At 41.7% G+C, this 144,179-nt stretch overlaps 2 protein-coding genes and 1 non-coding gene across 3 annotated transcripts; 1 reads left to right on the top strand and 2 right to left on the bottom strand.

The window, feature by feature from the left end:
* Positions 1-42,464: 42,464 nt before the first annotated feature.
* LOC124577428 lies at positions 42,465-140,510 on the bottom strand. Its single transcript, XM_047131222.1, has 4 exons — positions 140,342-140,510; positions 137,144-137,593; positions 106,727-106,883; positions 42,465-42,634 (listed from the first exon to the last, which is right to left on the bottom strand). The coding sequence occupies exons 1-4, from the start codon at positions 140,508-140,510 to the stop codon at positions 42,535-42,537; spliced, it is 876 nt and encodes a 291-aa protein (XP_046987178.1). The 3' UTR covers positions 42,465-42,534.
* LOC124624914 (fizzy-related protein homolog) lies at positions 121,417-123,762 on the top strand. The gene is made up of 2 exons (XM_047149138.1): positions 121,417-121,668; positions 121,807-123,762. The coding sequence occupies exon 2, from the start codon at positions 121,873-121,875 to the stop codon at positions 123,394-123,396; it is 1,524 nt and encodes a 507-aa protein (XP_047005094.1). The 5' UTR covers positions 121,417-121,668; positions 121,807-121,872; the 3' UTR covers positions 123,397-123,762.
* Positions 140,511-141,891: 1,381 nt separating the features above from the next.
* On the bottom strand, positions 141,892-141,965 carry Trnan-guu. The gene has a single exon. It is a non-coding gene; the product is annotated as a tRNA-Asn (tRNA).
* Between the last annotated feature and the right edge of the window lie 2,214 nt (positions 141,966-144,179).

The raw sequence follows: 144,179 nt of genomic DNA, 5'->3' as shown, positions 1-144,179 counted from the left end.
TGCTGGAAAGCGAAGACATTGAATATATGGAGCAGTCTGCGTACTCCCTGGATGCATGCCTGGGATGCTCTTGGGAGATGCGTTTCTGTACAAACACCCCCTCTCCGAAGCGTGCAAGATCCGAAAACCGTCTTGAGAGGGATAGGGACAATATCCCCCAAGGGCTTCTCGATAATTTGGTAGCCAACAAGAATAATACGTGCCAAATGTACAGGGTGATTCAAAAAGAATACCACAACTTTAAAAATGTGTATTTAATGAAATAAACATAATATAAACTTCTGTTGTACATCATTACAAAGAGTATTTAAAAAGGTTTTTTTCACTCAAAAACAAGTTCAGAGATGTTCAATATGGCCCCCTCCAGACACTCGAGCAATATCAACCCGATACTCCAACTCGTTCCACACTCTCTGTAGCATACCAGGCGTAACAGTTTGGATAGCTGCTGTTATTTCTCGTTTCAAATCATCGATGGTGGCTGGGAGAGGTGGCCGAAGCACCATATCCTTAACATACCCCCATAAGAAAAAATCGCAGGGGGTAAGATCAGGGCTTCTTGGAGGCCAGTGATGAAGTGCTCTGTCACGGGCTGCCTGGCGGCCGATCCATCGCCTCGGGTACTTGACGTTCAGGTTTCATAATTAACCTTTTTCGTAGGACTCTCCATACAGTTGATTGTGGAATTTGCAGCTCTCTGCTAGCTCTGCGAGTCGATTTTCCTGGGCTGCGAACAAATGCTTGCTGGATGCGTGCTACATTTTCGTCACTCGTTCTCGGCCGTCCAGATCTTTTCCCTTTGCACAAACACCCATTCTCTGTAAACTGTTTATACCAACGTTTAATACACCACCTATCAGGAGGTTTAACACCATACTTCGTTCGAAATGCACGCTGAACAACTGTCGTCTATTCACTTCTGCCGTACTCAATAACACAAAAAGCTTTCTGTTGAGCGGTCGCCATCTTAGCATCAACTGACGTTGACGCCTAGTCAACAGCGCCTCAAGCGAACAAATGTACAACTAAATGAAACTTTATAGCTCCCTTAATTCGCCGACAGATAGTGCTTAGCTCTGCCTTTTGTCGTTGCAGAGTTTTAAATTCCTAAAGTTGTGGTATTCTTTTTGAATCACCCTGTATATTAGTGCCTGAGGAGGGCATATTCCTTCCTGAGAGTTCGATATTGACCTTTATATTGGTAGTCTGATCAGTGTCAGAGATTAACGATATTTGTGTCTGTTATCCACCTTTCTCATGTGGTGAAATCTGTACCATTTTTCGTTATAAATACGATTATAACCACTCCACCTCTACTACACATGCGCAGTGTTTTAATGTCTTCCACCACTGCCTGTGATTATTCCTGTCCAACAAAGTCTCCGTTCCTTAGCAACTGTCAAGCAGTGTATAAGGGGCGAACAAAACTTTTCGTTTGAGGGCTTTCCTGCAACGTATATGCAACCCAGCGCGACCGGAACGCTGGTACACACTGATGAGTCAGAACATTATGACTACCTACCTATCATCTGTTATGTCCACCTTTAACACGGATGTAGAGCAGCAACGCATCGTGGCGTGAAAGCAACGAAGCCTTGGTAGGTCGCTGGAGGGAGTTGCCACGACATCTGCACACACAAGTCATCTAATTCCAGTAAATTTCGCAGAGGGGGCGATGAGCTCTGACGCCACATTGTATCACAACCCAGATGTATTCGGTTGGGTTCAGATCAGCCGAGTTGGGAGGGGGGGGGGGGGGCAGTACGTCGATAGGAACTCGCTACTGTGTTCCTCAAACTGCTACATCACACTGCTGGGCTTGTGACATGGCGCATTTTGTTTTTGAAAAATGCTACTGCCATCACGAACAATAATCGTCATGAGTGGGTGTACGTGGTCTGCAATCAGTGCATGAAACTCCTTGACCCTCGTTGTCTCTGTCCCGCAGTACAGGTGTCAAGGAGCTGTTGTCCTGGAAGACGACATGATGAGGAAGGTATCAGGATTCATAAGACCATTTAACGGTTTGCCACTGCGCTTAAGTCCAGTGCCGATGGTCACGTGTCCATTTCAATCATAGTAGCCGATATCGTGGTGTTACCTGTGGCGCATGGGTGGGTCGTCGGCTGCGGAGGTTTATCTTTAGGAGTGTTTGGTGCACTGCGTGTTCAGACATACGTGTACTCTACTCAGCATTAATGTCTGATGTCAGTTCCGCAGCAGTTCGCCGCCTGTTCTGTTTTAAGAGTCTGCCCAGCCTACGACGTGGCGCCAAACACCACGACGTCTGGACGTGGTTTCACCTTGGTTCCGCAACGTGTAGAAGACACTTGCCACAGCACTCCTCGAACACCCGACAAGTGTTGCAGTTTCCGAAACGCTCGTGCCGAGCTTCCGGGCCATCATCATCTGCCTCGGCCAAACTCAGATAGATCACACACTTTCCCCAATCTACACACGGACAGCACATTCACTGATACTACATAACTGGCCATTAAAATTGCTACACCAAGAAGAAATGCAGATGATAAACGGGTATTCATTGGACAAATATATTATACTAGAACTGACATGTGATTACATTTTCACGCAATTTGGGTGCATAGATCCTGAGAAATCAGTACCCAGAACAACCACCTCTGGCCATAATAACGGCCTTGATACGCCTGGGCATTGAGTCAAACAGAGCTTGGATGGCGTGTACAGGTACAGCTGCCCTTGCAGCTTCAACACGATACCACAGTTCATCAAGAGTAGTGACTGGAGTACTGAGACGAGCCAGTTGCTCGGCCGCCATTGACCAGACGTTTTCAATTGGTGAGAGATCTGGAGAATGTGCTGGCCAGGGCAGCAGTCGAACATTGTCTGTATCCAGAAAGGCCTGTACAGGACCTGCGACATGCGGTCGTGCTTTATCCTGCTCAAATGTAGGGTTTCGCAGGGACCGAATGAAGGGTAGAGCCACGGGTCGTAACACATCTGAAATGTAACGACCACTCTTCAGAGTGCCATCATTGCGAACAAGAGGTGACCGAGAGGTGTAACCAATGGTACTCCATACCATCACGCCGGGTGATACGCCAGTATGGTGATGACGAATACACGCTTCCAATGTGCGTTTACCGCGATGTCGCCAAACACGGATGCGACCATCATGATGCTGTAAACACAACCTGGATTCATCCGAAAAAATGACGTTTTGCCATTCGTGCACACAGGTTCGTCGTTGAGTACACCATCGCAGGCTCTCCTGTCTGTGATGCAGCGTCAAGGGTAACCGCAGCCATGGTCTCAGAGCTGATAGTCCATGCTGCTGCAAACGTCGTCGAACTGTTCGTGCACATGGTTGTTGTCTTGCAAACTTCCCCATCTGTTGACTCAGGGATCGAGACGTGGCTGCACGATCCGTTACAGCCATGCAGATAAGATGCCTGTCATCTCGACTGCTAGTGATACGAGGCAGTTGGGATCCAGCACGGAGTTCCTTATTACCCTCCTGAACCTACCGATTCCGTATTCCGCTAACAGTCATTGGATCTCGACCAACGCGAGGAGCAATGTCGCGACACGATAAATCGCAATCGGGATAGGCTACAATCCGACCTTTTTCAACGCCGGAAACGCGATGGTATGCATTTCCCCTCCTTACACGAGGCATCACAACAACATTTCACCAGGCAACACCGGTCAACTGCCGTTTGTGTATGAAAAATCAATTGGAAACTTTCCTCACGTCAGCACGTTGTAGGTGTCGCCACCGGCGCCAACCTTGTGTGAATTCTCTGAAAAGCTAATCATTTGCATATCACAGCATCTTCTTCCTGTCGGTTAAATTTCACGTCTGTAGCAAGTCATCCTCGTGGTGTAGCAATTTCAATGGCCAGTAGTGTACAAGGACCGTTGCTGTGTCTCCCTTGTAGTCAATCCTCGCCAGGCGACGCTGCTTTCGCCGAGACGGGTTTATATCGATAGTAGGTCTTAGAAGTGGGTTTAGTGCGTCTTCGAACGGAAACCTTTTGATCGGCCCTTATACCACGGCGTGAGAACTGCGGTCGTAAAATATCTGACAGGGACCGGTGCCTTGTGTCGCACCTTATCAATTAAAATCGATTAAAACTCGACCAGAAATTGCTGCAGGTGCATCCCAACGCTGCTAAGGAAACTTTATGCATGGTCATTTGCCGGCCGGAGTGGCCGAGCGGTTCTAGGCGCTACAGTCTGGAACCGCGCGGCCGCTATGGTCGCAGGTTCGAATCCTGCCTCGGGCATGGATGTGTGTGATGTCCTCAAGTTAGTTAGATTTAAGTAGTTCTAAGTTCTAGGGGACTGTTGACCTTAGAAGTTAAGTCCCATAGTGCTCAAAGCCATTTGAACCATTTGCATGGGCATTTGGAGCGAAGCGTAGAGTGCACCGACGGCATAATGACCATTTAACCTGCAGTGTGTGTAGGGTTCAGTTTAAGTCGAAGATGGTTGGGTGATATTTTTGAAGTGTTTCTCATATCATGTCTTGTGAACACTCATTCATGGCTACTGTGAACATGAACCAGGTTGTTTATTTCAACATTTTAGGTGACCAAGTGTTTCCCTTTCCTCTACATCCTCTACATATTCGTGATGAATAAGCTGTGGGCATTCCCGTCATCCAAGACAGGAAAAACCGAGATCACAGAGCTGCATCCATACGTTCCTGGTTTGGAGAACACTGAGGCACCCTGTTGCACAACGACTGGCCCGCTAAATCGCCCCACCTAAATGCAATAGAACATGTCTGCGTCTATTGAGAATGGAAGGTGAAAGAGGCACATCAAAATCCCCGCAGTTTGATGTCCCTGCGGGATCGATATGTGACTTACGGGGAGGTTTACTATCTTTGGCCCCAAAAAAGCGTGTTCTTTGAGAATTTTATTCTGGGGATATGTTATAGATATCAATGGCAAATTTAGTCAAAATGTTTATTGATATTTGCTCTATAAACTGGATTTTTTTTGATCGGAAATGTTGAAGAGCAAAGGCGGAAGTGCCGTAGGAACGAAACAAAATTTCGGTGTAGACCTCCACGCGCGGTATGTCACAGGTCAGCCGACTCGTCAAAACTCAAAACTGAGTTGACGTTAGCGAAGTACGTAAGATTCTTTAGACGTTGTACCTCGCATAAGTTATTTGGACCATATGAAACAAAATGGCGGCCATTTGAAAAAAATAGGGTTCTTTCATCGATTTTTCGACTTCTTCGGCCAAGTAAAAATATTTGCAGTTGATGGTTCGGAATAAAAGTAGTACATTCCTAGACAATTTAGTTAGCTTTGTCGGAGACAAAGAATCATGCCAATCGGTTCAGTAGATTTAAAGTTACCATACCGCGTGATAAAAAAAAAGTCATTTCGAGAAAAACACGTTTGAAGTGTTGACTACATATAAATGCAATATTATGCAACTTACGTACAATCTGTTATTCCGAGACCATAAACTAGTCCTTCCTCTTCCTCACAGAGGGCGTTCTGCTCGATCTGGGCCATCCTACGCATCTCCAGAGCCGCTCGTACGGCCGGTGACAAGCGGTTTTCGGCCGCTTGAATCCGGTGGTCGTCCGAATGCTTGGCGAACTGCGTCGAATAGAGTCCATCGTTGTCATGGTCTTCATAATTTCTGAATACCCTTCGCTGAAGCTGCTCACTGCCAGGAATGTCGCAATCTCCACAGTCTTCACACCAGAATGCAAATGCTTGGGGACTAACTTCCAAACACACGCGTTCAAACTTTCATTTGAATTTTGTGTGTTTCCTCCCAAGCACAGGTACAATAACTCGTCCTCCGAAAGAAAAAAACTGGTGGGTGAGAAAGGCCGATTTCAGGCAGGTGCATTTTTTTCTTCAACCGCGAATAACAAACATTGCTGTTCCGTATTCGGAAAAACCGTTTCATGGGTGGATTCTAAACACTTTCATGGATTCAAAAATGCAATTAAAAAAAATCGATTTTGACTGCTTGGCGAACTGCGTCGAATAGAGTCCCAGGGTGACGTCCATCGTTGTCATGGTCTTCATAATTTCTGAATACCCTTCGCTGAAGCTGCTCACTGCCAGGAATGTCGCAATCTCCACAGTTTTCACACCAGAATGCAAATGCTTGGGGACTAACTTCCAAACACACGCGTTCAAACTTTCATTTGAATTTTGTGTGTTTCCTGCCCGCATCTCGTGGTCGTGCGGTAGCGTTCTCGCTTCCCACGCCCGGGTTCCCGGGTTCGGTTCCTGGCGGGGTCAGGGATTTTCTCTGCCTCGTGATGGCTGGGTGTTGTGTGATGTCCTTAGGTTAGTTAGGTTTAAGTAGTTCTAAGTTCTAGGGGACTGATGACCATAGATGTTTAGTCCCATAGTGCTCAGAGCCATTTGAACCATTTGTGTGTTTCCTCCCAAGCACAGGTACAATAACTCGTCCTCCGAAAGAAAAAAACTGGTGGGTGAAAAAGGCCGATTTCAGGCAGGTGCATTTTTTTCTTCAACCGCGAATAACAAACATTGCTGTTCCGTATTCGGAAAAACCGTTTCATGCGTGGATTCTAAACACTTTTATGGATTCAAAAATGCAATTTTAAAAAAATCGATTTTTTTTTAACCAAAAGATGGTAAACCTCCCCTTAAGTCTGACGGATAGGGTAAGTAGCATTCTGTGGCTGCTGACGATTCTGTGGTGTACGGGGAGTTGAGTGACTGTGGGAGGGTGCAAGATGACTGAGACAAAGTTTATAGTTGGTATGATGAGTAGCAGCTTGCTCTAAATATAGAAAACTACAATCTAATGCAGATCAGTGGATAAAATAATCCCATAATGTTTCTGTACAACAGTAGTAGTGTGGTGCTTAACACAGTCGCTGTGGTCATCTTGGCGTGACGTTGCAGAGCGATATGTGATGGAACGAGCCCATCATGTTGGTTGTAGGGAAGGGGAATGGTCGACTTTGGTTCATTGGGAGAATTTTAGGAAAGTGTGCTTCATCTGTAAAGAAGTCCGCACATAGATCGTCAGTGCGACCCATTCTTGAATACTACTGGAGTTTCGGGACTCACACCAGGTCGGATTTAACAAAAACAGCGAAGCAGTTCAGACGCGGTTCGAAGAACACGCAAGTATTACGGAGATACTTAGTGTAGCCGGCCGTTGTGGCCAAACGGTTCTAGGCCCTTCAGTCTGGAACAGCGCAACCGCTACGGTCGCAGGTTCGAATCCTGTCTCGGGCATGGACCTGTGTGATGTCCTTAGGTTAGTTAGGTTTAATTAGTTCTAAGTTCTGGGGGACTGATGACCTCAGATGTTCAGTTCCATAGTGCTCAGAGACATCTGAACCATTTGAACTTAGTGGGAATCCCTGTTTGGAAGACGACGCTCTTTTCGCGGAACACCAATGAGAAAATTTATAAAACCAGATTTGTAAACCATCGCCGCCAGTTTTGTAAAGATCTCTTCTCTACCGCTGTGGAGGCCGAGTTGCCACTGTTGTTACGGCAGGCCGAGTTTGTGAGTTCATGAAACGACTTCTGGTGTAGTACACCGCTAAGACATTTTCTCGCTGCCGCTATTACACAGCTATGCCCCAGGGTCAAGTAACAGGATAGGAGAGCGACGGTTCTACAACACTCCAATAAATTAATAACAGTCACACTAATGAGTTAAAAGGTTTACTTATGTGTGTGACTTGTCGAATAATGAAGTCTGCAACATTGCTTGTAATATAACACAATAAAAAGGCCCTCAATGGCTAAGTGCGACTAATTGTAGGTAAACGTCACAGTACATAGAAAATGAAATTTACAACAAGTGTCTGTTGACTTCTAAGAGTTCACTAAATGACGTTCCCTGTCTGCCCTGGACGATAATCTATAACCAAGTGGGCGAGAGCTGCTCTTCTATCTTCTGAGTAGGCGTCTGTCCGTTATCCGGTCATTGGCGGATTGTACTCGGCCAGTAATTGGCTGAGGCAGAGTCGATATCTTCATCCTCAGCGTCGCCTACGGCGCTGTTGGAACTGGCGCAAGTGGAGGGTCTCTGTGGCGCTGCCACCATCTCACATCTCTCCGCCTGTGATGCTTTTTACCTGGCTTTGTCTTTTCCGGACGACACAGCAACCAGCATTTGAAACTGGCTGAAGATTCCACTACCACCACGAAGATAAGATAAGAGAAATTAGGGCTTATGTGGAGGCATATAGACAATCGTTTTTCTCTAGCTCTAAGATTGGAACAGGAAAGAAAGTGACTAGTAGTGTTACAAGGTACTCTCCACCACGCACCATACGGTGGCTTGCGGAGTAAGTATGTAGATGTAGATGCAGATGTAGACGTAGTTGGATATGGCGTACCTGGAAAACCACCTGTGCTCTCTTTCTCGTCCAACTGATACTGTCATCGAGGCTGGGGACAGTGTCACACGATATTAGCTTGACGTATCTTGGAAGTGATTAATTTATTGTCCGATATGCATCATGGCACCGTATCTTTCTCGAAAATTTAAGGACCTCGAACGGCAAATTTCTCACGATGCATTGTGGTTCACCAGTTTAGTTTACATTTTGCCTCTCCAGAGTCGTGATAAACGTCTCGTACTGCTTCATTTCCTTTAACGTCAGCGTATTTTTCCTCTCAACTGACTTTTCCGCTTACAACTAACGTAAATTCAACCGCTGTAATGTTAATGAGTACTGTTCCTAGAAAGGAAAAACGGTAATTCCTATAATACTATCAAACAAAAAAGACAGACTAAGATAAAGGCGCAGAGACATAACCATTAATAACATAGTCTGATAGTTTTACTTCCTCTTTCCCTGCCGTCAGCTTACATTTACGACTAGTAGAGTATTCGCGTATGCTGGTCTTGTTTTACACTTTTATGTTTATAATAGCTCTTAAGAAATGTTGCCCAAGAGTTCTTTTCATTAGTTACAAAGTAATTCAAGGATTTACTATTTCTGTATATTGTTTTTTCATCTTTCAACTCCACAGAACTTCTCTTCCGTATCTTGCAGGACCTGAATTCCTGGAAGAAAGGCTAATGCGTGTAATAGTCGTTTTGTTTCTTATTAGGGGAGACAATGATACTGTGGAACGCTTTCAGATTTTTTCCTCCAGACAGCCCTGTAATACATTTTGTTGTATTTTCTTACTCCATCTTGAAATGACAGCGTTCGTTTCATGTGTGCAGCGGTCTTTTTCTAAAATTACGAAAATTACTTCAAAAAAGTAGTGAAGGTTTTCCAGAAGTGAAGAACTGTTCTAAAGTACAACATGATCATGTACCTAGGAACAAGTTATTGATTGGCGACTCCATGGAGTGTCCTGTGCACCACGACCAGATAATGGGTATACTTGGAAGGAGAGACAGCATTGGTCGTATCTTTTTGTTTCATTAACCGCAAAATCGATTTTCGGTCACTTAGTGACCATCTTCAGTGCTGTAATGTACAATTTAAATTGGTAGGCACTGGTGTCAACAAGCTTAGAGCGATCACATGTGTTTCAGAATTTTTGGAAATTCAACCCCTAAGGGGGTGAAATAGGGGATGAATATTTTTACGGAGATATTTCATTATAAAAGCGTTATCGAAGCTAAATCTATGACAAACTGTATTTGGCCTTTCGGTTAGAAATAAATATAACACGTTTCAGTGTTTTTGGGAATTCAATCTCTAAAGTGGTGAAATGGAGCCTGCCTGAGTGATTGACTCATCAACACCAAGTCCGGATTACTACGTATAGAAACGTAAAATTTGGAGGCGATATTGATCTTATACTGTGAGGACCGTTCAGTAACGAATTGTCGCACCTGGTAGCTGAATGGTCAGCGCGACAGACTGTCAAGGGCCCGGGTTCGATTCCCGGCAGGGTCGGAGATTTTCTCCGCTCAGGGACTGGGTGTTGTGTTGTCCTAATCATCATCATTTCATCCCCATCGACGCGCAAGTCACCGAAGTGGTGTCAAATTGAAAGACTTGCACCAGGCGAGCGGTCTACCCGACGGGAGGCCCTCGCCAAACGCCATTATTATTATAGTAAGGAATTATTCGAAATTGTACCGTTAACGAGATGAAGTAGGGGATGGAAGGTTTTTTGAAAACGTGTCGCTATTAAGGCCGTTTTTAAGCTAGAACTACAAAAACTAATACGTGAATTCTCTGTCAAAAATTAAAGTAATTGCTTCAGCATTTTTGGAAATTCAACCACTAAGGGGTACAATAGTGGGTTACAGTTTCTCTAGAAAATAAATCGTTGCTTAAGTCCTAATAAAGCATTTTTAAAGCTACATCTATGAAAATTGGTTTTTTATTTCTCGGTCGGAATAAAAAATTACGCGTTTCCATGTTTTTGGAAATTCAACCCCTACGCGATTGAAATAGGAGATGAAATTTTTTATAAAAAAAATTATTTACATTGAAACATTTTTAACTCTAAATCTACGAAAATTTATATTGGGCTTCTAAATAAATATGTATTATGGGATGAAAGTTTCTATGGAAATATGACCACAAGAGCTCAAAATCCAGGATTAACAAAGACCTCCGACTTTAGCTGCCAGAATTGCTTTCTGGTCAGAAGTAAATTCTGAAAATAATATTCTTCTACGGCCTTAATTATTGTGTAATGTTTAGAAGATGTTGCAATTTGTGAACAACATAAAAAATCGATTAAAGAAAAACAAAAAAATCTGTGCAGACCATACAGTCAACGCGAACAAAGCAGCTGCCACTAAACTAGTTGACAACATCCTCCAAGTAGGTTTAATAGAGCATACAACACTTAAATATGAAGAAATCCTATTGTTTACAAACGCTGCACAAAACACGACCTCATGTCTCACAACAACACAAATAGTAGCAAATATCGGAAACCGCTTATGGCGGTTTCTATTTCGCATCCCTTTATGTGAGTCTAAAATGAGTCAACAGACTGAAATACCAAACAGTCAACATCATGTGGTCCTAGGTACTCTCCCCTATGTGTTTTTCTTTATATAGAGATATGCCACATTTGTCGCAATTCACTCTGACATATTGGTCGGCTTCTTTCCGTACTTGTTCTGTAGACACTGCCTCTCACAACAAGTTCTAAACAACGAAATAATCTTTAGAAAGTACCAAACATGTACTACGTTAGAGTAACAGTGATGCAGATCACTGATATTAACATAAACTTCCCTCACTACTGCGTCGCCTGTGACAGTCTGAGGCGCCTTTTGGTTCAAATGGTTCAAATGGCTCTGAGCACTATGGGACTTAACATCTGTGGTCATCAGTCCCCTAGAACTTAGAACTACTTAAACCTAACTAACCTAAGGACATCACACACATCCATGCCCGAGGCAGGATTGGAACTTGCGACTGTAGCAGTCGCGCGGTTCCGGACTGAGGGGCCTTTTGGGGTTGGGGTTGGGTTGTTTTGGGGAAGGAGACCAGACAGCGAGGTCATTGGTCTCATCGGATTAGGGAAGGACGGGGAAGGAAGTCGGCCGTGCCCTTTGAAAGGAACCATCCCGGCATTTGCCTGGGGCGATTTAGGGAAATCACGGAAAATCTAAATCAGGATGGCCGGACGCGGGATTGAACCGTCGACCTCCCGAATGCGAGTCCAGTGTTTAACCACTGCGCCACCTCGCTCGGAGGCGCCTTTTGGAGCATAGTCTCTACTATAGTACTATATCAGAAGCATTATCCCTTCTCTTCAGCACGATCAAAGGGGGATTCCCAGTGCAACCTCATGCACGCTTGGATATGTTCAAAGTCCATGGTGAGCTTTGAACATCACAATAGGGAAACGGAGGAGTGATGATGCAAGGAAACAAGGAATATTAAGGTTTAACACACCGTCGACAGTAAGATCACTAAAGTCGAAACACAAGGTCGGAGACGTATGGAGGAAGAGTTTCATCGTGCCCTTTTCAGAGGAATCAACTCAGAAATTGTCCAAAACGATTTAGGTTAACCATAGAAACCCTAAATCTGAACATATGGCAGGGATTTGAAACGCCGTCCTCCAATGCGAGTCCAGATTCCTAACCACAGCGCCACCTCGCTCGGAAGGCTATTGTATAAGTCATCATCCTATATTTTTGGCGATCTGGGCCTATGGCTGATATTATTAGCGTCTCTTCTCTCAAGAAGGACGTAAATTGACAAAAAAATTTCTTGGCTAATTTCTATATTCTAAAAAGGTGACACATATTCACATCTTGTATGGTTTCTCTAAGTACTCGTTGCAGAACTGCGTCTTTCATTCATTCATTCACCATTCACGTTACCGATTGATCAGCCAAATAATTATAACCTCTTCTCTCATGGAAACGACCACGCCTACGTTTCCTGTAGCATCGGCCACCCAATTCAGATGGTATATAAAGGCTTCTAGTTTTACAAATAACTTATTTGTTCTATTCCGTGAGAAGAGAGTTGAGGGAATGTCAGATTGAAAGGACTTTGTCAAAGGGCAGATGGTAATGACTCATCGTGTTGTCTTAGAACAGTACCTTATTAATACAATCGTTTTTCCCCGTTTCTTTCCATTTTTTTCAGTTGCTACGTATATAGCTGCCACAATTCCTTTAGTTAACGATACCTTATTGTACTGACGATCTGAGTCTGCTGCTTTATTTTTCCTAGTATCTTATCCTCAAATGAATTCTTCGCAGATCAGTTACACAAAATTAAGAAGTCATTCAGTTTGCTGTGTCTCTCTTCTGTTATTTTTAAATAAAATGCTTTTTTTTTACTCAATATTCCGTTAGGACTTTTCATTGGCATTTCTCTCCATTCATAATTTTGGACTATTCTTTATATACTATCATTTCTACTGCTTCATATCGTTTTCTTCCCAGTTTTTCAATCCTACAGTACACCTACCCATAGTTCATAATGTTCGAAACAAATGCCGTAATATATTTCCTGGTTTATCAAAGCGATTGTCTGCTACTATGTCATTTTTGTTGCTAATAACTTGCTTCGTATTCGCAATGCTACTTTTAATGTCTATTGCAGTGCTGTTGGACTTGATTTCTGTGCTGTCCAACAAGAGAACTTATTACTAGAATGAATTTTCACTCTGCAGCGGAGTATGTGCTGATTTGAAACTTCCTCGTACGACTAAAAATGTTTGCCGGACCGTGACTCGAACCTGGGACTTTTGCCTTTCGCAGGCAAGTGCTTTGCATACGGCCGTGCCGCAGTGGATACACCGGTTCCCGTGAGATCACCGAAGTTAAGCGTTGTCGGGCGTGGTCGGCACTTGGATGGGTGACCATCCAGCCGCCATGCGCTGTTGCCATTTTTCGGGGTGCACTCAGCCTCGTGATGCCAATTGAGGAGCTACTCGAGCGAATAGTAGCGGCTCCAGTCAAAGAAAACCATCATAACGACCGGGAGAGCGGTGTGCTGACCCTACGGCCCCTCCTATCCGCATCCTCATCTGATGATGATACGGCGGTCGGGTGGTCACAATGGGCCACTTGTGGCCTGAAGACGGAGTGCTATATCCAAATACGACTCACGGCCCACCCTCAAAGCTTTAATTACTCCAGTACCTCATCAGATACGTTCTAAGTCCGCATCTCGTGGTCGTGCGGTAGCGTTCTCGCTTCCCACGCCCGGGTTCCCGGGTTCGATTCCCGGCGGGGTTTCATTTCCTTTCATCCTAGCCTTCTACATGCTTTATTTTTTTTTAACAGTGTCAGTGCAGATAAGGAGCTCAAGCTCGAATTGGGGCAGGATGTGAAAGGAGATAGGTACGTTTCAAAGGAACAACCATGGCGTTGGCCTTAAGTTGGGAGTACTTCAGTATGGATGGGCGGATGGAGACATTCGCCGGCCGGAGTGGCTGAGCGGTTCTAGGCGCTACAGTCTGGAACCGCGCGAGCGCTACGTCCGCAGGTTCGAATCCTGCCTTGGGCATGGATGTGTGTGATGTCCTTAGGTTAGTTAGGTTTAAGTAGTTCTAAGTTCTATGGGTCTGATGACCATAGCTGTTAGGTCCCATAGTGCTCAGAGCCATTTGAACCATTTTTTGAGATACGCTCTAAACTTAGAGAAGTTCTTCTGCATACGTTGCAGAAATGCTAGTCCTGCAAGGTGTGAAGAAGAAACAAGGTAATGCACTAGTGGAAGTCAATCTGTGAGGGCGGGCAACTTTTTACGGGAAATGAAAGGTGCTTATTTCCTTTTATTATTATTTTTATGTCCAAAGGGCTGCATGTGTTGTTTTCTCGTTACTTAGTGTAAAACAATAAATATTGCCTATTCAAAATGAAAAAATAAAAGGGATATTTTTTATTATCTGTAATAGGACAATGTATGTGTCAGCGTAGGCTTTCCCAGCGCATAAGATTAATGACAAGCTTTCGGATCTCCAGACGTGTGGTAATGTTGAGATATAGCGACGTTTTGAGAAGTGTTACGCGCTTTATTTTCTGACGAAGTCAGAGTTCGATGATAGTGACTTAAACAGAAATGTCGCGATATTTCAGTACTGCTACGTATATGGAGACCCGTGAGCTTTTCATCGAGAATATGTGTTTTTACTTTCATAAAACAAGGTAGTGATGTCTTTGACACAACGACTGAGTCAGCCACTCTTGCATCAGGCACGCCTGTCTGGTCCACAGTAGTCATGCTTTTTGGCAAAGTACTCGCATGTTAATGATATGACAGACAACGCGGACTCACTCATACATAAAAACAGTTGCGTAATCGATAAACAGTAGAAGTCGCTCTATAATCGGGAAGCTACTGGACCTACAGCTATACGTGTCAGATTCTAATCCCATTGCACGGTGGAAGTTGCTTCATGTATCGTGACACGTTTTTAGAGAATCTCACGAACGTGTCAGTACCCGCTGATACTCGATGAAGGTTTACACACTCTTGTTGCCTGATAGAAGGACAATGCCTCGGGTTCTATCTACCGGGTGTGGTGGTTGCTGTCCACATTGCCAATGCCACCCTGAAGTATATCACTCTTGGCGTTCGTCTGCTAAGTAGTTCAACAATGCTGGCTGCCGGGCTGCAGTTTCCTCGGTAACGTGTAACACACATACCGTGACAGTTGCCTGGTAACAGCAGTGCTATAGTAGTCAGTATTGGCTTTCATTGCTCTAATCGTTCTGAATTATTTGCGTTAATTGAAGAACTTGCAGAAGGTGCATCATTCTCCAGCGTTAGTAAGTCAGCTCCACAGGATTTATAGTCTCGTCCCAAAAATGTGCGACGTTCATAAGTAAGTGATTCCGGCTTGGCAGCAGTCTATAAAGTTTAGTGGGACCTGTGGAGAGGGTGGAAACTTTGAACCGCTCAACACTCATCGGCGGGAACTATTCAAAACTCTCCAGCAGGAAAATTGTACGAAACCCATAGGGTTGTTAGCCAACCCGAGTGCATCGGATATATAGTCGTCACACCGTGGAACACTACACTCGGAGCGGAGCCACATCAGACGCAATCCAAGCGAACCAGCGCCGCGAACGGCATAACGAAGATGTTGCCAAACAACGAAGTGCAGAATCAATCAACACTGAGGTAAGAGGAGAGTCGTGCATTTTTCCCGGAAATTCTTCACACAGTAACTAGGATGTAATGGTTTCCAGTGCGCTCTGTACCGTAGCAAGTTCCGTGCTTGAAAAGCAGATATACAGAATAACATTTAAAATTTTCTTGGAAAATAACGACCACAGTGGAACTATACCCTGTGTGAGTAGCGGGAAACTACATTCCGACTCAAAGTCGCCAATCACGGCCGATACCGCCAGTACTTAAGAAACAAGATTCAAATAGAATTGCAATGATTCTCAGGTGCCAGCATATTAGTGAACGCAAACATATTGTAGCAAAAACCATTATATATCTATATTCCTATAAATATGATTCGTAGTCAAAGAATCATTCGTAATTACTGACGAAATTAAATCGATTTATGTACCAAGAAGGTGGTGGAAAATAGCCATACCGGTCTCATTTATCGTGCTTACATTCGATTCTTCAGCTTTACCAACTTGTGTTATTGCTCATAGGATGCAATACCGACAGTCCCCAATTATCTCTGTAGACTATTTAGGTTCTAAATAGTCTATCCTTCGATTATATCCGCAAACCACGTTTTACAGATACAGCGATTCTTATCCAGTTCGGTGAGGAGGAGATTCACCCTAAATACGAGCTAGGAAACCAGTAAATTTGGAGGTGTAAAATGTAAGAGGAATTCCATTACAGCTGGTGCTTCGTTCGCTGTTAGTAGTATTCCACTATTTTTCTTACTTGGGCGCATCTATTTGAAAGTCTTTGCGGCGGTCGAACGATAGAACGGTAGCATGACACTCATGATAAATTTCAGATTTAAATACAGGATTTTGTATTTCGGATTTTGCCTTCAGTTTCAACTCCAGGGTTTTGTATCTCAGACAGAACCACAAGCTACTAAGATATTGTGATAGATTTCACTTTTGTCGGATTCACGCACTACCCCTCTTGCGAATTATCGAGACGATATTAAGTTTTCTTCATATTCTTTGTGGGAAGCGAAGATGCAACCACCTTTGTTTTGCAAAACATCCTCCGATTGAATCCATTATTCCGTAGTTGGCCTCTATGACATTTATTATTTTACTTGATTTGTATTTCTCTAGAATGATGGTTATGTTGTGTTGGAGGCTTAACAGCAACCCTACAATGTTTTTCGTGAAAATTTTACCTTTAGAAACCGCTGACATTGCAACCAGAAAATGAAGAACAATTTTTCTGTCGTAAGAATGCAGAGCATCGCGATGTAACATCGAGTAAAAGGTTCTCGGGTTTCCAGCATGTCAAGTGATTGGAATTACGCGAGCGTTCGCCGAAACACTGCTCGGCTATTGTCAAATGATGTGATTGTCATATCACTTGACAATAGCCAAAGCGTGCTTGGCCGAAAGCTCGTGTCATTTTAATCACTTGACGCGGCTGTAAAACCGAGAACTTTTTTTGTTACGTACGTGTTGTGTTAACATTTGATGATAGGCGAATTAAAGTAACTCCCAGCCACTGTCATACGGTCAGAGTATTTACGTGCTATCAATTAAGTGCATTTTGGAATGGCCCTATGACTGTATGACTCATTGTTAGTATCATATGAAATTGTAGTTTGTGTTCCAATAAGGACTATATACTGGCGAACCAAAATATGCTCAGTAGCATGTTGAACCATCTCTGGAATGCAACACAGCATCGATTCAGTATGGCATGTTTTGGGCAAATGTGTACGCAAAGGTCACAAAATTCCTGTAAATTACGACAGTGGTTTGTTGGTGCCGAGCTGGTGCCCGATAGCGTCCCAGGTGTGTTCCACCGCATTCAGACGTGGCGTATTTGGTGGTCAAGACAACAAGTGTTCACTATCTCACTCCTCGAATCACTGCATCACCATCCAGGCATTGTGATACAGTTATCGTGCTGTAAGATGACATCGCTATTGGGAAAGATATCGAACGTGAATGGATTCAAGTGGTCTGCAATAATGTCGACATAGCGCTCAGCTGTCATTGCGAATTCTATTACGACCACACAGGTTCCATGAAAATCATGTGAATGCCTCACGTAACATAATACTGCCCTCAGCACCCGCCATCCCTGGTGCGGTGCTTGTTTAGAGCGGCTGTTTCCCGGGATGGTGACGTATTCGGACACATCCATGGACCTGGTGTAACAAGAATCGTGATTGGTCCCACCAGGTGAAACTTTTCCTTTTATCTATTGTCCAATTTCAATAATCCAGTACCCCTGCTGTGGCATTTAACAGTACCGTTGTGTCAACATGGGGACACATAGGGATCGCCTGCTGCTGAACCTAGTGTTCAGCAATGTGCACTGAACATCCTCCGAAACACTTGTGTGTGCATCAGCAATGTACTCCGTCGCCATATCTGCCACAGATGGCCGCCCATCGTTCTTTACAGACTGTGCAAGTCTCCGACTTCCACGTTCTGTGATGAGGCGCGGACGTCCAACAACTTGTCGCCTACTCGTAGCTTCACCGTCGCTCACCTGTTTCCTGTAGAGTTTTTGTATGTCCATCCTTGTGCCTGGAGATCTGGGGGACTATGTCCGTTCAGTATTGCAAGATAATGATACACCTACAGCCGTCCTTCTGACGTCATTTATTGTGCAGCTACCAGTTTCGACGCTTCAGTGCACCATCTTCAAGCCCTAGCTGATGCTGAAGCTGTTATCACGATCCATATATACGATGCATCATGGCCAGAAACTGGTTTACGCAGACTACCTATAACTGTGATGTCGTCTCTCCAACCATCAATGTCAACTCAGTTGTCAACTGAGTTGACAGTTGATGGTTGGAAAGACTACATTACAGTTACAGGTAGTCTACGTAAACCACTTGTTGACCACTGATGCATCGTATATATGGATCGTGATAACAGCTTCAGCATCAACTAGGGCTTGAAGATGGTGCACTGAAGCGCCGAAACTGGTAGCTGCACAATAAATGACGTCAGAAGGACGGCTGTAGGTGTATCATCCCTTACAATTTCCTACAGACACTGCCGACAGCAGCACGCGACCAGCCTCGCCGTTTCCGAGATGCTCTTTTCCAAGCACCTGTCACAACAGTCTGCCCTATGTCGGAATCGCTTCTTCCAGTGGATTTGCGCAGCTGCGACCCGTATCGTCGCTAAAATCATTCCCCATTTGTCTTTGCTGCTCTTATAACGCTTCCTTAATACGCCACATGCCTGTAACGTTATCAGACGGCATTCAGTCTCTCGATGAGACGTGGTCAAAATGTTTCGGACCATCAGTGTATGTTGATACTATTGAAATGTTCTAGCCCATATAAGAACGGACTAACAGAGGAGACGGAACATATACAGGTAATAGTATTGCTTATGTTCACAGCAGTGATAACGCCGGTTCCCATCAGATCACCGAAGTTAAGCGCTGTCGGGCTTGACTAGCACTTGGGTGGATGACCGTTCACGTCTGCCGAGCGCTGTTGGGAAACGGGGGGCATTCGGTACTTGTGAGACCAAACTGAAGAGCTACTTGATTGAGAAGTCACAGTCGGGCTCATTTTATGCCTCTCCAGACATGATTTTAATACTTGTTGCTATAAACACTCCACCCTTCGAAATACTAAAGATAGAGGAAGGTTCAGAAATGAATTCTCTGAACCTTTTGAGATTCATACTGGCCTTCGACAAGGCGATGGATTGTCTCCATTATTGTTCAGTTGTGCTGGAGAAAATCATGCGTGAATGGAACAAAATATGCCCACCATCTGTTAAGATTGGAAGAAAGATTCGACTTAACTGCCTTGCATTTGCAGATGATTTGGAGCTGTTAGCAAACAATATTGATGAAGCAAAGGTTCAGATAGAACAACTAGAACGATTAGCGGCAAAGCTCGGATTGCAAATTTCGTTTGAGAAAACAGAAACGATGCGCAGCTTCCCAGTTGATACTTCCCATATCATACTCCATAACGATCAAAAAATTAAAGTAGCAAAAAAGTTTAAATATCTTGGTGAGATTATACCTGGAATGTTAATGAAAGAGCATCAATAGTTAGCAGAACATTAAAACTTCAGCGAGCGCAGAGAACCACGTGGCCAACCTACAAAAAATGCTAAATTTCGACATTACTCCTCCGTCGTTAAACCGGAAGCAACATATGCAAGTGAAACACTATTCAGACTAAATACTGAAGCAACAACTGATAAACTGCAGAAAGTTGATAGAAGAATACTCTGAACAATTATCAGTAAGAAACATCAAGTTAATGGGCAGTGGAGACTTTTGCCCAATTCAGTTGTTTATAAAGAAAGTGAATCCATTATTGATACAATGCGGAAAAGGATTGCATTTGTCGGCCACATATCTCGCCTACCAAATACTAGAATCCTGAAGCAACTTTTTAACTACTTCTGGAACAGTAAAACCAAAAACATCTGGTTTAAAGAAGTACAAAGTGATCTGGATGAACTGAGTATCGCCACACACCAAATTCACCACAGAGAAGAGAAACTGCTTCTGAAGAACAAATACACAAGGCTGACATTCAAACCATCAGAACGGAAGAAATATGTCATATCTGCAGAAGTACGAGCAGCCAGATCACACCGAATGAACAAGTTTTGGGAAACGAAGAAATTGCTGACTGCTAAGACCTAAACTTAATCATTGTAGACTCTGTTGTATTATGTTTCATTTCAGTGCTCCAATGTGGGCGTAAACTATGGAAATAAATAAATAAATCAACACTCAACTCCCTGGGGAGCTTACATCCGTCTCTCCAGCGGTATACATATCAAGTGGCCAAGTGTAGTCGAAAGTTTCCGTAATGTCTGCACTGTCTGATGAAAGGCCTCTGGACACGCCTATGTAATACGGAGTTGACCACAAAGTATCACGAGAGACTGACCCTCCAATACAAAAGGATGTGGACATGCTTGAAATCAACGGAAGAAACAGGCATGTGACTCCCAATGTGCTACAGCAGTCCACTCAACACTTTGACCACGTGGGCAGTTAAGAAGAATGGGGTTGGTGCCTGAGCAGCTCCTCATAAGCCACACATATCTATAGTCAATTCTAAGTCACGTCCGTGAGGATCATCGCCACTGAACAGTGGATGGCTGGCAGCGAGTGATTTGGAGTAATGGACTGGTGTGCACAGAGTTCCCAAGTGAACCCAAGGGAAAACCTTTGGGACGAGTTAGAACGCCGACTTCTCAGCTGACCCCATCGTCCAGCATCACTACTTTTTCTGGTTTCGGCTCTTTAAGAAGAATCGGCTGCTGATCTTCCACAGATATTCAGACACCTCATTGAAAGTATCCCCAGCAGAGTTCGAACCGTCATAAAGACGAAGGATATTAATGTTCCCTAATAGGTGACTGAATACTTTGGATCATATAGTGTATGTCAGGTTGTGACCAGCTTCCAGCTCTTAGTTATTTCTGAGGATGTCTGCTTTGTTGGACAGAGGTGATTCGAGATACTTTTCTGAGAACGTTTCAAGAAAAGAAAGAGATAGTTACATTGACGCTGTTGGCTGGGACACCATGAGTGGTATGTTCCACCGCCTAATGAGAAAGGGCTTTCACCCTCCGCATACAATGGCCTCTTCCGTCACAGTGTGAGAGCTGTGTTAAGTCTATCTGTTGAGTGCAGTGACTGAAACGGTTGTGTGTGTGATGTGATGTCTTGTTTGCATTGTATGATGATGATGATGAGAGAAGGGAGAGAGTGAAACCCAATACCAGCACATAGACTACTGTCGAACAGCACCAAGGAATCTGCCGAATTTGATGTCCCAGTGTAAAGGACAGATCACCATCAACAGTGTTACATGCCACGACTCTATGGGGCGGTGGCCGTGCGGTTCTAGGCGCTGCAGTCCGGAACCGCGGGACTGCTACGGTCGCAGGTTCGAATCCTGCCTCGGGCATGGATGTGTGTGATGTCTTTAGGTTAGTTAGATTTAAGTAGTTCTAAGTTCTAGGGGACTGATGACCTAAGATGTTAAGTCCCATAGCGCTCAGAGCCATTTTGAACGATTCTATGGGACACTGCGGAGAGTTCTGAAACTCAATCCAAGACACTGGCGTAGGGCCTAGTTATCAGGAAACTTACACTACCACCTCTCTTCCCCTTACTGGCCGAATACTGGCGCTGCAAATTTCTTCCACCGTCAGATTCGAAGCGGCTACCAGCGAGTCGAGCGCAAGTCTGTGCGTTAGCGATCTCAGATACGAAGGCGGGTGAACACTTCAATGTTTAACAACTGCTAATTTAATATTCTGATTCTTCACACATGATATCTAATTGGGAACCAAGAAGGCTGAGAAGTACGGCTGCGAAACATCCATAATCCAAGTGGTGCGGTTCCTGGAAGGAAATGTGTGCCTCTAAGGTCAACAATGAAGGAAAGTGAACTGATATGACGACCGCAGCGCACTGGACTCGCCCATCCAGCGGAAACCATTGTTTGTTCGTCTGGACCGCAGCGCCTTCCGCCACGCATATACACAGGAAGGCATCCCGCAGCCCAGGAAGGAAGACATCCCGCAGCCGGGCACCGCCCTTGTGCCCACCGGATGGGACAGTTGCCCAACAACAGCTGTTGTCCCCTAGAGATCGCGCATTACACATCCATGCTTAACCTCTCTTCTGTGGTACTCAGATCTCTTCTGATTGCTCACACCCTGTTAACGGAACGATATAACTGACGGGAGAATAATCAAATGCATTCTTTACTTGCCGAGCAAGTAGCTGGTTCGATCAGGTGACGTGATTTGTGGGGAAGCAGAGTAGACTACTCCATGCTTCGCTAGTGTGTCACTGGGTCATATTGAATAGGAAATGCGTGCTGTCAGTTGGCGATACTGCCCTGCTCACATATAAGGGAAACCAGAGCAGGGGTCTCATAACCATGTGGCACTGATATCGATTTGCAGCAGGATTTTGGAACGTGTACTATGTTCGAAATACCTCGAAAAATTCTATCTACTCACACATTAACCATCACGGATTCAGAAAATATTGTTACCGTCAAACACAAAAAAATGGTTCAAATGGCTCTGAGCACTATGGGACTTAACATCTATGGTCATCAGTCCCCTAGAACTTAGAACTACTTAAACCTAACTAACCTAAGGACAGCACACAACACCCAGCCATCACGAGGCAGAGAAAATCCCTGACCCCGCCGGGAATCGAACCCGGGAACCCGGGCGTGGGAAGCGAGAACGCTACCGCACGACCACGAGATGCGGGCCCGTCAAACACAACTGGCTACACGCTTTTCACACCCTTTCTCATAAGAAGCTTCTAATCCAATCGCGCAGCTATGGACTATCGTCTCAGCTGTACGACTGGATTCGTGATTTGCTGTCATAAAGGTCACAGTTCGTAGTAACTGATGGGGAGTCATCGAGTGAAACAGATATCTATGGTTCTCCAAGGAAGTTTTATACACTACTTGATGAAAAGTATCCGGACACCCCCCAAAAACATATGTTTTTCATGTTAGGGGCATTGTGCTGCCACCTACTGCCAGGTACTCCTTATCAGCGACCTCAGTAGTCATTAGACATCGTGAGAGAGCAGAATGGGGCGCTCCGCGCAACTCACGGACTTCGAACGTGGTCAGGTAATTGGGTGTTGCTTGTGTCATACGTCTGCACGCCTGATTTCCACACTCCTAAACATCCCTATTTCCACTGTTTCCGATGTGATAGTGAAGTGGAAACGTTAAGGAACACGTATAGCACAAAACCGTACAGGCCGACCTCGTCTGTTGACTGACAGAGACCGCCGACAGTTGAAGAGGATCATAATGTGTAATCGGCAAGCATCTATCCAGATCATCACACAGGAATCCCAAAATGCATCAAGACCCACTGCCAGTACTATGACAGTTAGGCTGAAGGTGAGAAAACTTCGATTTCGTGGTCGAGCGGCTGCTCATAAGCTACACATCACGCCGATAAATGCCAAACGACGCTTCGCTTGGTGTGAGGAGCGTGAACATTGGACGATTAAACAGTGAAAAAACGTTGTATGGAGTGACGAATCACGGTACACATTGTGGCGATCCGATGACAGGGTGTGGGGATGGCGAATGCCCGGTGAACGTCGTCTGCCAATGTGCGTAGTGCCAACAGCAAATTCGGAGATGGTGGTGTTAGGGTGTGGTAGGGTTTTTCAAAATGGTTCAAATGGCTTTGAGTACTATGGGACTTAACTACTGTGGTCATCAGTCCCCTACAACTTAGAACTACTTAAACCTAACTAACCTAAGGACATCACACACATCCATGCCCGAGGTAGGATTCGAACCTGCGACCGTAGCGGTCACGCGGTTCCAGACTGTAGCGCCTATAACCGCACGGCCACTCCGGCCGGCGGTAGTGTTTTTCGTGGAGGGGGCTTGCACCCCTTGTTGTTTTGTGTGGCGCTATCACAACACAAGCCTACATTGATGTTTTAAGCACTTTCTTGCTTCCCACTGTTGAAGAGCAATTCGGGGATGGCGATTGCACCTTCTAACACGATGGAGCACCTGTTCATAATGCACGGCCTGTGCTGGAGCGTTTATACCACAATAACATCGCTGTAATGGGCTGGCCTGCTCAGAGTCCTGACCTGAATCCTATAGAACACGTTGGGGATGTTTTGGAACGCCGCCTTCGCTCCAGGCCTCACCGACCGACTTCGATGCTTCTCCTCAGTGCAGCAGTCCGTGAAGAATGGACTGCCATTCCCCAAGAAACCTTCCAGCAGCTGATTGAACGTATGCCTGCGAGAATGAAAGCTGTCGTCAAGGCTAAGGGTAGGTCAACACCATACTGAATTCTAGCATTACCGATGGAGGGTGCCAAAAACTTGTAAGTCATTTTCAGCCAGGTGTCCGGATACTTTGATCACAAAGTGTAGGTCCTCTGCTGTTCTTTACGTAAACAACATTGGAAACAGACTCAACAGTCATCTTCGGTTGTTTGCAGATGATGATGTCGTTTACCATCAAGTAAAATGAATTGCAAAATTATTTAGACAAGATATCTGTTTTATTTTATTTTGGGAGTTGTGTACAGCTCTTTAGGCTGTTTCTCGCAACCTTGTATCCAATCCTCCCAATCACTGTACGTAGATCTTGTTTCAATTTTCTTCGTTGCATGTCCTCCTCCAGTTCTTTTCTCCGTTCATCTCTGGATCCTCTTCTTTTTCTCTTGTATGGAGGTTGCCAACACAGTACTTTTTTCATCCCCTAATCTCATCACATGCCCTTACCACTTTAAGTGCCGTTTTTCCACCTCTTTGGTGATGTACGTGGAAAGTTTTCATCCCCTTCCTAATTTCTTTCTTTCGCTCCTCTTGATATCTTACAACCTTCGTCTCACGAGGCCGTTCACGCGGCCTCAAATCTTCTTCTGTCTTATTTTGTTATTTCCCAGGATTCCGCTCCATCTATCCAAGTGCTTTATATTATTGATTCATATAAACTTTTTTTTCTTTTTCGTAATTTTATCTGATTAGAGAATGGAATTAGGCTTATTGATTGCTTGTTTACGATGTGTTGCCCTCCGACTTATTTCTTATTTACTATTACGCCGATCTTAGATTATTATTCTCAGATATTTATACATTTGACATGTATCAATACTATACCCATCTGTGTTAATGTCATGTTTCTCCTCCAGAGAAATATTTAATTTTAGAAAAATTTGTTGTTAGTCCGGCCTTCCTGGATGATTTTATGATTCTCTTCGTCACGTCTCCATATCATCATCTGCAGCCAATATAATTTGATAATCGGCGAGTAGTATACTCACTACCTACTTCCCATCTGGGTCTAGGCCTATTCCTTCATACTTTTTCATCCATTCTTTTGGAGCTTTGTTCAGATAATATTTTTACAGAGTGTGTGCTATGTAGCACTCTTGTCTATGGCATTTGGTTGGTCGTATTACTTGGGAGGTTTCCTTTTCTGTTTTAATTCTTGTCCCTGGTCCCTGGAAAAATTGTTTTGTCTGTAGCTCGTGATCTAGTGGCTCGCGTTGGTGCCTCTGGATCACGGGGTCCCGGGTTCGATTCCCGGGCGGGTTGGCGATTTTCTCTGCCCAGGGACTGGGTGTTTGTGTTGTCCACATCATTTCGCCATCATCATCATTTATGAACATGGCTAAAACTGGACTGTGTAAGGACTGAGACGTTGTACGGGCACTGATGACCGCGCGATTGAGCGCCCCACAAACCAAACATAATCGTAAATTTTTTAACTGCAGCAACATATATCTTATTTATTGCCCTCTGGTCATCATATCGGTACAGATTCTTTACTGTATTCTTTATTTATTGTATGACGCAAGTGACACCCAATCACCTGACCACGTTCTAAGTCCGTGAGGTCCGCGGAGCGCCCCATTCTGCTCTAAAAAAATGGTTCAAATGGCTCTGAGCACTATGGGACTCAACTGCTGTGGTCATCAGTCCCCTAGAACTTAGAACTACTTAAACCTAACTAACCTAAGGACATCACACACATCCATGCCCGAGGCAGGATTCGAACCTGCGACCGTAGCAGTCGCACGGTTCCGGACTGCGCGCCTAGAACCGCGAGACCACCGCGGCCGGCCCCTTTCTGCTCTCTCACGGTGTCTAATAACTACTGAGGTCGCTGATACGGAGTACCTGGCAGTAGGTGGGAGCACAATGCACCTAATATGAAAAACGTACTTTTGGGGGGGGGGGGGGGGGGGAGGGTCTGGATACTTTTGATCACATAGAGTATCTGTGTTTCAGCACCCAAAGCTGTGTTGGTGACCGGTGTACGTACAGGGCCCACAGTGATGAGGACCTCGACGACTCTACCATCAACAAGGAAGCGACCTCACCATTACCAGGAAAGGATCTATACTGGCGCTGAGAAGCCTGCAAAGTTTCAACGAATGATTTACTGCTCCAACTGAGAGTATTTCTTAACTGCGTGACAGTACTATTGGCTTCGGTTTCCCTCGGATTTTCCTCAGTCCACTGCCAAGTTCTCAGGAAATCTTTTACCGATTCCCCGAGAATATTTATAATTACGTGACAGTACTACTGGAAGAGTTCAGTTTTGCCAAGAAACTAGTAAGCTTCACGCAGGCCTGCCTGATAGATACTACAGCAGTGGTAAAAATTGGAAATAAGGTGACTGAAACATTCAAAGTAAAAATTGGGCTACGGCAGGGCGATGGACTATCACCTGTTCTTTTGAATCTCGCATTAGAGAAGGTAATGCGTGAGATGTCATCTAATGAACTCACAGGGGTCCAGACCGGGGATGTGAACATCAAGTGCCTCGGATATGCCGATGATATAGTGCTACTATCTGGGTCGAATATTAGAGGAAATGGTTGACATTTTGGAAACAACAGCGAGGAAAATTGGACTTCAAATCAATCGTGACAAGACGGAGTACATGGTTCCAAACCGTAGACATAACAGAACTCAAGAACCACTCCCACCCTTAAGACATCGGGAGGTTCTTAGCGTCAAGTCAGGGAGATCAAATATCTAGGCGCGGTATTCAGAGTTCAACCATCCAGTAAAATGGAAATACAGACAAGACTACAGGTAGGTGATCGCTGCTACCACGGCCTTAATACCCTCCTCAAAACCAAAAGTTTGTCAAGACATCTCAAAATAAACATCTTCAAAACACTCCTACAGCCAGTAGTACTATATGGATGTGCTACCTGGAGTACAACCGAGCAAGACCTGAACAGACTGATCATATTTGAAAGGAAAGACGTTCGGAAGATTTTTGGACCAGTTTACGATAATGAGAGTGAAAAATGGAGGATTCGTCACAATACAGAGTTGTATGATATTTACAAAGAGCCTAACATCGTGGCTATAATGAAGACACGACAACTCTAGCGGGCAGGGCATGTTGCTGGAATGCAGAACAACCGATGGCCGAAAACTGTACTCAATAGTGTAAAGCAAGCAAGTACTACTGACTTCGTTTATCCTGTATCGCATTACACACGGTTGGAGACATACATACAGAACGGAAACTATTGTTTCTCTATACATGATGAAAGCAATAACCATGCGTCATACGATGATTTAAACAGAAGAACTTGACATTATATAGTAGAACAATACATAAGAAACATATAAGCCTAACAAACTCTCAAATAAAGTTAAAAGTATTTGTAAAATGTGTAGATTCTATGATAGTAATTTCGTTCTGATTTTATATACAGAACAATTGCTAAGTCTTGGTCAGCTTCCTGTATCATTTTCTCTTTCTGAAATGCTAGCGTGAGATGGTCTCGTTTTTTTAAATAGTGCCTGGACTAATAATATTTACTTGAAACCTACAGTTTTCTAATCAATATTATGATTATTCCGTGTCCTAACTTTGCTTTTGCAAATGTTTTTGTGGCCTCCTTTAACAGTGAGCGCCGTGTGAGATTGGACGTTACTGATACGGTGATGTTACTAACCGGTCGCCATTGCTGCAGTCTCGAATGCACAACCCATGATCAATTTTTTTAAAAAAAACTGTATTTGTTCTAAAGTCATGTTACAAAGTCCGATACCTCTTGAAAAATCATTTCAATGCGAAGCAAATACTGGCATTGAATTACTGATATTTCTTCTCACAGTCATGCACCACCCTATTAGGAGAAGAATTAAAAGCAAATTAAAAGAATTTCTGAATGACAATTCCTTCTACTCAATAGATGAATTCTTAGATATCAAGAAGTAACTGTAAGAAAAAAATTAATTATTTTGTGTAAAGAAACCTTATGTTAAAGTGACACGTTTCACATCATTACGAAACGTATTCATGATCTATGAAACAAGGATTAATGTACGTATGCATGTATGTAAGCCAACAATCACTGATAACGCCGACTTCCGTCTCGGTTCCCGCCATTATGGCAGTTCAGCTTTCTCTTCTTTCCAGTAACCAAATACAGTCAATCTTTAACATTCAATTCAAGAGAAAGAGGAATTATAACACACACAACAAGTAAAGCATACGCCACCTGTCAGAAACCTAAAAATGAAATACAACATAAAACACAACCAGATTAATAAGCTGATCTGTCTGTGAGTTGTCCGTGAAAGAAACAGTAGAAGAAATACTACTTCTGCCACAATGTCCTTTATCAATAACTATCGACTTGCCCTCCTTTCACACGGATAGCCATGGAGGTAAGAATAGAGGGAGACGCCGTGACGTCACAGCTGTGAAGCTATGTGAAGCCGAGGGTAGCCATCTCAGTCCGACCAAAACATTGCTGCTGTAAGCTTGTGTGCATAGGCTTGTCGCTCGCTTTTGGAAGGATTTTGCGCTATAATGGTGACTTGTGTGGTGTTCGGATGTACGAATCGTTCTGATTGTGATGCGAAATCGAAGGGAATAGCATTTCATGTGTACGTTGTCTCGTTAAGTGTGATTTTACAACTTCATTGTGAATGAACGTATGCTACATCGGTACTTGTACTATAGCGTGTTTTTCTCCTGTATGATTTTAGATTTCCTAAAAATGAAAGTCGGAAAGCTCTGTGGGAGAATGCCGCGAAGAGGAAGAATTGGCGTGCGTCTAAATGGAGCACTATATGTTCTCAGCATTTCCGAGAAGAGGACATAGACCGAACTTCCCTTTCAACAGTAAGGCTCCGAGAAAATGCTGTACCATCAGTTTTCCCTAAACACCCAAAACATTTGCAAAAGGTATGTTAATTCAAAGAATTAAATTCTTAGTTTTCAAGTTCACGTTTCAGTATAATACGTACGTATCGTCGATGATCGAAGTGTTGAGTAACTCACTTTGTCTCCATCATGTACCAAATTAAAAGCTAACACTACATTAACTGGCGTAAAGTATAGGCCTAAACAGGACACTGTGTAGATTTGCCATTCTATGTACCGTATTTCAGTAAATATTGGTGGTAATGAACAGTGTTTCCTAGTAGTGTAACGTAACTGAAATGTCCCAGTACGTATTACAAACAAGATGTATTTATGGGGCTTTGGAGGGAGGGTATAGCTAACTTAGTTTTCAGTTTCTATTATATAGTTTGGGATACACGTTTATTACTGAATTAACAAAATTGTATCGTTTACATTGAAGGCTAGCTATTCGTAATATTACATTAAAAACTATTTTTAATCAGAAGAAACGCGGAATTTCGCCTTTACGAGATTTTATTTTAAACAAAAACTTTGAAACAACCAATCTGATGACGTTACATGCGTATATGGCGCAATTAGCGACTGTAATACACGCAGCGCTATAGCACACTGGCAATGTTTTGGTCAGAGTGTCATGGCAGCGAGCCACGCCCCCATGGCTTCAAAACGTAGTACGGCTGGGATACGTAGCGCCATCTCCCGTTACTCTTACCTCCATGCGGATAGCACTCTGGCGCCACGGTCGGGCCACGGCCCTTCGATACCCGGTCGCTATCGATCATCGCGGCCCGCCGCGAGGATCTTTGACGGCGGGTTTGGCGGGCATTGTCGGCTTCGAAATACCGGATGCAAAAGCGCGATGGGCAGTTAGGACAGTGGGGCAGTTTTGGAGCGGTGGGTGGTTCAGGGAGTGGGATTTGCGCGACGTGCGTGAGCTACCACTGAGAGCACGGAAATGGGCCGTCGATGTGTCTTGCACGGGGCCAGGTGCTGGTTGTGCAATTACTACAGCTGGCGGTCGGAACAGCTTCGCGAGTTAAGTGCACCTTGACTGGTCTAAGTTGCTGCATGTTGGAAAAGGAAGCTGTGAGCAAATTCGTTTTTGTGAGCAAAACTGAAAGAGTAACTCTTGGTATTGTGTACTACTTGCCCGTTTTTCCATCAGTGTAAGGTGCCAGGTGGCTTCTGTTTATCGAAAATTAGTCTGACGTCACGTTACTGCAAGTCAGTCGAATTTAACTGTTTTAAACTGGCCCGTTCCTTAAGCTAGTCTAGTGATTCTATTCTGAGAATGACGAACATATATACAGGGTGTTACAAAAAGGTACGGCCAAACTTTCAGGAAACATTCCTCACACACAAATAAAGAAAAGATGTTAGGTGGACACGTGTCCGGAAACGCTTAATTTCCATGTTAGAGCTCATTTTAGTTTCGTCAGCATGTGCTGTACTTCCTCGATTCACCGCCAGTTGGCCCAATTGAAGGAAGGTAAGTACGACACTGCATGTGGTTCATGCACGATGGAGCTCCTGCACATTTCAGTCGAAGTGTTCGTACGCTTCTCAACAACAGATTCGGTGACCGATGGATAGCCAGAGGCGGACCAATTCCATGGCCTCCACGCTCTCCTGACCTCAACCCTCTTGACTTTCGTTTATGGGGGCATTCGAAAGCTCTTGTCTACGCAACCACGGCACCAAATGTAGAGACTCTTCGTGCTCGTATTGTGGACGGCTGTGATACAATACGCCATTCTCCAGGGCTGCATCAACGCATCAGGGATTCCATGCAACGGAGGGTGGATGCATGTATCCTCGCTAACGGAGGACATTTTGAACATTTCCTGTAACAAAGTGTTTGAAGTCACACTGGTACGTTCTGTTGCTGTGTGTTTCCATTCCATGATTAATGTGATCTGAAAAGAAGTAATAAAATGAGCTCTAACATGGAAAGTAAGTGTTTTTCGGACACATGTCACATAACATATTTTCTTTCTTTGTGTGTGAGGAATGTTTCCTGAAAGTTTGGCCGTACCTTTTTGTAACACCCTGTATAGTGATTTGTTTTGCGAGTTCTGCGACAGCCGTGGCTATGCGTGGAAAAAAAAGAAGGAATTGTTGTTGAGTGGTTTCATTTAAACTTTTTCCGCCCGGGTAGCATGCACTTTAATGGCTGTTCTGTTCAGTGGAATCTACCAGTACAGGGCATCTATTAAGAGGTAAACTAAAATTAGAAGCCTTCTGAAGGCGGTTCCAGCTTTCATGGTTATTGCACAAAACCTCAATTACTCTTCATTATTTGCTTAATAATTTCGTAGACTGTGTGCACTAGTATTAATACCCGGGCGTTAGAGCTCTTGGTTGAACGACAATATTGTTAAAAAAAATTGTGTCTTTTTCAGGCTCGTCTTGCAATAATTATTGGACTATTTGTTTAAGTATCCAGAGGTAAACTGTCTGTTATTTTAAGGGACCGACATATTCAGATTAAAATTTGGCAGTCGTAAATACTGCTCTTTCAAAATGGGGTGGTAAATTTTCAAGTGATTTCGATTAAAGATAATATTTCATTTTATGCGAGCCTTATATTGGGGTTGTGTGGATGGGTTGAAATACGCTAAGTGCACTTGAAATTTGTTTTGGTTCGCTATCAGCTGTCTTCTAACGGCCAACTGTTTGAACTTAGTCATTTCCTGTAGGTACGTATCTTAGACTTCCTAATTTTATAACGCGCTCGTCTAGAGCGACATTAGCGGGTATTCTAGCCACGCACGTGCAATAGAATTTACCATTCTAAGCAACCCCTTTCAGTAACTTCGGCTCGAGTAAGGGGTCCTGCCTTTATCTCAAAGCTCACTCATACCGTGGTGTATTTCTAATTCTTCGCTATGTGATAGTTCGTTATTTATGTAATTCTAGTACTCCGATTGTAAAATTTTTGTTGTGATTCTTATGTCCTTGTGTTACGCCAGTACCAAATAGGTTCTCATTTGAGGTTTTAGTTTGTTCTAGAACAGACTTCCGTGTGTCCTGCATGTTCTGGTGGCCTGTGATTGGACCAATGGCTGTGGGTTTGTTGTGTCATTGTAAGTGCATATTTCTTCTGTAATGGATTTGTTTCCCGTAACTAATTAAGCCAGAACTAAGTAATACTTGTGTAACTAAATTTTTGAGGGACTCTTTAATCAACTCATTGTCCGAGAGTACATTATCTCTGTAGTCTCTCCTTTCATTTATCATCACTTACCTGGTTGGTCTTAGCCGTTGAGCTCATCTGAGTTATTATGATCCTGCACTTGCTTTTTAAGTACTGTAATTGTTTTTGTTATTAATTAAATATTGAATTGTTAATCTGGGCCTACAAAGCCGCCCTAATGGATTTAATGTATTAAATTGTACATAATATAGCTGTCTAGACATTAAATCAGATGTGTATGCATAAGTTATTTACTAATTCCATACTTTTTTTAGCTAGGCCTGACTCCTTCTTACTAAATTTGGTTGGGAATCACAGAAGTTTGTAACGATGCCCATTTATGTGAATGGCACTTGCTCCGAGAAATTGATTAATTTTAAATTTTCCTTAACTGGATTTAATTGCTGCCTTGGTATATTCTTCAGTTAACTTCCATGGAAAAAAACCACTTATTGTAAGTTAATGTATGTTCTTTAATGACCAGCTTATATAACAGTTGCTTCACAAACTATTTTATATTCCGGGCAGCCGAAGCTGTTCAAGGGCATGATGTTAGGAAGAGTTCCGATCACAGCTAGTAAAACTGATGTTTATTAAAACACGGCCGTTTCGGGGCCTTAAGCCGCATCATCAGGTGAACCTACGTGGTAAAAGCGAAGTACAGTGTCAGCACTTTTTACGGATATTAAAATTGGTAAAGGAATGTCTAAAATATATTCACAATATTGAAATATCATAGGCGTACCCATCGGTAGTAGTCAAAAGTTACTAATCAGAGAATGTCGTCTCCACGTAATAACAGAGAAGTATTAAACGAAACAGCCAATCGAAATGATCATTGAAAAGAAACAGCCAGCTACACTGTAGCCCCAGAGCAGCCGTGGCCGTACAGCCATGGTCGTCCTCAAAAGTATCCTAGCGATTAACTTTTTAGTAACATGCACTAAAGTATTTATCCAAAAAATTCCGTAGAAAGTGTTACTTGCAAACAAAACTGACACGAATTCAAGCATGCGCGCGTCCGCGCACGTACACAATGTGTGTGCCATAAGCTGTAACACAACGGAACCTCAAAGTAATTCTGTTCCACATCTAAATTTACCTACGATGCTTGTCAAGTGTCAAAATGTACTTCACATCTCTAAAATGTCTGTAAAAATACTTCAGCAGCACAAAAAAGGTTACCTTTACGTCAAGTGTCACATTGTTATTTTCCACACACTTACATATCCGTCAAATTGGTTCCTAAAAATGATTGTGAACTCTCTTAATAAGTTCCCCAAGGCTATTTCAATTCCTGAACACATATGGGTGGGCCTAAACGTGGTGTAAGGTACAATGGATCCTCAAATTAAATATTTTCATGTCTAAATTGTTCTAAGTTCCTTGTCAAGTGTTATAATTATTTCTCCACACGTAAATACGTAAAGGGTTGCAGTGTTTCAATCTGATGCTAACGGCGGTTCATAGAACAAACTGTAATAACCTGTCTTATTTACAAGTTTTTCGGTGATGTTTCACCACAGCAAGCAGCGTCTTACGGGAGACAAAATAGTGCACAATGTTCTACATTAGAAAATATACCCAGTGTTATTAACAGCCCAATATTGCTTTTTATTTCCATTTGAACTAGAGCTACCAAATGTTATGTGCAAAACGAAATGATAGGCAACCAAAGTGAAAATTATTACGATACAATGGGCATAGAACTAAATTTGTATAACCAAAGTTGTGTCCTCAAAAACTGGTAAAATGACTACTATTTTATGACGTGGAAGTCTTAAAGAGCACTGGCATTTCCAAAAACTGCCAAGTATTTTTCAGGAAGTTACGTTAAACTAACATGATATCTTAGGAAAGTTGTACATTTTTGGAAGTATTAAAACTGAAGATACAAAACTGTAACAGTGAAATTTTGACAAGATCTCATTTTTAGATTCGATCATTCTAAAATAAGATAATCTATAAATTAAAGTACGCTACTGCATTTTAGGTCTGTATGTGAATGCTAATAACAGAAACTACTATCAGCATTTTGATGCAATTCTCTCACTAATCTCCCCGCACGAAGCTTGGGCAGGTTGTTCGGTTTGAACAAGTATGACTAATAAAGGCTCTCAAATAAGCTATGTCAATCTCAAAAAAACCATTGACAGTGGGGTCAAATTTTCAAGTGATTCTAAAATTGTAGGTATATCCTTAAACACAGTGCCCGAAAAAAGTGTGAAGGTCCAAGGAGACATGGTCGGATGTCAATGAAACTTCGTACACATACAAACCATCAGCAGATGTGTTAATGAGTAGAGCTGCAGTTCTCTGTGGCAGGTGGAATAGCCACCAGAGTGAATTAGTGATTACGTGTTAAGTGTTGTTACCGGACCTGGAAGAGTATACAAGGGGCATGAACAGTGTCAGATTTTGAGTGATCACTGTGAAGGACACAGAGACACTGCGCACTTGTATGAGACAGCGTTATTAGCAGCCGTCAGAGTTTGACAGGGGCCTCAATGTGGACATCCTTATGGCCAGCTGGTTTAATCGTGCAATATCGAGTTTTCTGGGGTATTCAGATATGAAAATGACTCGATGTTGGACTACATAGGAACTGAAGGGCTAGCATACTCGTCGTGAAGGTCCTGGTCGACAATGATCACCACAAGGGAGCAACGCCATATTGTGCACCAAGCGCATCGTAACCCTTTCGCATCTGCGCCTGCCATCCAAGAACAAGTAATGGACTCCCAGTAACATTCTGCAATATTCTATATCATCCCGCACCATTGGTCAGAGGTTAGCAGCAGCTGGACTAGAGCATTTCTGTCCCATGCCGAGACCACCATTAACACCACAACACATTTGTAGTGGTGCCATGACCAGAAATCGTGGACAACTGAATAATGACGTCGCACCGTATTCGGTGATGATCTGCAGTACACACTTCCCTGGATGACCATCATCAGCAGTCATGGTGGGGATGACATCAGGTATGATTTCAGATCATGTCTGGTTGCGATTGAGGGAACTCTGATGGTGCAGTGTCAAGTCAAGGACTTCCAATGTGCTGACACGTTACCTCTCATGAGACAGTATCACTGTGCCATTTTTCATATGGACAACACCCGTCCCCACATGGCATTGTCTGTGTGATGTTGAGGTACTGCTGTGACCGTAATGTCCCCATATCTGCCCACGACAGAACACGTGTAGGACCTGTCAGATGTCAGCTTTGTCACGGTATCCAACCTGCTTCAAAAGAGGATATAACTGCTTTATGACATCATTCCCAGCCTTATAGCCCGCACAAGATACGGTGGCTGATGTGCAGTGACCACTTTCCGTCCAAAGCGCTGGGCGAGTTGATTTGCTTGTTCTGAAGGGGAGGCCAACAAGCGTTTTCCACCCTTCGGCTGGTCAACGATGACAGAATCAAGGCGCACGCTCTGCAGTCTTTCTCAACAATTTTACAGAAACTGTTTTGTAAAAATTTTCGCTTTTGCTTTACTTATAGCTTTATATGTCAGGTTCAAGATGATGTGCCCATCGTTTCGTTAATGGCCATAGTTATTATGATATTTACGTAAGTAAGACACTGCGCGAGATTCAAGAAAGTTTGCAATGAAAAATAGAGGTCACTAAGATCTTGTGTTTGGTACATATTACATAATATATTGATGAGTATGAAATTTAGCTAATGTATTGAATTTTTCTTTAGACCTGAGTAGAGGTGTGTGTCAGTCACTAATCTCGAGACGACTGATCTGATGACGCACACTCGTTTGCCATCGCGCTGCATCAGCGATAAACCCGAGTGAAACACCCATAACATTCCTCATATTTCGTAAATTGTTTCATATATCTAAATGAGATTTTGGCAAATGATAGCACGCAAAGAGGAGAGTATGTTCCCATATCGATATTATGTAAAACTCCATTATCTATCGTGTTATTCCAGTAACTACAGATGTTTTCAATGAAAGAATGTAATTTTAACGGCCATTGGTAGCTTGTGCAATGAGAAATGCTACGGGTTTTATAACAACATAACTGAAGACTTAACATGTTTTTTGTACCAAGGACATGGTTTTTCATGAACTTACTTTTCCTCAGTTTATCACTTAATAAACTCAACAAACCACTGTTTCAGAATTCTCTCGCAATTGTGTCCACACATGTTAGTGAGGTGAGATTGTAAACTACGTTGTGGTTTGCCGAAAGAAGCAAATTTTAACATGGCAACCAGAGAAATGCTTAGCTTTTACTCAAAATTCGCCGCTCATGACACTTCTCTGAAAGTTACAAATGGTTAACAAGCTAGTCAAAAATAAATCGCTGCATTTATTGACGGAATTCTTTTTAGATACTAACGAAAGCAGAGGTGGCAGAAGATCTTTTTGAATGGTCACCATGCAAGTGTGGGCGTGGAGAGGTCCCACTTAATATTTACAAAAAATGTAAGGGTAGGCTTCAGTTTAGAATGGCACGTCCCCTCCAACCCTCGGCATTTTCCCTACAACGCCTGCCTGTAAGCCCCACCACTGCCGCTCTCCCCTCCCATGCCCTGCCATCTGTGCATGTACCGGCCATGGCATTCTCCACAGGCTATATCAGAGCATACTTTCAGGTCAGAGGGGATGCAACGTCATACTCATAAGTGGGCTCATTCTGCTACGTTCTTTATAAATATGACTCGTTTTATTATCACTGAAATAACAACACACACCCTTGCAACTGCTGAGGTTTCATTTCCTTTCATCCTAGCCTTCTACATGCTTTTTTTTTTTTTTGTTTGTTTAACAGTGTCAGTGCAGATAAGGAGCTCAAGCTCGAATTGGGGCAGGATGTGAAAGGAGATAGGTACGTTTCAAAGGAACAACCATGGCATTGGCCTTAAGTTGGGAGTACTTCAGTATGGATGGGCGGATGGAGACATTCGCCAGCCGGAGTGGCTGAGCGGTTCTAGGCGCTACAGTCTGGAACCGCGCGACCGCTACGTCCGCAGGTTCGAATCCTGCCTTGGGCATGGATGTGTGTGATGTCCTTAGGTTAGTTACGTTTAAGTAGTTCTAAGTTCTAGGCGACTGATGACCTCAGAAGTTAAGTCCCATAATGCTCATAGCCATTTGAACCTTTTGATGGAGACTTTCGCCTGAATGTGAGTTCATTGTCTCGGCCATTGAAATTCGTCAGCAGTTGACAACATACTTGCCACGTGTTTCGCCGTATTGGAAGCTGTTTCTGAGTGCTGTTATGCATCAGTTTGTGTTTGCCAAAGACGACACAATACATACAACATTTATCATTGAAAAATACTGAAGAGCATTTAGTGAGGCTTGTAATGTCACCTACCTGTTTTTGTGCCTCTTAAGTCTCCTGGATGTTTATCTTCCTACGATTATTCTGATGTTGTAAATAGTTGTTATAAATTTAGAGAACAGTTTACTTTGTCATTCTCATCACGTTTTCACACTTAACTCAGTCACGATGATCTTGCTTGTAATATGTTAATATAGGTTTTTCAACACACATCATTAACTTACGTGGGTTATAAGCAGTTTGACAAACTTTAGCAAGTGGCAAAAACTAACACAGTGTACTAACAGAACGTTCATCACCAACCGACTAATAATATAATGACTATATTGATCAACGAAAATACATATTCATATTTTGACTATCGCACACTGACTTAGCATTTTATGCATTGATTGTAGAACCCGCACTGACTGTCTCTGTGTGCGATGTCCTACAGAGACGCACGTGTTACAGAAATTACAAACTGTTTACATAAAAAGATATTACACCTTAAACATTAAAATTAAAGAAAGAAAAAGTAAAAATTACAAAGACAGAACAGACAGTGAAGTAAATTTGTCAAACCAAAAGTTGTCTTTTTCATAAAACGGTAAAATAGTAAAACTATTTTGTGGTATGGAAGTTTTAACGTGCACTGATATTTCCAAAGCCCTCCAAGAATTTTCTGGAAATTTAAAGTTTATAATTTGAATACTTTACGAACTTACGTAGTACCCTAGGAAAGTTATACATTTTTGGGAGCAGAAAAATTGGGGCAACTAACCTATAACAGTGGATTCTTAACAAGATTTCATAATAAGATTCAAGTATTCGGTATACGTTAATTCTGAGTAAGTACAATTTTTGAAATTTAGTTTTTGCCAATAGTAAAATGTTTGTACAAAGTGAAGAATAGGGATTTTCCAATAAGAAGTGTCAGTCTATCATTAGTAGCATCAAATTTTGAGGTACACACTGTTTACAGGACTAAAATTGTAAATATTTCTTTAAATACAATGTTTACATATAGACTAAATCTACTGTTAGCCTGAAAATTGTGCTGTGAATAAAAAGGTTTAGTGAAACACTCCATGTATAAGAATTTAACAGTTTTATGTAATCATATTGTAAGCATTAAGTGTATGATGAAAATAACGAAAAATTACTTCTTTAAGCGGTGTAACTGCAGCAAGTGAACCTTGCTGTGTCTCAGGCTGTCACTTTTCCCTTCAGGTACACGAGTCGTTCCCATTTCTTTATTAATGAAACCTCTTTAAAGACCGACTGCTTCAGTAACACATGATGGGAAGCCTCAGTTAAACTGGAATTCTCGCTTTGAAATATCCAAATTTACTAAAAATTAAATTAGAAGCAGATTCGGAACTTTTATTTGAACCCTTAAAACGAGTTGGATGTTGTGTACTGGTGGAAGTGGTAAAACGGTTCCGGACAGGGGACCGCAGGGTACGTTATTTGAATTTCAGTAAAACTTACATGTTTTTTTTTGCGTTACTGGGAAATATGAAAGGGGTCCATAAGAAAAGTTTAGTTAATAAGTTCTTACACTGAATAAATGGAGACAAATCGTTGTACAACGAGAGACCTCAATCAATTCTAATAGCAAGAAGTATTCTAAAAATAACCTATTAAAGGTGCTTAGCAACACAACAAGGCACAACATTAGTGCGTATATAGGGTGAATATTAAGGAAGGGGACAACATTCAGGAGGTGATTCCTGCAAGGAATAGAAACAGAAAGATTCATGGTAATGCAAGTCCGGAAATGAATGGTGAGTCTGCAATTAGACAATTACATTACACATTATATGGTATTAATTTATTATTTAATGAATGTAAATTTGCCATCGTGGGTGGAACTTATGAACGTCGTTGTTCTGTACATTATATGTTGTGTGGTTTCACTTAGGTCGAAGCATTATGGTCCGATATTGATTCCAGAAGCAAGCTGCGACTGTTTACGTATACGGCCAAGCATGTGGAAACGTTGGAGACGCTACACAGTTTGATGTAACCACTTATCCTGCTAGACAGCACCAGCCAACTCTCACAACCATTTACATCAATTTTTCGATGTTTGTGGGTTGTTTTCAGCAGACGACAGCCATTATAGGTTTCCTGTGGTCAGTACACCTTGAAAGGAGTCTACTGCGACACACTTATATACGGCGCCCAAATGTTGTAATGATACTAATGTACACTAAAATGAAACTATTATATTTCAAACGATGTACGTCTCTGATGGGCTCTGTAACGCGGTTCGCTTACTGTGCACTAACCCCCCAAACTTGCTGCTTCTGGTCTAAGATTGTAGTGTTGGAGTAACAGAGCCCTTGACGCATGCAGTCTGTGAACGAAAAATGATGGATTAGTCGATTTTGTGGTGTGCACTGTGAAGCCACCAAGTGTTAAATTACAATGCAGGAATTACGAGTAGATGTGTTGTAGCAAATACCAACATGGAAGCAAGAAGTCTTCTCTCAAGCAAGTTAAAGATGTTAAATATTTATGACTCGTTTTGCCAGCACGTTAAAGTAGAAGAGTTGGCTGATAATTGGCAATTGTTGAGTAACCCCACAACGTACGTCAACAAATTTGATGTAAAGGCTACTTAGATATTTCCCTTTTGTAAAATTTCTAAGATTTGTTAACATAGGTATATGTAATTTGATGATTTGTCTTTAGGCTTTTTTTTAGTGAGGGTGCTGTATAAATCACATTGTGACTCAATTAGTAAAAAGGATGTTGTTTTTTTTTTTTTTTTTTTTTTTTTTTTGGTAATGTAATTTCAACTGTCAGTTGTTTCGGAAAGCCAAGCTTAACTTCGAATACAATTTCACTATGTATAAAGGTCAGTGTTAGTAACTCGCCGAATTCACCCTGTCCAGGTCATATGATTACAAAGACACTGAATATTTCTTAAATGTTTTCATTTATCAACCAAAATAATTTCATGTACATTTCAAATTACTGCCAGCATTGCACACCGCTGAGCCTATAGCTAGTATATTTTAGTCTTCTTCATGAGTGACCAGAATATATCGCGATCCACCATTGCTGCTTTAGAGGTAAGACAATTTTATTTATTTGTTATGTGCACAGGGACCAAAGTTACCAGCTCCGAACAGGGCCAGAGGATTCAGTGCCTAAGGGGCTGAATGTATTTTGTAGTGACTGTATCTCCTTATTGGTATTGGGAGTTGCATTGCCTAGTCAGTTCGTATAAAGTTTTGGCTAGCGATAACACAGGTAAGTGCGCCACTTGTAGTTACAACCCGCTACACGATAACTCCAGTTTCGTATGCATTCCCAATTCAGGCTTTCACACAATGTAATACCAAGCAGATTTTTAAAGATAGTTAAAACTTCAATGAAGAAACTTTTGGCAGAGATGACATCGTAAGTCTGTCATCTGTGGGCTACAGAAAATGCTCGTTGAATCGTTGATCATCGCATCAGTAACGGTTCAGGGTTTATTGGCGACCCCCTACTTGCCTACTTAATGGACTCACGGACATTGAATCCCTATGGGACACTGTGCCTCTTTTGCTGGAGACTGTGCCTTTAGCAATTCAACAGTTAATGTGACTGGCACATGATGGAGCACCAGACCACTTCCGTACCATTGTGTCTCACCTCGCCAGCAGCATTATCCACTTATGGATAGCAAGACGAGGCCATCGTAGCTAGCCACAGCGATCGTCGGACTTAAACCGCCTTTATTTTGACCTGTGGGGGTATCTTAAAACTTCTGTGTATGCTGAGCCAGTTCGTGATGTGCAGACCCTTGAATAGCATGACCGAGCAGCCTGTGGCAATATTCCGCTATAGCCTGAGGCACATTGAAAAGAGTGATGCAGTCCATGATGCGACGTTTGAAGCTTGCATTACATCCTATGGAGGACACTTTGAACATAGTTTGTAAGATGGAAGAGATTAATACCATGTAATGGCATAACATAATCCATCCAGTTCCAGTTTCGCATCCTGCATTGGAGATCGTAACTCATGGACAGATGTTGAGGGAGCCTTTATCAGGCACTATCAAATGGCTGATGATAAGTGGCCATAACATTTTTTTATTTCTCCTGACTGTCGTGCTACGTCCGTCCATGAATATGGCAAATGTCTCCAGAGTCACTGACCAACGTCTGATGGAGGTGCAAGTAGGAATCGTCCACTTTTATTCGGGACTCGGGTGTTCATGTGCGTAGGTTCAGGTCAACTTTCGTTTCTGAGTACAGAGTTCCACGCATTATTCGGTTTAAAAGTTTTAATAATGTATCTTGAATCACTCATCGCTACGACACGTTTTCTAATGCGTGTAGCATATTTTATCGAGATATTGCCGATGAAGCCAATGGGCTTGAGTCCTGAATTGTGGGTCACTATAAGATACCATCTGACATACCATCGACAGTTTTGCAGAATGGTACAGAGTAGGAAGTCTTTAATGTTTTCTAGACTCTAAGTTTGAAACTAATTTCACAGAAGAGAAAATGCCAACCACATTATTTCTTTTTTCCAGAATTATGTAAAACATTATACCAAATCTGAATGTGCTTCCATCTGTAATATCTGGTTTATTCTCCTTGTTTGGGGATGAGGAACAAAATAATTTAGTTCTGATCATTCTTCTGCTTGGCATTCACACCAGAAAAGGAAATCCTAGTTCGGCATCAGAAAAGCTCAACACATTTGATAAGAAAATACTTTTATTTACACTTGTCCGTAAATCAAATTATTTTTAAAAATAAATAACCAGTGACTGTATAAATAAATAAATAAATAGATTAGGCGTTCCTTTCATCTGAGCTTTTTATGCCGGTTGGCAGCCTGCTGATCTCTGTAGATAGACGTAGTGTTGCTGTCGGGCATAAGTGGCGGCAGATATTCAACCAGCAACCTGAAAACACACACACAAACAAACGTAAGCCAGCTGTCACGCCAGTCTCAAACAATAGTAGCATTTTTCACTTTACCATTACACAACTTGATATTTGTATATAACGTACAACTGTCAAGTTACGGCTACTATTTATGCATTCAGCATGACATTCGGCGCGGTGGCTGATGGTAGCGATGTCAAGGGCGTTACGCATTTGCAGTCTCTCTAATCAGGCGTCGTGCCGAGCGTCAGCTTGGGCTGTGTGAAACTAGACGTTGTCTAACAAGCAAACAATCTAATATTCAAAAATGTTGTACTCAAATTTTGTTCACTGCAAAAATTTATAACAACGTTCACTGGTTTCAAATGCTAATCAGACATCAGAACTAAAAAGAACCGGAACAATATATAAATACTTAGTGAGAAATATGAGGTAAAAAAGAGCGCACATGTTGGACGAAACATACGTCCTTCAGGTAGTTTACAGGGCCACGTGTGATCTCATATTTTACAGTAATTATCCGCATTGTGTCTTTTCTGCGCTTTTTTTTATTTCTGACGATGGTTGGTTACCAGCAGAAACTGGGCAACTTTGTGACTAATTTTTTTGTGAATAAAACCACTGCAAATTTCAGCTATTAGGGAAACCGGAAAGCAATGTCATTTTTTAAATTAAATTCAAACAGATGAATAGTTAACAAGTTTTTATTTTTAATCAGTGATGCTGTCGCACTTGTGCAAACTTATAGTGCCGGATCGACAAAAATCAGTTGGTTTGGACAGAAATACCTGGAGGTGCCATTTTCACATTTTTTCCACTCAGAAAATGTTGCAGCGATCGGGCTCAATATCGATATTAATTTTTTCCAAGGTTGCAGTGTGGTCATGCTCCGTCGTGTTGCAGTCGCTGGGCACTTTCCAATTAAAGACTGATTTACACGATCCGTCTGTTCACACTAAGAGTCTGCATATTGTCCAGGTTTGAGCATTTCAAAATGAACGACTCCGCGAATATTCCACCGAACAAGCAAAAGCGCGTCTTTTCGGTGTAATCCTGGCTTAGCTGTACTTCGTGGCGGTTCTTTCGGAGAGAGCCATTGCCCTTTGAGTTTTGGACCATCACTGAGGATTCATTTTTCATCTCCAGTGTTCAAGCGATCAAAAAACGCTTCTGTATCGCTGAAGCACTAAGTTGCATGTGGTGGATCGGTTAGCTTCGTTTGTCGCCAACCTGCTGAAATGTTCTAGATGGCCGACCAAGGTTGGTTAGTAGTGTTTTGACAATTTCACGATTGGCTGATCCGGATTTGCTTCCACTTCCGCCCTTAGCATGCCACTGCCTACAGTTTTGGTCTTGCTGAACGACACGAATCGGAAAGATCAAAATTACCGGATTTGAACTTAGAAAACCGCCTTTGATTTGGTGTGGCAAACAAGTTACTCTAACCTTAAAATGTCCTTGGCGAGACATTGTAGTACAAGATGAGCTACTAATGACAAACAAATGTCGACTCGCGCAGAATCGACATTACTTTCCGGTCCCGCTAATACTTCACTACGCTTCTGAAAAAAAAGGTGTACTGTATCTACTGGGGTGTCACGAATCTGAAATTTGTAAATGCCATATAGTGATAATTACTGTATGAGTAGCTGACGATCTATGCCAAAGAATAAACAAATGCATTCTGTTGCAATATATTCCATAAACCTTCAAGATTCTGAGTGTATTTTTTTTTCCAGCTCTTGGCCTCGTAGAAGAAAGAACGACTGCCGGAGGTTCATCTTGCTGTAACAGTCTGTGTAAGTTGTAAACGAAACTAAAATATAGTTGTTCCTGATTTCGAACCTGTGTACGGTACATAATTATTTGTAAACCTAAACCTTGCTTGTCCTGAGCAGACGTGGCCTTAACGGAACATTGACCATTGTTAGGCATCATACTAGAAAGTAATTAGTAATTTTCTTTCATCTCATCTCCGAGACGTGCCGCCGGTTAGGACACTAAACTTTCTTTCAGATTCCACGAGCTATGCAGCCGCTACAAATAATTTAATATATTTCACTTTCAGTTTTTCTCAAGGTTTCGAGATAACATCGCAGGCAGAAAGGCCTGGTCACAGGATTCTAGTTCTAGTACAAGATTTCATCTGCAAAAGATTATGCTTGTTATATTGGCATTCGAGACGAAACCACGATCTGGAGTTATGGATTTTATTACTTCACATTGAACTGACATACGAAATATTATCTGGTGCTATAAGCACGTGAGTTTTAACTATACTTTTGATATATATATATATATATATATATATATATATATATATATATATATTGAGGAATATCTGTGATGATTCAAGAGAGAGACAATAATTATTTATAAGCCCGTAACCACCCTGAGTACTGAGCTAGTTTGCTGATTGCTGATCCGCGTCGGGCTAAATAAAATTAGATTACATTAAAAAGGTAAAAAATATGATTAAGGAACTTTATTCAAAGCAAAACAGAATAAATATAAGTGCTGAAATGTTTACATTACGCATGGAGAAAGTTTTTCCTGTGTTCCATTACGAAATTCCTCCCATTTAAAATACCTAGCCACATTATGTATCATAGCTTTCAGTTATGAGCGGAAGTTTTCATTTAATTTCAGTCCAGAAAAAGTACACGGAGCAAAACTGGATTTCGCCACATCGTTTCATGACATCTTGATGACAAGAACTGTTATATATTGGATTACATCATCAGCATAAATTAGCAAATAGTACATAACGTTGCAACAGTCACTGAACCTAAGTTACTCCGTCGATTCTGGTGTCAACACCATGATGTGGGAAACAGAGATAAATATTTTTCATGCATTGTAACCTTTGAAAGTAAGGTAAAATGCGTTTATCTCGTCCATGCTTTTCTGCTGTCGTGAATAAGGAAATACACTATTACTGACTATGATTCCAGAACAAACTACAGTTTTCATTGAGTGAGAAAAATATGCATATGTTCGAGTTCGTCCGTTTTTGATTCATGGGGGATGTATGATACATTGTGAACGTGGCAATATTGACGCTTTGTCTTTCCCACGAATTCTAAACAAAATAAATCATGAGAAAGGTTAGAGTTTACTGACTTTTCATCCAGGTCCTTACACAACAACTGTAAGAGAATTGGTGGCGGGCAAGTTGCATAAACAATCCTGGCATTCATCACAACATATTTTATCCAAATCGTCGAATATTTCAAACAGAATACAAGACACAAATTTGAACGGCACTCTTATTGTTAGTTTCTGAACTACTGCTCCAAGTTGGAGGAATAACATTGTGAGGAAGGAAACAGAATATTACCTTTGTCTCCATAAAAACAGACGAGCTATTACGTATGGATAAAAATTATTGACGTGGGTACCAAATCTGTACCAAGCTTTTATGCAAGGCCGAAAGGAGTTTAAAGTCGACCTTCATTCCTCGGGAAGGCAGATGGAAGCGCTACAGTCGCAGTAGTTACTCCTTTCGCTCACAGATGGCGCAAAAAGCTTCACACAAGCAAACGCGGTCTCTCTCTCCCTCTCTCTCTCTCTCTCCCTCTCTCTCTCCCTCTCTCTCTCTCTCTGTTTCTTCATTAAACATGGTTTACGTTAGAATGACGTGATGTGTACAACTGTGAACACCCAGAAAGCAATGATACGACATGTTTGACATATTAAACTGAAATTTCCGGTAGTTTATTACGCGCACATGGAATAAGGAAGAAGGGGGCGGTAAAAGTATTGAAAACAAGCATATTTTACGTAATCAATTTGCACATTTTTCATTCAATTGTTGGAAAATAAAATGAGACACTTAATCGTTCTAGAGAATAATAAGAATTTCTGGAAGATTACAAACTGTGTCTTATGCAGGATACTTCCCAGTTTTTCATTCACGTCAACCTTTTAGCTGCTTGCGTCTGCAGTTTAAAGGCGACAGTTTGCTGAAAATAAGCGAGATCCTACATAAAATTTCACTGTGACACGATAGTAGGCTACACATCGTCTGACACCTAGTGTCTACAATAGTATGTATACAGCCCTGAATTCATAATCTCTTCTAACTGTTTGGTGCTGTATTAGATAAATTGTAAAATATGTTAGGCTTTTCATCTTGCTTTTCCTTACCTATCATAGCACTAATTTGTTACTTTCTTTCATTTTTTTCTCATGTTTCCTGTTACCTTTTGGGGTCAACGAACCCATGACCTCTTCGCTACTGTAACAAATGCGCCAATGACAAAACTTTTTTTGTAACAAATCGTTACCAAATTATGACTCCCCAACCCACGTAAACTGAACTTGGAACCGCAGCTGTAGCCCATGCAACAGTTGAATTGTTCGTTACGCAGGGTGGGCCCAAAGTTAAGAAGGGGTTGTCACTGTGAATAACCTTTTTACTTATCATCGGCTTCCACTGATATTTGACAGCCTTAAAGACCAAGAATGGGAGTTCTGCACATTTTTCATCGATTGTCGGAAAATAAAATAACGTTACACTTATTGTTCCCAAAAATGGTAAGAATTTCTAGAACATTACAAACTATGTCTTATGTAGGATAATTTGCAGTTCTTCATTTACGTCAATCTTTTCAGTTGATTTCCTCTTACATAATTTGAGGTAGGTATAGGAGAAAAGAACAAATGAAAAAGTTGTTCACACTTGTAGCCTCTTCGTGACTTTTGGCCCTCCCCATGGGTTACAGAGCGCCGAACATCAGATTGGATGTTACTGTTAGTGCTGAAAGCCCACCACTGTTAGTATGGGGGCGAGAAGCACCAAATAAAAGACAATAGGAAACGTGGGTAAATTGCTCCTGCCTCCATATCCAAACATTTAACACCTTTTTCCAGGGCTATTATAAACGTCTTCCTCATCGAGGCTGGGAGACCTTCCCAGAAACCTACCGATCGTAGCGACCTTATACTGTATTTCAGATCCATTCCAAAAAAATTCCATGTGCAATCGCACCGAGTTTCTGATACCTTCATCACATCTACCATGTCCTTCCCCTATACAGACGCCACTCTTTTTGCACATAATATCCCCTTCAGTCATCCAGAACCCTAGTACGCTTACCAGGCACCTGCACCACTATCGTCCTTATAGGCCATAAACCTAAGTACGTCTTCACCGTCACGCCAGTCGTCTCGTCTTCATCGTTTTCTTCTACAAATGCTAGTTTTACGTCTTGATTAATATTTTATTATGATTACCTGAACAGAAGGATCCGGGCTGCTGGCAACACATCCCAATGGAATGTGAATAAATAATAAGAAACAAAATAAAAAGAACAAGAGAAATGGATTCTTTGCACTTTTATTTTCCCACAAATTAATATTTTGGGCTTAAGCCTGATTACGGGTGTTTACATAAGGAGCAGTTTGATTTCAACAAAATTCAGAGAAGACTAGGAATTGTCTTTTGATGTAAAGCTGTGCCTTTCCCTGCGCTATTAATTACGCTCAATTAGAGTCATCTGCTAAAAATATCTGGTGGTAACACTGTCTAGAGATATGAAGAGGAAGGATCGCATGAGCTCAGTTGTCATTAAAGCAAAGGGCAGGCTTAGATCTATTGCCAAGATACTGGACATCAGCTACTTTTCTACAAAAGATGTAGCTCACAAAAAAATTGTACATCATATAGTGAAATACTGCTTAATTGTAGGATTTTGTCATGTCAAGCAAGAAGTAGACATCAAGGGTATAGAAGGAAGGGCCGCGCGGGGTGGCCGCATGCTTAGGGGCGTCATGTCACGAATTACGCAGCTCCTCCCGCCGGAGGTTCGAGTTCTCCCTCGGGCATTGGTATGTGTGTGTTGTCCTTAACGTAAGTTAAAATTAGTTTGACTAGTGTTTAAGTCTAGGAACCGCTGACGTCAGCAGTTTGGACCCTTAGCAATTCACACACATTTGATCATTTTTAGAAGGAAGGGCGGGTAAACAGCCACAGGACTACGAGATTACGGCAGAGAGTAACGAACTCTGAAACTTTTCAAATGCCAGGAAGTCGAAGAAGTACAAAAGCAACTTTTAAGTTAAAAATTAGGGTTATTCTTCAGCGCCATGATTACTCATCTCACAGAGACCGTGAATATGCCTATAAAAAGCAGTAATTATTCCGACACAATTCATAAACGACACGAGGAGAAACCTTAATATATGGTATTATAAGAACCACACTCTGCCACGAACCTTACAGTAACTCGCAGGGTATCGATGAGGATGTGAATGTACAGCAGATGCATATCTTCCGGTGGTCTCAAATGGATAAGTTCCATTTGGTTCGCCACAACAAGTCCACACCCACTACAACCTACTTAAAACTGAGCGTTGAACCGGAATTCAAGTGTTAGTCTCACATGCAGGTCTGGGTTGGTCTTTTGCTCCTGCAGACGGTTTTAAAGTGTTAAGACGTTCCATAACAACTTACACGCTGGTGCCGGGTGAAATCTCATAATTCTTCATTCTAGAAATAACACTTAGGCGTAGGTTCAGCTTTTCTCCACAAAGCATTGCTTCCTGGGATGCCACTGTAGCAAGGGAACATAACTTCGCTAAAAAATATGAAGAGCCAAAGTAAGTGATACACCTGCCTAATATAGTGTAGGGGCCCCGTGAGCACGCAGAAGTGCCGCAGCACGACCTGGCATGGACTCGAATGTCTGAAGTACTGCTGGAGGTAAATGACACCGTGAATTCTGTAGGACGGTCCACAAATCTGTAAGAGTACGAAGGATGGAGATCTCTTCTGAACAGAACGTTGCAAGGCATCCCTGATAGGCTCAATAATGCTCATGTCCATCAGAAGTATGTAAACTCAGAAGAGTGTCCCTGGACCCATTCTGTAGCAATTCTGGACGTGTGGGGTGTCGCATTGTCCTGCTGGAATTGTCCAAGTCCGTCGGAAAGCACATTGGATATGAATGGATACAGGTGGTCAGACAGGACGCTTACGTACGTGTCACCTACCAGAGTCGTATCTAGACGTATCAGTGGCCCCACTCGCTTCAACAGCACACACCCCACACCATTACAGAGCCTCCACCAGCTTGAACAATCTCCTGCTGACATGCAGGGTGCATGGATTCATGAGGTTGTCCCCATACCCGTACATGTCCATCCACTCGATACAATTTGAAACGAGACTCTTCCGACCAGGCAACATGTTTCCTGTCGTCAACAGTCCTATGTCGGTGTTGACAGGCTCAGGCGATGCGTAATGCTTTGTGTCGTTCAGTCATCAAGTGGTCAAGTGTACACGAGTGGGCCTTCGGCTCCGAAAGCCCATATCGATGATGTTTCGTTGAATGGTTCGCACGCTGACACTTGTTGATGGCCCAGCATTGAAAGCTGCAGCAATTTGAGGAAGGATTGCACTTCTGTCACGTAGAACGATTATCTTCAGTCATTGTTCGTCCCGTTCTTGCAGGATTTTTCTGCGGCTGCAGCGATGTTGGAGATTTGATGTTTTACCGGACTCCTGATATTCACGGTACATTCGTGAAATGGTCGCACGGGAAACTCTCAATTTCATCGCTACCTCGAAGATGCCGTGCCCCACCGCTAACACCACGTTCAAACCCACTTCAATCTTGATAACGTGCCATTGTAGCAGAAATTCGTCGGAAATTAAGAAATGTTGCAACAGTGCGCTAGTTCCTCACAGAGCCAACGTCGTTTTGTCTTTGAGCAACGCGAGGCCTTACTGAAGTGGGACTGGAAATAGGAAAACATGATGGAAGAACAACGGCAATGGCGTAATGTGTACGGAACTTATCCACCAAAACGTACAACAACTTATCGTATTTGGGATGAATCTGAAACCGAAGGCACTGTTCAGGACGTGCATAAGGAAAGATCTGGCCGACCGAAGACGTCAGCAAGTCCAGGTTCCAGAGCTGCTGCGTTGCAACATTTCACTAAGTCACCTCGAAAATCTGTGAGCCAGGGTGCACGTGAAAGCGGGGGAAGCCGATCGAGCGTACGACGAATTCTGAAGGCAGCAAAGCGGAAAGTGTACATTCTAAGATAGCTACACGTTATGAGCGAGGACGACTCTAGCAGAAGGATGGAGTACTGCGGGTGGCATGCTTCGCGAGGACGAACGGTTCGCAGAGATGGTTATCTGGTCTGACGAGGAGCAGTTACAACTGAACGGTAATGTAAACCGCCATAACTGCGTGTACTGCGCTCCTGAAAAACCTCACGTCTACGTGGACAAACATGTTAATCTACCCGACGTTAATGCGCGTTGTGGTCTGTAATCGTGCGGTTTGATTGGCCCATTCATCTTTGAAGATACCGTAACTGGTGAGGTATATCTTCTTATACTGCAACCATCGACTTTACCTGCCATTCGAGAAGTGTTTGGAAATGAAAGACTTTACCTGCAGCAAGCTGACGCTGCGCCTCACTACCACAGATCTGTCAGAGCCCGCTTGGGTGAAAGTCTACCAGGACGATGTATGGGTCGAAGAGGGACTGTCGAGTATCCACCACAGTCTTCAGACCTTACACCTCTTGACTTCTAGCTACGGGGAACCGTGAAAAATGAAGTTTATCAACAGAAGGCAGCAACACTAAAAGAGCTTCGAGAAACCATCGAAGCGTCCTCTGCGGCTTATCACACCAGCAACACTGACGGCCATAGTTCGGTCAACAGTTCAACGGCATCGACGTTGATTGGCTGGTAGTGGGCGTCACTTTGGACACACAAAATAATCTTCTCCCAGTGCAAGAATTGTAAAGGAACGGCATTTTCTTCCACTAATACTCATTATCAAAGAGTGCTTATATTGTTCTGGATCCCTCTGTATGTGCCTCAAAATCAAAATTAATAGACCTAAGCAACTGAGGAATTATTATAAGTTAATGACTTTCGATTTACGATTTAATCACGCCAAACGCTTTGAAGAACAGTGCATCTCCTGCAAATGCATTTCACTTTAACGGTACCAGCAGAAAAATAAAAAAAAATAAAAAAAATAAAAAAGCAAAACAGCGATGTTGATACTTGGTACTTGGATAGCGCTACGATACAGCTTTAATGGCACACTCAAACGTTCCAGTCACTTATACGATATTTGTGAAACGCAGTATAAAAATATTTAAAGCAAAGAAATACAGCTACTGCTTAGAAACCGTTGACTTTGAACAATGGACAGAGCATGTTGCCGGTATGTCAAAAAGGTGTGTCAGAAACCTCCCACTCACTCCACTGTATAGCACTTCTCGTTCGGGCGTTAGGCGGCTGCAGTGGGGCAGAGTGAATGACAACTGGTGAGCGCGAAAGTTTGAAAATTGTACTTTCAGAATATCATAACTGCGTGCTGTCAGAATATTGGACCAAATTTTCGCGCGGGGTCGATTGCTGGAACTGATATCTTCCTAGTGTGCTTTTTTCTCCTTAGAACGTGGGGTCATGTTAGTGACGTTTCCTTGTAAGCATGTTACGATGCAACAGGTGTAGCATCAGATTATTACATGTTTTCTATCAAAAAACCTTTTTTCCACAGGTATGTACGTATATTATGTTTCGAACAGACTCTATTTCGGTTATTGTTTCGTTTCTATTCCGTATTTAAGTACTTTTTATTTAGTTTCATAATGCTTATTCTTTAATTCCCTGGATTTCTAAGCCCAAACGCAACACACCTCGATAATAGTCGCGCGCGTTAACACGCCCCTTTCGGCATTCGGGGAGACGCGCCGGCCTATTAACTATGAATGCCGGCATGAAGAAAGGGCGATTACGTCCCATCAGCATGCGCATCATTAGAGACAGAACATAAGCTAAGAATGTTTCAAGAATAGGTAACGAGGTGGGCCGTGCCGTGTCAAAGAAACGATCCTAGCATGACTTAAGGAAATCACGGAAAACCTAAATCCTAAAGCGCGGATTTGAACCGTCGTCCTTCCGAAACCGTGTCCCGTGTACTAATCACTACCCCACTTCACTCGGTGATGGGATGTGGTTTTTAAGCAATTTCCCACATACGAGTAGGTGAATGCCTGGCTGGTCCTCACGTCTCGCCTCAGTTGTACGTTTCACAAACATTTACAAAAAAGTATGCTCGCTTTTATGTAGGATAAAACTAATCGCAGACAAATTCCGTCAGTGGGGAAAAACGGGGTGGCGACAGGAAAGGCATCCGGCCACCCTCTACCACTAAGTCCGAGAAACATGCCGACCCAGTGAAGACACGTGATACTGGCCAGGAAAAAGAAGGAGACGCCCGCCATGTTCACAGAGATGCAGTTGCTGATTAACTTTTTCTGAGATACGTACAGATTTATTTTCATCTTTTCGGTTTTGTTTAGCTTTAATACCAATTCTCGCTAAGCAGGATTTCCATCGATTCAATAATGCCTCCAATTTAAAAAACTGTTTCATCTTTGCTCTTTTATTCTTCTTAGCTTAATTTTTTTTCGCTTGCTTCTCATCTTCGTTGGTACGCAAGTCAAACAGGGGTCGCGAGGATACATTCCTGCCATGCATTCTTCTTAAGAAGAACTTCAATTTCTTGAATTTCAGCGATTTATGATCGTACGTGCTTTTTTTTTAGATTTTATACGCTATCAGGAAATCTGCTGCAACGCCGCAGTAGACATGGTATCGCATGCTCGCTGGAGATTTCTCATTTGTGCTTTACTTACCCCTACGTTGTGACGGAAAACACTGTCGGCAAGAAGGAACAGGATGATAGAGCATGCGTAAGCACATGTATTAGGACATAGTACTAGAATGAATTCCATAGGACAAAACTGTAGGGGAAAAGAGGGATCGGAATGTATTCAACAAATTATTGAGTACCTTCCTTATGTGCTACTCACAACCAGATGAAGAGTTGAAATCACAACAGGAAGTTGTGGTGGGTCGCGTCATATCTACTAGTAAACTGATGGGGAAAATAGGTTATGTGTAGCTTTTTCCCGAAACAGTTAACAGGATGGCAACTGGAGGGTGACGTGGTTTAGCTACGAGACAATTGTATGCCTCCTCAAGTGCGAGACGGCCGAGAAGCGTGATTCTACAGAGGCCGTCTGATTTCCGCTCCAAGGAGTTCACACACCTACAAAAAAAAAAATGGCTCTGAGCACTATGCGACTTCACTTCTGAGGTCATCAGTCGCCTAGAACTTAGAACTAATTAAACCTAACTAACCTAAGGACATCACACACATCCATGCCCGAGGCAGGATTCGAACCTGCGACCGTAGCGGTCACGCGGTTCCAGACTGAAGCGCCTTTAACCGCACGGCCACACCGGCCGGCTCACACACCTTCAGTGGGGAAGTTCTCCGGCGTATTGCGTCCCTGACATCTGACCTGCGTACAGCAGTTGGATGCACTACAATAGCCCAGGTAGACTGTACTTCTTTTTTACCATACTTTTCTCCACCCATTGTTCAGCTCTCCTTTACTTTACATGCTCACAGTTACAACCGACTCGATGAGCTTCAGCTAAGGCAGCTCCAGCACTTCCCTCTATCTCATTGATAAACCGCACGTATCTTTTCTGTTCTTTAAACCGTTGGTCAGAATTCGTAATACCAACATTAATAGCATTCAGGTTTCACAAATATTTATTTATTCATTTTTACTCAGTTTGTCAATCCATTTCAGTGACTTACATGAAATACGTCAGCAGGTTCACAGTTATTAGTGTGACGAAAAAAAAGAAACAGAATAACAAATCATGGAACTATGTAACGTCAGAATCGAAATAACACTCAAGTTAATAATAACAACAATAAAGAACAAATCGTATAAGAATTTAATGCATTTGATAAATTTTAATACAGAATTTTCATTCATTACAACATTCTCATACACTTATAGAGATGAATTCCTGTTACTCCAGTACATTTTTTATTTAACCAATTGTACTATTATGTAAATGATGGTAACGGGAAAATACTATTGATCCTCTAAATTGACCAAGTCATTTATACCAAACATGATAATCTTAGAGTTCTGCTCCTCTATCCTGGATAAAAATCTGTGGATACCAATGTAAGATATGCATTATTCATACATAACATTATGAATGCGGCAGTACTTCACAACTGCTAAATGTGTACTGGAACTGTATATACTTCCTAATCTCCTCCTCCCCCCATCCCTCTGTCCATCTTTCCTCCTCCATCCTCTCTCTGTCCATATTCTTCTCCTTCTCCCCCACCTTTTCCATCTCCTACTTCCCCTCTTTCTGTCCATCTCTTCCTTCCCCTCTCTATGCCCATTTCTTCCTCTCCCCACCTCTGTCCATCTCCTATCCCCACCCCCTCTCTCTCTCTGACATGTTTGAGATCATTGTAAACAAAACACTGATGGGAAACTGGAGTCGCTTAAAATGATTGGGTAAATTGGTGTATGGGGTATGAGAGACATCTCTCTAGCTGCAGTATTTCGTGTAGTTTAACCTGCGAACAGTAGGATTACAAAGTTTCGGACGATTCAGATGCTGCAGTTGTATTCTAATCATTAGCCCATAAACCATAAATAGCACTTCCCTGTTTTCCGTTAAAACCGACTGCAAAGAAGATAACAAAACAGCACATTGCTGTATGTACAATTTTTGTTTAATATTATATGTGAGGTGAAAGAATACAGGGTGTACATAAAGTCTGGGAGCACTTCAAATTATTTATTGCACAAGAACTAAACATCACACAGATGTCATACATATTTCATTTTGAAGAGAAACTCTGAAAGCCTTTTTTTTTACAAACATTAGATATGCGAACCATGAGTGACCCGGGAGACATCAATATGGTTATCGAATTCTTGCCGTACCCATCCCAGCATGGCATCATCGACTGTGGCAGTCGCTTCCTCTATTCTGTCCCAGAGCTCTGCTACATCACGTGGTAGAGGCGGTACATACATCAGATCTTTAATGCGTCCCCACAGAAAAAAGTCACGCAGAGTGAGATCTGGTGATCAAGAAGGCCATTTCATGAAACAACTGTCCCCTTCTGTAGCAAGGCCGTTCCATCGATGTGGCAGCTACGTGTTCACGTACCCACGAACTTCACGATGAAAATGGGGTAGAGCCGCATCCTGCTGAAAGATGAATGGAGAGTCCAATTGCATTTGAGGCATCAGCCATTGCTGCAACATATCCAAGTAGGAATATCCATTGACACTGCGCTCGGCAAAGAAGAATGGCTCATACGGTTTTCGACGTGACAGGGCACAAAAAACATTTTCCTTTGTGGAACCACGCTCAAATCCAATGCATTCGTACCCCAGATTCCACACTTATGCCTGTTAACTTTCCCATTAGTGTGAAAAGTGGCTTCGCCGCTAAAAATTAAGCGATCAACAATGCCATCCCCATCCTCATTCAATTATTGCAACTCCGGACAAAACTCAAAACGCTTGTCTTTGTCGTCGCCATTGAAGTTCTGCACAAGCTCCAATTTTAATGGTTTTATAGACAGCTTCTGTCGCAGGACTTTCCACACTGTCATTGGAGCTATTTCGAGTTCACAGAATGCACGATACACCAATTTCTTTGGACTCCTTATGAATGTCTCTCGTACACGCTCTACATTCACTTCGCTCACACTGGAATGTTCGCTTCTCTTTGCCGGGCACGAACTTTGCCGGGCACAAGCAACCCGTCGTACCGAATTTGTTGTGCCAGTGGTAAATGGCCTTCCTTCTTGGTGGCTTCTTACTGTCCTTGGTTCTAAACATACGTTGAACAGCTGTAGCACACTTGTTTTTGTCGAACTCCAACACACAGAAAGCTCACTCTGCACCTGCACTCGCCATGTTTGCGACTAGCACTGACTATTGGCAAATTACCAAACTATGCTGTGGCGGTACACATGAAAAAAAAAACCTTCAGGGTTTCTCTTCAAAATGACATATGCATGATATCTGCACAATGTTTGGTTCTTGTGCAATAAATAATTGAAAGTGTTCCCGGACTTTATGTACACGTTGTATATATGCCAGACAAAATTTGTCTAATGGTTTAAATGCCTTGCTATTGTAGTTAAAAAAGGCTGTGAGAAAGAAAACTAGCTCCACAAATTCACAGCACAGCATTTGAAGGGATCGACGGATGAAAGTACTGACACACACGAGCGACTTTCTAGATACAGGGTGTTATAATTTTGGTTACATGCGAAGACAAGAACGTTAATGAAATAATTGAAGCAGTTTATGTAATAGACAGTTCTTCCTAGCGGTACATATGGAGCTGCTTGTTCCAAGCAAGTAGTGCAGTCGAAAACACAACAGATAGCATTAGCAGACTAATGCTTTCTAAATCGAGGGTTATCATTTTCTTCTGTCGTACCCTCATTTTCTTCCTCGCAATCGGTTTTAACAGAAAATCTGTACATTGTTGTTTTAAAAAAATATATAGCCTACGAGGTGCAACTGAATGTTTGTTAAAGTATCGTGTAAAAATCTTAAGTAAATCAATCAAGAACTCTATTCGACGTTTTTGCTGTCAGTTTCCCGTGTATATATATATATACGAAAACGTCGACTGATTTACTTCAGATTTTTACACGATACTGAATGTTTATTAGAATGTCGTGTAAAAATTTCAAATAAATCGATCAACAACTTTTCGAGATTTTTTGCAACAACATTTCCCCTTTTTAAATTATATACACCCTTATATATTACACATATTAAAAAAATATACAGTCTGCAAGTGTCCGGGTCACATAAGGTTTCGAAATGACACACCAGAATTATCACCGTTTTTTGCGCTAGTCCTGAAGTAGACGTTCTTGTTCTTCTAAAAATGGCTCAAATGGCTCTGAGCACTATGGGACTTAACATCTATGGTCATCAGTCCCCTAGAACTTAGAACTACTTAAACCTAACTAACCTAAGGACAGCACACAACACTCTTGTTCTACTCCACCAGATAACAGAACCATGTGAAGTGATAGGTTCATTTTAGTGCAGAATAGGAGAATAATTTCTATTGCATTATAACGTCACTTCGTGGCCGAAGTAGCGTAATCGGGCAAGATACGAATTATGACGGTCTTGGCCGGGACGCTGGAGTTCGACATAGGGAAGGCGAACCTGGTTTCGGGGTATACCTTTTTTTTTTCGTCTCCAGTGTAACGTGACTGTTAAAACCCCTCAAAATAACCGGTTTCTGAAATAACCGATCTTCGATTGCTATTTTGACTGCATTTATTTCCAGCAATAAACGTAGATATCGAATGAAGGTAGAAAAATATTAATGAAGGTGAAGTTGAAGGTGTAAGCGATCTCGATCGACATAGGATTGAGGCTGTGGCAGAATACGGTCTCATCATCACCCAGAAAAGCTGGCGAGGGTGACAGAGATGGTCGCGATGACTGCGTGAGCAAAACGTCACTTACTGAAGCAACCACAAAAGTAAGGGTTCAGTTATATGCCATGCTTATAGTGCGGTAATTAAATTATATCACCCCAGTTTCCCTTCTCCTCCAAGGGACATTTGGATGCTTTCTCCTTAAATGACGTTGCAAGTTTGTTATGTCTCCTCCCGTATTAAATCTTTTAACGCAAATTGAGCATTTTTCTCCACTGCTACCACACTTCGTAAAATATTTCCAGACAACGTCTGGCAGCATTCTGCAAACACAATTGGTGTCTGATGACGACAGCGAGAAACTACCGTACAGACCAGGTGTGGGCAAGTCTTGCACACTGCACGTGCATGCATGCCGTTTAACAGGCCCCGTCACAAGGTGACATGGACTTCATTGTCTCACCAATATTGCACCGACTCTTATATCAGAGCATTCGTTGATACTTTATAATTGTAAGCGCTTTTTAAAAAAGTGCTGATCCCTTTTCCTATTTTCTACAATAACCCAGTATTTCAAAGCAATGGAAGCTTTCCAAATAAATGCTAAGACAAATTTATATGCTGGTTTTTTTGTCCGTTTATTGGTAAAAAATGAAAAAAAAACCTGCTATAAACGAGACCAAACAAATACCCAAACAATATTGGTTATCCAGACCCAAAATACCGGTATCGATTTTAACCGTTCGGTTTTTCCCATCCCTAGGTCGACATGCCATTTAGATTGAGATCGTTGTTTACGCGCCACTATTTTTTTTTTTAGTGTGGACTCTTTAAGCACAGCTGGCAGAGTCTGCCATCTAGGGAGAAGAGGATGAACTGCGATTACGTGACGCAGCACATTACTTGCGGACTGCGCCGCCGGCTGACCTCGAATGGTCACAGCGGGCTAGCACGTGCGTAACCACGGCGTTGCAGGTACGAACTTGCTAGCCGGAGCTGGCAGTAGCACCAATCTGCTCTTCGTTTTCCTACTGCCGCGCTGAGCGGCACATAAAGAATTAACATTACTGCTTTCGTCCCCTAAGGACTCCCGTATTGTGCTGCAACTTTTTGTCGGCTTTTATTGACAGCAAGCGTCGGTAGGGGGTGAACCAAGCTGAATTACACGGAACGGCTGATGGATGGCGAATGATGGACCAGCTGATACTTGCCACGGAGGTGGGCAGCTGCCAAAAAGTGTGGGAATAGACTGGTTCAACGCAATTAACAGTTGATGTAACAAAGAAAGTCTTTATGAGTCATAAAATGTTTTGGAAAAAGGGATTGTTGGGTAATGCTTGGAAGTCTACAAAGTAGTTGTCCGGTATCAAAAAAGTGTCCATCTGCTATTGCCAGTCTCGTAAATAACTTAACTTAAAATGATATGAGTTAATGGGAAACTCCAGTCATCATCGATTCAAATGTTCAAATGTGTGTGAATTCCTAAGGGACCAAACTGCTGAGGTCATCGGTCCCTAGACGTACACACTGCTTAATCTAACTTAAACTAATTTATGCTAAGAACAACACACACACCCATGCCCGAGGCAGGACTCGAACCCCCGGCGGTAGGGGCAGCGCAATCCGTGACATGCATGGTGCCTCAAAACGCGCAGGCACTCCGCACGGCCATCATCGTTTAGAACAACAAACAATCTCTTCAGGAAAGGTCGATTGTGTGTAGGAGGAAAGGGGGTTCGAACCATCCTGCAGCCCGAGCGATTCATGTAGCATTTTTGGCAAAAAGTACTTTTGAAGCAGACACATACTGATTTATAATAACTTCAGAGTTCTGTTGAATTTCTCACTACATGTTCCTCGAACTTGAAATTCATAGCTGTTTGGATTTTTAGACGACTCTTATTTATTTTTATTCTTTACTGCTATTTTTAATGTAGACCGCTTTAGTTCTAAACAAGCTGTGAGTGGTATGCGCTGACATTCCAGCACGGTCATCGGCTTCTTTGTCACTTTAATAAGCAGAAGAAAACAGAACTGCGAACAACACCATGGAGTTAAACAGCCTGGCTCTCACAAATGCAACATCAAATTTGAAAGTCCTTGGGTCTGTCTCTGAGCGTCTGCAAATGCGTACAAACCTCCTATAGGGAGACGTCATCTGTTCTTCAGTTTACCTTATTTCTAAATAAAGTTATCGGAGAACGTTAAAAGACATCAGCGATATAGGCATTGGAAATTCTGAACACAAATTCATGGTTAAATGCTCACTCAGCTATGACTGATAACCTAACAATGATTATCGAGATTAAAGAAGAAACGAATTCTGTTGCAGAAAAACAACAAAGGACGACTTCTGTGGTAAACCTCCCGATATCGTACGAAAACCCTAATATGGGGTGTGTGTGTGTGAATTCCTAAGGGACCACACTGCTGAGCTTATCAGTCCCTAGACTTACACACTACTTAAATTAACTTATGCTAAGAACAACACACACACCATACCCGAGGGAGGACTCGAACCTGCGGCGGGAGAGGCCGCGCAATTCGTAACATAGCGCCTGAAACCACGCGGCCATTCCGCGCGGCCGTAATATGGAATATATACTTCTACATGGTTGTCAGAAACAATCTGAAAAGCTTGTAAGTTTGTTGCACGATAGGTTGTACCGAGAAATAAATTTAAGCAAAAAACTCCATATGTTGCCCCGTTTCCAAGTTACTCAGCTTTGAAATTAGTCAGTGAGATCGTGCGAGCGTAAATTAATGCGGCCCGCCAGAACTGGTGTCGCCAAACGCTCCCTTCGTTTCGTTTCCTAAATCCAAACAAGAGAGCGATACAAAATCTGGACATGGGACTGTAGCCAAAGGCTGAGCGGTGTCGTGCGCTATCATCTACGCTATGCGACCGACTGACACTGAGTGCATTTGACGGGCCGTGTGAAGTTAAGCGCGCAACGGCCTGACTGTCGAACTTCAATGCTAATGTACTCGGGAACGGCGCAACGTATCGAATTTTTTCTTAACCATTATTTCTCAGCACAACCTACCCTGTAACACAGTTACAAGCTTTTCAGACTGTTTATGGCCACCTTGTATGTAGAAGGAAAAGTCCACTTCAGATGGTATAAGGGACGATTACACGGATAACTGTGAACTGTCTTCGAGATATCATCTGCCATCAGGAGTGGCGAGTTTGTGTCACTTACAGTCATACGTCAATAAGAATTCAGTCTTACGTGGAAACACTGCAACGAAAAAGTAATACTGTATAATATGAAATTGCGACGTTGCGTGAAGTTTTGCAGGAAACTCCAAACGCTGCACAAACCATACCCACAGGAGGTCATTCAATCGTTCCACAACGTGAAAGATAGAATGGAAATTCTTAGAAAAATTTAGAGTCCGTCTTTAGAGAAATGAATGTGGATCTACAGAACAGCAGATGTCTATAACCGTAATAAAAGGAAAGTTAACGAGAAATGAACATCACAGAATACTTCCTCCGAAATTGGAAGACTTTGGACACGGAGCAATGAGGTACATATTCATGAACGTAATTAAAAAGAAAACTGTTACACAACGCTCTGATGAGCGTATCAAGAAGAAAGGGTGGAAGGCAAACTAGCGCCGACGGCGATGTCATTTAAGTACTTATTTATCTAAGAAACCATCCCAGTACTAGTCGTTAACGCTGTAGGGGAAGCACAGAAAAAGTAATTCAGGATGAACGGACGGGGATTTGAACCTCCGTCCTCCAAAACGAGTCAAATGTTCCGACTGTTGCACCATCTCAAGCAGTATGAACAGAAGAATCTACAAAGTGAATTCGCGAAAAGATTTTAGGAAGAAAGTAGGCAAAAGCTATCAGGTCAATTACGGTGTTAAAAGGCGCACTTTGAATCGATAAGGCGCGTATTCAGTCTGTATACTGAGCAAGCGGTAAAGAAAAGCAACGCGAAATTTGAAAAGGGAATTAAAATTCATGGAGATGAAAAACAAATTTTAAAGTCTAGGGACGTCATCGTAATTCTGTCACAGACGCAAAGAACTTGGGAGGTTAGTTGAACGCAGTGGATTGTGTCTCGAAATAAAAAATTATAAGACGAACATCAACAAAAGTAAAACAAGCGTAATGAAATGTAGTCGAATTAAATCAGGAGATGCTGAGGGATTTAAATTAGGAAATGACGTACCGAAAGTAGTAGATGAGTTTTGCTGTTTGGGCAGGAAAGTAACCGAAGTAGTCAGGCACGGAGGATGTAAAATGGAGTCTGGCAACGGCAAGAAAAGAGCCTTTTAAACAGAGAAATTTGTTTACACCCAATATAAATTTAAGTGGTGGACGATAAACAGTTCACACAGAAAGAGAAGATTTAGAATTGTGGTTCTACAGGAGCATTTTGAACGTTAGATGAGTAAGTCGAATACGTAAAGAAGTAGTACTGAATTGAACTGGGAAGAGAATAAATTTGTGGCACGACTTGAGTAAAAGAAGGGGTCAGTTGATAGGATACGACGTGGGGGGGGGGGGGGGGGATGACGAGGACAGGGAGGAGGATAAAGTTTGTAAAGAGAGTTAAGACTTGGATACAGTAAGCATGTTCGAACGAAAGTAAGTTGCAGTAGTTATGCAGAGATGAAGGGGCTTGTAGAATGTAGATCGATCCCATGGCCCCTCAACTGTGAGATTGTGTACCAGCACAGATCTCGAACGTTGGGGGCTAGTCCGGTAAAATTCGACACACTTATGACTTCGTACCTGGACACAATTTCCATTGCTTTAAAACACCCCTGACACCGCTCCTTGAGGAAATCAGGATGTGAAAATGGGTACGTGCAAGCATGACTCTGGAACGCCTGAAGAAAATTCAACCAGACTTGGTACATATGCTACTTACTATACAGGAGAAATATACTTTGGGATTTGTAGACCCTAGCACCCCCTAGCGGTGGCAGTGGGAGTAAAGGAAGGAAAGAAGATGACAGGCAAGGGTCGGAGGGAGAGATTTCAACAAAACTTGTCACTGAAATGAATGAAGTAGATGTTATTACTTTTCTTACTTACTAAGAGAAATTCAAGAGATGTTTCACCTTATGCACGACACCTTTTGGTTAGCCTTGCTATCTTAAAATATGCGTCAGAACTTCCTGTGCTGTCTTCAGTAGGTTTTATTTATTATTTTTTCTCAAACAACGCTCTTAGTTAATTATGTTGGTTGCATTCTATAGTTTTACATAATTTCTTATACCATAGTCTTCCTTCTCTTGCTTTAGACGTGTTAAACCACTTATTTCTTTTGATGTATAAGTAATAATGGCTCATACGTATACGACTACCAGCTGGAAAAAAGCATACTAATGGCGTAAGACACCCGTAGCACCTCAACGGGTGGATTGCGATTATGAAGGAGGTGAGATGTAAACATAACCGAAAACTAACTACGTTAGTGTCCAGGCATATATTTGGTGTCGCTAGGCTAATTGGCGACGTACTAAAGAATTTTAATCCTTAGGAGTGCAGGTTCATCCAAAAATGTACTTGTTCTTGCAGCTGTGGGGGACACTAAAATATTGTATGTGGTCAAGTTTTGTGTTACATTACAATAAATCTGTAAAACATTTTACTTTAAGAACTGTGTACTGTACTTCATAGCGTGACAGAATTTTTGATGACGTTGCTGTCTTTGGCACTGACCGATGTCAGGTAAAAATTTATATTCAAATCGTAAGTATAGACTTTTATTCCGCCGTGATTTGTGATATAATAACAAAATATGTATCTCTTTTCTGCGCTTCATGTTGAACGAGAGGGGATCGGAGCAACTAGGTCGCTTGTATTTTACTGGGAGCGAACCTCCTCGCCGGTGAAACGGAGGCCTTTGGCTAACGGCTGACGACTGCGGAAGATACAGCCGTTTCCTTCTCGTTGCCTGCAACTATAATTACTGTAAATGTGAAACAAAAAGATTACATGTAAAAGTTGTACGAATTTAGCCTTCCTAATGTTCCGTCTTCTGGTTGTGTCTGGAGCCAAAAAGTTGTCTATCTCGTAACTTACGTAACACTTTGTACCATTGATCAAGACAGCAACACGTTTGTTAACTGTCAAGTAATATTGCTGTAAAGTGTGGATCTGAATATTTTATTAATAGATTATACTTTGACAAATTATGCATGTTTTACTGGACGCTCTGAAAGATAATTAAATGAAATGTTTTATATCGTTCCGGTATATGAAGCAGTCAAAGATAATGTATTTCTCTATTATTAATATAAAAGAACTACAACTTTTCAAAGTATTAAAACTTCAGTTACAGAAATCAAGATATAACATGCAAATACTGAAAACATTAAAGATGATGCAAAATAATTTAAATGTAGTGTAAGCTGAATAGAATTTGAGGTGTCGAGAAAAAGAAAAATCCATCTCTGATTGACGGTCCAGCAACGAACTAGTGAAAAATTCATCTCTGGTTCACGCTATAGGAACGAAAACAAACAGCTAATCCGATGCAGTTAATCTCCGTCGCTGAGGAAATTATACTGATATCTGGACACTAATAACAAATATTCCTGGCAAGAAACTACTACTACAGAGATAATTTATACAACACTACCAGATAAAATGTATCTGGCCACCCCTTCGTAATGCACAAATAACGACTAGATGCCACGAGAGACGGACCCACCAGTATACAAGGAGGCGGGCAGTGTTGTGTTGTCAGTAGGGAAGTATTAAACAGCAGAATGGGTCAGTCACAAGAGGTCAGTGACTTCGAATGTGGACAAGTGATGGACGTCATCTGAGTAACAAATCCATCAGGGTCCTTTCAACCCTGTTAAGCGGCCAAGTCTACCGCTGGTGATGCAACTGAGAAGTGGAAACGCGAAGAAACAACCGTAGCTAAGGCAAGATTAGATGGTTCAAATGGCTCTGAGCACTACGGGACTTAACATTTGAGGTCATCTGTCCCCTAGAACTTAGAACTACTTAAACCTAACTAACCTAAGGACATCACACACATCCATACCCGAGGCAGGATTCGAACCTGCGACCGTAGCGGTCGCGCGGTTCCAGACTGTAGCGCCTAGAACCGCTCGGCCACCCGTGCCGGCCAAGACTAGAGACCTCTTGTACAGCCAGATAGGGAACATCGAGCACTGCGGAGGGTGGCTGGAAAATAGAGCACGACATCAGTTGAAAAGTGCTTCGAGCAGTCCAGCTAGCACAGTGACTTTGTGCAAGGAGTTGAAAGAATGTAGTGCAAAGGTCGAGCAGCTCCTTGCAAGCCACATATTTCTGTAGTCAGTGCTACGTGACGCTTGAGGTGGTGTAAAGAGCAAAACCACTGGACAGAGGATGACTGGAAACGAGTGATTTGGAGTCATGAATTACGCTATAACCCATGGCAAACCTGGTGGAAGGGCTTGGGTTTGCCGAATGTCTCTAGAACGTTAGGTGCCATCATGTGTAATGCCAATAGCGAAGTACGGAGAAGCTGTGTTACAATACGGGGATGTTTTTCGTGGTTACGGTGTGGTCCCCACTAGTGCATTTAAGAAAATGCTAAATGTGGAAGGATACGAACACATTTTACAGGCAGGTCGTTGTGACCGAGCGGTTCTACGCGCTTCAGTACGGAACCGCGCTGCTGCTACGGTCGCAGGTTCGAATCTTGTCTCGAGCATGAATGTGTTTGATGTCCTTAGTTTACTTAGGTTTACGTAGTTTTAAGTCTAGGGGAGTGATGACCTCAGATGTTAAGTCCCATAGTGCTTAGAGCCATTTGAACCATTTGAACATTTTCCAGCACTGTGTGCTGTGTACATTAGCAGAACAGTTCGGCGACGAGGACTGATTGTATCGCCATCACCGTTCACCCTGTGATAAAGCAGCATCTGTGAGGCATTGGTGCGAGTGAACAACACCATTGCCGAAGTGGACTGACCGGTCCAGATTCCCGAGCTTTACCGAATGAGACAACGCTGGGAAGAGATAGAATGTGGACTGCGCTCCAGACGACAACGTCCGACATCACTAGGTTCTCTGGTTCGGTTCTTGAAGAATGGGTTGCCGTTTCCCCGTAGACATTCACAGACCTCACTCAAAGTGTCCACAGCAGTTTTAAAGCCGCCATAAAGGCTAAGGGTGGACACACCGCACTAATATGTGTCCAGATATTTGTGATTAGACAGTGTATGGATGTAATCATCTTGGGGTTGAAGCTCTTTTTTCCGTGTTTGCTTTAACAATACGTATGTTTTTGGATAGGGTCCGCCTTCAGCAAAACACAATTTTGTTTTTTAACCCAAGCATGTTTCACTGAAGTTCAAAATGGTTCAAATGGCTCTGAGCACTATGGGACTTAACATCGATGGTCATCAGTCCCCTAGAACTTAGAACTGCTTAAACCTAACTAACCTAAGGACATCACACACATCCATGCCCGAGGCAGGATTCGAACCTGCGACCGTAGCGGTCGCGCGGTTCCAGACTGAAGCGCCTAGAACCGCTCGGCCACTCCGGCCGCTTCACTGAAGTTGCAGCATCTTCAGTGGGCTTTTATTTTTCATCTGTTAAAGATAAACATTGTTCTATACTGTTTGTATAAATGTAAATATTCCTGGCGGGGTCGGGGATTTTCTCAGCCTCATGATGACTGGGTGTTGTGTGATGTCCTTAGGTTAGTTGGGTTTAAGTAGTTCTAAGTTCTAGGGGACTGATGACCATCAATGTTAGGTCCCATAGTGCTCAGAGCCATTTTTTGTAAATATTACTTTTTATATATCATAATTACAGCTATTTGAAAAACACATAAATTATGAATTCATACCTTTTTACCACATGGCGTGGTTTTTCTGATGTTCTCTGTGTAACACATGAGAAAAACCATACCATGTGGTAAAAAGGTTGAAAGGTTTGTGTTGGATTCCTTTCATGTTAATTTCTTAAATCTGTTGTCATTTACGGCATAAATTCCTCTTCTAAATTTGCTGTGGTGTTTCTGACTATCTGGGAGGAGACTGAGCAGTGAAACGTGTTACTTTTACACATAAACAAGAACTATCTGTCACACTACTACACTTTAAAACTCAGTTTATATGTAATTCATGTCACACAGTCTCATACAGAACCTACATCCGCTTTCTTTTATATACTGTATATGATAAGATACTGTCATCCCCCTTCCCTTCTGTGTGACAGGATGAATGAGCAAATTTATTTCTAGTTGCATACTTGATGGTAGCAGACAAGCCTGTCTGCTAGAGAACAGTAGGACCAATGTCGGAACAGGTAGCTGCGCTTTCTAAAAGCAGAGAAGCTTCTGTTCTTAGTATGGTCCTGTCCGTCCCTTGTCATGTTGGTATAGGAAGCTGCCTCTCTGGTCACTTCCGTTTGGATCTGTTAAGCACCCTCGGTAGGAGCCCAGGGCAGTCTGTCCGCGGCGAGCGTCTGACGTGGTAAGTGGTAAGTGGCTAAGCGCGTCTCTGCTAAGTCCGTAGGACAATGGATTTCTTAAGTTCAGCCTAACTGAAAATTTAATCACCTTTATTTCAGGTTTAGCTCTAAAATATTGTAATTCGAGTGTGAAGTTCAGAATATCATCCGGTAGTTGCTTTGTCACTACTTTGTGAGTAAAGTGGAATCACATGTTGATCAGTAACTCTAACTAAGATCATCAATCTTAAATGCGAATGCGCGTGAGATTATAACGTCTCGTCTTGCCAATATTTTTCAATATAGCAACTTTTCTTTATGTTCAACCCACGTGGGGTGTACTTTGTGAGACCAGTACCACGTGCTTATACAATTGTTTGACGCATCAGGTTAGCAGTAAGACGATAGTAACCAGTTCGAGGTTTTTCTTTTATAAATTGCGTTTCGATGCAATTTATTTTAATTATCAAAATTATTGTGGAGTTACACTCTTTGTGTAAACCAAGTTGACCACGTGTAGCATGTGGTGTAAGCATCAAAGTAGCCCTCAGCTATTCTCTTCGGGAAGATTTCACAGAGAGTTAGTATGAATTTAGTATACCAGTGTGCGGTAATTTGATGACGGACAGGATTGCGCTACAAACGTAACTTCTTTGGGTGAAAATTGAATCGGTTGGTTGTGGTTAATTTCCTCTTGCATATGTTTCAACGTTCTTTGTGTGTTATTTTATGAATGCAGTCTCCCAATCTTGGCTCCATATTTGATGTGTTCTGTAAGATTACAAACTCACATTTTCATAATCCTAAATAAGGCACCAGTTTAGTTATGAATCAAGTTTAATATGCTGAAATTTTAACCACGCAATTATCAATGTTAAAATAAATGTCCAAATATAAGCTGATTTATTTCTTTTTATTTAAGTTGTCTTTTCATATATACACTCCTGGAAATGGAAAAAAGAACACATTGACACCGGTGTGTCAGACCCACCATACTTGCTCCGGACACTGCGAGAGGGCTGTACAAGCAATGATCACACGCACGGCACAGCGGACACACCAGGAACCGCGGTGTTGGCCGTCGAATGGTGCTAGCTGCGCAGCATTTGTGCACCGCCGCCGTCAGTGTCAACCAGTTTGCCGTGGCATACGGAGCTCCATCGCAGTCCTTAACACTGGTAGCATGCCGCGACAGCGTGGACGTGAACCGTATGTGCAGTTGACGGACTTTGAGCGAGGGTGTATAGTGGGCATGCGGGAGGCCGGGTGGACGTACCGCCGCATTGCTCAACACGTGGGGCGTGAGGTCTCCACAGTACATCGATGTTGTCGCCAGTGGTCGGCGGAAGGTGCACGTGCCCGTCGACCTGGGACCGGACCGCAGCAACGCACGGATGCACGCCAAGACCGTAGGATCCTACGCAGTGCCGTAGGGGACCGCACCGCCACTTCCCAGCAAATTAGGGACACTGTTGCTCCTGGGGTATCGGCGAGGACCATTCGCAACCGTCTCCATGAAGCTGGGCTACGGTCCCGCACACCGTTAGGCCGTCTTCCGCTCACGCCCCAACATCGTGCAGCCCGCCTCCAGTGGTGTCGCGACAGGCGTGAATGGAGGAACGAATGGAGACGTGTCGTCTTCAGCGATGAGAGTCGCTTCTGCCTTGGTGCCAATGATGGCCGTATGCGTGTTTGGCGCCGTGCAGGTGAGCGCCACAATCAGGACTGCATACGACCGAGGCACACAGGGCCAACACCCGGCATCATGGTGTGGGGAGCGATCTCCTACACTGGCCGAACACCACTGGTGATCGTCGAGGGGACACTGAATAGTGTACAGTACATCCAAACCGTCATCGAACCCATCGTTCTACCATTCCTAGACCGGCAAGGGAACTTGCTGTTCCAACAGAACAATGCACGTCCGCATGTATCCCGTGCCACCCAACGTGCTCTAGAAGGTGTAAGTCAACTACCCTGGCCAGCAAGATCTCCGGATCTGTCCCCCATTGAGCATGTTTGGGACTGGATGAAGCGTCGTCTCACGCGGTCTGCACGTCCAGCACGAACGCTGGTCCAACTGAGGCGCCAGGTGGAAATGGCATGGCAAGCCATTCCACAGGACTACATCCAGCATCTCTACGATCGTCTCCATGGGAGAATAGCAGCCTGCATTGCTGCGAAAGGTGGATATACATTGTACTAGTGCCGACATTGTGCATGCTCTGTTGCCTGTGTCTATGTGCCTGTGGTTCTGTCAGTGTGATCATGTGATGTCTCTGACCCCAGGAATGAGTCAATAAAGTTTCCCCTTCCTGGGACAATGAATTCACGGTGTTCTTATTTCAATTTCCAGGAGTGTACATATATCACCGGTTATCGTAAGATGAGTACTAAAAGATTATAATTAATGTTAGTCTGGTTGGGAATTTGGTAAGCTAGACTGGATACCTGGTTGAAACAGTTGCTCAGTAATACAAGGTTAACTTCCCCAGATAGCTCACAACTTTTAACCTGCTTTTATTGTCCTGAATATCAGCACCGCTTTCAGAATAAATTAATGCAACAAGATTACACATAACAACATTACAAGGTATGAATTCAAAACTTATGTGTTTTTCAAATATCTGTAATTACAATTTAAAAACTAATATTTACATTTATACAAACAGTATAGAACAATGTTTATCTTTAACAGATGAAAAATAAAAGCCCACTGAAGATGCTGCAGCTGCAGTGAAATACGTTTGGGTTAAAAAACAAAATTGTGTTTTGCTAAAGGTGGACCCTATTCAAAAACATACGTAGTGTATGAGTATGTATATGATGAAATATGTTCGCCGTATGCAAGCAGCCGGTCACATAACAATCAGGCGTTATCAGAGAAACTTACAGATTTAGAAACATTTAAATAAAGTAAGCTTGTTTTTGACTATAGACAAACTTCATTCGTTTCCGTATCTGATATCAACCTGAGAGACGTAAGTTACCGGGTAACGGCGGATAAACACTTAATGTACACATGAAAATAAATGAGTCAACATGTAGGCTAGCGAGACTCGACGCGATCGAAACCGGTACTGGTGTGCCCGGCGAGCCACCTGGGGGATTATTTCTGGAAGCCTCCCTCCGTGGCACCGACAAAGGCCGCGAAGCTGACCTCCACCCCTCTTGGCAACTCAATACGTCACTCAAAGAGAGGCCGAGGGGCGGGTTCCCAGCTGCGCCCCCAGTCCCACGGTGGGGGCGTGCCGGGCAGGTCTGGACCAGCTGTGGCGGGAGATTCCTGGAAGACAGACGCTCGGGGAGGTGACGGCGAGGGCCACCTGTGTGGGTGACGGTCGGCGCCCCCACACGCTGAGTCAAGCGCCGTGCGGGCGGCGACCCGCCGCGTCACAGCCGAGAGTGGTTTCGGAGGCGGGAGCGGCAGTGGGAGTGGCGGACAGGTTGCTGCGCGCTGTGGGCAAGGGCTGCGACCCACACAGAAATTCGATACTCGAGACATCTGAAGAAAAAACTTTCGCAGGTGGAAGTTTCTCATTTTGAGAAGGCTGAAGGTGCGACCTGTTTTACTTTTTGTTTTACTTACTAAACACATTCAGCAACCAAGATCGCATAATATTTCTTGATTTAAAACAACCGGTTTCGACAGACCTTGCTGTCATCTTCAGGGTTAAAAAATCTTTTAGTTATCAAACGACAGTAGCCTGTCTGTTTACTTACGGTGAGTTGTACCTTATACGCCGTTTAAGACGGATTTTCAATGTTTGTAATATGTCCAGCTTACACAAACAGGTGTGCTCTGTGTACTGTGTTTTTGTGCTGTAACGAGCACCTGTGGGCGATGTACATATGGGACATGGCCGTATACACAAGGTGACATTAACAGTAACCTCAGACTTTCTGCAGACGGTGTAGTTATGCACGATGAAATACTATCTGGAAAAAAATCTGCATAAACATCCGGTCAGCTCGTAAGAGGAACTGAAAGATTCGCAACTTCATTCAAATGTCCAGTAATGGAATACTGTGCACTTAGGAAAACTCAATATCAATTAGATACAGTTGAGATTAATCAGCTCATGCAAATACCTGCGTATAACAACTTTTATGGATAAGTAATGGAGAGATCACATCGAAATCCCTGCACTATAGTATCGTAATACGTCCATACAGTGCCAAACCGAACTGGCGTCGCCCAGTATTAACGTGCAGATGAGCTGCGTCATTTTGTTGTAGGTCCTCTAGCGGTACTGTGGGGCGGGTATTTCAATCTGCGTTTGTTAGGAGTGAATATAGTCTTTTCTGGCGGACTACACATATGCAAATGCGAAATTGCAGATACGTAGCCCGCTGCCACTAACGTAAATTCAGAATTGAGAGAGACGTAACAGAGATGGACGTTCGAAGTTGGGAGCCATCTCTGTTTAATTAATTTGACAGAAATATTTTTTTGAAGGATCGCTATGACCCAGTTCTGTCGTTGAGTGTAAAGTACATTTACGAAAATATGGCACAGAAATTACATTTTACTAATGGAAGAAGCTATACGGGAATCAATCTTAAAAGAACTCAAACGTGAAAGTGATGAAAGTGTTGCTGAAGCTGATGCTCCTGCAGGAGTTATGTGTCGGAACTAATTTGTCTGCCGAATCTTCAGATAGCGATGAAGAAAATACAGTCGTCCACGGTAAGAATGGTAATTGTTTGAACACAGCTGATCCTAACAGAGTAGCCCCGCCAGTTACCGGTAACAGTATTCCAACAGTGCGGAATTAATGAATGAATCACTTTAGGAATAATTGAGAATAGCTGAAAATATTTGTGTCATATGTGCATTTCATTAAATTAATCGCATTTTCATCTAATTGCACTGTAATTAAAGTCTTTGGATCTGGATCAGTTTCAGGTTCCATCACTGAAAAGCTTCATTGAGAGTCTTTACTTAGTCTCTAATTTTTGATTCATTAATACTCAAATTAATTGAAAAAGTACATGACAGTACTGATACGAAATGCGTTCGTTATGTGAGAGTCAATTTAATTATAAAATATTCCATATTCAACAAATTTCTCCAGCAAATAACTGAGGGTCGATGGAACCTGCTGTCAATTCATGTGACAATGTCAGAGTTGTACACCACTAGGATTCAATCTGGACGAGAAAAAGCGCAGACAAGAGGAGAGTAGAAATGTAGTGCTTTAGAAGAACGGTGAAGATTACATTGACAGATCGAATAGCTAGTGGGGAACTACTGAATCGAGTTGGGGGGAAAAAAGGAATGTGTGGCATAACTCGACTAAAAGGAGGGATCGGTTGACAGGAAACATCCTGTGGCATCAAGGAACCGTCTGGTGACGAAGGGAAGTGTTGGTTGTCAAAACTGTAGAGGGAGACCAAGGCTTGAGTACGGTAAACAGCTTCAAATGGAAGTAGGTTGCAGTCATTATGCAGATATGATAAGGCTTTCACTAAGTAGACTAGCGGATAGAGCTGCGTCAAAGCAGTCTCCTGACTGGAGTCCTTAGCAACAACCACGGCTGCAGACATGGTCATGCGCCTGATAACAAAGAAAAAAATTTAAAACCGAAATGATGATTCAAACTATACGACTAGCCCACGTAGACTCAATTGCAGCAGGTGGCTGAGAGGTTCATTGGCAGAGTTCAGGGAAAATGCAGTCTGTCTACAGAGGATATTGGTTACAAAATACTCCGCAAATCTTCATAGAACATTGCTCAAGTGTGTGAGATCCATACCAAAAAGGACTAACAGGACACATTGAACGTGTAGAAAGAAGAGAAACATTAACGGGCAGCGGTGTGTTTATCTCACCATTTTCAGAACTGACGTCGACCAGCTGTACCTGACTTGGTTAGTCACTGCACTACCGTACCTCTGTAAGGTTTCGACATGCATTTACGCATAGCTCTGCGAGTACATGCTGCTGACAGCGGTCTGAAGAGCAAATTGTGCAACTATTTGTATAGGGTATCCTCACAAGTATGAGTGAGGACGATTTGCGTCCGAGCCGGAACGCGAGCTGGACCGTGATTTTCAGGTTTGTAGAGAGCAGTTTATGAACAAGTTTTATAGCCGCCATAAAGGCGAAGGGTGGAGACACCGCACTAATGTGTGTCCAGGTATTTTCGATCAGACAGTGTATACTTATGGGTATGTATATAATGAAATGTGTTCGCCGTATGCAAGCAGACGGTCACATAACAATCTGGCGTAGCCGAGCGGTTCTAGTCGCTACAGTCTGGAACCGCGCGACCGCTACAGTCGCAGGTTCGAATCCTGCCTCGGGCATGGATGAGTGTGATGTCCTTAGGTTAGTTATGTTTAAGTAGTTGTAAGTTCTAGGGGGCTTATGACCTCCGATGTTATGTCCCATAGTGCTCAGAGCCATTTGAACCAATTTGTAACAGTTTTTTGTTCCCAGCGGGAAGCTTGATGTCGGAAGTCCCCTTGCCCCTCACCACTGGGTTGATTTCGACGAGTATCCATGGCAGTTGCGCCAGTCACTATTACTTCAAGGACATTTTGCCTTATTACAGTGGTTATAGTTTGTATTCCAGCGGTAGCCGCGTAGCAGATAGCGGGAGTCACGGCGGTTAGATGGAAACACGCACCGAAATCAGTCAGCCTGATCGTGGGGTTCGAGGGTGGCCACCAAAACGAAACATTTCGATGGTTTGGGGACTCACCACAATCAACCAAGTACGGAAGAAAGAACTAATAACAATAGTAGCTTATTTGCCAGAAACGCCGATATCAAGCAAATATTATTTTTGCTGTACAATAAAATTTGCGACACTAAAGTAAAATTTGAAAGTAAGTATTCACCGTCAGAACAGGAAGGTTACCATTTACATCGTAAATGAAATGGAGAACCAAATGCGCCAGGTCTTAATTGCAAAAACTGACCATGCTTGACATTTGTAGATCACGGCGCCATCTGCCGTGAATGGAAAACAGTGATCTGAGTAACCCGTACGTATTTTTTGGCGAAGAATCCGAAAGTGCAATAAAAATTGGCGGTTCCCATTTGAATATACGAAGTTGACCTCGCCCACGCAGGAGGGACGGATAACGCAGACAGATGTCTCTTTTAGTAATATCAACTTTTCACCTAGAACATTTTATTCGTTCGATGCATCGTTTTCGAGATGTTTAGTTGTCTCAAGTTAAAACAGCCACCCTACATACAGAGAAAAGAAGAGGAGGAGGAAGAGGAAGAAGAGAAGAGATTCTAGGAAACTGTGGTACACTAAAGTGGTAGTGACACAGCAAATTATATTTTATATTTATTGTATCTGGGAAAGGGGGGAGGGGAGTAGGAAACTGCGACTCTCCATGTCCCCCTCCCACAACTTAACCCTGGATCCGTGCCTGCTATAATGTGGTGGTACCGTGTCTTCTAGAAATCTAAGCGTATAGAATCTACCTTTTCGCCTGCATCCATAATTCACAAACTGTCGTGTGTAAAAAGGACGAGCTGTGTTTCACACGACTTGTGATTTCAGTGACCCAGATGCGAAGGCACCAAATGCATTTTTTTGTCGATTTTGAGTTGAGCACACAACCATATAGATTTTTTCAGCATCTACACGATGGAATAGGTTTCAGGGTGCAAAACCCGCTACAAACCGTTGAAAATGGCTGTAGAAAACGGTGTGCATGAGCCGCTAACCGCATGTTGTCTTTGGGTGCGAAGCCCGCTAAAGGTCCAACGTTTGCAAAACCCGCCTAGTTCAACAGGCATGGCGGTCGCCGTTCCATGTCCGGATTCATAACTTCAACTAAGATCAGACTTGCCTGTGTAGACATTCAAAGCTAAATTTCAGTTTATTAGAATTAAAAGGGATATTTCTCTTATTCAGAGTTAGGTTGACTGCGCTGTAGCAAATGCATACGCAACAGTGAAGCTCTCGCTGCCGATGCGTTGTCGAAACATGACCGGAAAGCACAGTTCATCAGATCAGCAAGATATGTGTGACGTATTTGCACGAGGTTTTTGAAGAAAATTGAGTGATTCTGTGGACGGTTTAAATCAAGAAGATGGTATAAACGATGTGGGAGTAGTGAAATAGTAAGAATTCTGCAAGAAATAGAACCCAAAGTAGTAGCTGAATACGACCAGAACGAGATCAAGGGTGACGGTCCCTCTCGGAAAAGAAAGCGGCGTCCTAATCAGTGGAAAACAAATGTTTCAAAACAGAAAGGTAAGAAGTTAAAAAGTATTATTAAAGCAATATTATGCAATGAAAATTGTGCTGACACTAATGGTTAAGACATTCGGGGAAGGTTTAGTGAAAGTGATTGTTAACTGGCATTTCCAGATTCATTAAGACAAGAAAATCGTTTTCACGAAACGCAAAAACAAGAAGATTTGTCTAGTTCGTGCAGAGCCCTTCTACAATTTTGAAGCTGGAGAGGCGAAGAGCATCCTGAAGAGGGGAAAAAATTTCAGCATAGGATTTCCATAATATTGCCCTCTAGTATAGTGCCCTTGTGTAGACCTTCTATGTACTCCTTCCACCTTTCTGCTTTCCCTTCTTTGCTTAGAACTGGTTTTACATCTGAGCTCTTGATTTTCATACATGTGGTTCTCGTTTCTCCAAAGGCCTCCTTAATTTGCCTGTAGACAGTATCTATCTTACCCCTAGTGATATATAGTCCTTACATTTTTCCCCTAGCCATCCCTGCTTAGCCATTTTGCACTTTTTTGTCTACAAATACTTGCAAGTAAGACACCCAAAGAATGAGTCTGAGCAAACTAACAATAGAAATTGTACACACTGAAAAATTAAAAGGTATGATCATTTCTTTGAATTTTATGAAGATCTACTACAAATTTGACTTGAATAAAGAAAAAATTGAAAACAGAACAAAATTTAAAGTAAGTAGTAGCACAGAATATCACAATCTTGCAGAATAAAATAATAAGTGCAGTTAGCATAAGAACGTTAATTCTATAGGCACGCCCAAATAACGAATCCAAACAGCAGACAAAAAATGGTACATTTAAAAAATTGAAACTTCATTGGCTTAAGTAAGTGTATAAAGATCTAGAAGGCCTGAACATAAGTAAAGAAAAAAAGGAAAACAGAAGACATTACAAAACCAAGATTAAGAAGTTGTAAGCTTTCCAAGACAAAACAGTCCCCAGTACGTAAGAATTTTTGTTATGCAACACTCAGTTACAGTCCACATATGTGTATTTGAGGCAGGATGGCAACAGAAAAAAATGCCACTGGATTATATGAAATCTATAGATTAATACAAAATCATTTAAGAAGTTTTTTATTTTATTTTTTGAGAAAACGACATTGATGTGATGTGCTTTTTCTTCAGAATGAGGGTCGTAAGATAAGAGGCTTCTGGCAACTGTGGGTGGGGATTGGAATGTGTGATATATTGGAGAAAATATTATTTGCAAAAGGATGACTCTGTTGGAAGAAACTGATGTCCTGTTAGGAAATGAGTGGGATAACGTAGGGAAAAAATAAAAAAAAAATAAGACAGCACAAGAGTTGAGAAAAAGTGAACACATCGAGGAGTAACAGTATTACAAAAAGGGTAAAGCAAAAGTAGCTTAAACATGGTCTCTAAGTAATGTTCAACGATGACAGAGACGGGTCAAATTTATATTTACCGGTCCATACAGGAAACAAGTACGAAGACATTCGAATTTCACATCCATAGGATTGACATATTAATTTGCGCACTCCAAGCTGACATACAGCGCGGTGGCTGATACAAGCCACCGTAAAGGCATCTTCCATTTGTAGTCGCTCCCGTAAGCCACCGTGCCTTATGTCAGGATTGACTGTGCTCTCGTTATCACGCAGAAGGAAACTGGAGTTCACGAGTAGTTTTGTAAACTCGCCGCTAGGATGCGCGGCTTGCAACACCGCGAGAGTAGCGGCATTGCGTTGCTGCCGCGTGGGGACGGCGTAGGATCGGGGGGGGGGGGGGGGGGGGGGGAGGCGGCAGTGTGTTTGTGTGTGTGTGTGTGAGAGAGAAAGAGAGAGAGAGAGAGAGAGAGAGAGAGAAAAGCGAGTTCAGACTTGCTCACTGTGCAAGGTGTCATAGTTAAAAAGAGCGCGCAATGAAAAACATGACAGTACATGCCATCACTGCAGAGAGAGCGTGAAACTTGCTTCTGTGTCACACCACAGTGACTACATTTGCTGTCGATATAGAATTGTACCTACTGTGATGACGTTACAACCGTTATGTCACGAAATACCGCTTCCACGGTTGTTTCCTTCTCCAAATAGCACTCTTCTCACTAAGCTACGTCACAAAACGGCGCAGACAGACGCTCTGACGAGTTGAAGAGGGTTCGTACTACATTACGTTTAATCCTCCAGCTCCCGCCTAATCTGAGCATTTTCGCTGTTAGTAATGTCGTTATCAATGGGACTTCGTATTCAAATATTATACATAAACAAATAAGGAAGCGCCGCTGCTCAAAGCCCGCAAACTCTAGATTCTCTTTGATTGTACTAATACTTATTTACTCGGTTAGTCTGCTTATCTCCCTTGCAGCATTCATTCTAGCAGTCTTTTAGTGATTCTGGCACTTCATTCATGTCGTATTTGCTAGTTTGTATTCAGCGTATACAACATGCTGCTGTCTCTCTATTTTAATTTAACTGTGAACGTCATTAGAAGTACGGTCACAGCTGAATTCTATGTCTCAGCTGATAAATAACTACTGTAAGAATACATCTTAATCCTACATATGACTGGTTCATAATCCACCACACGTGCAGATGAAAACAGACGTTTATAGTGAAAATACAGCACCGAATAAGATTAACGTTTAAATAGCCAGCAAATTTGTTCAGAAGTGCAGAATGCTGTGCTATCGTATTTTTCTTGCGAAACTAGCGTAATCACGTAAGTAGCTATTACTATTCAACTATTTTTATCAATGTAGCGCCCGCGAAATAATGTCATTATCGCAGCTCCTATTCACAAAGGGTCAGTTCTCGACGTTACTATCCAGCTAAAACCTTTATTGCGTTAACAGACAGTAATAGGAGTAACTGATGCAATTGGTAAAAGTGCTTCTAATGCTGCTTTTGTAACACACGCACATTCACTGACACAAAAAACAGAGCGAGATGGCGCAGTGGTTAGCACCCAGGACTTGCATTCGAGGGACGACGGTTCAAACCCGCGTCCGGCCTACTGATTTAGGTTTTCTGTGATTTCTCTAAATCGCTTCAGGCAAATGCCGGGGATGGTTCCTCTGAAAGGGCGAGGTCGTTTTCCTATCCCATCCTTCCCTAATGCGATGGGACCGATGAGCTCGCTGTTTGGTCCCCTCCCCCAAATCCATCAACCAACCAATCACACAGATACGGTAAGCATCTTCCCGTCTTGTTGCCGCGAGGGTGAATATATGTTGCGTGTAGTAGCAAATATAGGAAAGTCAAAAGAAGGTTACCTCAGAGAGTTAAGACTACCATCTTTCAGGTGCATTGTGACACGGGGACACATTTTTAGGGTTTCGTGCCACGATATGTAAAAACTGAACCTTTGTAGAATCGCTTTGTCGTCCGTCTGTCTGCTCTCTGTCCGACTGTTAATAACACTTCTTCTTCGGGACGAGCACAAGTATCAAGTTCAAATTTATCTCACGTATTAAGGTCTACGGCCCCTCGGCAGTGTAAAAATTTTAAGCTGCTATGTCAATTCAGTCAAAAGATACGGCCATTTATGTCACATAGGGTGTATTTTGGCACTCGAAATCTCACTGCGCTTCCCGTTGACCTAGAATCATGAAATCTGGCAAGACGCAAAGTTCCACCGCCCACGTGAAAGAAAAAAAATACGAAAATTGTTAATCTGGAATTAAGTAACTCGAAAAGAAGATGTCATTTGTAGTTTGTTATCCGACTTAAAAGTTGAAATTAAAACATTCTCGAAAGTCTTGGAATCCCTGGGACCGATATCTTGGTAACATCGGTGTGGATAACAGGCAAAAATCGTCGAAATCCTCGATTCCTGGAATGGACGAACTGTCTATATACGTAATTAAGTTCGTATGGAACTGTCAGTGCGCGAGTCCTACTAGCACCCGGCCTTTTTTTTTCTTTTCTTTTTTTTAACAGTGCATGTCTGAAGCACATTGCAAAGTACATTAGAGCAACACGGGTACTGGAGTTTACTATTTCATGCGTAAGTAGTGGGCTTCGACCTGAATCGAACACTATGTGATCAAAGGTATCCGGACACCTGTCTGAAAATGACTTACAAGTTTGTGGCGCCCTCCATTGATAATGCTGGAGTTCAATATGGTGTTGGCCCGCCCTTAGCCTTGATGACAGCTTCCACTCCCGCAGTCAGGTGCTGAAGGTTTCTTGGGAAATGGCAACCCATTCTTCACGGAGTGCTGCACTGGGGAGAGGTATCGATGTCGGTTGGTAAGGCCTGGCACGAAGTCGGCGTTCCAAAACATCCCAAAGGTGTCCTGTGGGATTCACATCAGGACTGCAGGGCAGTCCGTTACAGCGATGCTATTGTCGTGTAACCACTCCGCCACCGGCCGTGCATTATGAACAGGTGCTCGATCGTGTTGAAAGATGCAATCACCATCCCAGAATTGGTCTTCAACAGCGGGAAGCAAGAAGGTGCTTAAAACACCAGTGTAGGTCCGTGGTGCGATAGTGCCACAACAAGGGGTACAAGCCCCCTCCATGAAAAACAAGACCACACCATAACACCACCGGCTCCGAATTTTACTGTTGGCGCTACACACGCTGGCAGATGACGTTCACCGGGGATTCGCCATACCCACACCCTGCCATCGGATCGCCACATTGTGTACCGTGATCCGTCACTCCACAGAACGTTTTTCCACTGTTCAACCGTCCAATGTTTACGCTCCTTACACCAAGCGAGGCGTCGTTTGGCATTTATCGGCGTGATGTGTGGCTTATGAGCAGCCGCTCGATCATGAAATCCAAGTTTTCTCACCTCCCGCCTAACTGTCATCGTACTTGCAGTGGATCCTGACGCAGTTTGGAATTCCTGTGTAATGGTCTGGATTGGTGTCTGTCCCCGGTCTCTGTCAGTCAACAGACGAGGTCGGCCTGTTCGCTTTTGTGCTGTACGTGTCCCTTCACGTTTCCACTTCACTATCACATCGGAAACACCGGACCTGGGGATGTTTAGGAGAGTGGAAATTTCGCTTACAGACGTATGACACAAGTGACACCCAATCACGTGACCACGTTCGAAGTCCGTGAGTTCCGCGGAGCGCCCCATTCTGCTCTCTCACGATGTCTAATGACTACTGAGGTTGCTGATATGGAGTACCTGGCAGTAGTTGGCAGCACAATGCACCTAATATGATAAACGTATGTTTTTGGGAGCGTCCGGATACTTTTGATCACATATTGTATGTCGCCTCCTTTCGGCACTGACAGTATCTGTGCGAGTATAGGATGTAGACGAAAACCGTGACATGGGGAAGTTTGACTCGGTTCGGGGAGCGTGTTCGGGTGGCCGACGCGATCAGACACACAGAGCATTATGTTTCACAACGGCCCAAGGGCATTTTGAACTTTTGGAACTACAACCCAAAATATAGACAATAGTTCTCCAACAACATATGGAGTGCGCTGCAGTAACCCCACCCCCCCACGCGGGCTGGATCGTCAGGGGTAGGAGAAGCTAGAATGACAGAACAATGTACGATTCAATGTGGGATGTACCTTAGTCAAAACGAGAAGTCTTCCCGGAATCATTAAGCCATAGGACAGTTTTGTCACGATCCTTTGCTCTTTGGTGCAGTGCGTGCCCCCTTTTTATTTTTCATCTTAACTGAGGAAGGATCCTCAGCTGTTTTTGTTTCCAGTCCCGCGCACAATGAAGTACCGGTTGCAGATGGTATTGATTCCAACATTCGGCTTTATTTCAGGCTTCATTACACACATACTACACTCCTTTTTACTTCGCTGTGACACCAGCTATATACTAGATTCTGTCAGTCCCCTGCATAAACTTAGCCCCCAATTTGGTGCAACAAGTGCAGTACTCAGTTTCCGTCTTGTCAGATAAAACAAACCAAAAAAAGATAAAAAAGCAAAAGAAGTAGCATATTTTTATTTGGTGCGGAAAACATTTTTTTTTTATTTTATGTTCGGATTTTGAAAGACGCTTTATTTGAAGGTGATAAAGCCGGGCCGAGAAGGCACACACTGGCGAGTTCAAGGTGGGGCCACGAAGGGAGGAAGGAGGCAAAAATAGTGTAGATAGAGTAATATTAAAAAAAATTTAAATGCGGCCAAGGCGATCGCTCGCGTCAAGCAGAAAATCCGATTGGGAGTCGTGGCCCGTGTACAGATTTTCATTGTTATCAGTACACAGTGCAGCAAGAGTTCAGCAACATTCGTAAATGCGAATATAGGGGCTGGAGAGCGAGAAGGGGGGGGGGGGGGGGAGGCGGGGGAGGGGGTGATGGACAGGGGACAGGGAAAGTGGGAAGAGGAACTGATGGACAAAGAGAGGGGGGAGGAGAAGATGGACGAAGAGAGGAGGGAGAAGGAGATATGTATGATATCCAATTCCCAAACACATTTAGCAATTGTGAAGCATAGCCAGGGTGCTTCATCTGTACCTACCTATAGGCTCTGTGCAAACCGCAGCACCAAAGAACCATTTGCAAGATTTTCGTATTCTCTCACTCGTTACTCGCAGACTATTAGTCCTACAGAAAAAAAATGTACAGGACATTTTTGTAGGAAAGTTAATGTAGTAAAATTTTGTACTGTGTCACGCTTTTGCTGGAGGCTATGTTTTTCGAGCTATTCCAGAAAAACCTGTTTGAATGTCACTTTTGTTCGTTTTTGTTGAACAATTAAAAACTATGTCCCATAGCGAAAGTGTACCCCAACATACAATTTAACTATATTAAATGTCCTACAAAAAGGTCCTGTTTATTTTTTCTGTAGGGCTAATAGCTTGTGTGTAGTGAGCGAGAGAATATGAAAATTTCCACGTGGTATTTGAAAGTGTTGTGGGTTACATAAAACCCATAGGTACTGACAACTGAATCATCCTGGATATACCAAATTCCAAATTTGTAACTTAACCTCTAGAGAATAAAGTAGAACAAAAGTAAGATTCTCGTAAACGGCAAGGAAAAAGCTAATGCCGTGCGTGGTAGCCGCGCCGCGCGGTCTACGGCGTCTTGTCACGGTCCATGCGGCTGCCCCTGTCGGAGGTTCGAGTCCTCCCTCGGGCATGGGTGTGTGTGTTGTCCATAGCGTAAGTTAGCTTAAGGTAGATTTAGTAGGCTTAGGGATCGATGACCTCAGCAGCTTGGTCCGCCCCCCCCCCCCCCCAAAAAAAAGCTATTGTTAACTCTCGATACTTTTCAGCTTCTTGCCCACGTGGATGGATTTGTGATCTGGCTCCCAGTAGGAAACACTCCATCCAGGAAAAGGCGAACATGCACAGGTTGTCCATACATGCTGCCTTCAACAAATCCGACACATTTCCAGAGTTCATAGGTAGAACCGGAAAACTGCAGGAAGATGAGACAGGCAAGACCAAAGGGGGAAAAACCTCAATTAAAAAGAAACAAAAAGTAACAGAAAGACTGGTTTTCCTTAACGTAGGCACGAACTACTGAAAGGAACAGCGTTCCCCTCATGAACATAGTATGCAGACCTGTGTCAACAATCGTAGTGCTAGGATAAACAGTGATAATGCTGAGCGCACATTACGATTTCACATTTTCTAAAATATCACTTTGTCGAAGCTGTGAGAGTTTGTTGTAGTTCTTAAATCAGTTGCGTGACACATGTACTTCTTAAATTTTTGGACGAATGCTTTACAAGTGCTATATTTATCTGAAATGTGATTTCTTGGAAGTTATGTTAAAGCGATGTACTAAGCACATATGTAAACAAATTATTATTATTATTATTATTATTATTATCGTAAACATATTAGACAAACTAAAACTAAACTCTGTCTGAACAAACCTTGGAAGGCCCAACGGTACCAACCGCTGCGTCATCCTCAGCCCATAGGCGTCACTGGATGCGGATACGGAGGGGCATGGGGTCAGCACACCGCTCTCCCGACCGTTGTCAGTTTTCGAGACTGGAGTCGCTATTTCTCAATCAGCTAACACCTCAATTGGCCTCACAATGGTTGAGTGCCCCTGCTTGCCAATAGCGCTCTGAAGACTCGGACGGTCACTCATCCAAATGCTAGCCAACAGACAGAGACAGGGAAACAGTGCTCACACGAGTCTTCTTTGTATGTTGCAGATAAACAGTCAGCAAGAATAGTTGAACAGTGTGCTGTAGCGTTGCCGTGATGGGTGAACCAAAATGCAGGTCTTGAACGTGAAACGATTTTAAGTATCTTTGTGACAACATGTAGGAACTGTTTCGCTTATCACTTCAGGGTGGCTGTACTGTCTTTCGACAAAAAAAATGGCTCTGAGCACTATGGGACTTAACTGCTGAGGACATCAGTCCCCTACAACTTAGAACTACTTAAACCTAACCAACCTAAGGACATCACACATATCCATGCCCGAGGCAGGATTCGAACCTGCGGCCGTAGCGGTCTCGCGGTTCCAGACTGTAGCGCCTAGCACCACACGGCCACTTCGGCCGGCCGTCTTTCGACAGATGACACCCACACACAGCATCGCTTTCTGTAGTGTAGTGAACGGTCACCATCCTCGTATTTACAGGCCAGGTGTTCTCACGTTTTCAAACATTTATTTTATGTTTCCGGGCTTCGGTGGAACAGTACAGTAACTAACCAAGATGTGAACGTGGAAAAACTGATATTCACATTGCCAGATGACCACTTTCTTAGTTTTTGAGTGTTTCTTTGCACTTAGAGACATGTCTTCAACTGAATATTCATTTACATTCTGAAAATCTCTGGAAAGTCCTTGATAGAGGATACGTTTCTTGCGCATTCCAGGGCATAAATGAAAAATATGACAACTGAATAGAGATCTGCGATCACTGTAGCACTTGTCCAACAGTCTAAACTGCGATCTAAATTGAACTATTGTATAAAAGTTATTGCGCGTTTATCTATGTTTCTGCTCTATTAGTCTAATTTCATGTCCACTGCCTCTACGGGAGTGACCCAGTTGAGCCTGAAGAGTATGGAAGGTGGGATGAAAAACCAGCACCGAATTTTTGAATTGAATGCCATCGATCCAGCAGTTGACCACCGGGAGCCGGTTCGTCTTATTACAACTTACTGCTCTGTGAAAGTCCGTCCCGGTAGGTCGCTCGAGAGGTAACTGTGTTTTTTACTGCTTACATGCAACTTTTCTGGTGTGTTACTTGAACATTGTATAACGTAGAGTTTGAATAGAAGAATCAACGAATTGCTTGTTGTCACTACTGCATTTAAGCTTCACTTTTTATATCTACATCGACACGGATACTCTGCAAATCACAATTAAGTGCCTGGCACAGGGTTCATCGAACCGCCTTCACAATTCTCTATTATTCCAATCTCGTATAGCGCGCCGAAAGAACGAACACCTATATCTTTTCGTGCGAGCTCTGATTTCCCTTATTTTATCGTGGTGATCGTCTCTCCCTATGTAGGTCTGTGTCAACAAAATATTTGTGCATTCGGAGGAAAAAGTTGGTGATTGGAATTTCGTGAGAAGATTCCGTTGCAACGAAAAAAGCATTCTTTTTATGATGTCCACCCCAAATCCTGTATCATTTTAGTGACATTCTCTCACATATTTCACGATAATACAAAGCGTGCTGTCCTTCTTTGAACTTTTTCGATATACTCCATCAGTCCTATCTGGTAAGGATCCCACACCGCGCAGCGGTATTCTAAAAGAGGACGGACAAGCATGTGTAGGCAGTCTCCTTACTAGATCTGCTACATTTTCTAAGTTTCTTGCCAGTAAAACACAGTCTTTGGTTAACCTTCCCCACAACATTGTTTACGTGTTCCTTCCAATTTAAGTTGTTCGCACTTATACTTCCTAGGTATTTAGGTTTGACTAGCCTTTAGACTTGACTGATTTATCGCGTAACCGAAGTTTAACGAATTCCTTTTAGCAGTCAGATGGATGACCTCACATTTTTCGTTATTCAGGGTCAACTGCCACTTTTCGCACCATTCAGATATCTTTTCTAAATCATTTTGCAATTTGTTTTGATCTTCCAATGACTTTATTAGTCGATAACCGACAGCGTCATTTGCAGACAATCTAAGACGGCTGCTCAGGTTGTCTCCCAATCGTTTATATAGATAAGGAACAGCAAAACGCCTATAACACTACCTTGGGGAACGCCAGAAATCACCTCTGTTTTACTCGACGACTTTCCGTCAATTACTACGAACTGTAACCTCTCTGACAGGAAGTCACAAATCCAGTCGCATAACTGAGACGATATTCCATAAACGCGCAATTTCACTACAAGCCACTTTTGTGGTGCAGTGTCAAAAGCCTTCCGGAAATGCAGAAATACGGAATCGATCTGAAATCCCTTGTCAATAGCACTCAACACTTCACGCGAATAAAGAGCTAGTTGTGTTTCACAAGAACAATGTTTTCTAAACCCATGTTGACTGTGTGTCAATAGACCGTTTTCTTCGAGGTATTTCATAATGTTCGAACACAATATATGTTCCAAAATCCTGCTGCATATCGACGTTAATGTTATGAGCCTGTAATTAAGTGGATTACTCCTACTACCTTTCTTGAATATTGGTGTGACCTGTGCAACTTTCCAGTCTTTGGGTACGGATCTTTCGTCGAGCGAACGGTTGTATATGGTTGTTAAATATGGAGCTAATGCATCAGCATACTCCGAAAGGAACCTAATTGGTATACAGTCTGGACCAGAAGACTTGATTTTATTAAGTGATTTAAGTTGCTCCTCTACTCCGAGGATACTTACTTCCACGTTACTCATGTTGGCAGATGTTCTCGATTCGATTTCTGGAGTATTTACTTCGCCTTCTTGTGTGAAGGCATTTCGGAAGGCTGTGTTTAGTAACTATGCTTTGGCAGCACTGTCTTCGATAGCATTTCCATTGCTAACGCGCGGAGAAGGCATTGATTGTTTCTTACCACTAACATGCTCCACATACGACCAGAATTTCTTTGGATTTTCTGCCAGGCTTCGAGACAAAGTTTCGTTGTGGAAACTATTATAAGCATCTCGCATTGAAGTCCGCGCTAAATTTCGAACTTCTGTAAAAGATCGCCAATCTAGGGGATTTTGCGTCTGTTCAAATTTTTTTGCACGGAAATAATTATTCCAGTTGATCCCCAAATCCAACAGTGTCGCATTTGTCAGAAAATGGTGAAATGGGGCAAATCCTCGCAGCTGTAAACCTCCGCAGCTCCGAACATGTGATAGTTCTTCAATGATAGCCCCTGCAAAAGATGACACTAAAAAGACATTGTTTGAGTTAATCTCAACTGACGATACAATTTCTCTTTCTAAAATAAAGATTTAGGGGAAACTTCCTGACAAAGCATTTAAGTCTTTGCCTCTAACGTCGACACCCAAGAAAAACACTTGAGGGAAGAATGCATGGGAAAGGAAAAGCTTGCTACTGAAAAGGAAAGACGTGGCAAAGAAAGAAACGAGCGTACTATAGAAACAAGACGTGCACTAGATTTCATTACATCCCTGCCAAAAAAGGGAAAAAACAGATCAAACAGCCAGATGATTACTCTTCAGAGTTAAATTCAGATTTCTCATATCATGACAGTAGCTCAGATGTATGGATTAACTAATTGGCGAAGAAGTATCCGAAGAAGAAGAAGGAAAAGAAGAAGATGAAGAGCGTGGAACTTCAGGGAAGAGTCAGAGGACCTAACGAAGTATAATATTTACTAGGTACCTGGATAGCTTACTCTCAGCAATTGAACTCATTTAGTTTAGCTTACTAATCCTCATTTCGTGGAGAAGCAAATATTATTTCTGTACAAGTATTTGTGGGCATTGTATTCAAATTTACGAGACATTTCAGTTCGATATTGTGTTGGTTAACGTCGTTGCAATACGACAATGTTACTAAGGGTTATTTCAAATGTTTTTAATATGCAGTTATCATTTTTTGCCCATGTTTATTTCAAATTGGACAAAGACCCGCGATGCGTGGCTTTACCTATTTTATGGGGTAAAACCCCGCAGTTGTTGTTTTAACGAAATTAGAAATTTCTCGGTAATTAATATTTAGATAGAGCTGGAATTTGTATGGGTTACAGGTAACAACCCAACCTATGACTTCAATTTGAAATCGCGGGGAAACTACCTCCCTTTAATCACAATAATAGGAAAACAGCGGGGCTGTATCCCCGCCTAATCTAAGCATATAATACGTCGTGAAGGGCAATTGCTGGACTTCCGCAAAAAAAATTTCTCGTGATATGGGCCGTAGGTTCTCGCAAGGTATTCAGCGTCTTTCTTTAAGCGTCCGCCAGCAGACATTTTTCAGCATCTCCGTTAACCTGTCCCGCGATTTGAACCAGCCGGTAAACGGTCACTCTGCTGTTGTTTGTATACACTTACAAAACCCGGTTATTCCAGCAGGAGCCGAATCCCACGTAATAACCGAGCAGTAAGTATACGCTGCGCAGAATTTTTTAGTTGGTTCATCTGGGGAGGGGCCAAACAACGAGGTCATTGGTCCATCAGATGAGGGAAGAATGGGTTAGGAAATCGGCCGTGCCCTTTCAAAAGGAACCATCCCGGCATTTGCCTGAAGCGATTGAAGGAAATCACAGAAAACCTAAATCAGGATGGCCGGACGCAGGTTCGAACCATCGTACTCCCGAATGCGACTCCAGTATTTTAACTACTGCGCCTACCAAGAAGTCGAATCCTTTTTTCCTTTTTAAATGAAAACCGCCTTTTCTTGCTGCACTGTATTTTATTTCTCCCAGGCGCGTTTCGCCTTTTTTACGTTAAGGCATCTCCAGCGTAATCGACAACGATACACTTTTGTTCTGATATGTGTTATTTGTAGATGTCTCATTTTCATGTAGATAAGTGATTACCTACAGTTCTTCGCGTTTTTGGTTGGCATCTGGTCAATATTTAGGGATAAGACAGAAACGATCATTTAGATCAAAAAAGAGTAGTAAACCTTAGGAGCTATGAGCACTTGTTCATCTTCGCCACTGTGAAAAATATCTCTGCTACAAACAAATGCTCATAGCTTTTAAGGTGTGCATTTTAGAGCCCATGTTTACTGCAATGTTTTGCTTCGAATGATCGTTCCTATCGTATCCCTGAATAGTGACCATTCTCCCTGGGACACACTGTATATATAAGATGAGTGACTTCAGTTATGACTTAACTAATCGTGGAGATAAAAATTGCTACATTTCTTTCGTTTCGCTAATTGTACAACTTTAAATTTCTCTTAATTAAGAATTAGTTTAAAATCACGACACCAGGCTAATATATTGTTCATATCTGACTGCATATTACTACTAAATATGTCAGCAATACTGTATCGTAGACAACAGCGCCACTTCAAAATAAAAAATAAAAATAATGAGAAATAAAAAAATAAAAATCTTCTAAGATTGTCACTAATACACTGAAAAAAGACGACGCACCGTGAAGGAATTATCCAGACTGGACGGCAATCGGTAGATATGATATACATGTACAAACAAACAAATGATTACAATTTCAAAAAAATCTGATCGTTTGTCCAAGAGAAAGAGATTCGCAAACAGAACAAGTTAATAATGCGTTGGACCCACTGGCCCTCATGCAAGCAGTTATTCGGCTTCGTTGGATGCCCTCCTGATGGATATGCTGCCAAATTCTGTCAAAATTGTTGCGTTAGATCGTCAAAATTCCGATATGGGTAGAGGGCTCTGCCCACAATTCTCCAAATGTTCTCATTGTGGGGAGAGATCCAGCGACCTTGATGGCCAAGGTACAGTTTGGCAAACATGAAGATAAGCAATAGAAACTCTCGTTGTGTCCGGGCGGGCATTATCTTGCTGAAATGTAAGACCAGGATGGCTTGCCATGAAGGGCAACAAAATGGGACGTGTCCGAAAGAACAGACACCATATCCATATAAGTATACCATTCTACTGTATTGCTCAGCTTTGTAAGATCTACATAAAATGTGAGGACGTGCTTAACGGTAATGCCTCTGAATTTTTCATGTGAAAACTCTTAAACTTTGAAACGTCCCCTTAGAAAAATTTATACATGACTGTCCTTAAACTGACACACAGTATTTTTTAGCGCAACGCAATCTGACTTTCAAAATTCCCTACAAAAGAATGGCCCTGACTAACATTAACCTATACCTTTCACAAATCACTTACCTCACAAAAATCTCCGTTACTCGAACTACTGCAATACAGCGAGCGCCACTACTGCCAGCTAAATAAAAGATTCAAACTACGGAAGGCACTAACTACTAATAGGCATAGTTAGCAAATGAAAGATTTTGATAGTGAACAAACAATGTATTTACCTTACTAGTGTTCAAAAGTCATAATATATATAGCAGTTCATGACATCCAGTCTTACAAATTTCAGAACTCCGCCATCTCTCTCCCCACATCCACCACTGCTGGCGGCTCACCTCCAACTGCGCAACGCTACGCGCTGTTCACATCCAGCTACCTAACACTACAATGGCAGACAACAATGCAAACTAGCCACAGACTGCACACAGCACAGCCAGTGATTTTCATACAGAGCGCTACGTAACGTTGCCAATAAGAAAACATAAACAGCCTACTTACAACTTTTTAAACTAAAACAAATGTTATTAACATTCTACATATTTATTCATCGGGTCTACGTATCTGCAGCCCTCTGGCGCCAGAGGGCTCCGAATTGTAGCGTGTAACATGACAGCCATCTACGCTGACAATTCAGCAACGGAGGCAGACAATGAAACAAGAAGATACTCTAACATGTGGTACAGTGGGAACCACTCTCTACCATGCAGTTCACAGTTGCTTGTATACATGTGAAAGTAGAGCGAGCGCGGAGAGTGTTTGTAGTTCAAATACACCGGATCAAGCGTTCTGGACTTTTAAACATGGCACACGATTGAGAAAAGGCTTCTGCGACTGCTGTAGATATATCCTGTACACACTGAGGTGTATTCAGTACTCGGAAAGAAAACTGCAATGCAAAACAGATATGAGTAGACTCACGGCATGAGTCACCTACATAGAACCTCAAAGTGTTTCTACCCGTATCGAAATTTTCCTGGTAAGATCACAAGGAAGTGTATCCATTGTCTTTACTTTCAATGCTGATACGACATCGTGTGTGTGTGTGGTGCTTACAATTCTCTTGGACTATCACCTCTTTCCTTTGTCACAGTTACCCTATCAACCTAACCCACATCTCCCTCCCCCATACCCACCGCCATAAACAGCCAGTCGTTAAGTAAACGTTATGAGCACTTTCACACGGCATTTACTATGATACGTACCCGAAGTCTGTTTATTTTTTGCACTTTATGAATGCCTTCAAAAGAGCGTACGGAAAATGAAGCTGAGTTGATTTTGTAGCCACAATCTTTAGTGATGCTTCTGGGGTGTTTACAAAGGCCCATAATGCTGGTGATAACGCTACTATCGTATCGCTCTTTGCTCTGTGATAGTAAACTCGCTGAGACACCAAGCATATAGGAGGCCTTTAAATAAGAACTCCAAATCTGTAACCCAACAGCACACGTACTGCACTGTTGCCAGTTTTGATAAGACAAGAAAAAAATCATACTAAGGAATACCCAGTACCAACCACTTATGGGCTGTTATACCTTTCTAGCGACCAAAGTTTAATTCCTAGACACTCTCTTTTCAGAGTCTTAATTATCAACCTCTTATACAGACGTAATATTGAAGGTGCGGTCCTAACGCAAACTAAACAGCAGCGCCACACCAACGGCACCTGACTATTGGAGCCTTATGTTGCTGACATGCGCAGTACGCTATGATCACTGCATAGGCGTTCCTACTCTAGGAGTTTGGTAAGAGATATTACAACTTCAGCGAACTGGATGTGGGAAAAGATATGCCACCAAAAATGATGGCGATTAATGTCGCGTTGCCACAGGGAATTATAGATGTCGAAGCTTGGGGACTTACTGTCATTAAAATACGAACTGTCACAAATCGAATCAATATAATCCCTTCGAAATGACTAGTAATGCCTACGGACGTGGAAGTTTAGATAAGCAATAAACACAAAATCAGATTTTTAGCGGTTACCTTGTGCGCAGGTCATATTATTAAGTTAGGTCTCGTCTTCTCTCACCAAAAATCGGGTGCAAAATTAGCAAGAAATGCAGTAAAGGAAAAAACGGAGTCATGTACGAAAATTTTACGTGAGGGATGAACAGCAGTATAACCACTTCACGACACAATTTATCATAAATCTACAAGAGATTCACGTCTCACTGCAGCGCCATCGATTGCCGCAGTGGTAAACCAACTGAACTAATTTTTCAGAGGAACAGAAAGTCCCCATCCATCCATCGTGATTGTTCCCAATAACGTAGATATCAACGGTCATTAATTTGTTATCACTCCAGTATGTAGGAAAAATTAGTGGAACGCTACAATTAGCGCTGAAACACATACATAATCTAGCCCATTACACTGCCTGCCGTAGATACAACCTTGATGTTAAAAGAACGAGGTGGAGCAGTGGCTAAGACACTGGACTCGCAGACTTAGGTTTTCTGTGGTTTCCCTAAGTCGACTGCGGAGAGTGCCGGGACGCTGCCTTTGAAAAGATTACGGCCAGTTTTCTTCCCAGTCCTTCTGCGATCCGTCTTCGTGCTACGGTTTCTAACGGCCACGTCGTCGACGGCACGCTAAGCCCTCTCTCACGGTTCTCCTTCAAGCACGATAACGGTTTAGCTACATGCAAGAATGTCATTTAGGTATACACGAGTGTCGTACGTTAGAATACATTACGTCTCATTAGACTACTGACACGAGCCTCTGACATATTGCGGTTTCACATAGCTGGATGTTTATACGGCTCCCCACACAACGACTCTGTCACCCACTGTGTTGTTTTCTTCAGGCGCTCGAATCGAACATTAATCTCAACTGTTACGGAAACAAGCGCTCGACAGTTTACGCAACAGCAGGTCCAAAGAACTTTATGTAACCGACTTCCATTCCAGTCTCTTGTATTGTGTCCACGATGATAACATTGTTGTTTGCGTAATCAGCAAATAAACTCCTTGCGTTTTGATATGAAACTGTCTAGTCTGTAAAACGAACGTTTCGTACGTAAGAGACGACGTAATGAGGGTTGCCACTGTATGTAAATAAAACAGTTTACTGCGTCAGTCACTCGTCTGTTTTGTGGGAAATTAAACAAGTTATTGACTCAATAAAATCTTTTGTTCATACTGCATCAAACAGTTGTTTTATTGACATCAAATAAGCTGCTCTCCTCTCGTAAGCCTACAAAAGTGTTTATACAACATGTGTTTATCAAGCAGAACAGAGATGAAAGTGGAGAAGTTGTGATTGAAAGGTTAGTTTGAGTGATCCTTTTACAATGGAATATCCTTTCCTAATCAGACCGGAGATCTTGCTCACTCACTCCCTTATAGGGCGCTCTACAATCAAGTGTGTAATCTAAACCACACTGCAAATTGCGCTTTCAACACAAAAAAGTACTAAAAGAATCACAGTCCTTATAAGCGTCTGAAATTTCCTAACTCTGGCCAAGGATTTAACTGCATACATTTTTAGTTGTAATATCATACGACCACACCGCCAAACGACGTTTATACAACTGCATGTATTTAGTGCATCTATTCCATGCACAATAAACTAAAGAAGAGAAGAAGGTTAGGATTTAATGCCCGTCGAAAAGGATTTGAGAGGCATCTACACTATCTGATCAAAAGTATCCGGACACCTATTATTTGGGACTGATATGAGTGTGGCCACCCTTCCCCTTTATGGTCGCTTGGAACCTACTGGGGGCAGTTTCAGTCGATATCTGAACATCTGTGGAGGACCTGAAGCCCGTTCTCCCTCAAGAGGCGAAACTAGAGAAGGCAATGATGTCGGCCACTCAGGTCTGGAGCGAAATCGTCGTTCTAATTCATCCCAGAAGTGTTCTGTTGGGTTCGTGTAGGGACTCTGGGCAGGGCAGTCCATTTCAGGAACGATATTGTCCACAAATCATTGCCTCACACGGGCTGCTTTATGACAAGATGCATTGTCATGCTTATACAGTCATCGTCTGCGAACTATTCCTCAACTGTAAGCAGTACATAATGCTGTTAAACGTGTCCAGATACTTCTGCATTTAGTATTTTCTTGGGCGGAATAAAATTACCAGACCGTAACCACGAAACAACACCCCCATATTGTAACACCTCAAGCGTACTTCACTGCTGGCACTACGCATGATGGAAGGTAACATTCTCCTAGTATTCGCGAAAACCAAACTGCCGGCCGCTGTGACCGAGCAGTTCTCGGCGCTTCAGTCTGGAACCGCGCTGCTGCTACAATCGCAGGTTCGAATCCTGCCTCGGGCATGGATGTGCATGATGTCCATAGGTTAGTTAGGTTTAAGTCTAGGGGACTGATGACCTCAGATGTTAAGTCCCATAGTGCTCAGAGCCATTTGAACCATTTGAAACCCAAACCATTCCATCGGATTGGAATAGGGTATAGCGTGACTCATCAACGCAAAGCACTCGGTTCCGGTCATCCACTGTCCAGTGGCGTCGCTCTTAGACCACCTCGAGCGCCACTTGGCAATGGCTACAGAAACGTGTGAGTTATGAGGAGCTGCTCAACCCATTCTTTTTAAACCCATACGCACAGTCACTGCGCTAGCTGGACGGCTGGTACCAGTTTGGAACTCACGAGTGATTGCTTCAGTTGATTTCAAGCGACATTTACAACTACCGTCCCGTGCGTTCCACGGTGCCCGTCCGTCAGTAAATGAGGTCTTTCTGGTCTTAGCTTAGCTGTGTTTGCTCTTTCGTGTTTTCACTTCCCGTTGACGTCGACAATAGTCGACCTGGGCAGCTTTAGAAGAGTTACTCAGCTGACATCCAGTGACCAGTTCACCTTTGAAATCACTGAGCTCTCCTGACCTATCCAATCTGCTGTCACTGCTTCTCTACTGACTCCTCGCCTCGTTTTATACTGGCGGGTCCGCCTCTCCTAACGCCTGGTGGTGAACTCCGCTTTATGTTGGGATATCCGGATACTTTTGATCAGACAGAGCAGCAGTGGAATCAACGACTTGGCAAATTTGGCCTCCGACTGAGTATTAAGAAGACAGGTATTCAAACCGATGGAATCATCAAAGTCGATGGAGAAGACCTGAAGAAAGTGGAGTAATTCTAATATCTTGGCTCACTCATATGCAGTGATGATGTAAGTCCACCGGATGTCCGTGCCTGTGTTAACACAGCTTGGGTGAAATGGCGCCGCATGACCGGCGTCCTGTGCGATCGCCGTGTGCCTTTACGCCCTAAGTCAAAGGTTTATAGGACTGTAGTACGCCCAGTCGCACACTAAGGGTCGGAGTGTTGGCCAACGATAACGAATGATGGAAATGCGAATTCTCCGATGCTCCCTTGGGCTAACCCGACTTGACCGTGCAACAAATGTCGACATTCGACGGCGACTTGGAGTTGCACCCATCTCAGACAAACTACGAGAAAGCAGGTTAAGATGGTACGGACATGTCATGCGCAGTGAAGGACATGGACATAAATGGCCGACGACCTCGTGGCTGACCCAAGACACGATGGATGAACCGTATCAAGAAGGATATGGAATTCATCAATGCCACCTATTAAGATGCCGTTGACAGACCGAAATGGAGGCAGATATGTCGTCAAGCGGACACTGCTACTGTGGGATAAACTAAAGAAGATTCAAATGGTTCAAATGACTCTTGGTACTATGGGACTTATCATCTGAGGTCATCAGTCCCCTAGAACTTAGAACTACTTAAACCTAACTAACCTAAGGACATCACACAGATCCATGCCCGAGGCAGGACTCGAACCTGCGACCGTAGCGGTCACACGGTTTCAGACTGAAGCGCCTAGAACTACTCGGCCACTGCGGCCGACAAACTAAAAAAGAAGGAGACCTGTAGGTGCATTAGTATTTAAGTTCCGAGGTCGACGTGGACATTAGAGATGACGCACGAGGTCCTGTTGAATAAGAAACAGGAAGGAAACGAGTCTTGTGCTTTCGAAAGGGACCATTCATGGATTCGCCTTAATTAAGGTGAACTACAAAAAACCTAAATCATGAGAACTTGAGGGAGATTTGGAATCTGTTCCGCCCTCATGCGAGCCTGGTGTCTTCACCACTGCATCGCCTCACTTGATAACATAGTTACATCTCTCTCTGAGAGAATTCACATATTTTGTAAGAACAACTGTAACTGTCATAGAATCTCTGGACAGAATATTAGTCATTTACTTAAAATAACGCTCTGATCGGTTTGGAGCGCTGGCAGATGTGGCTTGACCGGTATTACACTATCAAATTTATTTGTGAAAGATTTGATCAAAGATGTGATCAAATATTCGTCAAATATATTTGTTAAAGATCTTTGACATAGAACTAAAAAGGGGTATTACACTGTCATCATATTTTTCATCAAAGTTAATGATGTCTGACAACGACAACTTTTTATTAACCGCAGCAGTTGCGTGTACCACAATTGCACTGTGTGCACATGCGGAAGAGAAGCGGGGGGGAAAAAAGGGAAACGTACCTGGGTGAAGCTGTGGGTTTTACCACGACACGATAAAAGCATTCAACAAAACTTGTTACGTGAACTTATAGTGAAGGACGTCAAGTCGCACATCAGTTACTTAAGAATGGATGAGCATAGATTTCTGTATGTGCTCAGTGAAGTGTATCCTCATATCACAAAGCACAATACTCACTCAAGAACTGCTATATCTGCAGAAGACAGGCTCACTGTAACACTTCGATTCCTTGTTACAAGAGAGAGTTGGTTTAGGTTAGGTTAGGTAGCCTAAGGTCTCCCATCTTCATAATCTATTTCTGTATTCAGCGTGCCTCACGTTGTAAAGCGCCTCATCAGCTTCGTACATCTCTATTAACTTTCTAGTTGTCGGTACACACAATTGTATTTACCGGCAATGTTTATAAAAACACTACAGATGACAGAACGCTGCAGCGATGCTAGCGCTCCACGCGGTAACATGTCACATTGCAGTGAACACAATACAAGCGACTTCTTTGATCAAATCTACAGTGAGGCCCTAGATTTGATCAAATATTTGACGACATTTGACAAAGTTCCCTATTATACCATCAAATTTCTTTGACAAAGATATTTGACAAAGATTTTGGACAAAGAAATTTGATAGTGTAATACCGGCCTTACGTCATGGCAGTGACAGCCAGGTGTGTGGAATCAGTGCAGCAAGATGAGTCGACGTGGAGACATGACAGACGGCGGAAAACAGTTGTCAGGTTTAGACGTGCCCTTAACCACACAGTGAATGACACTGCCCAGTTTGTTAGTGTACCGCCGTGGACTGCCCAACGTGTTTGCGAGAGATGGTGTAGCACTCGCAGCCACGCAACACGGCGTCAGAACACCGGTCAGCTACCAGACATGAGTGCCACGTCACGTCAGTGACAATCGGTTTCAGACCAGACAGGAATTGTTGCTAGTAGTGAATGTGTCTTCTGTCAGTTTCAGAGGGAACATCAGCAGGGGGACTGCAAGCAGTGGACATTTGGAGTTGGAGTCCTCGAAGCAGGCCATTGTTGACAGTGGCATACTGAGCAGCACGTCTTCAGTGTGTCAAACGACACAGAAGCTGGGCAGTGGACGATTGGAGGCGTGTAGTGTGGTCCGACGAACCGCCATTTTGCCTCTTTTCAAATCATACAAGACGTCGGGTGAATCTACGGCTTTTGGGGTGAGCCTACGGCTAAATGAGGGCACTCGCAGTGTGTGTACTGCGTAGTTTAAGCCGCAGGCAGGGCCGTACTGAAGCCATGATGTAAAAAAGAAGAAAAAGAAAAGAAATTGGCCACGTGTGAGTAGGACTCGCACTTTGAGGGTTCTGTAGATACTTCATTATCTGTATAGACAGTTCATCCATTCCAGGATTTTTCTCTGTTCTTGACACTGATACTGGCACGATATCGGTCCGAGGAATTCAAATAGTTTCGAGAATGTTTTTGTTTTAAGTGTGAAGTGGCAAAACAATTGACAAAAGAAATATTTTTTGTGATATAACTACAAATTAACAATACTCAGATTTTCTCGTTTACTTATACCGTGCAAGCTCGCTTACTGCTAAATTTAATGACTCTAGGACAAAGGGAAGTACGGTCTACGTTTTAAGGAGCCAGTTTGCGAGTATGAAAATACGTGACATAAATGGCCGTATCTTTTGATTGCATTGACTTAGAAGCTTCAATTTTTTACGCGTACAAGGGACCATAGAACCTAGAAGGTGACTCAAATTTCCACTTGATACATCTAGCCGTTCCTGATAAAATGCCGTCTTACAAGACGGACTGATAACAAATGACGAAAGAAGTATTATTTCCGTGTGACATAATTACAAATCAACACTTTTCGGGCTTTACTTTTACTGTAAAACCTTTCGTCTTGCCATAGTTTATGATTCTGGGTCAACGGCAAGAACCATACAGCTTTTAATGAGTGAGTTTGAGAGTGTTAAAATATGTGACATAAATAGCTGTATCATTTGATTGCATTGACTTAGAAGCTTACATTCACAACATCACCAACGGACTATAGACCTTGGTATGTGACGTAAATGTGAACTTGATACATCTAATAGTTCCTGAGAACAAGACTTCTTAACAAACGGACGAACAGACAAATGGATTACAAATGTCCAAAAAAAATTTTTTCGCCTGAGATGATTAACAGTTTTAGTATTTTTCTTATACTTGTATTATGAAAACCTCCTGTCTGTTAAAGTTCATGATATTAGGCCAAAGGAAATTACCCTAAAGGTTTTGACGAGTGCATCTGCGAGAGATAAAATGCGTCACCTAACTCGCCATATCTTTTCGTTGTACTGATTTAGTAGCTTACATTTATTTCAACGTCAATGGCCTACAGACTTTAGCATGTGATATAAAGTTCAATTTGATGCGTCTACCCGTTACTGAGAAAAAGGGGTCTTAAGACAGACGGTCAGTCGGAAAGGCACATAAGAAATGAAAAAAAATAGTGTGAAATAATAAGAAAATGTACAGTTTTCGGACTTTTCCTTTGTTAGTTATATGAAATCCTCCTTTTTGCCAAATTTCATTATTCTCTGTCAACGGGAAGTACCCTAAGCTTTTCATGAGTGTGTTTTCAAGTATCAAAATATGTGACATAATGGTTGTATCTTTTGATTCCATTAACTAAGATAGTTTTTTACTTCGCCAACGAACCGTATACCTGAGTATGTCGCACAAGTTTCAACTAGATAAGTCAACCCTCTGGTGAGAAAAAGGGGTTTTAACAGTCCGGCAGGCAGACGGACAACAAAATGACCCCATAAGAGTTCCGTTTTTACCTGTTGAAATGATGAACTCAAAAAAAAAAAAAAAAAAAAAAAAAAAAAGGACCCAGTGTGTGTGTGTGTGTGTGTGTGTGTGTGTGTGTATGTGAGAGAGAGAGAGAGAAAGAGAGAGACGAAGAACTTACCCGGAGAGTCACGTATCCCTCGTGTTCTTGTGCAACAAGACACCTTTCCCTTGACCCGCGACTGTAAACACACGTTGTTATCAAACTGTCATTTCAACCAAATAGCATCGTAAAGATATTATACTAACGAACAGACGTGACTTAGATTACGTTACATTGTGCTTGGTTGATGCAGCTGCCGCCTGCGCTAGTAGTTTATGTTCAAGAATGGAGCATTGGCTGACACTTCGCTATGGCGTTGTAGGCACTCAAAAACTGGCCAACAGGTGATGAACCAAATGTGCTATTGAACCGAAAGAATTCCAGTTTTTGTCGATTTATGGTTGCCGAGTACTGGAGTGAAACTCTTTAAGTTAGAGTGCTTCAAAGTGTTTGAGAGAATAGTAAGTAAAATGGGTAAAAGATTTCGTATGTATCGCATCATTTCATCTCACTTTAATTTCCTGGCGGTAACGCCTTAAATAAGAGTTATGTATCTTGTTTCGAAAAATATACGGTGGATTTTGGTCGCAAATGTAGCAAATAAATCGATACAGCTGAACTAGTTAAAGAAGTAGCGGCTTTCAAATTACAGTAGAAAGAGCACAGACACATTTTCCCGTTTGACTACACTGAAGATTTCTTTTCCAAAGTATGACTTACGAGATGCTTTTCTAAACATTGAAATAGCTTTGAAGAAATGTATGACATTTCTAGTCACTGCAGCATCTTGTGATCGCAGTTTCAGCAAATGAAAGGTGATAAGACAATACTTAAGATAGAGTATAGGTGTACCAGACCGACAAATTCAGTTATTTCGTCGATACAATAAGATACTTACTGAATTTGACTTCAATGACATAATCAATGAGTTTGCTTCGCTCGAAGCAAGGAAATGGTAAATAATATCATAATAAAACATAATTCTTTGAAAGGAAAGTGTTCTCAACGAATACAGCCATTTTTCTTTTATTTCAAAATAACCATCTGTGGTGAGCAAATGTATATATTCTTTGTTATACGTCACACGTTCCCATAAACAACAAGACATTTGTTTCACAGTGCTGCACGCATAAATCCCTCGTTTGACGAATACTGAGACAGTCTACTGCATCTCAACCGTCCCGTTAAATCATCCGGTCTCAACTCCACAGAAAGCGTCTGTGAATTTCTGGAAGCACAGCTGAAACGTTATAATGAACATATTCGCAATTTGGTCGCTCTGCGGGATCCAATCAACGATCAGTGCTTTCAACTGGTTATAGAATATGTGAGAAAACTTTTGATGTCTTTTTCTCTCTGAATAACGACTATGTTACATCGTGTTATTGTCGTGTCTTCTGAGAGTTAAATTTTTTTGCCCGGTGTGCAAATTTGTTCACATGACAGGGACTTCGTTTTATTCAAGCCACCAAGTGCCACTGATTTTAATTCTAGAGCTCAGACATGATCTAAGAACATCGCGAGAGGCGACTGGTTTTCAGAAAGCAATTTAATTAAATACTGTCGAATTTGTTCTATCTTTATAAAATGTAGACTGGCAATGGCAAGGAAAGCGTTTCTGAAGAAGAGAAATTTGTTAACATCGAGTATAGATTTAAGTGTCAGGAAGTCATTTCTGAAAGTATTTGTATGGAGTGTAGCCATGTATGGAAGTGAAACATGGACGATAAATAGTTTGGACAAGAAGAGAATAGAAGCTTTCGAAATTTGGTGCTACAGAAGAATGCTGAAGATTAGATGGGTAGATCACATAACTAATGAGGAAGTATTGAATAGGATTGGGGAGAAGAGAAGTTTGTGGCACAACTTGACCAGAAGAAGGGATCGGTTGGTAGGACATGTTCTGAGGCATCAAGGGATCACCAATTTAGTATTGGAGGCCAGCGTGGAGGGTAAAAATCGTAGAGGGAGACCAAGAGATGAATACACTAAACAGATTCAGAAGGATGTAGATTGCAGTAGGTACTGGGAGATGAAGAAGCTTGCACAGGATAGAGTAGCATGGAGAGCTGCATCAAACCAGTCTCAGGACTGAGGACCACAACAACAACAACATAAAGGCAACTGCTGTCGGCTTATGTTAGTCATCTGCCATCCGCGCTTTAATAAGTTGTATGTAGAGTAGCCTTGGTAATCCTGCAGGATACACGCAACATGTATCTGGCCTGAGAAACGGCGTTTCCGCGAAAAAGGACAAGAAAAACCAAAACATCTAGGCGACCAACAGATTCTACGATTAAAAGTGATTACTCTCCTTAAAGTAAACTATTACCTATGATGTCACGGTTGAACATTTTCATTTGGCTTGAAAGACTGCTTACCATTAGAGGAACGTTCCTACATTTCAGCAACAATTATCGTCAGTACGCATGCTTGATCCATAACGCGAACAATGTTCTACACAACGCATCCATCACTTCCTTAATTTAATCCTAGTACATGTGCAATAACTAAATTCTTATTATAGTACAGAAAAACAATTTCCTCTACAAAAACTTGGCTGAAACTTAGTAAGAGAATATCTCCGCATTAGATGTTCCTTGTTAAATTAAACTGTGGCTTCTAGTCCGAATTTTCATAGCCAAATGAAAAGTGGGAAGTATACAAATTCGGTATCAAATTAGCGAGCGTAAGGTCTACTTTTGCTAATAAGGGTTTACTTGCTTGAAAGCAATCAGGATAATTAATAAAAAGTTAAACTGTTGGTTGGATTAAAATTTATGGCTGAATTTTTATAGCATTTTAATGGAGTTGGAAACGGACAAATGGAGTAGTAAGCAATAGAAGCGTTAGGTTTAGTTTTCGAAAAAAATATTTAATTATCTAAAAGTAATCAGGATAATTCAGGAAAAAGTTAGCATGATTTGAGGGAAATTGAAATCTTTCATGAACATTTGCTGCTAACCACGTGTCAAAAAGCTACTCTCTTCAAGGTCTAGCTATTTTGCGGGTAAACAGTTACGCTGATGTAATTTTATCAAAAGGCTTCCTTCGAATCAGCTAATAAATTCAGGGCATCTGGAGAAGGCAAATGAGATGCCACAACAATCATCTCTTCAATGCGTAGCTACTTTGCCTCAAAAAATTGCATTGTTGTGTTGTTTGACTTTCAAAATGGCTTCCTTCGTATAAAGTACTAGATTTAGGCCATTTCGAGAGCAGCTGACACTAGGGAAACAAATGAGGTATCAACAATTTTATCGTTTCAAGGCCTAGCTATACTGAGCATGAAAAGATGCAATGGTGTGATTCCACAGTTAACCGTCAAAATGGTTTCCTTCAAAGTCGGTCAATTATTTTGTGTAAAACTAAGAAATAAACTACAAACAGATTGACGCCCCTTTGAATGGTTCTCGAAAGCATGTACAGCAAATAAGGTTCGATAAATGTTTTTCTAATCTATTTCGTTCTTACTTTTGATAGACAAACCACTTCACAAGACATTTGATTGATTGGTTTTTCTTTTTTTCTAATTTCTTTATTCCTTTCTTGATATGAGAGAAAAAGTCAAAAATTTTTGCACTGTTACGTCTCATAAGCTCCGTACTATGGCTTCCAACAGCTACATACGTAATTTAAAAATGATAATCACATTGTCTTTTAAAATGTCCTAAACGTCGTAGATCAGAACATAATAAAATAAGTAGACACCTGACACTGATTTCGCTGTGTGGCGTTATTTGATCGATTGTGAAGTGCTTTCTTTGTCTCCGTTCATACAACAGGAGTCTTGCGGTGAACATAGTGTACTGTTGTAGAAACCCATTCAACAGCCAAGATATAAATATTTCTTTATTTAAGACAACCGGTCTCAACAGACACTTCCTGTCATCTCCAGGTCTTAAAACACTTTTTCCTGTAAAACATGTTCATTTTACGCTTAAATTTCAAACACAAAATGTCAAGTGGATAAAAATCAGCAAATTATAAACAGTCAGTCATCACTAAAATATTTAAAAACATAAAGCACCTTGTGCAAAAAGCCGTGTCCATATACATATTGCTCACAGAAGCTTGTTACATCATATAAACACGGTACACAAAAGTACATCTGTTTACGTGTGCTGGACATATTCCAAACAGTGCCAGTCCACTTTAACTGACGCATGAGGTATAACTCACGAAAAGAGTTTTAAGATCTGAAGATGACAGCAAATGTCTGTTGAGACTACTTGTCTTAAATACAGAAATGTTTTATGCGATCTTTGCTTTTGAATGGATTTTTACAATGAAAACAGGTCGCCCTTCAGTACTATCAAAATGAGAAAATTCAATCATAGTGTACTGTGCACGTCACCAATATCAAACAGGATATGTCACTTCACATCAGTATAACGCTGTTTGCTTATATGTTGCCCTAAGCCAGAAACCTTACTAATACATGTATGCCCTATTGCCACACATTTTAACACTAGTAATAGCAAAGGTGAATAATCGTTGCTGCTGCAGATGCAAATAAACACGACTACTTTTCATCAGTAAGTATCACAATCACGTGACTTCGGATACAATGTACGTCCACAACAAAAATTCTATTTAGCGCATTTGAGTTCTCAGACCACAGGTATCTTCTGTGATTCCGTTCGTCATTTCACTTGTCAGTATTTGATTTTTATTTATTTAGTCTGGGATCAGCATTTAATCACACCGAATAAAATGTGTGGCAATTTGGTCTTATTGAACACTCAATCGTTCTGCTGAATATGAGAAACTTTGAAAGAGAGCCTTATCTTTGCCAGATCATCGCAGATCTTTCCTCCCGCCGAAATTTCAAAAAGTAGCAACGTGGAAAATATTACAGATGTAAACCAACTTCTCTACTCGCCCACCTTTTAACACGATAAGCAACTTTATATTATTAACAGCTTCTTTTGATTCGAAGCCTGAAAGATCATGCAGATGTAAAACAACTATTCATGATTTAATCTTTCTATTGTAGTTCCTCTGGCTTACTTCTCAGTAGCCTGTATTTAAGTCTTCTCACATTTGTCTTCTCTGATACTTTTGTACAACAACCTCAAAGTATTTCAGATTCCTTCTGAATTTTTCTCTATTTTGAATGTCTTCATCCGATATAGTCAAACTTTTTTGCATACCACTGATGCACCGATTTCTGATCTTTATGCTACTTAAATTCTGTAAAAATTGCACTTGCACGGAAGGTGAAGAACTTTTCTTTTGGATTGAGCGTGCGAGTTCCAGAATATTTCTCCTGTCCTTTGTCGTTTATCAATACATAATTTTGATTCCTTCTGTTTTCGCTCACAGATTTATTCGAAACATTGTTACTTCTTTCTTTCTCTTCATTGCGTTTCCCCTACTTTCAGTGTCACAATACATTAATCCATATAGCGTACATAGGCTTTTATAACTGAATTATACTAACAATTTTAGCGTTTATTGACAATGTTTGTTTCATTGCGCGAGTCCTTGCAGGTTTGGCTTCACATTACTGCTTATCAAATTCAGAGAAAAAGAAAAAAGATTGGGGGGAGGGCGCACCTCCGACGAATATGAAGGTTGTGGCTTCATTGTAATTTCGTGTCTTCGGAAAAACATTAATATTACAAAATTACGAACGTCTAATAAATGTGAGCCGCTGTCAATTTCTCCGCTCTTTTATCCTGTTTTACTCAAACACTGTATGCTTTAGAGAAAAAAATATCAACAAAATTAATATAAAGAATAATTCGTGCTACACCATTTCGTATAACGCAAGGAAACAATAATATTCGATATAACGAAAGTGTATTCCCATTGTAGGAGTCAATGGAGACGGTTCTGCATTATGCGCCATAACCTCAAAATAAACGCTCTCTGTGAAGTTGCACAAAACAGAATAACGAGTTCTTGATTCGAGATAAATGAGGAATTTCTTGCAAGCATTGACTTCATTATTTTGTCGACAGTTTCTTTGAACACTGTTACTTTCTTCGTCTTTTTTGGTGCGTCACTAGTCTCAGTTTTACTATCTTCAATTCTATTCGAAGATTTTGTATTTAATTCAATTTAATTTTCCGTTCATTTGGCACGACGAGTCTGAAACCATCGCGAAGAGAGCTGTGTGTAGGATGTAGGGCACTATAGAAAGTACAGACGATTTGCGGAAGGCGCTCAATATCTTCAGCCTGAATGGTACAGGATCAGAAAGTTGCTGAAACTGGACATTGTGTAAGTAGATAATGAATGTCTAGCGTTTTTTAAACTTGTCTTAGGCTATTAGCTTCTGCAGAGTGAACAACTGAAAGATTTAGTTAATTTTTCCATTGACTATACCTATGATGTACTACTGTGATGCGGAATGAACAAACTACACGATATTCAACATCAGTCGTACTTCTATGTGGCTGCAGGATGGCCACTCACGTATGAGCTTACATAGCAATAAAAAATTTTCGCTTAGTAACGTAAGGAAGTATGTAAGTCTTACATAAGCTAAAAAAATTCTAAACATAAATTCTTTTGTGGCATATGTTTCGCAGAAGAAACTTACGTCTTCTTTCTAATTTAATTCCGCTGTTTATCAGGGGCTTTGTATAAACATAAATATGATCAGAGGTGTTGGTAGCATCATCATTCAGCCATTTCTGAATTAAAATCGATATTAATAAAATCACGAAGGTGACATTTTTCTGTTGTCCCTTCGGACCGTAATGTACCACCTACATCGAGAGAATTTACTTACATGATATATTCTTACAGCAAACTTCCTTTCTTAAAACCATATTACCATATAATATAATTTCAGACGACACTGCTGCCTAAAGGCATAAGCACATAATGTTAACATACTGAGTTGCTTCTCACCAAGATTTGCAGTGTCACGAAGTGGAAAAATACCTAAACTGAGTTGCCTGAGAAGCTCGTAAATTTGATTACTTTTATTTATAATTACAGTTCTGATAAATATGAATACCCTAAGATTTGGAACCCTGTCTTATTATCTCTTGATCAAACAATAAATTTATCATTGATGTTGCAACGGTTTCTGTGCAGTAACGATTATTCTTTCATGTTTTTAAATAGAGATCATTCCAGAAAATGACAAAATAAGTCAGGAACTGCTTTAACCATATAACTTTTTATTTCCTTTGTTGCTTTGTGTCTAATGGGACTGATTAAAATACTCACGTTATCTATAAAAAGAACTAATTCTGCTGAATGTGCATTAAAGTCTCGTTTTCCTGTATGAGTACCATAACGAATCTAAAACTGAACGGCGTATAACTTCTTCAGTGGCATCTCCCCAGTTAGAAATATTTCACATTTTTCTTGTTAAATTTGAAGTAAACCATTTGTTAGCTACATTGGTAATACCACAAAACATCAATTTTGCTAACGAAGTTAGTGATTTACGTAGTCACATACTCTGGGTAGATCACGGAAAATACAGACAGGTTTAATTTTGTAATTTAATTCTGGTAAAATCTGATGAGCGATTTTGTGAATGGGATTATCTGTTGAACATTGAAAGTCAACCGGAGTTAAAAGCTGAAGTTCGGGAGAAGTCGAATGCTTATCGCCTTGAAGTCGGCGCTGATGGCGGCGTTGAAACGGTCAGAAACGGGAAGAGCGTGAGCCCGCTCCGTGACTCTCTCCAATGGAATGAGCAACTGTAGACAGCCGCCGTGCGCAGTCACTGACCTGGGTATGCTGGTTCGACGGTCAATTTCCTGGAATGTCCTCTGCAACCTGCAGCTCCATGCTTCACTGCACTGCTCACCGCTGCGGCCGGTGAAAGCATCCAGAGCTGACGTCACTCTATGCGTTAGCTCGTTCAGCGCTCGAGCCTCCACCATGCCTGTAATTAAAAATCAAGATTTTATTTTCACGCTATTTCCAATAGTGCAGTATGGCGCATACGTATTCTCTGACAAAGTGTGTGGCCAGCCGTTAACTCTAGACTGATGTCGAAACTCCTCCTCGCTGTGGTGGTCCACACCTGTGCGAGCATGTTCATACCTGCATAACTATTGCAGTCTGCACCTATCTAAACCTGCTTGAATACGATTCCTTGATGCCTCGGGATATGTCCTGTCAACCGATCCCTTCTTTTTGTCAAGTTGTACCCTAAATTTGTTTCTCCACAATTCGGTGTAGTACCTATTAGATCTACTCATCTAATTTTCAGCATTGTACTGTAGCACCCATTCCGAATGCTTCTGGTGTCTTCCTGTCTGCATTGTTTATCGTCAACTTTTCACTTCCAAACAAGGCTACACTCCAGACAAATATCTTCAGAAAAGACACTTAAGTTTTGTATTCGGTGTCAACAAATTCATCTTCAGGAAAGACAACATAACACTTCAGTTTTGTATTCAGTGTCAAAAAAAAAAATAAATAAATAAATAAATAAAATGTTGAAATGGCTCTAAGCACTTTGGGACTTAACATTTGAGGTCATCAGTCCCCTAGACTTAGAACTACTTAAACCTAACTAACCTAAGGACATCACACACATCCATGCCCGAGGCAGGATTCGAACCTGCCACCGTAGCAGCAACGCGGTTTCGGACTGAAGCGCCTAGAACCGCTCTGTCACATCGTCCGGCTCGGTGTCAATAAATTCATTTATTAACACATTTCTTGTTAGTGCTAATCTATGTTTTATATCGTCTCTTCTTCGGACACAGTCATTTTGCAGCGCAGATAGCAAAACTCACTGACTATTTTCTGTGTCTCATTTCCTAATCTGATTCCGTTAAAGTTACCTGATTTTATTCGCCTGCATCCTATTACCTCTGTTTTACTTTTGTTGGTATTTAGCTTACAGTAATTTTTCAAGACTCCGTCCAGTCGGTTCATTTTCCAACCCTTTATCGTCTCACTCAGAATTATTGGGTTGGTACGTAAGTTCGTAGCGTTTTTCCATAAGTTTAATAAACATAACAGATACACATAACAGAGGCTCTAGGCATCAATAATATATTCTCCTCCACTATGTACAACAGTTTACCAAAGCTGGGCTAACTTTTGGATCCCGTAATTGTAGAAATCACGTGGTTTTGAGGCGAAGAACGCCTCCAAGTATTTTCGGAGCGCATTTTCATCCGGAAAGGAAGTTCCTTGAAGGTTGTTCGATAGAGCGGAAAAAGTGAAAATCCGAGGTGCGAAATGTCTTCCTAACCCACCTCAATTATAATGTTTTTTGTTAGTCTAGCAGAATGGCGACGGGCGTTAACGTGGCGTAGCGTCACTGCACGCAGTCTTCCTGGTCGTTGTTCTTGGACTGAGTCTGCAAGACGTCTCAGTTGTTGACAGTAAATGTCAGCAGTGATGGTTACCCCTCAGACAAACAATTCGTAGTACCACACAGCCGCTGTTTCGCCACACGCATTACACTTCCGAGGATGCGCGCAGTTCTTCTTCGGGGAGTTGCTGTTCTGTTTGGGTTTTACCATCCCTTTCCTTCCCTTGTGTTAGCATAAAGACGCCGTTTCTCGCTAGCTGTAATGATACAAGATAGGAATGGTTAATGTTGTTCTCGAGCCAGTTGATGACAAGCAAGCAGTAATGACATATTGCTATCGGCATATTTTTGTGGTTTTGGCTTAGAACATGCATTACCCATACTCTCGACTTTTTTCCTTTTCTATTGCCTGCAAATGTCGCACGATGGTGGAATGATTACAGATCATCACAGTTGCCAGTTCTCGAACACACCGACGTGAATCGTTGTAGATTAACGCGTTTAAACTATCTTCATCAAACCCCGAAAAACTTTCTGAACGTGGAGAGTCACTAATCTCAAAACGATCCTCCTTAAAACGACAAAACAATTTTCTTGCCGTTCTCTGTCCAATAGCATCATTCCCCGTACACGGCGCAAATGTTTCTCTGTGCCCCCCCCCCTTTCTCCGCTGCTGTCACCCCTCTATTGAATTCGACCAGAAGAATATTTCGGAAATGTTCCGATTCCTCCACTTGGCACTCCATTTCTAGCTTTCACATCTCCACTCCAAATAACTAAACGACATGATGTAAGCTCAAATAGCAGCAGCAAACTATAAATAAAAAACTGACAATCGATTATTAAAGCCATAGCGATAGGAATACCAACATGCAAAACAAAAAGGCTACGTATTTATGCACCACACTAATGCAATGTCATCGGCAAACTTCAAAGTTTTTCCAGAGGAGACGAGATACTGGCAGACGTGAAGCTGTGAGGACGGGGCTTGAGTCGTGCTTGGGTAGCTCAGATGATGCCGGCACAGTAGCTCAGCGTGTTCGGTCAGAGGGTTAGCTACCCTCTGGAGTAAAAAAACTGAGTTAATGCATCAACGATAAACTTGAACAAGTGTCATAGGACGCGCGCCCCGAACAAATACAACGATCAGTTACGAACAAAATGAGATTTTTAAAAAAATGGTAAAGCACTTTCCCGCAAAAGGCAAACGTCCCAAATTCTAGTCTCGGTCCGGCATGCAGTTTTAATCTGCCAGGAAGTTTCACATCAGCGCACACTGTGCTGCAGAGTGAAAATCTCATTCTACAAAGTATTTATTTCTTTTCCATGAACTTGAATTCCATTTCCAAATTTCTCCTTGATTTGTTTACTGTTTTTTACAGTGTACAGACTGAATAACATCGGGAACGGGCTGAAATCGTAGGCCTGTCTCATTCTCTTCTCCGCTACTGCTTCCGTTTCGTATCTTTCGATTAAAATAACTGCAATCGGGTTTCTGTAAAAGTTTTATTAATCTTTCGCAGCCTGTATCTTATCCCTGCAGTGTTTATTCCTTATACATGGCATCATTCGTCTATTTCTCATACGCTCAAAAAAATTTCAGTACATTACGAGCCACCTTCAATAGTTGGCAAAAAAATTAACTTTCCGTCTGTCGGCAGTGTAGCGAAATATACATTTTATAGCTAATCACGTTATTTTTGTTTCTACTTCTTTTTGTTGTTGTCTTCAGTACGAAGAATGCTGTGAGGAAGCTTTTCAATACTTTTCTATCCTCTCTTCATTTCTGCTTAACTGCTACAATCTACATCAGTTCAGTCCTGTTTACTGAATTCAAGTCTTGGTCTCCCTCTACAATTTTTTCCCTCCACACTTCCCTCTATTACAAAGTTAACTACTCCTTGATGCATAGTATGTTCCCTGTCAACTTACACCTTCGTTTATTTAAGTTGTGTTATTGAACTCCTTTCTCCACGATTCGAACCAGTATCTCGTCATAAGCTATCGAATGTACCCAATTAATCTTCAGCATTCTTTTGTAACATCACATGTTATAAGCTCCTGTTCACTTTTTTCTGTACAGCTTATTGCCCCTTTAAAATTTTTTTTCATCAAAGCCTTTCTTATCCTTGTTGAGCCGCAAGTTATGCAATCTTTACTTCTTCTGCTGTCGACCATTTCGCTACCCAAACAGCAAACTTATTCTACTATTTTTGGCTTCTCAATTCCTAATTTAATCTTATTCGGCTACGCTCCATTCTCCTTACTTTACTTGTACTATGATTCGACGAATAGATTTTTTTTTTATTTTTTTACTGATATTCATCTTATAAACTCGGCTCAGGACACAATTAGTTTCCGTTCAAATTCCAGGTACTTTGCCATCTCTAAAAGAGTTACTTGAGCAAACACAGTGTATGAGTGTTAAACGCAGAACTGCATCCGACAATTATACATTTGAAAGCAAAGTGGACAGGAGTTTGAGCAACAAGATGAATTAAGACAAAGAGAAAATTTCTTGGTTTTGGCAACAGAGAAGGCACTGGTATCATTAATTTTTTATGTAGCATATGCTTAGGAATAATGTAAGTCAGGTGACAACATCATTAGAGGAAGAATTTTGTTCATTTGAAGTTTTAAAATTGTGGTGTTGTGTTGAGTTGCATTCAAATTTGTAAACTGGAGTAGCCTCTCGTGATTTTTTTTTTTTTTTGACCATTTACCGCTTCAGAAAATTCATACGAAACTGACCGACTGTTATATCTTCTACTTTATTGTCAAAAGTTAAAAATTTCGCGCCTAAATTGAAACGTAGCCATACATCATTTGAAAATGATCCACCAAAGAACATACTAGAAGTATAACGACATATGAGAATGAGCGCAAACTGTTAATGGAATAACGGAGATTAAAGGTATATGAAATAGCTGACGTATTAAGAGTCTGAGAAGGGAGAGCACCCGTGCGGAATGTTTTAAAGGGTAGGGACATTTTACATGGGTCTGCCTGGATTTGTGAGAATGCTACAACAAATTTCTCGGCAATATTTAAAGCTGATTAGAGAATTCAATCGATTTTCTGTGCTGAAGTGTCACTGTAGGTTAACGTGAGGCGTATCTCTTGACGCCAGAAAATAATCAACAAACGAAGTATTGGTTGGAAGCAAGTGAGTGCACAAAATAGAACGGAATCGACTTCGCCTGCCGAAAAGGTTATGATAGATGTTTTCTTGGATGTACAAACAAGATTCTTCTTGTTAATCAGCTTGCAAAGCGTAAAACAATATCAGGTGCAAACGATCCAAATCTTTTGGGCGATTCTAGGCGCTTAAACCCGGAACCGCGCTGCTGCTGCTGTCGCAGGTTCGAATCCTGCCTCGGGCATCGATGTATGTGACGTCCTTAGGTCAGTTAGGTTTAAGTAGTTCTAAGTTCTACGGGACTGATGAGCTCAAATGTTAAGTCCCATAGTGCTTAGAGCCGTTTTTTTTCTTCTGTGAGAAATACGATGGGGAGTCAAAAATTTTGAATTATCACCTCGAAAAAATCAAGCTTCGACCATGAACTTGGTGTGCGCTCTTCTACACGTATTCTCTCTTCAGTAGGAATCACTGCACCATCATATGATACAGTGACAATGTACCCAGACTTTTCCATTGTGGGCAGTACAAGTCTGAATGACGAAGAAGGACGTGGCATAGCATATCTCTGTGAAGAACAGACTATCACAGGAGAAGTGGAGCCTCTGCTGTTGGAAGATCGGCTTATCACAATCAAGGTGAAACTGGAAATCACTCATGGACCAGTTTTCATCATCTTGCACGCCGGGTTCTGCGACTACTCACGCACGTTCAAAGGCCCATGGGACCGAAGACAGTAGCAGAAATATTGCAGCCGCGCCAAACCATTCCAGATGACATCGTTAAGCCCGTTTCACACGACTTTCTGGTCAAAATCGACTACTCAAAGTGTGTGCGCCATTTGTGCCTGCGTAGAAATCAGCAACAAACCACGACGCGAGTGTGTGCAGGGCGTCAACGGTCTTTAGATATTGCCGAGTGTGGAGCTCTACATTTCCGATTATACTGCGCACTGCGCATGCGCAGAAACAAGAACTTTGGCGGCTTCTGCTACAATCGAAAGTTATCCTTTTCTGGCCGAGCTCACAATGTTCTAGAAAGGCATTTTTGTTCTCTTAAAACAGGGCCGCGGACGGGCCCCGGCGTGAAATTCAGCTCTGCTCGGTCAAATAAGGTTCAAATGGCTCTGAGCACTATGGGACTTAACATCTGAGGTCATCAGTCCCCTAGAACTTAGAACTACTTAAACCTAACTAACCTAAGGACATCACACACATCCATGCCCGAAGCAGGATTCGAACCTGCGACCGTAGCAGTCGCGCTGTTCCGGACTGAAGCGCCTAGAACCGCTCGGCCACCACGGCCGGCTTTGCTCGGTACTTCACAGGTGTACCCGGAACAGCGCGACATTCCATTTATATAGTATCGTGTTGCGGCATTTGACGGTACGGACAGCTCTCCAAGTTCTGCAGATTAGTGGTGTCAGCGCTGTTTACCCTTCGTTATCTGTTTGTGGTACGAAGGACGGTCACAGGTCCTGTGGCTGTTGGCACAAAAAGAGACAGCTAGTGATCTACCGTCATAATCCTTCACAATGAATGGGAATTACAGAAGAGAGGGAAAAGAATTCTCAATTCGCGTAAGCGACGGTTACTGTTTATTTGCTACTAAACGACATTATAGTATCATGCAGAAAAACTTGAAACTTTTAAATGACAATGTTGTTGTGGTCTTCAGTCCTGAGATTGGTTTGATGCAGCTCTCCATGTTACCCTATCCTGTGCAAGCTTCTTCATCTCCCTGTACTTACTGCAACCTACATTCTTCTGAATCTGCTTAGTGTATTCATCTCTTGGTCTCCCTCTACGATTTTTACCCTCCACGCTGCCCTCCAATGCTAAATTTGTGATCCGTTGATGCCTCAGAACATGTCCTACCAACCGATCCCTTCTTATAGTCAAGTTGTGCCACAAACTCCTCTTCTCCCCAATTCTATTCAATACTTCATCATTAGTTATGTGATCTACCCATATAATCTTCAGCAATTTTCTGTAGCACCACATTTCAAAAGCTTCTATTCTCTTCTTGTCGAAACTATTTATCGTCCATGTTTCACTTCCATACATTGCTACACTCCATACAAATACTTTCAGAAATGACTTCCTGACACTTAAATCTATACTCGATGTTAACAAATTTCTCTTCTTCAGAAACGCTTTCCTTGCCATTGCCAGTCTACATTTTATATCATCTCTACTTCGACCATCATCAGTTATTTTCCTCCCCAAATAGCAAAACTCCTTTACTACTTTAAGTGTCTCATTTCCTAATCTAATTCCCTCAGCATCACCTGACTTAATTCGACTACATTCCATTATCCTCGCATTTCTTTCGTTGATGATCATCTTATATCCTCCTTTCAAGACACTGTCCATTCCGTTCAACTGCTCTTCCAAGTCCTTTGCTGTCTCTTATAGAATTACAATGTCATCGGCGAACCTCAAAGTTTTTATTTCTTCTCCACGGATTTTAATACCTACTCCGAATTTTTCTTTTGTTTCCTTTGCTGCTTGCACAATATACAGATTGAATAACATCGGGGAGAGGCTACAACCCTGTCTCACTCCCTCCCCAACCACTGCTTCCCTTTCATGTCCATCGACTCTTATAACTGTCATCTGGTTTCTGTACAAATTGTAAATAGCCTTTCGCTCCCTGTATTTTACCCCTGCCACCTTTAGAATTTGAAAGAGAGTATTCCAGTCAACACTGTCAAAAGCTTTCCCTAAGTCTACAAATGCTAGAAACGCAGGTTTGCCTTTCCTTAATCTTTCTTCCAAGATAAGTCGTAAGGTCAGTATTGCCTCACGTGTTCCAGTATTTCTACGGAATCCAAACTGATATTCCCCGAGGTCGGCTTCGACCAGTTTTTCCATTCGTCTGTAAAGAATTCGTGTTAGTATTTTGCAGCTGTGACTTATTAAACTGATAGTTCGGTAATTTTCACATCCATCAACATCTGCTTTCTTTGGGATTGGAATTATTATATTCTTCTTGAAGTCTGAGGGTATTTCGCCTGACTCATAAATCTTGCTCACCAGATGGTAGAGTTTTGTCTGGGCTGGCTCTCCCAAGGCCGTCAGTAGTTCTAATGGAATGTTGTCTACTCCCGGGGCCTCGTTTCGACTCAGGTCTTTCAGTGCTCTGTCAAACTCTTCGCACAGTATCGTATCTCCCATTTCATCTTCATCTACATCCTCTTCCATTTCCATAATATTGTCGTCAAGTACATCGCCCTTGTATAGACCCTCTACATACTCCTTCCACCTTTCTGCTTCCCCTTCTTTGCTTAGAACTGGGTTTCCATCTGAGCTCTTGATATTCATACAAGTGGTTCTCTTTTCTCCAAAGGTCTCTCCAATTTTCCTGCAGGCGGTATGAGGAAAAAATTACAACGATCTACAAACGAGCTTCATTGTTCTGCACATCAAGGAGCACTTTGTGCTAACGTTGCAGGTGTGGAGTATTTGAAGAAATTGTTCTGAACGTCAAGAAGGACTTTGTGCTAAATTTGCAGGTATGGAGCATTGAAAAAATCGATGGTCCAGATAGTAAAATTTCTGAAGTCGCAACCTTTATTCCATTTACAGCTGCAACCAGTTTTAATGGAAATGAATGAAGAGTATGAAGATTTAATATATTACGTTCGTTAAGTGAAGGTGCATGCCTGGAACGTTTTTCGATTCAAATCTCGCTACTGTTGAATTTATGAAGGAAAAAGGTGTGCAGGAACGAAAATTAGAACATCCTGAGTGGATTGCAGACTTCGCATTTTGAGTGGACTTCACTGCACACTGCCCACAGTAAGACACTGCAAGGGAACTTCTTTCTGGTTTGATGGAGATGCATTTAAAAAGATAATATGATGGAGACAATCCAGTTCCCTTAGTTTACTGGCGTTAAAGAACACGTATTTTTTGTGGTCTTGTAAGAATTACAACGATACTTTTATAAAGCTTTTGAGGACACTGTCAATTTTACACCTGTTTTCGAGCTGTTTTCGAGACTGTTTGCCGTTTCAATTGAAAGCGCCCCTGTGCCTGTGCAGATGTAACTAATTGACCTGCAAAGTAAAACCAGTTTTCGTTACGAATCTTTTTACCTTAGAACGGTCCAGAATATCTACATTGCTTCTCTCAGGTAGATTTTCAAGTCTCCATAATGAGGTTTCATAAGTGCTAGAGTATTTCGATCAGCATATTTCTGTGAGAGACCTTTTTTCGATTATGAAACTAAATTAGTCACAATTACGTGGCAATTTCAGAGTGAAACTCTGAAATCGTCTGCGTCCGTCCGTATGTCGACAGTTTGCACCAGACAAAAATTAAACTGTCTCTTCAATGCACCAAAAATAATTAATTAGTACTGAACACTTATTTTGCTGCCGGTCGGAGTGGCCGAGCGGTTCTAGGCGCTACAGTCTGGAACCGCGCGACCGCTACGGTCGCAGGTTCGAATCCTGCCTCGGGCATGGATGTGTGTGATGTCCTTAGGTTAGTTAGGTTTAAGTAGTTCTAAGTTATAGGGACTGATGACCTCAGATGTTAAGTTCCATAGTGCTCAGAGCCATTTAAACTTATTTTGCTTATGATCTGTGTTGTTGAGAAATGTGAAATATGGACCACGTCGTATGCAGTCCGACTGTATTGCCATTTAAATGCGGCGTGTTCACTGATTACCCCTCTTCCCCCTTCTCGGCGTGGCGGTGGGGGAAATGTGAAGCACTTTGGCACACGAGACCGGTCATGATCCATGAGCCGAAATCCTGGCCACCCCTGTCTTACAAGATAGACGAAATACCTGAAAGCATGACGGAATTTACGTTCTACAGAGAAAAAATAAGGGATAAACAAGAACCTAAATTGGTAAATTTGCTTAAATGGAAGTTATTTGAACAGAGAAAAAGAATTATTTGATGAGAAAGGGTTATTTTCGATGGTTTTGGGACTTTGCAAGAAAACGAGTCACAAAGGAGAAAGCAAGAAGGCGCTATTTACTGCGTTCTAGATATTTTTTAATTTGTTTGAGTGTGTGTACATATTCTCCAACAAATAAACGTCTATGTTGCAGAATATTTATATGAAACTTTTCATAGTCTTTCAATTCTCTTGAGCGTAAGGAATTTACCATGCGAACTTTGGCAAGAATGTCCAGTATGAATTCTCCTTTGGTCACCAATAAAGTCTATTATTCCTGCTTATTCCTACATTTTGTACTATATTTCAAATTTTTCGTAAACAGGATAATCCCTCAAAACTACACTTCCATAATTCAGATCCCAGATTGCACAGCAAACGGATCTCATATTACACACCATTTTTGCACTGAAGTGTAAACCGAAATTACCAATCGAAACAGATGGTACTCAGTATAGGAATAAAACGCCAAGGATGCTGCAGTTCACTCACTTTCTTAAGTAATCATTTGAGACAAGAGAGACGATCGTGTAAACGGGGCTTGAGCTGCCTCACCGTTGCAGACGAGTACTGAGTGAATCACTGTGACACCTCGAAGCCGATTTGTCAAATAGGCACTGTGCAAGCCGGTGGTGGCTCCATAATGGTGCAGGCTATGTTTGCATGGGACTGCCGTGGTATGGTGCTAACAGATAATGCTTGTAAGGAGGGAAACCGTCCCAGGAGCATACAACCAAAACCTTTTGATGAGAGAACGAGATACTGTCAAGGCGAAGAGCCGCCAGAAGCTGTCCGAAGGGGTGCTTTTGCTCCACAACAACACCCCAACTCTTCCTGCTAATTTACAGTCACATATGCTGCTTCTTTGGGTTATCAAATCGGCCACACCACCGTATTCTCCTGACGTGGCATCCAGTGACATGTTCCTCTTTCCACTGAGTGACATTTCCAGAACGACAACGAGGTGATTTTCGAGGTTGATCATTTCCTAAACAGGCAAAATGCGGCGGTAGTTGAAACACTATAACTTCCCCTCATACTCCTTTAAAATGGAGTTATAACTCTCGGAAACGTCTTGTAATCAAACAGGAAATGTGTCCAAGGACAGCTGATGAAAAACTATGTTTCAATTATGTATTCGTATGACCAACGTCGGCGGGCGTTTTAGACATCTTTCATAACCACGCTTTTTTAGTGACATCTTCTCTCATGACAAAATGTTTTGTGTCTAAAAATGGGCTACGTCTTCCATAGTTTTATTTTATATCTAATAAACCACATAATCTTCCATTGCCAGATGATTAAAAAGCTCGCTGCGGAGATTTTTAACCTTCGTGCACCTATGATAATATTTAAATCTCAGATTAACCAACAATATCACATGTGTATAAAGGTTAAAAACCGCCACATTGAGGTTAATTTGCTTCCTGTATACAATATATGGTCAAAAGAATCCGGACAACTTTTAGTAGATATTAACATGGGTTATGTTCACTCTTCTTCTTATGATTGTTTCAGATCTACTGGGGACATCTTCAATGAGGTGTTCGAATATCTGTGGAGGAATGATAGACCATTTTTCATCAAGAGCCAAAACCACAGAAGGTAGTGAATATGGACGCTGGGGTCTGGAGCGAAGTCGACGTTCTAACTCATCCAAAAGGCGTTCCATTGGGTCCATGTCGAGTCTCTGGACGGGCCAGTCCATTTCAGGAACGTTGTTGCCCCCAAGCTACACTGAGATGATGAAAGTCTTGGGACAGCGATACGCACACATCCAGATGGCGGTAGTACCGCGTACACGAGGTACAAAAGCACAGTTCATTGGCGGAGCTGTCATTTGAACTCAGGTGATACATTTGAGAAAGTTTCCGACGTGATACGACTGCACGACGGCAATTAACAGGAAATGAACCCGGAATGGTAGGGAGCTAGGTCCATGGACATTCCATTTCGGAAATCGGTAGGCGATTCAGTATTCCAAAATCCACAGTGTCAAGAGTGTGCCGAGAATACCAAATATCAGGCACATCCATACCCGAGGCAGGATTCGAACCTGCGACCGTAGCAGCAACGCGGTTTCGGACTGAAGCGCCTAGAACCGCTCGGTCACAGCGGCCGGCCACAACCGATAGCAGCGGAGTTTGCGCAGAGTTCTCAGTGTTAACAGGCAAGCAACACTGCGTGAGATAACCGTAAAAATCAGTGTGGGACGTACGACGAATCTATCCATTAGGGCAGTGCGACGAAATTTCCCGTTAATGGGCAGTGGCAGCACCTCTCCTGGGCTTGTGACCACATGGGTTGAACCTCAGTTGGTAAGAGCTGATGGTAGGGTTCGAATGTGGCGCAGACCCCACGAAGCCATGGACCTCAGTTGTCGAAAAGGCACTGTGCAAGCTGGTAGTAACTCCATAATGGTGTAGACTGTGTTCACATGGAATGGACTCCGCCTAACAGGAGGTATTATGAGGTATCCCATAATTTTTTTCAACTCATTGTATATCCGTTAAAGTTAATGGGCCACAAAGGCTTCTGTTCTGTTTCAAAACTGGTTAGGCGTTCCCAGCTGCTTGCCATGTGAAATGTTATTTCGTTTTAGGTAGCTCAGTTTATTTTGACCTAAAATACGTCTGGAACTCTACTAACAAAATACTGTTGAGTTCCATAGAATGTATGGGTGTAGTCTGTGCTCTTTACCAATCACTAAGAAAAATTTTCAGTCAAGGATCTGCAGTAAATTAGGGGAAATAATGGAACTGATTATTTTACAGTTCAACATGGAATATGATAGTAACTCCGTCGCACCCTGTGATATTGTTGAGTATGGCGATTTCAATTGCATTTTGACATCGTACGGCAGCCAACTGAAGAGTATCTTTTGTAGATGGTGAATCCATCATTTCGTCTTCGTTTTGCTACTGTCTACCTTGGTTCTATTCTCATCAACAAGCGTATGAGCACTAATTTTTGTGCAACTGACAGCAATAACACCTCAACTTATTAGGATTCCGTGAGAACTTCACCAATACATTTTCACTACGGTACCTGTTGTACGGTTCACTTGGTAGCCAAGTGTGTTTATCTTATGCGCTTCGGCCTTTTGCGTGCTGACAATTCCTGAAACAATATGTTTCCCTCAGTTTTAAAAATGTAAGGGAAGTGAGTTCGGTAGCGTCTAGTTCCTCGTCTTATTCGCCGGCCGGTGTGGCAGTGCGGTTCTAGGCGCTTCAGTCTGGAACCGCGCGACCGCTACGGTCGCAGGTTCGAATCCTGCCTCGGGCATAGGTGTGTGTACTGTCCTTAGGTTAGTAAGGTTTAAGTAGTTCTAAGTTCTAGGGGATTGATGACCTCAGATGTTAAGTCCCATAGTGCTCAGAGCCATTTGAACCATTTTTTCGTCTTATTCCATTTGACATTTATAACGAAAATACTAGGCCAATAATGATATAACGTCTTGGCACTAATAGAGAACATAACACCTTTATGTCTGTGTGCGAACATATTATTGCACGTAAAACGATTTAGACATAAAACTAAAAAGTATAGTTATCTAGCTGTAATAAAAATCTAACATAAATTCGTACATCCGATGATTCTTATGCCTTACGTTTTCTGCGGAACTCAATGACACTTATTGCTTACAGGTCAATAGTCATCTTCTTCTCATCTCAGTCATCGCCATCCTCTTCATCGGAGTCACCATCATCAGATTCAGCAGACATATGAAAAACTACATGAACGATTATTTCTTATCGTGTCTCAACTCTCACCAGCATAAAACCAATTGTCATTACAACGGATTTCCTACGTCGCGAGTCCAAGGAGTCATGACGAAAATCTTACTTTGCCATAAGACCACAACTAGCTATGGTATTAGCGATTAAAGCGTAAGTTTTCCAAATCTAATCCCGAGCATGACAAAAATAAATGATCGTCACTTCAAACACATTAACAAATGGCAACCCCATAAGCAGTGTGCAAAAGTGCCTCTCCTGAAGACGTAATATAAATTTTGCAGCGTTATACCCTTGTTTGCTATAACGAGTAATCCACAGTTCACAATTTGAATTCACCCTACAAACTCTGTAGGAAGACCTACATTTTAAAGATGGAGTCCGAAATACGTTGCGACTTCGGGTGCTTTAATTTCTATTTACATTGACTGGTATTTTGCACATACATGACATTACAATTTGAAAGTTGGCTTAAGAACAAGAAAAGTAATGTGAGACCGTTGGTAAACTGAACACTGAATCTTAGTTATTGTTCAAAACATGTAAATAATATTAAAAAGTATTCCTAAAAGAATCCAGTCATTTTTTCAGTTAAACTTATGCACTGCAACTGCCAAAAATAGCTCCTCATCTTAAATTTGCATATTTTGATGGTACTCCTACGAAATTTTACATAGCGCGCAGACTAATTTGATAGCAGCTAAAATGGGTTAGGGAAGGCGTCTATTAGACAGTGAGTTCCGATATTGGAGAAACTCAAGTCGTTGTTAAGTTGGAAAAATGAATCATATCGCATTGGATTTCACTGTACAATGTTGTTAGTCGTGAAAATTAGCCAGTTTCCTCGGTGTGCCTATGAAATAGGGTTTCGTTACGTCCTATGTCGTCGGAGATAAGCATGTCGGTTAACAGTTGAAAAACGTGGTACCAATACCAGCTTCTAACTGTAAACATGTTGCTTTATGACAAAGTATTTCAACTATTAGATGAGTAAGGTAAAACAGACTGGAATACCATTTCAGTGGAAGCATTAGAAGACTTCTAAGGCGTTTTATTGCTCGCTGCATAACGATACAAAAAGCGGTCATTGTGGTGTTATAATGAACTCTACATTTTCTGCTGTACACAATTTCGACTCCAGAGGTATGCACAAATATAGACCGCATTCTTAACATCCTCTAAAAGGAGATTAATTTCCCGTGAATAGAACGTAAACAACGTAAAAGCTGACACCCATTTGCCAGCGCGCCGCAGGCTCGCAGCTGTGAGTTTGACGTTGTCGTAAAGATAACAACCGCTAGATGGCGATAGCGGCGGTCGTACGGCGACGCGAACAGCATTTGTTTTGCTTCCTTGTCTGGCAGACGCAGCAGCTGTGCTGCGTGTGTAGTGTATTGGGAACAAGCGGATGTGTGATGTAGATGTGCAGCAGCGTGTCATACTGTTTGTGTTCTGTGTTCGGGATGCTTGAGGTCTAGAAGAGTCCGAGTTGTGGTATAATAACAGGATAGACGTTCGTCATATATCCTTCACGTTATGAATGTGAATAATTCGCCTGCTGCAGCAGACTACATGAAGTGTCTAATTACCACATCGAATGGAAGGTATTATCGTGTGACTTTTAATTTATTGTAAATTAGTGGTGTTGGTAGTAGTAGTAGTAATAATATTATAAGAATAATAATAATAATCAAAAGTGATGTGTTGTGTGTTTATTCTATTGCATGATTTTTCTTGTATAGGCGAACCATCTGACAGAACCAAGACGTCATAAAGGAACGATTGCGTTTTCTGCAAATAAGCCAACAATGTTCAACCACAGCTACGAGAAACGACTCTACTGGGTACCTGACAAGAATACTGTGTCTCCTTTGAAGTCTTCGAATGCTGTAAATGACTGCAGTAAAGGTGATGCCACAAACTCTATAGAGTACGGATTGCAACGCTTTAGATGTGTAAGAGACACTGTTGAAGTTTCTTGTGGACCCGACCGATTCATCCCACGCCGCACTAGATCAAGTTGGTACACTAAGTTTCCTATGATCTCAAATAATGAGCGACCAGGATTGTCTTCAAGGAGGAGAAGGACTCGGGAAGCCGGTGAGTCGGCGAGAGATGTGGCGACATACACTTCTTTGTTAAAAAATGAACTGCTTGGGTGTGATATTGAGCGCATTGAAAATCGTTTGGAAGAAAGTGAAAATTTACAACCGCTGGATGGTAAAAATTTATTTCAGTATTCATCACCGTGCAAGGAAAGATCTATGTGTGATGCTTCACGAGTGTCGTCCTATTCTTTATCACCTGTGAGTGCCAAAAGTGAAAAACTTCTTAACTCCCCCAGTAAAGTTACTAGAAAAATACCGAAAATTCCATTCAAGATTCTGGATGCACCTGAGCTGCAGGATGACTTTTATTTGAATTTGGTTGACTGGTCATCTCAGAATGTACTTGGTGTTGGTCTTGGCAGCTGTGTATATTTATGGTCTGCAGGTACAGGTCAAGTCACAAGACTTTGTGATCTTTCAGCTGACCAAGACTCTGTGACATCTGTTGCATGGAATGAAAAAGGTAATCTGGTAGCAGTGGGTACTCATCTTGGATACACTCAAGTATGGGATATCAGTGTTAACAAACATATATATAAAACACAGTGGCATTCAGCCAGAGTGGGTTCATTAGCATGGAATGGTGACAGCCTCTCCTCTGGTAGCAGAGACAGGCTTATCTTGCAGCGTGACATACGTACTGCTGGTTCAGTGCCTCAAAGGAGTCTTGTTGCCCATCGACAGGAAGTTTGTGGTCTGAAATGGTCTCCAGATAATCAGTATCTGGCTTCTGGAGGGAATGACAACCGGTTACATGTATGGAATTTACATTCCTTGTCTCCGTGTCAGACATACACCGAACATAAGGCTGCAGTGAAAGCAATTGCTTGGTCTCCCCACCACCATGGACTACTTGCTAGTGGTGGTGGCACAGCTGACAGATGCATAAGATTTTGGAACACACTTACTGCACAGCCAATGCAGTCCATAGACACCTCTTCCCAAGTTTGCAACTTGGCATGGTCCAAGCATTCTTCAGAATTTGTCAGCACTCATGGATATTCCCAAAACCAAATATTGGTTTGGAAATATCCTAGCCTGACACAAGTTGCAAAATTGACAGGACATTCATACAGAGTTCTTTATTTGGCTGTGTCACCAGATGGAGAATCAATTGTTACGGGTGCAGGAGATGAAACATTGAGGTTCTGGAATGTGTTCAGTAAGACTCGATCACAAAAGGAGAATAAGTCCGTCCTGAATTTATATGCAAGTATACGATAATGTACAGGAAGAGAGAGAAGCAAACTGTGTTCCCTGGAGCAGAATATGGGACCATGTTAGTTTAGGAAGAAAATTTTTTTACATGCATATTTGTGTATCTGAAGTTCTTCTCATTAAGTTTTGAATTAAAACTGTGGGAGAAATGGCTGCTAAATTCCACTGTACGTGTTAACCTACTGATGCTAGTCCTTTAATTCAGTATTTGGTAAATTGAAAAGTTAGATTTGTATCATTTTGCTGCTGTACTTTTCCTCTGGTTTTTATGGGTTTTGTAAATGTTCCCATTGTTGTTAAATTCCTGTTTTGTTAATTCTTTCAAATAATTATTCATGTTAAAAGTATAATATATTGAATTATTTGCAATAATGCTGCCTGTGATTGAATACCATACATTGTACTTATCCCTTTTTGTTAGTTATTGTCTCTAGAAAGATTGCAGAGGTTGCTTTTCTGTATGGAAAGAAGTCGTACTTAAAATTGGTGTTTTTAAGATAATAGGAGGTAAATAATGCAAGCATTCAATTTAATAGAATACTTTCTGATATATTTCGCAGGTATATTACACAGTTTTAATTGTTGGTAATGAAACACTATACATCTACAGCAGTGAGAGAGAGCTGTAATTGTGTTAGTGACACGACCACTATCATCATTCCTCATTTAGTTAGCTCTGCAATATTATTTATTATTATTTTCAATATTTTTCTCACAGTCTAGTCTATGTTTCCATAACAGAAACTCATTAAAGTTTGTGTAAAAAACTTACTTTCATATCAGTGTAAATTTCACCCTTTTTGTAAGAAATTAGGATATGTGAAGCTGTTCCAGTAAAATGTTATGTGTAGGTAATATAATATGGGAAAGTATTTTGCAGTTACGTATGGGTAGAAATACTGATTTGAAGTGATTATGATGTTCTTATATCAGCATAGTTTTCAGTACCACCTGAATTTGTTGAATTGTGCTGTAATTATATAGTGCAGATTCACTGCTAGGATGCCGGAATGTTTTACAACCTCTATTACTATATGCAGTTGTATTTCTAATGCTCACCAAAATGAATAATAATGTACCACTACATTAGACACCGTAGTAAAACGATCAGAGAAATTGAAGAAGGAAAAACTGGTTATCTCGTGTAATTAAGCTGAAACTTGGAGGTATGTGGGAACAGAAACAAGAAACTGAAAATGAAGGGTGAAAGAGTGAAAAGAAAAGATACAGGGAATGTAGATGAGATCATTTCACTGGTATTTTGTATTACTTATAAGTAGGCATTCTCCATTCTGTTTTTTGGTATGTTATTTTGCTTTTTGTATTTGCAACTTTTTTCCATACTATCCTTCCATTGCTTAACATATTTGTTTGAAAGTTACGTTCACACTTGGACAACTTATTAAATTTCTGTCATACGGGCAGACATCAGTATCTAGAAAACCACTATTTAACTGCTCTTTTTCCAAAGTGCCTTTGAATTTGTTGTGCCCTGTGTCAGAAAAGAGTTTACAGAGTTGCCACAACTTCTGGAAATCGGAATTTCAAACATGTCTGGGAAATTTGAAGAAATAATTTACAAGTATCTTGCCGCAAATGCGTTGTGCACCGTGGCATTTTATAGACATTTTATCTGTGCCAGTAGATTTTGGGATTTCAACGTGTAGTTTCTGTGTTAGAAAGTATGGACAATAAGAATAAGAAAATTACGTCAGTCGCTTGCGAAACGTATGCTATGTACACGAATGTTTCTTCAAAGAAAAATCATGAAATAATTGTAAAATAATAGATACTACCGATAATAATGAACATAAAAGAACCAACGTTTTGTTCTTGGTCACCTACAGCTTTGGTTTACACAATTCTTCCTCACCTTATACACCTCTTTCAAGAGGCCTACTTTTTTCTGGGATTATTTCTGAAATCAATGAAGGTATTTTAAATCTGTCTTTGAACTCCAAGAAAATGCATACTTTTTCACCAAAAGTGTTTCGTTTTATTGAAATAAAAAACACCAGTGGTCTTAATGAAACACACATATTATTTCACTATCTTTCTCCATCTGAAAACAGTTCATTACAAAAGATATTGACGTTAGTGCTTAAGATTTTTGTTCATGTCAGAAAATGCCATCTGCTTGCAAGGTTTTTGTAGACATTCCCTCATTTGCACTATTGTTTCTTGCACCATAGTTGCAAAGACAGATTATCAACTTGTGTTTTAACTTATCCTTGACATCTCAAAATTTGTCAGGGAAAAATTACAAAACTTGTCTGGAAGCCGGGGAATTTCACCTAGGGAAAGTTGTGGCTACCATGTTTACATCTTGAGCTTTTGTGACCACTTTTGGTTTTGTGAAAAGACTGGGATCCATTCATGAGCAGTGTAATACCCTTGGCAGTTTTGGTATTCCACTGCCCCTTACGCAATAGCATAAATTTAATGTCTCATAAATTATCATTGCAGAATATAAGCTACAGTAGAAAAATAGTTAAAAGGTACATAGTGCCCACCCCCCTTGCACATGGCAAAATACTTGCCTGCTATCTTGCCTTGCAGTTTTAGTTATTGTAAACAAGAAAACTGTGTTAAATGTGGTGTGAACATAGAAATCAGACTTTGTTACAGAGCAATCTCTTGCTACAACTTATACTTTGGACTCACATTTACCTTGGGCTATGCCAAAAGCCCGTCTGTCACCCAAGTCAAACTATCCTGGGGGAGGATAACGGGACCTACAAAACACTATTCAAAGAATGACTTCTCATCTTTACCTGTTGTGTTACCTTCTTCACTATTGATATTTATATTTTCTTATTGTATTTGGTTTATATATGTGAAGAATAAATAAAAGTTAACATTGAAGTTGGGCACAATTATAAACATATACAATAATAACCTGTCTTCGATATCAGTTTAGTTAAAAATCTATTTAAAAATTGACATTCTCTGGCTTCAAGATTTTTTAATTGCATTAGTATAAGAATAATGGAAATTACCAGATGGAATAATTCATAAAGTAAGGGAAATGCAACCACTCAGCTATAATGAACTAATCTGTGTACTCCTAAGTGTACTGAAAATTTACACTTTTTTGTGACACTTTATTAATTATGTTTCGAATAGAAATATATTTAAGATTTGACATAAAATTTTTCTGAATATCATACTGTGTTATGATGTAAAAAAACTGTACTGGAGCAACCAACGTTTTGGCCATGGTTACACTCCCTTCTTACGGGTCTGGCATCAATAGACCCAGAAGAAGACCACTATAACTGTGGCCAAAACATTGGTTTCTAACACCACTAGAATGAGAAAAAGGCCACTGTAACTGTGGCCAAAACAATGGTTTCTCCAGTACAGTTTCTTACATTATGACACAGTACAATACTCGGAAAACCTTTATGTCAACTAACTCTGGCCGCAAAAGCCTGTGCAATCATCTTCCAGTTTTTTTTTTGTTACATCCATGAGGACCATTTCATTTGGGACCTGAGGAAGGTACCACGAGATTTGATTTTTCTTTGTAAATATTTATATGTTTTTCTATATTCCTTTTCTTTTTTGACATCTGCTATACGCTGGAGGATCTCTTCACTATGGATCCATTGTAATGCGAAGTACATCTAATCTTAAACCCACACTCCCACAGCTGCAACAAAATTGTGTGTGGCAATGGGAGAGTGCATTTGGATGTCTGTATATGTGAATGTGTGTACTTTTACTGTAAAAGTAGCAAGAGCTCAAAAACTTGTGTGAATAATGTTTCCTGTTCTGTGTTTCTATGCTCCCCATATCAGTCTACTATAGGCGAATGGTAGCCTTTCTCCTACTACACATCAAATTTTTTCAGCACTGACTATGTTGTAACTAATATCAGGAGTAGTGTGGTTGGTGTTCAAGTTCATTTAATCATTGTCAGTGTCACAAGCAACAATATATTTTAAAGAAAACAGAATGGTTGTCCAGCAGGTGCATTTCCAATAGTACTGATAGATACATATAAAAAAATAAAATAAGCTGTCCTAGCTTTCGAAGCTGTTAGTTCCTTCCTCAAAGAAGAAAGGAGGGTAGGTTCATGGAGGTTAGAAAGGAGAGGTGAGTCACACATACTCTATGATGAGTGTGATCCACTTGTACCATTGTTTTCACAACAAATGATTGGCCTCCTTCTGGAGTCTAGAGTGAACTAACATCTCTAACTTTAATGACCTATGCCTCTTAATTATCTAAGGAAGAAACTAATCATTTTGAAAGCAAGGATAGTTTTTGTACTTTCATGTCTGTGTATTGCCAATACTGGAAATTCACCCACTGAAGGTAAGTAATGACCAGCCATTCTGCCTTCCTGTAATTTTATTAGTAACAATCCAATCTCCTATTGCTCCGACTTTAATTTTATGTTGATCTTTGTTATTTTGCATTTATGCCAGAGAAAAGGCACTGTGTATTGCGTACAGCCTTACTCTCAAATTCCCTGAGATTATGTTCCAATACCTTTCAAGGAACATACTTCTTCCTCCAATGTAAACTTTGTATAATGACCATGCCTGTAAAAGTAGAGACTTTTGGGGATAAAGAAGGCCACCAAACATCTTTATTCCTGTGTTCCAAATTAATTCAGTAAAATGGATAATGCAAATCACAGTGCTGATTTTGGTTGTTTCATAAAAGTACAAGGGCAATTAGAGCTGAGGTAGATGTTAATAAACCTTGACTTTGAAATTTGTATCAGAGAATAAGATGGACAGTTTGTTGTGGAGGATATGTCTTACTTGATTTTTTATGCAAGAAGTCCTTTGCAGACCGGGTAAGTGGCTATCTTTGTCAAAAGTAATATTTTTTTCAGAAGTACTGACTTAGCAATACCGTGGACAAAATATACTTGAATGCTGTACGGCAGTTTTACATTTTCAGTGAGTGAACTTTCAAAGTTCACTACAGATATTCCAGTTTGAAGTAAAGGATTGTTTTCTACAAAATTGACATTTAGCTATGCTCAGTCCCTAGAAAAAAAAAGTTAATTTTGCTAAAGCATTTCAGTAGCAATGTTTTGACAAATTAATGAACAGCCCTTGGTCTTAAAATCTCTGTGTACTTCCCAGTTACAGTAAAGGAACACTGTAAAGCAGTCACATATAACATCATCTTCATAGTGTTCTTTAATTGACAAGTACACAGTGAAAAAAATTGGTAACAGTCTGCCACAGCATGATGTACAAGTAACAAGGCTAAAGGGAATGGAGACATACAAATGAAAAGTCACTAAAAAAAAAATTTAGATATATCCACTTGATATGTTAACATTTAAAATCAGACTTGAAGGGAAATCTTGGCAAGAAGTCTACACTGCAGACAACTTGAGTGACAAATTTAATACATTTCTGCAATTGAGTATCTTTTACCTTGATAGTTCCTATCCATTAAAAAGTAGTGGTAGAACTTCAGTACCACTGAGTGAGAACCCAGTTTTCATTACTACTATTATGGTTGAGGGGAGCTATATCACAATATGAAGGATAGTCACGGGATAGTTAAATTTTTCACTTCTGTAGGAAATCAACAATGAATTAGACCAAGGAAATAGGGAGCCCTCAGAATAAAATTAACGTTATCTGATTAGTTGTAAAAGAAGTATCAGAGTAGAAGATGAGTGTTTAACATACTACATATCTACTGTCGGATAATGAAACTGTTGATGACCCATCGGGGACGTAGAAAAAATTTAATGATTCCAGTGAATAGTCAGCTAGACGAAGCAAAATTTTGTTGGTAGAGTCAAGAGTGCAAAATTTTTACATTCTGGTGTTCCAAAGTATATGCATAACACAACTATGGGATAAAGGGCAGAAATAAATCAAATGTAATTATTAAATCATTTGCAAGAAGAGACTCACAGGGGCATCAGGTAAACTAATTATTGCACTGTGCACTAATTTGATGCCTGTCCATCTGTGCTATGTGTTGGGGTCATAAGTTTGCAGAAAGATTAAAATATTCATTAGTAAAATAATTATATATAAAGGGAAGATCAAACAATGGAAAATCTAGGGTGTAATACTGAAAAAAAAATATGCAAAGGATAGAGTGCTACACACTGCATAGTGGGGATGTTGAGCTGCAGCCAGGCACAACAAAAATACTGCTAAACGCATAAGCTTTCAGCCAGAAGGCCTTCATCAGAAATAGATAAAATACTGACACACACATTCATGCAAATGCAGCTCACAGACACAAACACACACATGACCAGTGTGTCTGGCTGCTGTGTCATGTGTGCGTGACGATGTAGTCTATTTAAGGACGACGTCTTTTGGTCAAAAGCTTACATGTTTAGTAGTCTGTTTGTTGTGACTGTCTGTGACTCAACAACTTTGCTATATGGTGAGTAGCAACCTTTTCTTTCCATACGTTTGTTATATAAGAAGGGAGAAAGAAATAATGTGGTCACTTAAGATAAATTGCTTCATACTGGCTAGGTGCAAAAGATTAGCAGCGCATCAGTACACATGTTTTGCCGTCTTATTAGTAGTTTGGCTTCAGAAATGGAGTATCAACATATTCTTTCTGCTAGGCACTAACACTGGTAAACAGTTAAGTTGGTATCTCATTTGATTTAACAAAATCATTTGGCTGACTGTATCATTCAATACATTTGGCACAAGAAACCCAATAAATTTGGTATTTTTCTATTTTAAGACGTCAGAAGTGTCATTAAAATAGATGTGGGATGTAATGTAAATGATTTAGAAAACAGAACGGTTTGTAACAACAGCTCATGGCTTGCCGAAAACATATTGTTGCTCAACAGCAACAGAACAGAGTCCATACAGATTATCTCGTACAACTCGTTTAAAAGCAAAATTTTACTATCACAGAATTATCAAATAATCAGTAAAGTTAAACATCATTCTAGAACAGGTAGATGAAAATATTCTGTGGAAGTATAAGCAACAGAAAGTGTACAGCTAATCATCCATAATATAAGCAAGATTTAAAATGATGAGGTTTTGGAAAATGCCATTCTTCAAACTGACTAATACAAAACACATTTACATGGATATGGCTACATTCTCGTGGTTGACTACATTGTGCTGGTACCACAGTTCCAAGACCTTGAAATTGGCCATGACAATGTAGTTTTATGTCGGGTTGTGTATATGTCTGTTAGTAAAGGACACTGTTCAGAAATTCAGCAACATTTGGGATCTTTTCTACGTGTGTATTGCAGTCTCATATTTCTTTGAAGCATTACGTACAGTATCTTGTACAGATACTGCATATTTCTATTTTCGCAAGCACTGACAATACGATGTGAAAGCTTGTTTTACGTAACTTATTTTAACGCTTAAGAATTGGACTGCTCATGTTCTCTACATACATTAATTAATCTCGTGGACAGCGTGAGCAGCTATTGTGACTGTTTGCTGATGACAATGTAGTATATGGGGAGTTATCATCATTAAGTGACCGTAGAAGGATAGAGAATGACTTAGACAGAAATTCTGTTTGGTGTGATGAGTGGCAGCTTGCTCTTAAGTGTAGGAAAATGTAAGTTAATACGGATGAGTAGAAAAAATTATGATGCAGTGTTCAAGTACAGCGTTAGTAGTGTGCTGTCTGACATAGTAATGTCAGTTAAACACCTAGGCGCTGCACTGCAAAGCAACATGAAATGGAATGAGCTTGTAAGGAAGGTAAATTGTTTACTTTGGTTTATTGGGAGAATTTTAAGAATATATAGCTATAGAACTCTAGTGTGATCCATTCTTGAATATTGCTCAAGCATTTGCCCCCCCCCCCCCCCCCAACACACACACATATTAATGGATGACATTGAGCTGTTTAGAAGCATGCTGCTAGATTTGGATCAATATGTAAGTGCTATGGTGGCGCTTTGTAAAATGAAATGGACATCCGTGGAGGTAAGATGGTATTATTTCCATGAAACACTACAGAAACAATTTAGAGAAGAGTCATTTGCAGCTGACTGCAGAACGATTCTACAGCTGTTTATGTCTATGTACATTTCATGTAAGGGTAATGAAGACAAAACAAGAAAAGAAAAATTAGGGCTTGTATGGAGGAATATAGACAGCTGTTTTGCTTTGCTCTGTTTGCGAGTGGAATGAGGAAGAAAATGCCAGTATTGGTACATTGTGCCCTCCGCCATTCATCCTTTGATGGTTTGCAGAGTATGCATATTGATGTAGAATATTCTCTGGTATCAAATTTTAGGGCAACTCTTTGCACTGACAAGTAACATTAGAGCCGAGAAATGAGACGACAGAGTAATCTGTGATACTAGTTGGTGAAAACCCTGCAAACTGTTGTTGAAGAGACTGAGTGTTAAAAGTGTTCACGTCACTTGACTTGTAGTTAATATTATGGACACATTAAAAGTGGAAAATGGTTTGTTCTTTGATAACGCTTCTTCAGACATTGTACAGAAAAGTGTGTTTTGTTCTGCAGTCTGCATTTTTATTACTCGTTAAGTAGAAATGAATAGTTTTTCTCATTCTGGAATCATCACCCAGGCTGTGGCTGAGCCATATCTCTGAAATAGCCTTTATTCCAGGTGAGCTGGTCTTTCAAATTTTGCAGGAGAGCTTCTGTGAAGTTTGGAAGGTGAGGTGGTGGTGATGATGATGATGATGATGATGATGATGGTGTTTGGTTTATGGGGCACTCAACTGCGCTATTATCAGCACCCGTACAAATTCCCAATCTTTGCTCAATCCAAACTCACCACTTTCATGAATGATGATGAAATGATGAGGACAACACAAACACCCAGTCATTTCGAGGCAGGTGAAAATGGAAGGTGGGAGATAAGGTACTGATGGAAGTAAAGCTTTGGGGAGAGTCTTGAGTCAAGCTTCGGTAGCACTTTTAGTAGAGCATTTGCTCACAAAAGCAAAGGTACCAAGTCTGAGTATTGGTCTGGCACACAGTTTTAATCTGCCAGGAAGTTTCACATCAGTGTACACTCCACTGCAGAACGAAAATCTTACTCTAAATCCTACTGTCGTGTTGCCTCTAGCACCCCTCTTCCCTAACTTGGCACTTCAAGAGGTGGCTTGAGCCTTAAATCATCTTTGGTTCTGGTTATTTTTATGTAAGTGCTGTGCACCTGCTACTACTAGTGAACATCAACATGACCACATGAAGATTATCAAAGAACAGCAGTCACCAAAACTATGTAATAACAGACATCTGTTTATGGTGAGGGTTGATGCTTATAATTTAGTTTATTTTCCCCTTCTGATGCTGATAATTTAGCTCACAGGAATGTTCAGTCCTTGAATGAGTGTATTCAGATAATTTCTGGGGAGGATTACAAGTAAATTAGGATTTTAATTTAAATTTATAAGGATTCACAATTTCTTTCTTTGTCAGCTAGTAGGTTGCTCAGTTGTCACAGAACTCAGAACTTTGCTCTCAAAACAACATTTAGAGACGTACCCTATGTGTAAATTACTTTTGTTTCGTGTTTTGACTGTAAACCTGACAGACAAGCTCTATTGCTCAATGGGTCTCAGAATGCAATTCTGTAGATCCAGGTTTCAAATCTTAGTCATTCCTTGAATAGTTTGTGTCACTTATCACTTCTTTTTCCTCTGGCAATGATTTCTTAATTTTAAAAATGGCTGGTTTCACCATGGTTAAATTCATATTCAAATGTATGACCCTCCACAACTGGCTAACTAAGTCATGTCAGAGGAAGGTAGGGGCATACCAGCTCCAATAGGATCTTGCCTAGTGAAGCACTGCGAGTTCAAACTTATCTTTGGGTCAGGGATAGCTTTACTTAACTTACAATTCAGTTGAAACTAATTTTTATTATTAGCAAAAAATGACATTAAGGAATAAATACTGAGTTGGTGCATACGTTCATAGTGTTTTTCCACAAGTTTAATAAACACAACAGATACAAATAACAGAGACTTAAGTCATTAATAATAAATTCTCCTTCACTATTTATAACAGCCTGCCAAAGCTGGGGGAACTTTTAATTCTGCAACTTTGGCAATCACATGGGTTCGACGCAGAGAACTTGTCAAGCCATTTTTGAGTGCTTTTTCATTCAGAAAGGAAGTTCGTTGAAGGTTGTTCAATAGAGAATGGAAAAGGTGAAAATGTGAGGGCACAGGATCCATGTGAATAAGGTGAATGTGGAATGACTTCCCAACCCAACTGATGCACAGTGTTTTCTGTCAGTCTGTTAGAATGCAGGCACGCATTATTGTGGAGTAGCATCACTTCATGCAGTCTTTTTGGTCATTGTTCTTGGACTTCATCTGCAAGACGTCTCAGTTGTTGACAATGAATGTCAGCTGTGATGGTTATGCCTCGGGAAGCAATTTGTAGCACACCATGCTGTCTCTGGATGGATGGAGAGGTTGGTATGGGCACACGACGGCAAGATCTTCAGCGCCCGCTCAATAACAGTGTGAGACGGGTGTCAAAAAAATACTCAGAACAGGAAGATAAAACAGAATATAAAACACAGGTAACAAGGTTGAAAAAATATGTGCCTACCCATACCGAAGCAGGGGATGAAGTATGCCGCCAGCAGGAAAACATGGACAACACTGGAAGAAAGTGGGAGAAGGAACTAAAACAATATAGCAAATGTAAGTGGCTGGCTGACCACAAGGAAAAAAGGGAGGAGCCAGCCACTCTGCAGTACACTAAAACCTCCAGCCTAAAAGTTTTCGTCAGAGTCCAGACACATCACAAAACATTAAAACGCTAGATACACTTGTCTCCATAATGTCTCTGTTCTGTCAGATGCATAACATGCATGAATGTGTGCAGGTCTTTGTATGGGGAGCTGCTGCTTTGTTTGGGCTCAACCATTCCTCATCACTAGTAAAGACACCATTCCTCATCACTAGTAACGATACAGGAGAGCAATGGTTGGTGTTGTTCACAAATCAATTGATAATGTGCAAGCAGAGGAGTGCACATATGGATATTCACTCATTTTTGTGATTTTGGCTTAGAGTGTGCTGTCCTGATACACTCAATTTTTGAACCTGCCCCATTGTGTGAGGTGGGTCACTGTGCATTAATGCTTTTAAATGATATTCTTCAAACCCTGGAGGTCTTCCTGAACATGGAGGGTCACTAATGTTGAAGGAATCCTCCTTAAAATGAGAAAACCATTTTGCTGCCATTCTCTCTCCAATGGCATTATCCCCATACACAGCGCAAATTTTCTGGCTGCCTCCACTACTGTCACCTCTCTATCGAACTCAAACAGAAGAATACATCAGAAACGTTCAGATTCCTCCAATTTGCATTCCATTTTCTAGCATCCACAGCTCCACTAGATATCTCCAAATGACAACATGTAGAATCAGATAGCAACAGTGAACTACAAATAACAAATGACAATCAATAAATAAATCCATAACAACCTGGATGCCAACATGCAAAACAAAAATGGCACAAACTTAGGCACCAACCTAATATATTTGAAAATGAGTTTAGAAATTCCAAGATCATGAATGAAACTCCGTAGGTAGATGTATAAGGAAAGCAGTGTGGATGAGACATAATCCCATTACTGACAGCTAAAAAGGCAACAGTTGGGTGTAAAACTGAAATTGTGGGTATTGTAGTTCAACATGAATAAGAAGAGGTAATGTAACTAGGTGGAGGTGTATAAATGAGGGAGGAACAGTGGTGCTAATGATGAGAATAGATGCAACACAAATATGGATAGCAGAAGGAGCTAACATGGCAGACATTTTAGATTGCTCAAAAAGTTTAGTGAAGTGAAGAGCACAACTGGCCAAAGAAAAAAAAAAAAGCATGCACAGTAACTGGGTCTGATTAAACTGAAAAGAAACATGGGAAAAAGACAATATGAAGGATTTGCACTGCTGCTATTCTCTGCAGAGACTGCAAGAGGTGAATTCACAGTCGGAAGATGGATGAGAAAAGAATAAGTGATGCACCAGTTGAATATCCTTATTTACATTTTACTGCTTATGATTAATGGGCTAAATAAATAAAGAGGTTGGATAGATAAACTGGATGGAGTGAACTAAGAGTAACCCTGCAAGGGGCTACTGATAATATGATTCTAACAAATATAAAAAGTGGCATAGTAGAGGTAGCTGCAGAATTCATCTATAAGCAAAACACGGGCATCAACTTGAAGCCACGAAGATTCATGGATAGAATGAAAAACCTACTTAAATTTCATTTCCAGATTTAATACTGCTGCCATTTCATGTGCATGGGTACTTAGTTTTGGAGACAGCTGCCAATATTTGTTATTTTGAATTATATTCTGGGAGAAAAAAAGAACTTCATTGTTTCTCACAGAGACAGCAGAAGATTTCACAGATTGGATAGTGTCTTGAAAAGAAGCTGTGATGTGAACATAGCAAAAGTTAAATAAGGGTAATGGAGTGTAGTGGAATCAAATTGGGTAATGCTGAGGAGATTGTATTAGGAAATGAGACACTAAAAGTAGTAATGATTTCTGCTATTTGGGCAGCAAAATAACTGACAGTGATGAAAGTGTGGGAATTTAAAATGCATTGTAGCAATAATAAGAAAAGTTTTCCTTACAGAAGAGAAGTATGTTGACATTGAATATAGATTTAAATGCTGGAGATATTTGTTTGGATTACAGCCTTATAGGAAAGTGAAATGTGTATGATAAACAGTGCAGACAAAAAGACAGTAGACTTTTTGGAATGGTAAAGGGGAATCCTGAAGACAGGATGGATGGTCTATACAGGGTGTTACAAAACGGTACGACCAAACTTTCAGGAAACATTCCTCACACACAAATAAAGAAAAGATGTTATGTGGACATGTGTCCGGAAACGCTTAATTTCCATGTTAGAGCTCATTTTAGTTTCGTCAGTATGTACTGTACTGCCTCGATTCACCGCCATGATTTCATATGGGATACTCTATCTGTGCTGCTAGAACATGTGCCTTTACAAGTACGACACAACATGTGGTTCATCCACGATGGAGCTCCTGCACATTTCAGTCGAAGTGTTCATACGCTTCTCAACAATAGATTCGGTGACCGATGGATTGGTAGAGGCGGACCAATTCCATGGCCTCCACGCTCTCCTGACCTCAACCCTCTTGACTTTCATTTATGGGGGCATTTGAAAGCTCTTGTCTACACAACCCCGGTACCAAATGTAGAGACTCTTCGTCCTCGTATTGTGGATGGCTGTGATACAATACGCCATTCTCCAGGGCTGCATCAGCGCATCAGGGATTCCATGTAATGGAGGGTGGATGCATGTATCCTCGCTAACGGAAGACATTTTGAACATTTCCTGTAACAAAGTGTTTGAAGTCACGCTGGCACGTTCTGTTGCTGTGTGCTTCCATTCCATGATTAATGTGATTTGAAGAGAAGTAATAAAATGAGCTATAACATGGAAAGTAATCGTTTCCGGACACATGTCCACATAACATATTTTCTTTCTTTGTGTGTGAGGAATGTTTCCTGAAAGTTTGGCCGTACCTTTTTGTAGCACCGTGTATAACTAATGAAGAGTTAGTGAATCAAAATGGATATAAAAGAGCTGTAAGACACAAAATGACTGAAAGGAGGGATATGTTTGGCTGGACACATCCATTTGGCATCAAGAAACATGACAATGTTATCATGCTGTCAAGGTTTCCAATTCACTTTTCCAAGTAATAAGGGTGTCACACTTTGCAGCCACTGGAGTACGCAGAATGATGGTACACCTACCTGAGAAGGCCCGGTCATCATCAGCGTCCCCACTGCTATTGCCAGCCCCGCCGCCCACCATGCCCATGCCTTTCTTGTATATCTCGAGGGCTGGCAAAAAGAGCAGAAGGCATATGACAGCAATAAACTTGACAATCAGTTTGAAGATGACCACTTTTAGGATGATCTTGAAGAGCAGGCTGATATCGAAAGGGATAGGTGGGAAGAAGTGATCGGGAGCAGCATAGGGTGCCGGGGAGAGGTCGTGGTGGTCGTGATGGTGATGGTGATGGTCGTGGAGGGGCGGGCGCACTGGTGCTGGGTAGGGTCCCCCATTGGGCAGGTGTGGCGGTCCGTAGACAGGCCGTGGTTGTGGTGGACCGTAGATTCCGCTCGGTGGAGGGCCGTAATTGCCACTGGGCCCACCTCCGACTGGCCCACCATACACTGGACTGGGTTCTCCAAAGTAACCTGCAACAGGAGGAGGAGGGGAAAAATTATTATGCAGTTGAATCACATGATACAGTAGCTAACCTGCCAGGGGAACTACAAGAACATGCTTCGTTATGTCTACATCCACAAACTATAAGGGGCGATCGAAAAGTTTCCATTTGAGGGCATTGCTGCAGCGTATATGTAATGAAGCGTGACTCTGATGTGGATGTAGAAGCAGCGACATGTAGTCAAGGGATTAGTGTGGCTTTTGTGTATTTCTGACATGCATTTGTTAAATGTGGGAATGTAAACTATGGCGATGTTATTCCCAAATGCGTCCAAATAGGACCAACATGCTGTTATACTTCTCTGAGCTCCCAAAGGACAAGCGACAGTAGACATCCATTGGAGAATGAAGAATGTGTATGCAGTAGCATGTCTGTCGAAAACTACCGTAGTGGAACGGTGCTGCTTCATCGTAATACACACTCCCATATTGCAAATATTGTAACGCAACTCGAGAGGGAGACACTCGACTTCCTCCCCCCTATAGCCCTCATGTATCTCCAAGCAGTTATCATGCCTACAGTCTCTTAAAAAAGGCCTTGAACAATTGATGATTCCTGTTGGACAAAGGGTGCAACAGGCAGTTATGGGCTTCTTCATGCAGCAGATCACAGTGTTTTACCATACAGGTATCTTCAACCTGGTGCAGCATTTGGATGATTGCCTCAATCCTCATGACTATTTTGCCTGTTTGGCATACCCGTTCAGGACAGTACAGCCTTTGAATGGAAACTTTTTGATCACCCCTTATGCTATGACAAAGAACAATAGGACTTTATTTCAAATTCATTCTCACAATGCAGGTAAAGCAAGCTACATCAAAAGACAGTACACAAACTTTATAAATTGTATTAAAAATATCATAAACTTTCATTCATAAAGGTAACAAATTTCCTGGATGAATGTATGATCATAGTGATTTTTGTGAACACAGCCCTGTAGACCACTTAATATATTTCTTTACTTTTAATGATGTTTCAGCTACTGCCCATCATCAGATCAAAATTTAAAACTTGCAATACAAGTTTCAGTGTCAGTTCCAATAAAACATATGCCTAAGCAAGGTGTCGACTGCCAATGGCCATTTAATACACCACTTAGACATAAGTTTTATTGAAAGTGACAATAAAACTTGTTCCATAAGTTGTAAGTTTTGATCTGATGATGGCAGTAGCTGAAACATTCTAATAAATACAGAAAAATGTTAAATGATCTAGATGGTTTTATTCACAAAAATTTAACTTGTCTCAGTAACTGTTTAAACCTGTATTTTTTGTAAGTATTCCATGGACAGTAGAGGAAGGAAAATGAGGATGATTAGAGTTTATTTCCTCGTTAATGGTGCAGTCATGGGGCCCATTTGTTGTCCTGCATGGGTGGAACACAAAGAGGGATTATCTCAGTATTCTGGCTGTGTGTCTTCACCCAATGCTGTCTTCCCTAGTGAATGGTCTGTGTAATAGATCAAAAATTCCTACATTCATGCTTCTGCAGTTGGCAGTTCGATGTACATGTTGATGACACACAAAACCTCATATTGATCTTTCAGTTTCCTGACATGAAATGAAACTGAACCTTTGTGAGGAAATTTTGAGGACAAGCTGTGCAGCCGATTTCCTCCTCCAAGGCAAGGGTGCTATGGAGTAAGTTTAATATTTAGGTAGACAAATGGTGACTTGTGAGTATCCATAAAAAATTCCGGTTCTGAAACAGTCAAAAATGTGTCTAATGCCGACTTTTAAATCGTTTTCTTGAATGACAAGCACCTGACTACAACATATTTTTTACTTTCCTTGAGAGCTAAGAGGGAGGGACACGTTGCTCCAAGGAGATTTTCTACCTCTGCGTTATTTTTGCAGGTAGAGTGAGCACGTATCCTTCTGAAAATTGAGAATGACTTTCTCACATCGGATAAAAGCTGTAATTAAATGGTTCAAATGGCTCTAAGCACTATGGGACTTAATATCTGAGGTCATCAGTCCCCTAGACTTAGAACTACTTAAACCTACCTAACCTAAGGACATCACACACATCCATGTCCGAGGCACGATTCGAACCTGCGACCGTAGAGCTGTAATTAATGCGAGATGAGCAGACAGTGTGATAATGAAGGTTTTGTCTCTTTTTTTTCATAGACGGACCAAGATAGTGCAGTGATTGGCACGCTAGACTTGTATTCGGGAGGATGATGCTTCAAACCCGTGTCCCGCCATCAGGCCATCTACATTTAGGTTTTCTATGAGTTCCCTAAATCACTCCAGGCAAATACTGAGATGGTTCTTTTGAAAGTGCACGGCCGATTTCTTTCCCCATGCTACACACAATCCGAGCTTGCACTCTGTCTCTGATTACCTCAATGACGACGGGACGTTAAACGCAATCTTTCTTTCTTTTTCTTTTTCATAAATGTTTGTATTATTCTGCTCAACTGTGCAGAGTAATGTGACGTTCTCTTCCAGCCCTGTGAAGTTAGTCTCTAAGTTTTCTTACGACCTGAGTGAGTGCATCATTGACGTAAACGTACAAACTGCTTATTTTTCAGTGGGATATGTGATCAATAGCACCAAATTTCTGAGGTGTTTATGCCGCGCTAGTAGCGTTAGCTTTAAATACGTTTCGTAGGTAAGTCAGCGCTCGTCAGCTCTCGTGAGTCGTGACTGTGGACAGCAGTGTGGGTAAGGGAGTAAACAGTTAAGGCTAGAGCAACTGCGCTCCCACCTCCTTCTCCATTGGCACCGATGAGGTCGCCCCTGCCATATGAATCTGCATAAGCGTCCAAGTAGGTGTCTCCACGTGGTTCAGCTTTCGGCGGATCGTCAGCTGATGATGTACCCAGCAGCAGTAAGGATGTCAATATCCACCACGAAGCACCTGAAACATAACACATAGTCCACACCATCACTTTTCCGCTTCTGAGAAGAATGAACGCGACAGCCGGTAGCGGCTCGGGTGTTTATCATATGCTCTGGTACACAAGCTTGAGCATCCTCAAGTAATGAAGGTAAGAAAGAGTATCCTAAGTTTAAATAAACTTAATTTCATCCACCATAAACGATGTTTTTTGAAAACCTTTAACTATGTCAGTAATGATATAAACAAAAAGTACTTCACCAATTACGTAAGTTCCTTCATGCGTAGCGCGACACGTTACAGTACACGAATTTATTCGCTTTCAAATGTTGTGGGAGTTTACATTACTATTGTATATGCCGCAGTATCTTAGCACCAAATCATAGTTCAACGTAAAGCGAACAGTGTGCAAGCTGTATGCGATTTTCTGCGTACAAAACCTGGGAAAATACTCTTAGACCAGTGAAATGCAACTGCAGGGAGAGAGAATCAGAACAAAACACTAATGTAAATTCCCCCAGCAAATGAAAATGAGAATAAATTCCTGAAACGCGTCGTGCTACGCATGAAAACGTGTAACTGGTGCACCAATTTCTTATTTAGATTATTAAATTACACCGCTTCTACAAAGTAAAAATGAACAGTCCGTACCTAAACGCTTTAATAGTGTACCTGGTGCGCTAACAGCGATTGAAAAGTAAAAGCCCGGAAGTAAAGTGATTTCAAATGAAGCCTACATAGATTTCAATTAACGAAAGCAACGCTTTCGAAGGGTATGTGAAAAAATAGCGTTCTCTCTTGTGCTGTCTTTGCCTATCTTCTTCTGTTTTGCAATGCATTTCCCCTTTCCCTTGGCATTGTACTAGGTGTAACGTAAACTATAACCTCTCTCCTTCCTTCGACGTTGTATGGACTTGGCAATCGCGAAGGCAGCAATTCAGATTTCCGTCTGGTCATCCATATTTAGGTTTCATGTTGTTTTCTTAAATAGCGTAAGGCAATGTCCCTTGGAAAGGATACGGCCGATTTCTTTCTCCAACCTTCCAATGTCATATATCTCTAGTCCTCGATGGGACGTGTAATCTTAGTCTTCCTTTGCAGCTGTTTCGGTATCAGGCAACGAGCAATGAAATTCATGAGTCACAGTCAGATTTGAGATGTTGAGGCAAGTAAATAAAGAAGGCGTCCAAACTTTGATCGCCACAAAGATCTTTTCAGTAGTTTACGAGTCAATTTCTCGATCATAGTCGGCGAATTAACATACAATTGTGGAACGTCGCAGCAGGTAAGAAACGACTGACAAATTTGGGCATTAAAAAAAAAAGAAAAAAAGAAGGTATTTAGAGCTATGAGAGTGGAGAATGGTCGAATTTCATTCACTAAGGTAAAGTGTACCAAACTACATACTTAAAAATTATCGCCCCCGGGTGGGCTCGAACCACCAACCTTTCGGTTAACAGCCGAACGCGCTAGCCGATTGCGCCACGGAGGCTTGTGTTCCGTATTCGCCATTTTTCTGCATCATACCAAGATTGTCGATTTTTGCGAACCATTGTGAAACATTTCAATTTGATAAAGTATTTTCGGCGCAGTCTTACTTCGTCTCAGCTTGAAGACATTTTGTTCGAAGTACAACAACTAAGCTTGGCCGATAATTTTCTACAACGCAGACTATTGTATCTCGGTCACTGATAGCAAAATATCCAGATTAAGGTTATCCATTATGGACATTGCAGAAAACCGTGGCTGTATAAGTAATGAAATATAAATACAGATAACTACAAGCGGTCAGTTATGAAACATTTGTTTATTTCCATAAACTAGTTTTCACTTTTTTGAAGGCTTAGCGTGCGCCACGAAAAGGCTTGAAAACTAGTGAAATCTACCGTCGATTCCTGGTGTATTAACATAATGATTAATGAATGGACAACATCGTACATGTTCTACAGGAATCCTGTAGCGTATACATTATATTGTGCTTTTCATTTATTAATTGAAAATCAGTTTATGGAAATAAACCATGTCAACTATTTCTCAAATGACAGGTCTCAGCTACATGCATTTGTATCCAACAAAAAAACTATCCATTCTAATCTTTGTTAAGTACAGATGATCACACCCTAGGAGCACCCATAGACGTGTCAGATTGGTGTACCTACCTACACGAGATATCATTTTGTGAAAAAAGACAGATAACGTTTGGACTGAAAACCGGTACCGCAGATCATTTGTCTAACGCTCTTCCGTACATGATACCTGTTTGAATATGTTTCAGATCTGACGGTGATAATGATCGCTTGTGAATGGAACCATTCCATGTTACCGTTGTGAGCGGTGTTCAGTTTTCATTTGACTGCCCCCCGCCCCCTCCCCCCATATTCCCATGTCCGACGTATAGCACTGTTTCTTGAAACAGCACAAGTAAGCTTCCACAGGATAACTGGCATCTGTCTGCTGATTCGAGTTTTCAAAATCTCGGATGCTCTCCCATGGATCACACAAACCTGTGACCATTCTTGCTGCCTTTTTGCATGTCAGTGGTCCCAGTTGGTCGCATTTAGTTTGGATCTGACACACTAGAGCAATATTCTAGGACGAATCACCTTTGTAGAGCAGTCTCCTTTGTAGGGTGACTACATTTAAAGTTCAGCTACTTCCAGAAGTCCAGTGTGGGATGTAATTATCGTATGGCTGCGAAACTTGGTAGCTATGCTAATGTATTAATACGGAACCGATTTACCCTGGATAACATTAGTTTCAATTTTGGCCGCGGGGACAGATCTGGTACTGTACAGCATCTCGTCGCTGTCTCCAGTGCTCATATTGAACCAGCTGTTTAGCGCTGTTAATAATAAGCTTTCTCACTTGTTTGACCTTTTCTGCCCACGTCCCATTCCTAATCCATCACTTATGGAAAAGTTGCTGTATGTCTTTCTTGCATTCACAGCGCCAGATTTGCGCCTGGTGGCCAAAATTGTAACTAATGTTTAACACATTAGGATACCTACCAAGCTTCGCTGCCATATATTAATTAAACCCCACGTTGGACCTCTGTGAGTAGCTGCACTTCAGTTATAAACATCCAGTACCAACGAACTGAAGTCTGCCAAGTGGCTAAACTAGATCTGAGTCTATGCGACCATTTCATATCGTGTCCAGGCAAATAGCCACATCCAGACGTTTCTACGACTTGATTGATTCCAATTGTGACTCACTGATATTATAGTCATCATCATTACCGTCATCATCATCATTATCACAAGTCACTGTGGTCATTACTGAGCGCCATGAACCCATGAACCAAGTGTCTCCATCCTGAACAGTTACCAGATTCTCTTACAACCTGCTGAAGAGTAGACCATAGATCTTCTTGATTTGATCCATCCGCCTGCTCGCTGCTCTTCTCCTGGGTTTCTTGCCCTCCATCTTTCCTTCCATGAGTATTTTCTCCATATTTTCTCGTACTATCGCCAAAGAACTGGACAGGAGATGAAATGCGCCTGGAGATAATGAGTTGCTGAAAAATTATCGCATTTATTTTTCTTTCGGTCCATTTTATATACAGCATCCTGAGCCAGCACAGAAGTTCGAATGCATCAGTATGCTGCTTGTCTTTGGCCTTAAGGGTACACGTTATGCAACCGTAAAAGAAGACGGAAAACGCGAGTGTTTCAACAAGACGGACCTTTGTAGTGTTGGTTATCGC

This window comes from Schistocerca americana, chromosome 1 (genome assembly GCF_021461395.2).
Source record: "Schistocerca americana isolate TAMUIC-IGC-003095 chromosome 1, iqSchAmer2.1, whole genome shotgun sequence".
NCBI classification, from domain to species: domain Eukaryota; kingdom Metazoa; phylum Arthropoda; class Insecta; order Orthoptera; family Acrididae; genus Schistocerca; species Schistocerca americana.
This window is presented reverse-complemented; position numbering and strand designations above follow the sequence as displayed.

What these genes read in the sequence shown, in the direction of transcription:
- LOC124624914 (XM_047149138.1), top strand. Translation starts at nt 121,873, where the DNA reads ATGTTCAACCACAGCTACGAGAAACGACTCTACTGGGTACCTGACAAG.
- LOC124577428 (XM_047131222.1), bottom strand. Translation starts at nt 140,510, where the DNA reads ATGTGTTATGTTTCAGGTGCTTCGTGGTGGATATTGACATCCTTACTG. An exon ending in CGGTGCCAATGGAGAAGGAG is followed by an intron (nt 137,594 to 140,341) that starts GTGGGAGCGCAG and finishes CTCCTGTTGCAG; the next exon opens with GTTACTTTGGAGAACCCAGT. An exon ending in CGTCGAACCAGCATACCCAG is followed by an intron (nt 42,635 to 106,726) that starts GTCAGTGACTGC and finishes GTGTGTTTTCAG; the next exon opens with GTTGCTGGTTGAATATCTGC.